The 129,892-nt window shown below is 39.7% G+C and overlaps 1 protein-coding gene and 1 long non-coding RNA gene across 4 annotated transcripts; one reads left to right on the top strand and one right to left on the bottom strand.

The window, feature by feature from the left end:
* Nucleotides 1-19,899: 19,899 nt before the first annotated feature.
* LOC134292498 (uncharacterized) lies at nucleotides 19,900-25,244 on the bottom strand. The gene is made up of 2 exons (XR_009999738.1): nucleotides 25,135-25,244; nucleotides 19,900-22,282 (listed from the first exon to the last, which is right to left on the bottom strand). It is a non-coding gene; the product is annotated as an uncharacterized LOC134292498 (long non-coding RNA).
* odad2 (outer dynein arm docking complex subunit 2) lies at nucleotides 25,229-118,643 on the top strand. Of its 3 annotated transcripts, none has more exons than XM_008112387.3 (20): nucleotides 25,229-25,374; nucleotides 28,127-28,378; nucleotides 31,808-31,965; nucleotides 32,474-32,669; nucleotides 33,159-33,265; nucleotides 34,348-34,484; nucleotides 35,620-35,736; nucleotides 46,291-46,505; nucleotides 48,392-48,493; nucleotides 51,601-51,745; nucleotides 76,211-76,357; nucleotides 76,972-77,181; nucleotides 78,382-78,612; nucleotides 80,811-80,921; nucleotides 89,369-89,523; nucleotides 90,639-90,881; nucleotides 100,232-100,346; nucleotides 105,717-105,905; nucleotides 106,853-107,074; nucleotides 118,155-118,643. In XM_008112387.3, the coding sequence occupies exons 2-20, from the start codon at nucleotides 28,155-28,157 to the stop codon at nucleotides 118,266-118,268; spliced, it is 3,138 nt and encodes a 1,045-aa protein (XP_008110594.1). In that variant the 5' UTR covers nucleotides 25,229-25,374; nucleotides 28,127-28,154; the 3' UTR covers nucleotides 118,269-118,643. The 3 variants fall into 3 exon arrangements, with proteins under 3 accessions (XP_008110594.1, XP_062813677.1, XP_008110595.1); XM_062957607.1 differs by lacking the exon at nucleotides 118,155-118,643 and adding an exon at nucleotides 108,862-111,841; XM_008112388.3 differs by lacking the exon at nucleotides 28,127-28,378 and having other exon boundaries at nucleotides 25,256-25,374.
* The last annotated feature ends 11,249 nt before the right edge of the window (nucleotides 118,644-129,892 follow it).

Below are 129,892 nucleotides of genomic sequence, written 5' to 3'. Positions count from 1 at the left end.
GGTTCTTTTCTGCAGCCATCTTAGGTTCATCTTTGGTGGCAATAAGGAAAATGGACAGATTGTTTTACAACTAAGGGAATTCAATAGATAATTTCAATTATTTTTCTTTTTGTTAAACTGCTGAATTACTCCGAATATTGGCTACCCAGAGTGTCTTTATTGGTTGTTCCATATACTACTTAAATTTGCTGCTTGAAAAGGTTTTTAAAAAACTTTTTAATAAGGATTCCAACTTAATATGTATGCTGCTTCAAAAAAATAATGGTTTACTGTCCTTTCAAATGCTTGTGTGTGCAGTCACACAAAACTTTTTTCCAGTTACAGCTTTCAGGAATGCTCATATTTTTGTTTCCTTGAAAGAAGTATCCCTACAAGAGTTTCTTTCTTGACTAATTGAAAGAGCATAGCATTTTTCTTCACAGCAGAGCAGTGAAGTTATAGACTGGCAAAGATGTATGTCTTACACAAGCAGAACATTCACACATCTCAGCAAACTTTGAATTTTATATTTTCAAACACAGTGCCTTTCCTTATGTTTCTGGCACTTGGGAGAATCTGATGAAACCAAGGTTGCAAGACATATTTCCAGTTTTAGATTACGATCAAATTTAGCAGGGATCAATAGTTGTTCTCTGAGTTTAAAAGGATTCCATAAAATCCTTGGCTGATAAAATGCAATTGAACATATTAGGAATTGAGCAATGTTTTCTGTAGATAACAAGTTAGACATCTGCTTTCTGTTTCTGCTCCTGCAAAAGAAGTAAGTTACAGAAAACTTCAAAGTATTAAATATTTTCCTTTTATAGGCAACTATTTGATGCCATAAAACAATGCACAATTGAAATACAGTACACATTTTAAAATAGAATTATAAAATACATTAAAACATTTAAAACAATACCTTCACTATTAACCACGCTATCCACAATCTGGGTCGTTCCAATAGTCATTGCACATAATTCCATATCCATCTATTGCACAACTTCTCCAAAGACTTGATCAAAAAGCTATGTTTTCACACACTTACGGAAGATCAGGAGGGAGGGGGCTGATCTAATATCTCTCAAGAGGGAACCCCACGTAGAGTGTGTTGCAGAAGTTTATTTAGGATGTAACTAGAACATGGACTACTGTGGCCAAGTCTGACTTCCCAAGCTACGGGCACAACTAGCGCACAAGTACTCTTCAATTTCTAGCTTAGCCACAAAATACTTGAATCACAGTTTTCTAAACTTGTTAACTATTATGTGGATGGGGATTTTGGAGTGATTTTAGCTACACAGACCCCACACAGGATGTAGCATGTAGTCATTCCAGGAAATGTTGAACTTCACAGATTTAAATAATTAAATCATTAAATTATTTACCATCTTAAGTTTTATCGGGGGGGGGGGGGGGTGAGAGAAAAATGCTACAGCAAGTCTATTGATTTTTACCACTGCTTTTTTATCCCAGCAAAGGTAAAATCTTTGAACAAAAAATGCCCAATACTGAGGCAGAGGGCAAGGGGAAGCCAAACAGGAAGAACATCCTTAGAATGTCAACTGCAGAACCCCATTTTTCTTCTCTTTGGAAAAATAGAAGTTCACTGAAGTCAGGAAATGCCCCATAGTACAAAACCGTTTGTCCTCTCTTGTACCCTGCTGTGTAATACACCGGAATTCTCACTCAAACCAGAAAAGATACACAGTTCATCCAATGCAATGCAATTGTTTAGTTTTGGTGCTGTTTCAGTTTAAATCCTAGTTCTGGGGACAGGATCCAAATAGGATGCATTTTGAGATTGCAGGTAGCTTGCTATATGTAGCAGAAGGAGTGGAAGAGAAACCCAGAAGAACTAATAATAACTTGCACTTTGCTCACCTCACAATGAATCATTGGCAATTCTCCCTATTCTTATCATTTTTAAAGATCTTTCTACTGGACTTTTCAACTTGTTTGCTCCTTTCTAATATTTCTCAAAACCCCAGCCTTTGTTATATTCTAGTTTAAAAGCCACCTGGATATTCCTTTTGTTAAACTATCCCAAAGCCTTTTTATATGCTTGTCTATAATGCATAAGACAGACTTTATGTCAGGAGGGCTTCAGAACACTTGTGCAGCTGGACATCTTTGCTTTTTTAAAAAAAATATATTGGGCAATTCTTTTGATATGAATGTAGCTATTAACAAAGGGTAAAATGTCTGTTGTCCTAAATGTTAGTGATCTGTTTTTCTAAGGTGATATTAATGTTTTAATGGTGCACTTACACCTGTATATTTATTATATTACACTTTATATCGAAGAGAAGCAAAGTGCAGCAGATGTATGTAGGGATATAAGTGAAAAGAAACACCAAGGTGGTGTCATAAATCATTGATACTCAAGCATTTTTTTCTCTTTTTATATATATGTATAGCTTCAAAGTACAACAGATGAGAATACGATCAAATAATCTTCAGGTATTTCTGTCAAATAATTTACATTACATTTTATAAAAATAACAAAAATAAAACAATGTTGGCAAATGTTTGTGGCAAGAAACTCTTCTATAACAAATCAAACTTCAACAAGACATTTTGTTTCTTGGACATTGGTGGCTTTTTGCTCATGGTCTTTGGAAAATCCGAGGCTCTCTTAGAGAGATGAATGATGCAAGGGCTTTAATATGGAAAATTAAGTCTGCATAAAGGTTCTTTCAATTTACTTTAAATGTAATGGCTGTCCCAAAGATTATCCTTGAATAGTAACTACAGAACTAAGTGGGCATGTATGCCAGGTAGTCATGCCTGCCACAGAATGAAAAGATACTGGTTTGGATCCAGAACGAAGGAAATGGTTGAAGTCCTGCCAGATGTTCCTCCTTGACCATGAATCATGATTTTATGAGCGAAGGGAGTCAGAGTTCAGGAATAACTGGAGGACGCAGACCTTTTGCTCTTATGGGTGGACTCGTTTTTTAAAAGAAACAGCAACCTTTAAATCCAATCTAATTTAATTCATTCTAAGCCTCTGGTTTTCAGGCAATAGTATGCTAAAGTGGTTTGCATCAAAATGATACACAGGCCCTATCATCAAGCTTCTAAATTAAAAAATCAAGGCACAGAAGGGGGGCAAACAATTGGGAAGGAGAGAAGAGGGAGTTTGTAAAAGGCAGATTGACATGATGAATTTTCTCCAAGAATAGATGCGACATTAGGCCACAGCTTAGAAAAATAACATTTTTGTACTAGAGCACCCAGAATCCCCTTGTTAGCACAGCTTTGTCGGGTTGCAATTCAGGGGGTTAACAGGTCAAACAATTTCCCCTATATTTTTCTGTTGCCAGATTGGTCCCATTCCTGTTATAGTATTGTTCCTGAAAGGAAGAAGATACTCAGGGACCCAAATTAGAGCCCTCCTCCAACTTCTCTCTCCTGAAACAGGGTCTTCACTTGAAAAACTTTTTAAAAATCATGTCAGAAGTGACTTGCAAGTCGCTACTAGTGTGACAGAATTGGCCTTCTACGGAGAGATGTTGCCCAGATGTGTTGCTGGGAGGCTTCGCTCATGTTCCCGCAAGCTGATAGACAGAAGCTCCATCTTGCGGATTCGAACCGGCAACCCAACTTTCAGGTCAGCAGTTCACAAGGGTTTAACCCATTGTGCCACCACAGCTCCTACTTTAAAAGCTGAAACCAACACAATGTTTCCTGTAGCTGTGACTAATGTTGAGCTTACTCCCAAGAGGACAGTTCATAAAACTTGAGTGATCTGCACTCTCAATGGACTGGTTTTCTCTGATGGAGTTAAAAGATGGAGCAATAATTACTTCTTTTAGTCCAGCTTCTAATGCAAAGATGGTGGCTGCAAATGCAGCTGTTTTATGTGTTTTCTTCTGTGCTGCGCACATACAAGCTTCCCCACTTCTTAGAAATTTAATTAAATGCAACCACAGCTAACAGGTCTCTGAAAATAACAGCACACATTTTCTGTGTGGCTATTCAGAGGAGAACTGACCTAATTTTGGCCCCGGGGCATGTTGTATTGGTATAACTGTTTTAAAATAGGCATCTTTGTCATACATAGCATTGGTGGCCAAGTTGAGTCATGATTTATGTCTGCTGAAAGAACGCTTTGAGCTTGCAAAACTTGACAGCAGATTCCTTCAAACTTGGTAAGATTTACACAACTTTAGACGTTCTGTCTGAATCAGTGTCTTGCTGTAAATCCTAAAAGCTATTTATCAGCAACCATAGACAATATCCTCTCTGAAGAGAAAAGTACACTTTATCCAAGGTAAGCCCACAAATGTCCAAGCTTGTTTTCAATTGAGCATTAGGATATATATATATATATATATATATATATATATATATATATATACACACACACACACACACACACACACACACACACACACACACACACACACACACACAATGCTATTCCAGTAAGTTTTCTTCTTTGAAACAATGTTTATAATACCCTATTGCAGAGGTGTGGAGACTATGGTTTTTAGTCAAGTTCTGTATAAACTCCACATTATCCTATCTGTTTTGCAAGCATTATCCACTTCTGGCTTTGTGGTCACTCACTTGGAGATGTGACCTCAGCTGATTTTGGCTGAGGTCCTTTCTTCAGAAGGTTCAATCAAAATAATGCAGACCTCACTTAGAAGAAAGGTTCCACATCCCCCTCCTGCAAGAGGATTTTCCGTCTTGCCTTTGACCTCCTTGTCCTGAAAGCACACCTGACACTTCGTCAAACTGAAATAGGCAAGGAACTATTACTTACTGGTAAGTACTTTTTTCAGTGTTACCTTTACCCAGAGTTTTTAATTTAACACATGAACTGATAATTTCCAGCTACTATCTGACTTTTGCAGCTGGAACTACATACATGGCAGAGTAAAGTGGTAGAGGCAGCCTACTACAAACCATTATGAATTCTTTAACTATGCTTCCTGCAAAGGGGCTTTTGAGCCTCACAGTGGACAGAGACCGGTTACAGTTTCAAGCAGAGTACTATACATTTTCAAATGGAAAGTCAAAGCTCACTGCCTATTTTACTTTCCTTGCCTTCGGTTAGTTAGTCCATGGCCATTGGTGGTCCAACAACCTTTCTTTTGATAGTCTCCAGGCTGTTTCTCCATACCACCTCAGAGCAACATAAGAACATTGCCTAGATTCACTGGTTTGGGGGGAAAGCTCATTCAGATACTAACTCTCTCCAGGGCCATGCAGGCTAAATGTCTTAAAAACAGTTATCTGATAAATGTTGCACTAGAACTCCCTTTTGTTGTGGATTTTTGTGTCAGGGACAACTCCCAAAATACAGCAGAGCAACCAAAATACAAAAACAGGATACTTATAGTTGAGCATTCAGCTCACAGCAGTCAGAGCATGAAGTGCCATGTGGCTGTAAAGAATTTAGAGCTTTAGGAGGCAAATATGCAGAATTCAATATTACCAAAGGTTTATTTACAAAAATAATTACTACATTTCTTAATAGTAAAGAACTGGCTCTGAGCTACTCTATTCTCTAGGGTTCAAAAGAGAGGGAAAAATCTCTAAACGCACATCTCTCCTGATATACAAACAGAGAGAGATCTCAATTCTGACAGCACATACTAAGACGTAGAAGTCAAAGACAAAAGGTATACACCTGCAAAGAACCAGAATGAGAGCAGAAACTCATCGAAGAGAAGAAATAGATACATTCCAACTGTCATTCAGGACGGGGGAAGGGATTTCCCTCAGACAGTGTGTTAAAGCGCTAAGCTGCTGAACTTGCGGATCAAAAGGTCCCAGGTTCAAATCCCGGGAGCGAAATGAGCGACCACTGTTAGCCCCAGCTCCTGCCAACCTAGCAGTTCAAAAACATGCAAATGTGAGTAGATCAATAGGTAGCGCTCCGGCGGGAAGGTAATGGCACTCCATGCAGTCATGCAAGCCACATGACCTGGAGATGTCTTTGGACAACGCCAGCTCTTTGGCTTAGAATTGGAGATGAGCACCAACCCCCAGTCGGTCACAACTGGACTTAACGTCAGGGGAAACCTTTACCTATTCAAAGCTAACTAACTACTAATTGAGGCGACCTGAGCAGTGTGGGGTTGAATTCCAACATCTTTTCCCATAGCTACGCCCCTGCTGCCTGTACATGATGGGAATTGTAGTCCAATAAATCAAGAGGGTTCCAATTTGGAGCCTGTGAAAACGATGTGGTCAGGAACTTGTGCTTAGATAATACGTTTTCCAAAAGGGCCACGTTCTACAATTACAATATATTTTCTGCTCTTTATACCACTTTATTTGCTTTCACTCCGTGTTTTGATGACATTTAGTTGTGTTGATATGGGTTGTTCTAGGGATCCTACTGATGCCATTTGACTAATGATGGCGCATTTACTTGTCATTCAGTATCATAAATGCTCATCAACTGATCAATTTGCATGTGTGTATCATAAGGTATTCAGTAAAAGCCCTTGCCATAATTAACACAATGTGCAAGTAGCCCATAGCAACAGAATTTTATATATTGTACATCACAGTACAGTACTTACATGTTTTTTTCAGTTTTCCATGAAAAAGTATCAACAATGAGAGTCGACTCTAATATTAGGCACATAAGAAGGATATGATTATTATCTGACAATAACATCTATACATCCATTTTACTGCTAAGCTTCCAATGTCACCATTCAAAATAAATCAGAATAAATAACTTTCTGGAAACCGATCACATGACTTTTTGGAACACTAGCATTCAGCAAGAAATAAACTTTAAAATAAATTCATCCCCAAGTCTTCAATGCATTATTGAGCATCCCCTGAAAGGGTCTGGGAGTAACTCTCTGGTGCTATATAAACCCCTAATTGAAGAAAAAGGAAACCATTAGATTTGGTTCTCCCAACAATAAAATATGTAATTGCCAAACCTGGAAGGCGTCGGCTCCTTCGGCATGGTTAGAATGGCTCCAGTTGTTCAGCTAAAAAGCTTGATTTAGAAAAGTTATTACCAGAAAAGGAAATGGAAAAAAAGCAAGAAGTAAATGTACCCATATGGATGATTGGAATATCCATGGCAGAGGCTTTGAGAAAAATACCAGAAAATTGGCCAAATGAACAGTATCAGAATGTACACTATGCAGGAAGACACGTATTGTAACACATAGTTCTGCTCTGGTTAAACAATAAAAACAAAGTAGATAAAAGGGCATCCTTTGTTCTGTAATTTGGCCACCTCATAGAGATGGATGTCGAATCGGACCTGTAGCCTTGTTTTTCACTTCCTTCTTCAACAGCTTCCATTTGTCTTCCAAGCGGAGGGTGTTAGTAGCAAAAAGGTGGGGGGGGGGGGGAGAGTCTGCCTTGGCTTTAAAGTAGCATTTCTTTATATTTTTCTTGACTGCTGACATAATATGATCAGTATGGTGACGGAAACCAGATACAGCTGCAATAGACGTTCCTTTTCTCAGTAGCTGGACTTGTATTTAACTGAACTGCATCCAGTCTGGCTTATTTTAGAACCTGTTTTCTCAGTTGAAATAAAGGTTGATGTTGTCATCAGTGAACTCGGGCAGCTGCAGTTTCACAATTTTACAGTCTCCCCGAATGACACAAGTTGCATTCAAAGGGTGGCAGCATCCCTATTGATTCCACGTGGCTTAAAGGTGATGGTGGGTGTGGGGAGGACACTCTTTCTTCCTGACCTCTTTAGTAATTAAAAATCCTGTTCCACCCCATTTCCAGGGCTTGTGCAAGGGGTTACTGGAAAAGACAATAGGTCATTGTGTCTGAGATAGGAAAATAATACAAGTTGTCCAACTACACTTTTTACAAAACTTCCCATACATATTATCAAGGATTCTACATTGTGTCTAGGAAAAGATCTGACTTCTTCAATTTGGCTCCTTCTCACTGTGTAAAGACTATGATGTCCATTGGCCATGATGGCTGAGAATGATGGGAGTTGTCCTCCAACACAACACAAGATTAGATGCTGCAGATCTAGGCTGACCTCTCTAAACTTTTGGTCCTAAGGATGTTTTAGACTTCAGCTTCTCAGAGGTCCAGACGGCATGGCTAGTGGTCAGAGATTTGTGCCTGAGTCCAGAATGGCTGGAGGATTAAGAGCTGAGAACCAAATTATTTGTTCCCTTCTTTATAGAAGTGCTGCATCCTCCAGCAAGCAAGGTGATGGGGAATGGTGGTTCTTCCCTTCTTTGGGGAAATAAGGTCCCAAAACACCTTTCTATTGTCCATCCTTCCTAAACTTGAAAGGACTTGTGGCTAAAAAATATCTAGAAAGCCACAATTGCCCACCCCTGAATAGGAAGGAGTAGACTTAATAACTCTCATAATTCCCCAGCCTGTTGTTTTTTTAACCATATCTCCCCAAACCATCCAATGTGGTGGGAGATAAGGTAGATGTAACACATCTTGTGAATCCTTTCCCATACCACCACAACCACCATCCCTCCCGTCCCCTAGTTATCTTAATTCCTGGTCAATTACAGCAGATTTACAGAAAAATCAGGTAACAGGGCCAAGTAAGAAATAGCCAGAGGAAGAATCAAGTGCCTTCTTTCCAGCCACATGAACACTTTCCAGCTTTGAATCTGGTAACTTTATGAGACTACATATGCAAAGAAACAGCAGGAACTTATTGTTTAAATGTCCTGATCTGTGAGGGGCAATCCCATGTAACCCCTTGCCATCCCACTTTTCAATGCTTTTAAAATGTTCCAGTTTCTCTCCCCTCCAACTACTTTCCCCTTTTGTCCTCAGCTTACTTCAGTTGCTTCCAACTGAGTTGAGAGTCTCTTTTTGGAAGGTTGTGATGATGGACAAGAGTGAAACAGACACTAGGCTTGTGGTCATACTATATTTTTAATAACTAGTTTTGTATATTATTAGCAAGTTACCTCAGGAGATCATATGAAAAATGATACATAAAATAATTGGTTTTGTATATTAGCAGGATATCTCAAGAGACTGTGTGTGCATGTCAGGTTTGCTTATTTGGCTCATTTACTGAACTGAAGTCTCCCTGAACCTTGGGTTTTCTACTGGTTTAATCTCTTCTGTTTCATCCTCTTCCAAGAGAAGCAGTGTAACTCTTAGGAACAGCCACAAACTCAAATGCTGAAAGGAGAGAGTTACACATTGTTTTCGTTGAGGTGATCACACGGATTTCAATAAGACCATAAAAGGGTCCATTTCTGCTAATCACCCCATTAAGAACGGAAACGAATCCTCTTTGGCCATTTTATTTTTCACCTGATGATCCCTCTAGGGCACTTTCGTCTGTGAAATATGTACTGAAGCAATGTCTGTTGAAGGCCAAAGCAAATACAGCCACAGAACCAAGAAGGTAGAAAACAAGAGCGTGATGCTATTCTGACTTTGAAATGTGTGCAGTCCCTTACTTTTATTGGTTAAGCTCTCCCTAAATCACATTAAGTTTTGGATAGTATGCCCTGCATTCCCATCTGGAACCCATTTCTAGAAATGTCCTGCAAAATCTCCTTCCCTGTCACTGTGAAGAAAAGCAAATTCCAAGGTATTATTAATCCTCAATTTATTGTCCCAAATATCTTGTCTCACTTGAAGCAGCCTTTATTCTTCTCGAAGATTCCTGAAAGCATCACCTCTTGGCCAGACAGCCTATTCTGAGAGTGGAATACTTTACCCATCACATGGGATCCCATCCATAAGGGCTTCATTTCCCCTCACTCATCCCGCCCTGCTTCATTCACAGCTCAGACCTTTAGCTGTTTGCTGTTCAGTTTTTAAAGCCTGGCCGAGTCCAGATCAACATATGTTCACCTAATCAAAACAAGTAAGCCGGGAGCTTTGTGTTCTTTGTTCTTACGGCCATGATGGTCAGGGACGTAGTATCTGTTTGGATATTTCAGAACAACACGGGTTTTGGAAACAATCTTGACTGTTCCTAATAAATAACTTACAAAGTAAAAATCTGGAATTGGGTCAATTTTCAAGGAACAGAAAATACTGTCTCTAGCTGGAAAATGTCAGCTGAAGCTTGTAAATAACCCTTTCCCAGTTTCAAACCCAATCTCATGGCACATGATCAAATTCACACTTCTTCCTTGCTGCTGTATGCCCCGCACTTGTTTTTTCTGGCTTTTGAAAAAGCTGTTCCACATTCTTTCTTATTTTTTTTTAAACCTGTCCAGTTTTAGAAAATTATAGCCACACCATTGTCTTTTTATACATGGAAAGCAAAAAAGGATTTGCTTCAAACAGTTTCTCTCCTGTAAGGGTTGGATGGCAGGAAAAGAGATTTAAAGCCAACCTTAAAAACGGTGGCATAGACACTAAGAACTGGGAAGCCCTGGCTCTTGAGCGCTCTAATTGGAGGTCAGCTGTGACCAGCAGTGCTGCGGAGTTTGAAGAGGCATGAATGGAGGGAAAAAGGGTGAAACGTGCCAAGAGGAAGGAGCCTCAAGCCAACCCTGACCGGGACCGCCTTCCACCTGGAAACTGATGTCCTCACTGTGGGATCAAGAACATGCAGATCAAGAATAGGTCTCTTCAGCCACCTACGGACACACCCCCAAGACACCAGAAATGGAGGACCATCATCCTCGGCCTACAAGAGATCGCCTAAGTAAGTAAGTAATTAAGCAAGTAAGTAAGCAAGCATCTACACTGTAAGATATATACAGTTTGAAACCACCTTAGGTGCCATGGCTCAATGCTAAAGAATCTTGAGAGTTGTAGTGTTTTTTTTTAAATAACAAAATTAATGCTTTTATTGTAAACAGAGGTAGAATAATATCAAAGCCAGTCACCATTTCAAAATACAGTAGAGTCTCACTAATCCAAGCTAAACGGGCCCGCAGAAGCTTGGATAAGCGAATATCTTGGATTATAAGGACTGATCAAGGAAAAGCCTATTAAACATCAAATTAGGTTATGATTTTACAAATTAAGCACCAAAACTTCATGTTATACAACAAATTTGACAGAAAAAGTAGTTCAATACACAGTAATGTTATGTTGTAATTACTGTATTTATGAATTTAGCACCAAAATATCACGATATATTAGAAACATTGACTACAAAAATGGCTTGGATTATCCAGAGGCTTGGATAAGCAAGGCTTGGATTAGTGAGACTCTACTGTACATACAGAATGTTGTTCTCTTAATATTCTTAACATTGCTGATTCCACCTTTATCTCCCACTTGTGCCTCTTGATATTACTCCAAGCAATAATCCCTCAGATTGCCATAATTCCCTCACAGTGAACTGGGAGCCATGGGGAAAACACACAATGAATTTGCATCAGAGCCAGGGTTCTTTTCCCTGTTTCCATCTGATATGATCTGGGGACATTTTCCTCTCCGATGCCGCCAGCCAGACTCACCCTTGCAACACCTATTGAGAAGGTCATCAACCTAAATCACCCATTGTTTATCTTGGACTAACCCATTGTGCCCATTGGAGCCAGGAAATTAAACCCATTGATTGCAAAACTGCATTCCTTTCTGATCGCGCCCCTCTTGGGAGTGGATCAATAAGCGAATGGACTCTCCAAAATAATCCAATGACAGATTTATTTATTTATTTATTTCCATCATTTATATGCCGCCCTTCTCACCCGAAGGGACTCAGGGCGGCTCACAATCTGGCAAAGACAGAGTATTTGAATTAACAAAGACCAACCAGAAATGATGTCTGAGGCAATCCCAAACCAAGTGTGTCCTAGCCAGACAGTTTCTGAGACAATCAGGAGCTAACAAGGAAATCTTGAATACCTGTCATATGTTATAAATATGTTCTGTGTTCAAAATTGCAGTATGTCAGTTCTTTCGAATGTTTTTTCTGTGAATGTTTTCTCTCTGACCATTGGGAATAAAGCTCTGATTTTCCTCCAATCATCTGTGTCTTATTCGACCTTCTGGAAAGCTAGACACAGTGGTCCCCCGAACCCACGGTTCTTGCAGTAGCTGATACCACAACAGAGCCATGACATTTAAAGTGGTGTCAAACTCCATTCATTCTACAGTATAGATGTACCTCATAAAGCAATGAATATTAGAGCTATTAGGATGGGCAAAATGTGGTACAGAATTCTCTTGTTTAGGTTTCAATAGGCGCTCAATGCTTACAGAGCATGCTCAACATGCTTTCTGGTCTGCAGTTTTATTTTCTCTCTGCCCATTTTCTATTGTTTCCTCCACAACGTTTTTTTTTGTCTAAATCTTTTGATGCCTCTCTCTTGCATCTGGATTATTCTGTTTTGGCTGCAGAAGGATCCATAATCAAGGAATGGTTTTGCGATCAGTACCTAGAAGAGCTGTCTCTAGCTAGCACCATCTCACCCGACCTCATGTACTTAACCAAAAAAGAGGATTAGGTGATTTATTACGCTATGAACCTTCAATAGTCACTGAGGTACATCCAGAGGCAAACGCTTTTGTTGTTGTTAAGTTCTGGAAATACTATGAACTCTGAATGCAGAGATTTTAGTATTTCCCTCTTGTTGGGAAAGAAAAATACTTTCCTTCTGATGTGCATCATTATTGGAACAATATTTAGACTTTTTTGTAATGTTGGAATTGTTTATATCTAAAAGTTAATGTAACAGGAAAATGACACATTTTTCATTATATTATAGATTATAAACAGAGAGAGTTTAAATATCCCAAAGGCACCAGATCCTGTCTCATCTTTGAAGCTAAGCAGGGTCAGCTCAGGTTAGTACTTAAATGATGGGCTGCCAATGAATACATGAATATAGTCCTGTAGGCTATATTGGGGCACATCGGAACACCAGTAAGATACACATCACAAGTGCCCAATGAGCATGAGGAGTGTGTGATGCAGATCAGAAATGCCTAATATTTATGAAGTGAGCCAGATGTGCATTAGAAGTACCTGATGTACATTAGAAGTATCTGATGTACATTGAAACACTCTTCCTGGGGCCCAGCTCTTCATCGCGCAATGGGTTAAACTCTTGTGCCAGCAGGACTGCTGACCGACAAGTTGGCAGTTCGAATCCAGGGAGAGCGGGGTGAGCTCCCCTCTGTCAGCTCCAGCTCCCCGTGCAGGGGCATGAGAGAAGCCTCCCACAGGATGGTAAAACATCAAACATCTGGGAGTCCCCGGGCAACGTCCTTGCAGACGACCAATTCTTTCGCACCAGAAGCGACTTGCAGTTTCTCAAGTCACTCCTGACACTAAAAATAAAAATCTTCACAATTCACTAATAGAGTTTTGCTGCATTTATCTGACATAGCTATGGATTCATAAAGTTACAAGACGTAGACCGCAATGTAGAATGTCTGATTATGTGCTCTGTTTGCTGCAATCTGAATTTGTGCATAATTCTGCTGCTCTCTATGGCATCTTAAATTGATATCTCACATTAACATGTTTCCCCACCCACCACTGCATGTATGTTGCAAGGTGAGCTCCAAACATGTCAGTTAAATCAAACCTGTTTTTTATGCTGATGGATTAGCCTGACACCAGGACAATATTTGGTATTTCTTTCCATATAAAGTTTTCACTGTACACAGATGAAGTGGGGAAAGGTATGTCTGGTAGAAAGAAGTCCCGCCAGTTCTCTGGCAGACAGTCATTTACCGTTGATTAGCCCAATGCAAGAGTTTGGCTTCAATGTGAACCTCTGAAAATGGGAAGGAGTCTTGCTGGGGAGAAGTAATCAGCTTGGCTAATTGGCCACAGCTGGTGCCGGCCACAGAGGAGGGAAGGCCAGCCTCAGGTTGAGGGCTGCTCTTATTTAGCAACAGCACAGGGTTAAATTGATTGACAGGGAGAGAAGGGTGTCCTCCTGGAGAATGTGTTTTTTGCTGGTTTAAAGACAACAGAACTTCGGATCAATTGAATCATAAGAGAATTGTGAAATCTGCAGTTATACAAAGGAACAATAATCCCTCCATAGGTTGCTTTGATAAACTCTTCATTATATATTCATGAATAAGTCTAGAAATTTCCATGTGGAAAACAACCCCAAAGCCTGGGTAGACTTATCCATGGGTCACTGCGGGCCCTTCCACACAGCCAGAAAACCCAGAATATCAAGGCAGAGAATCCACTATATCTGCTTTGAACTGGATTATCTGAGCCTACACTGCCATATACTCCAGTTCAACGTGGATTTTATACAGCTGTGTGGAAGGGGCCTGTATCTCAACCCTTATTAAAAAGAGTAGAATGGTGCAAGGCAAGGACTTAGTCCATTCCAGAAAAACCTAAAAGAAACATCAACCCCACCTACTCTCTTTGCTATAATGCCACTTTTGGACATTTTGAATGCCTGGGTGGGAAAATGGTGGTGGTGGCCAAGGTGGCTGACACCTCCTGCTGTAACATTGATGCTTCTTCACCTTGAGGAATGACCCTTGATTTATCCATGAGTCATATAAAAACATAACTGCTGTCCCCAAAACTGCCTTCAATCTATACATGAGATTGACTTATATATACTTTTATTTATCAAGGCAGCCTTACAACAGGCAGCAATTAGATACCACGCACACATATATTAAAATAAACAGTTACAATTTAAACCAAGCAATTAAAATTATCAAAACAATCAAAATCACGCCATCCAAATCATAATCCAGGGCTATTCCATTTGTCAAACACTTTGATTCATGGTACATAAGTATATACAGTACTTGTTTCCTGCATCCATGCAATTATGCTATGTCCACAATGTATGTATGTTGAGCAGAGGCGGTCCAACCATAAGGCGAAATAGGCATTTGCCTGTGGCGCCATCGTCCCGGGGGCACCATCGTCCTGGGAGGAGGGCACCACTCTCCACCTCCTTCTCTTTCGGGCCTTCCAGCGGCCGCGCAGACCCTTCCGGCCAGCGCAGACCCACCTTCGCACCACGCAAGCCCACCTTTGGGGCCTTCAGAGATTGTGAGGTCTGTAGGAACTTGGAAGCTAGGTATGTGGGGTTTATATATCTGTAGAAGGTCCAGGGTGGGAGAAAGAACTTTTCTTTGAAGCAGGTGTGAATGTTGTAATTAATCACCTTGATTAGCATTTAATGGCCCTGTGGCTTCAAGGCCTGGCTTCTTCTTGCCTGGGAGAATCTTTTTTTGGGAGGAGTTAGCTGTCCCTGATTGTTTACTGTCTGGATTTCTTCTGTTTTCAGAGTGTTGTTCTTTATTTATTGTCCTGATTTTAGAGGGTTTTTTTAATACTGAGGGCTATCTGGGTTATCTAAGTCCACACTGCCCTATATCCCTGTTCAATGTTTAGTGCTAAATTTGCAAATATAGTAATTCCTACATAACATTACCATGTATTGAACTGCTTTTTCTATTGATTTGTTGTAAAACATGATGTTTTGGTGCTTAATTTTTAAAATCATAATGTAATTTGATGTTTTATAGGCTTTTCCTTTATACTTCCTTATTATCCAACATTTTCGCTTATCCAACGCTTTTATTTTTCAGTGATTGGTTTGGGGGGGCGCCAAAATTCTGTTCGCCTACACTTGAAAAATACCTAGGGCCGGCTCTGATGTTGAGCATCCCTTTAGAAATGCTTGGGACAAAAAGTATTTCAGATTTTGGATTTTTTAAAGATTTTGGAATACCAGTATTTGTTTATATGTGCAAAATGAACTATCTTGGATATGGCACCCAAGTCTAAACCTAAATTCATCTGTGTTTCATAATTTTATACACAATATTCTTACTAATTTTAAGCATGAAACAAAGTTTGTATATTTGGAACTGTCGGAAAGCAAAGGTGTCACTATCTCACCTACATATGTGGACAATTTTTGAAAACTTCATACAGACAGTCCTCAAGTTACTAACAAGATTGTTTCTGTAGGTTTGTTGTTATGTTGAATCTGTATGTCCTACACTATCTGTATGTATATTCTTTAGCTTTGAATATCATAGGGAAAAGTTAGCACTCCTGTGGTGTTTGCTTTGCTGTCTGTGCCCCTGTTCAGAAGATTTCACCTCACTTTCTGTCCCTGTGATAGTTGGATTTTGAAAAATTTGGCTTGCCATGGAAGGATCGATGAGAGAGCCTCAGTGGAGACCCCATTTCCCCATAATTACTCTTTCAGTACTGAATTTCCCTTCGAAAGGTGATGGGAAATGTTGGAAATGTGGGAAACATAAGGGAGACTTTATACACATGTGGTGGGGATGCAAGAAAATAAAAAAGTATTGGCAGGGAATCCATAAAGAAATGGAGAAAAGTCTGGAAAAAAATTGACATAAAACCGGAGTATTTTTTACTAGGACTCGCTGATTTTGAGATGGACCTCTTCATTTATGTGGTAACGGCAGCTAGAATATGTCTAGCAAAATTGTGGAAGACGCAAGATACCCCTTTACTGGAAAACTGGATTTTGAAACTATTAGACATAAGAAACATGGACATATTAACAGGCACAATATCACAAAATAATCCCTCAAGACAAAAGACAGATTGGAGTAAGCTGAGAGTATACCTGATAAAAGAAAACATTGAACTCAAAGGAAATATGTTATAAAAACAATTTTAGGCTCAAAGATGTAAATGAGCATTTGTTGGTAAAATGTTCAGTAGAGAAGAAAATATGTCTCACTATGCAGAAGATCTGGAAGGGCTGCATATATGTGTGTGTTCATGGTCTTTTGTATTTATTCCTTTTTTCTCTTTTTCTCTTTTTCTTCTACTTTCTTTTCTCTTTTTCATTATCTTAACGTCTTTGCTATTCATTCTTTTCTTAATCTATCCAAATTGTTCACCTACTTTTAATGTATATATTTAAAATCATAAAAATGACTGTATTTTCCTTCTGAGGGATAGATCTCACTTCCTGTTGTCTCACCCCTGTTCTAAACTACGAGTCTTTTGTAAGTCGGATGTTTGTAACTTGGGGACTGCCTATATTTCTGAATAAGGGATATTCAGCCTGTATTGAGACATTATTACCTGTGCACCAGAAAGACTAGATAGCAATATACTTAGAAGATCCTGAGGTAAACTCACTCGGTGACTCGAGAGACAGGTGAACTGAAAGACGTTCACCACTTTTCTGGTATTCTTCTACCCTTGGAGAATAAGATTCTGTCTTGACAGCAGTTCTATCGGACCTCAGAAGTTTCCATTCTTTGGCTTCCTGATTCAAATCTACTAAATGTTAAACCATGTCTCCTCCAACCCCAAAGAGAACAATATCAATTATACAGTTCAAAATGTTTCACCGTTTCACTGCTTGAGTTTGGATTGTTGCTTCAAATAAAGAGTCAATTCCTTTCCCAGATGAAGGACTTCTTTGAAGCTCTCTCCAAGCTATATAGTATTCCTTGTGCCTATTGCTCCTTTCAAGTTCCGAGACTCAAGCTCTTATTTTTTGCCAGTTTACATTAGCTGCCCAACCTTCAGGTGATGTTAGTGCAGATTTTGAAGTTGAAGTGTGCCAGATAAGTAAACATGGCAAACAATGCAACACTTCTTTCTTGTGATTCCAAACATGCCAGTCTCTCTTATGTTCTTCTCCATTACTGCCCCAAAATTTCAAGGCACTTTCTGGAAAAGCGTGATAGTTTATGACTTTTGGGAATTGTTTAGGTAGTGGGCTGTGGCCACCAGTAACATGTTTTTCTCTACTTGAGAAGGAAATTCATTTCTAATCCACCCAATGCCAAAGCTTGATTGAACATTCCTCCCGTCAGAACAATCAGCATGTAGCTCTTCTTCAACCTTGCTTACACTGGGGAAAAAAAGAAGAAAAAAAAGAATTCTACTTGCTTTTTGCATCAACTGATTAGGCATTTCCTGCACTTGGATCCATGCATTTATTTCTACTGGCATAACATTGTTAGGTTCACTTGTGATTATACCAGGTCCTTCCTTTTTAGAGGGTCGTAAATTGGACTTGCAACAGTGTCTTCTTATTCTTGCAAAAGAAAGGAGCCCAGCTCTTCTGTAGGAAGGTATTGGGTGCTAGTCCCACTTGGAAGAGTGTCTGTTGTCCTTTTGTCTGCCTTGCTTCTCTTTTCTCCTTTCCTATCATTTCTGTCATGCTGATTTGTGAGGCGACACATTCTAAATGGTTGGTTTTAACAAGTTATTTGTCAAATTTGGAACTGAAAGTTATAGTAAATATATGTGATATAATGAAATTGTGGCCTTCCAGGTTACATTGTAATGTGAGCTATGATGAACAACCAGAATTCAGAAGTCTAATTGAATACATCCCAATTCACAGGGTGAAATGATCAGATAATTTCATAGGGAAAATACAGGTACTCCAAAAAAAGCCAAGTATTTGTAGAGCCTTTGTGAAATAATGCAAACAGGGATATTTAACCTACACCAGTGGTTCTCAATTTTCATAATGCCACGACCCATTAATACAGTTTCTCATGTTGTGGTGACCCCTAACCATAACATTATTTTTGTTTCTACTTCAGAACTGTAATTTTGCTACTGTTATGAATTGTAATGTAAATATCTGATCTGCAGGATGTATTTTCATTCATTGGACCAAATTTGGAACAAATGCCCGAAACGTCCAAATGTTAATATTGGTGGGGTTGGGGGGGATTGATTTTGCCATTTAGGAGTTGTAGCTGCTGGGATTTATAATTCACCTACAATCAAAGAGCATTCTGAAATCCACCAATGATGTATTTGAATCAAACTTGGCACAAAGAACTTCCATGACCAACAAAAAATACTGGAAGGATTTGGTGGGCATTGACCTTGAGTTTGGGAGTTGTAGTTCACCTACATCCGGAGAGCACTCTGGACTCAAACAATGATAGATCTGGAGCAAACTTGGCACAAATACTCAACATGCCCAAATGTGAACATTGGTGGTTTGGGAAAAATAGACTTTGACATTTGGGAGTTGTGGTTGCTGGGATCTACAGTTCACTTACAATCAAAGAGCCCCTTGAACCCCACCAACGATAGAATTGGGCCAAAGGACAGGCGGAGAGATCTTCAACCTTTTCTGCCAAAGGGATCACCTAAGACCATCAGAAATATGTGTTTCTGAAGCCCCCTCGTGACCTCCCCAGGGGTCCTGACCCCCAGGTTGAAAAACACTGACCTACACTGAGTTTGTAGTTGATTCAATAGGCTTCCTCCTGTTTAGATCAGCATCTAGATTTAAGTTTATGTTTTTGAGGCTTTAAAAATAGTGTTTAATTGGTTTAATGGAGACTATTGCTAAGATCTAGTTTATTGACTACATTCTTTGCAAATTGTATGGGTTAATGTATGTCCTCTGAAGGAATTTTGCCAAGAAACTCCCATGATAGGTTTGCCTTAGGGTCACCATGAATTCAAAATTACTTGGAGGTTTAAAGCAACAACAACAAATGTCTTATGTCATTTATATAATTTTAAGATATTTTAATTGAAAATGCAATATAATGTCAACATTCCTTTTTGAATGCAGAAGTTAAACCAAAGGATATGGCTTCTTCAGGACTGAACAGTGGCAGTGGAACTGTGAAATACCAGCTGACCACACCAGTTCACCTACAACCTCAAGTTTTGTGCCTCTGTACAAGGTGTTTCCAAAACAGGTTGTAACTTGTGGTATTCCATGCCTGGATGCCTCAAGGAAAAGCATCAAAGCCAGCCTATGGTTCTGAGTTAAATGTCTCCAAGTACAACTTTACTCAAAGACAGATTACAAGCCAACAAGAAACTGTTTGCTTAAACTTCATGCTGCTAATTGATAGCTATATATAACCTGCCTAGCAAGAAAAAAGGCTTGCCTTCTATTCACTTTTTTAATAACAGAAGTCCAACATTCCTACGAATTCAGCTGTGCCCTATATACAGGCAAACCAAATGCCAATAACCGCGTCATCTTCTGAGTATAGTGGATAATAAAATGGATTTCACTCAACACTTGTGCCCTTGGAAAAAATTGCTGGAGCCCATTAGAGACTGACTGGTTTAATGGCATCTAGCTTTTTGTACTTGCAACTTATTTCTGAAGGACAAGAAAACCAACAAGAAACGGCTGCCTGGGTACAATAGACATTCATGTGATATTGAGGTTATTGTCTGTGCTTCAAATAATATATCAGAACATTTATTATTGATTGTTTTGAAGTCTTGTCAAAAGGTAATACAATGTGTCTTTCACATTTATGAATTCTGTATCCATGGCTTAAAAATATTTTTTAAAATCCTATCGGTTTTATTGTGATCAGGTTTGAGTCTCTTTGTTAGAGAGATAAAGCAGGATACAAATAATAATAATAATAATAATAATAATAATAATAATAATAATAATAATAATACCTTGATTTTACCATTTTATATATGGGACACCATTTTACTACATCATTGTGTATAATGGGATTTGATCATCAACAGGCTTTGGGGTACTGTCACGAAAACCAAGCAAATAAATGAGTTCATGTACAATAAAAGGAGACAAGACTACAATTTTGTTGTTGCCTGTTTGTGTATGTGAGTCTGAATGAGTCAATATATATACAAATTCAAAGTAAAAATGAAAGGGCAAATATTAGTTTATATTGGAATGGAACACTGTGGGCCCTTCCACACTATATGGTTATAGCACTATGATTCTGGTTTTATTGCAATGGCAACAGCCTATGGAATCCTAGCGTTTGTGGTTTGGTGTGACAAGTAGAGCTCTCCAGCAGAGAACTCTAAATATCCCTTCCTAAATGACAGATTCCTGGATCCCGTAAGATAGATCCATCTCATTTAAACTGGAATAATTGTGCTATAACTGTGTAATGTAGGGCCACGGCTAGCACAGCAGGTTAAACCACCAGCGACAGAAGATCTTGCCAACTGGAAGGTTGGCAGTTCAAGCCGTGGAAGGGGTAAGCTCTTGCCAACAGCCTAGCTTCTGCCTACCTAGCAGTTCAAAAACAGCAACGTAAGTAGATAAATAGATATTGCTTTGGCGGGAAGGTAAAAGCCACCCCTGAAAAACATGCCTGCAGTTTGATCAGGAAAGCGTCCATGGACAAGCTCCTCGGCATGGAAGAATGGAACAACAGCACTTTCCCATGGCCAGGTTGAGCACACCATCTAGATGACAGAGATGGAAAAGGAGGGAAGCCTGCCTATGTTTATGTACTGTATGTCTTTATCAACTGTATAACGGCATTGAATGTTTGCCATATATATAATCCACTCTGAGTCCCCTCAGTGAGATAGAGTGGAATATAAATAAAGATTATTATTATTATTATAAAAGTATGACACAGCAAACAAGATAGATATGCTGGATTTCATTTATTATTATCATTATTATTATTATTAACAGTAAGTAGGGCCAGGCTGTGGTGCAGCTGGTCAATAGCCAGAAGCAATAGATCAGTGCTGACCAAAAGGTCATGAGTTCAAAGCCTGCGTCGGATTGAGCACCCGACCGTTTAATAACCTAGCTTACTGTCCACCTAAGCAGTTCGAAAACAGTTGCAGATGTAAGTAGACAAATTAGGGACTGGTTAATGCAGGGAGGTTAATTTAATTTACGATACCATAAAAACTGCAGGTGAGCAAAGAGCAAGGAAGAAATACTATAATCAAAAAGGACTCAGCGTCATAGTGGATGAAGTGACAGCTTCCCCTGTGGCCGGAATCGAGCATAACCTCCTGAAACCGGAAGTTGGAAAAATGTTGAATTACCTCTAATGTCTGTCTGTATGTGTGTTGTGTGTCTAATAATGGAATTGAATGTTTGCCATGTATATGCGCATTGTAATCCACCCTGAGTCCCCTTTGGGGTGAGAAGGATGGAATATAAGTACTGTAAACAAACAAGCAAATAAATAATCCCAACAAGCACTGAAATGCTTTCAAAGGAACTAACAAAGAATAAATGTACAATATTTCTGTGAATGGAAACTGCTGCTGTTCAGTCATTTAGTTGTCTCCGACTCTTTGTGACCTCATGGACCAGTCCACGCCAGAGCTTCCTGTCGGCCGTCACCGCCCCCAGTTCCTTCAAGGTCAAGCCAGTCACTTCAAGGATACCGCCCATCCATCTTGCCCTTGGACGGCCTCTCTTCCTTTTTCCTTCCATTTTCCCCAGCATCGTGATCTTTTCCAAGCTTTCCTGTCTCCTCATGATGTGGCTAAAATACTTCAGCTTTGCCTCTAATATCCTTCCCTCCAGTGAGCAGCTGGGCATTATTTCCTGGAGGATGGACTGGCTGGATCTTCTTGCGGTCCAAGGCACTCTCAGGATTTTCCTCCAGCACCAGAGTTCAAAAGCGTCTATCTTCCTTCGCTCAGCCTTCCTTATGGTCCAGCTCTCGCATCCATAGGTTACTATGGGGACTACAAACTAGTAAGGAAAAATGTTACATACTCATCTTGTCAATATACTCAAAGTATGAAAAAAGGGCAAAATCTCTGCTGGTGTCTGGGATCACTTAAGCCTCTTAAAGGAATGGAAGATGCAGATCAGAAAACGTTTTGAGAAGCTATCAATCAAGTTTATATAATACATGTGAAGCAGTATAAATTAAATCAAAGGCTTAATTGAACACATTGGGTTTCATTCTTCCAGTATATGTAATGTCCCTACATATTTTCTAAATGAGGTTAATAAAAACTTGTCTAGGGCTGAGTTGGGGGCTGCCAAGGTTTTGATTACGGAATTGTGAAAATGTGTTTTGCTGCCTACATTTTTTTAAAAAGGAATAGGAAATTGAACTGAAAGACAGATTTAGAGACGACAATAAGTACAGACAATTAGGCAGGTATGTCCTCAAAAAATGTTGAAGTGTTTTTCTCAGGGATGTCAAATTTATAATATTTTAAACAGGTGGCATGTAACATCTGTACCGATTCAATGTAGTTCTGGAACTATAATGGGGAATCTTGGAAAGGACATGGGACAAGAGAGACCCTTTTAAACATATTTGGTGGTCCTGTTAATATATTGGAGAATTTTTTGGGGGGAAAGAGGAGAATGCATTGAAAAGATCTAAGGCCATGTTATTCCCACATGCCCTAAATGAATCTTGATGAATAGGGCTTATAAAGATGTGGAATGCTATACCTTCCAATATATTTTCATTAATTCGCTTTCATTAATTTGTAGCATTATACAATTGGCATGCAGCTCTTGAGGCATTACGATCAAACAGTTGCGAGTGGATCTTATGCAGGCAGCACTTCAGAGGAAAAGGCAATTTTTAAAAAACAGGGCTCTCGTTTTATCTGAGTAATTTTGAAATTAATGAATATTAATTGCTTAGCTCTTCAGATTCAGATTCAACCTCCTTAAGGTAGCACTGAGTTATATTTCAAAAATGGTGTATTGAAAATGTAGAAAGATAGGGAGGCTCATGAAAACCAACCAAAATGACCACAAAGTAGTAACATGGGAGGTAGTTTACATCTCCAACTCTCCAGAGCTGCCCAAAAGCACAAGAAAGCACAAGAAATCAGTTGATATTTGACCAAAACCTTGGCCAGAAGGGATATGATATCACTTTTGGCATGCTCTGGACAGACTATGTGGCCTATGGGGCTGCATCATAAAACATTTTTGCAGACTTTAGATGATGATCGAGGAGCTCAATGTCAAATAAAACTAAACAGACTTTGCAGTGCCACAAGACTTAAAGCTGACAGGTGAAATAAAGGGCAGAGCTCCTCTGGATGTGGGTGAACTGCAACTCCCATCATCACAGGTCAACATCCCTTCCCCCAAAACCCCAGCAATACTTAAATTTGGTCATGATGGGTATGCGAGCTAAGTTTGGTCTAGATCAGTGGTTCTCAACCTTCCTAATGCTGCGGCCCCTTAATACAGTTCCTCATGTTGTGGTGACCCCCACCCATAAAATTATTTTCGTCGCTACTTCACAACTATAATTTTGCTACTGTTATTAATTGTAATGTAAATATATGATATGTAGGATGTATTTTCATTCACTGGACCAAATTTGGCACACATACCCGATACGCCCAGATTTGAATGCTGGTGGGGTTGGGGGGGATTGATTTTGTCATTTGGGAGTTGTAGTTGCTGGGATTTGTAGTTCACCTACCATCAAAGAGCATTCTGAACTCCACCAACGATGGAATTGAACCAAACCTGGCACACAGAACTCCCATGACTAACAGAAAATACTGGAAGAGTCTGGTGAGCATTGACCTTGAGCGTTGAAGTTGTAGTTCACCTACATCCAGAGAGCACTGTGGACTCAAACAATGATGTATCTGGACCAAGCTTGTCACAAATACTCAACATGCCCAAATGTGAACATTGGTGGAGTTTGGGGAAAATAGAATTTGATATTTGGGAGATGTGGTTGTTGGGATTTACAGTTCACCTACAATCAAAGAGCCCCTTGAACCCCACCAACGATAGAATTGGGCCAAAGGACAGGCGGAGAGATCTTCAGCCTTTTCTGCCAAAGGGATCACCTAAGACCATCAGAAATATGTGTTTCTGAAGCCCCCTTGTGAAGTCCAAATGTGAACATTGGTGAAGTTTGGGGAAAATAGACCTTGACATTTGGGAGTTGTAATGTTTTCTAACAGTATTTAGCAACCCCTTTGACACCCCCCTCACGAACACCCCAGGGGTTCTGACCTCCAGGTTGGGAAACACTGGCCTAGATCAATCTTCAGTGGGATTCGCAGTGGGCTCTGGATGTGGGTGAACTACAAATCCCATCATCCTCCCTCAACTCCCCAAACCTCAGCAGCAATTAAGCTCGGCATACAGACACATCCTCCCCACAAATGACCAACAGAAAATACTGACAGAGTTTGAAAAGGGATTGACCTTTGATTTTGGGAGTTATAGTTCACCCCGCATTCAGAGAGCCCCAAAAACAGATCTTGACTAAACTTGGCATGCATACTGAACATGGCATGCATACTGAACCTTAGTGCAGGCATGGGCAAACTTGGGCCCTCCAGGTGTTTTGGACTTCAACTCCCACCATTCCTAACAGCCTCAGGCTTAAGCGGCTGAGAGGGAAAAGGAAGGGGCCTGAGGCTGTTAGGAATGGTGGGAGTTGAAGTCCAAAACACCTGGAAGGCCCAAGTTTGCCCATGCCTGCCTTAGTGACTGGGATGCACATTTAGTCTAAAGTCTTGGGCACTCGCATTTCAAATCTATAAACTTTCAGCAAACTATATCTCCCAGGACTCCCAACCGTCAAGCGACGTCGATTAATTCCATCCTTGAAGGTGTGTTTTGTTTTCTGCCCGTGAGGCCTACGCTGCTTCCCTTCCAGCCTCCGGCGTTGTTGACAGTTAAGGTCTCCATGGCAACCACCCCGCGCCTGCGCCCACAACATTGCTGGACCGCAATAAGGGCCTTACCCGAGTCCTCTCCCTTTCTGCCCAGAACCAAACAGGCTGAGAGGGCTCAGCTGAACTCTTAGCCCGCCTAAGTAAGTGACTCTTGGGGAGCAGAGGCTGGAAAAGTTACTTTTGGGGAGGGGTGTGTGTCCATTCCCATACTTTCCAAGCCAAGTGCTTTTGGGATTCTAGACAACAGGCTTGGGCAAACTTGGGCCCTCCAGGTGTTTTGGACTTCAACTCCCACAACTGTAAAGTACTTTTTTCCAATAGAAGTATATGAGTGTGTTGTTACCTATAGATAGGTAAAGGTAAAGGTTTTCCCCAGTCATGTCCAACTCTGTGTGTTGGTGCTCATTTCCATTTCTAAGCCGAAGAGCCGGCGTTGTCCGTAGACACCTCCAAGGTCATGTGGCCGGCATGACTGCATGGAGAGCTGTTACCTTCCCGCCGAAGCGGTACCTATTTATCTACTCACATTGGCATGTTTTCGAACTGCTAGGTTGGCAGAAGCTGGGGCTAACAGCAGGAGCTCACCCCACTCCCGGGATTCGAGCCTGTGACCTTTTGTTCCGCAAATTATTTATTTATTTATTTGTTTTATTACATCATTTCTACCCCGCCCTTCTCACCCCTCAGGGGACTCAGGGCGGCTTACAATATGAGCATATACATCAAAACAATTTATTTCACATTTTAAAATCCATTTAGATTAAAAATTACATTACAGTTAAGAGCTTACATTAAAAAACCTACATAGTTATACATATAAATATACATTCAGGCACATTTCAAGTCCAAGTGGGGTAAATCAGTGAGTCGTATAATTATCATATCTCATTTCTACTGCTATTCTTGCTCAAAATTGGGCTTGGGCTGTGGCGCAGGCTGGAGAGCAGCTGCAATGAATCACTGCAATGAATCACTCTGACCAGGAGGTCATGAGTTCGAGGCCCGCTCGGAGCCTATGTTTGTCTTGTCTTTGTTCTATGTTAAAAGGCATTGAATGTTTGCCTATATGTGTAATGTGAGTCCCCTTCGGGGTGAGAAGGGTGGAATATAAATGCTGTAAATAAATAAATAAATAAATAAAATTCAACAGCTCAGCGATTTAACACGCTGCACCACTGGGGGCTTCACTGTGTGTGTGTGTGTATGCATTTTCTGATGGGACCATTCATAAAATCGTAAAGCTGACAATGAGTAATTCTAATAAATAGCATTAATAAATGCAAACCCAAATGCTAGTTATTATGCTATAACAACATCAGTTGCAACTGGTGCTACTGCTACTGTTCCGTCCCCCAGAGGTTTGGTTTGAATTTTTTATAGTTATAGGAACAGCATCTGTTTGCATTTGCTCCAGGGTTGCTGCAGATTCTGCAGCAGTCTGATAGTTTCACTTGTTTGCAAGTCTTTGCTGCTTGCAGCCTGCAAATGTATCTATTTGTTCTGGAGACCGCCCCTTTTCCTGGGGATAGAAGGCTGCATTTTGAGAAGCCTATTCTGCCTTCTAGACTAAGGGAGAAACATCATAGATGTGCTTGCGTGGCCAAGCCAGGCCAACTCTGAAAAGGCCATCGTAAGTACAAACAACTGACCTGCCTTTAAAACCAGTGCCAAGCATAGATAGGGGAAAGACCTGTTCTTTCTAATAGCTTTGGCACTGGGGCAGAGAACATCTTCGGATTTCTTTGCCACTGGAGGAAGCCCTACCAACTTTGCCTCAAAAACTAGCTTTGGGCTCAGATAGTTATAGATCTTTTAATAGCAGCTCAGAGCTAGGGTGAAGAGGATCTTAGGACCTCTTTGCCTTTGGTGGAAGTGAATCCAGCAACCTAAAGGGGAAAAGCAAGCAAGGAACATCTGCAAGGTTTTATAAGTGGACTGTTTTTATTTGCAACTTTAATTACATGTGCCAAGTCTGCCAAGGACTTTGTGAAAATAAAATTTTGTTGGATTGTTCTACTTGAAGTACCTTTGGTTACTGGGATTTCCAGAGCTTCTAAGTAAGGCCCCCGCAAAGGAAGAAGCAAAGGAAGAAGCACATCCTAAAGGTTAAAAAGGTGCCTGGATGTGACGGCATAGCTACTATTACTATAGATTGTGAATCCCTTCTCCGGAAAAATCTACATCAAGGGCCCTTCCACACAGCTGAATAATATAGCACATTATCTGCTTTGAACTGGAATATATGGCATTGCGGACTCAGATATTCCAGTTCAAAGCAGATATTGTGGGATTTTCTGCCTTCATATTCTGGGTTATATGGCTGTGTGGAAGGGCCCCCATTTAACCAAGTCCAGCATCCTTTCATTTCATTATAAGCATATGTCTAATGGTCAGGCAGATAGATTTGAACTGGGTGGCAAGTTCACTGTGTTTGTTTCCTATTTAATATATGATTTTCCTTTAAAAAAAAACAACCCTTTTGCTTCTCAGTTGTGCAACAATCCAAATGGATTAATAATGCTACAAAAGACAAAAAACAAAAACAAAGCACTCAAATAAAATAGCCCAAAAAATAAACATGTTAGAGAACTGCAAACTGTTCACAGTCGGGAGGAAAAACATCATTTTTTAATAAACACCAGAGCCTTAGTAGTATCTGATACATTGCAAAAGGGAGATCATTCCACAGGACGGATCATTCCGCAGGAAAAGGCCCACCCACAAGTTCATAGAAAGTATACATCATGTACTTTATGTTTTATATTTTTTTCTTGTGCAATATTTCACGTAATATTAATACAACCAATAGCTATGAATTTGTGACCTATACTCATGTAATATACTCTGCTTGGGGTTGTGATTTTTGTTGTTTTCCTCCCCTCCATTCCTCAGGATTACAACCCTCGGATGAAGCCTTACCATGGGAGTAGCACTGACAAGAGCAGCTCAGTGGACTGCTGCTGGTTCTGGAACTGGCAGACTTGAAATCACACCACTGAATGAATCTCTTTTGAATGAAATCATAAAGTTTACAGAAAGCTTTAGCAGCAAACATCCCCAAGAAGCTGCCTTTGTCTTTAAGGAGCCACTTCAATGGCAGACAAAGCTAGAGCTGTCAGTATTTGAGTCTGGCTATGAAGTCAGGTAAGATTGAGGTAGAACAAGAATTTCTAAAACCTGCATTAATGAAACATGAAGTTTCCCCATTCTGATGCTTGTTCTTGGTTACTCTTAAATGGCATTTTAAAATTTCATGCTTCTTTTAGGCTAAGATCCATTGAATGTTAGTAACTTGGAAAGTGGACACAGGTGTCATCCAACAGAGGCTGGATGGCCATCTATTGGGGGTGCTTTGAATGCGATTTTCCTGCTTCTTGGCAGGGGGTTGGACTGGATGGCCCACAAGGTCTCTTCCAAGTCTATGAATCTATGATTCTATGATTGAATTGTCTTTTTTGGTTGGGATTAACAACTGAATTTAGACCACTGAAATAAGTGCAACTTGATTTAGTTGTGACTAATAGATCCTATTCATTTCAATGGCTTTGCTTTAGTTGTGATTGAATTGAATTGATCCATCTATCCTGTATGTATGTATGTATATATGTATGTAGTGTGTGTGTGCATATATATATATATATATATATATATATAGAGAGAGAGAGAGAGAGAGAGAGAGAGAGGGATGATAGCTTTTTCAGGTCTGACACATTGCAAAGGCAAAATCAGTCCACTAATTGAAGTGATTTGTGTGTCTTTTTTTTGGTATTCATTGTTAGGAGAACAAAAAAGTAGGGTAGCGAAAGGACAAAAATAAGTGTATTTCGGTTATGAATTTATCCCTTTATAGTGTAAACAATACATATGTTAGGGTAGATAGTAACATTTGTCAAAATAGTAATTCAGAAACAAAAGCCTAAAATTATAGCAACATAATCTGCAGAATTATATTATGTAAAAATTACAGACGATCGTCATGTCTTATTTTAGTAACACAGGATTTAAAGTCTCAATTTATGAATTAATGCTTACATATTGTTTTTATAGGTGCTGCTAACAAAGGATTTCAAATCAGAAACACACTGGGCTGTTACAATAATCAGTTTTCTTAAGTCTCATTGCAATTTGCTCTCATTATTTTCAACCTCAAGGCCAAAAATAGACATATAATATAATGTGAAGTATTCTGCCTGTATGTATAATTTACATGAGAAAAGTGATGCCTAACAGATCAAAATGTGCTATGTTTGTATGTGCCTTAACGTCACCTGTTGGCTTATGGCTACCCTATGAATTACACAGGGCTTTCATTATTTCAGTGAAAAACATTTTCAGTATGAAGCAGTTGATTTGAAATCCATAAGAAAATTTGGCACATTTTATCAGATTTCAGTAAATCCTGGAAAGGTCTGGCTTATTACAGAAAGCAACCCGTCTCCCTTATTTTGTTGTTTACTTTAGTGATGAAGGGGTTACTTACATCACTGCTCCTTAAACTGTGGGTCCTACTTGCCAGTGTGTACATGTATGCTTAACATTAGTAGATCTCATTTGTTAACTTATTAATGACAAAGAGTCTGCCACCTGCTCTTCACCTGAGCTGAGACATGAGGTTAGGGCCCTAATCATTGGGGACAAAAAGGTTTCTGCTTGAGGCTCCTCCCTCTGCCTTCCTTGCCAATCTATTCCTGCTGCAGAAGCCACTTGCCCTGCAGCCAGAATTAAGCATCTGTGAATCATAGCCATATGATCAATGGTAAGGGGGTCAATTGGGCTGCCACCTCACTATTGATCACATTGCTGGGCACCTCATTCTATCCTCAGAGCAAGTGGCTTCAGATGTGGGGTCTGCTGGGAAGGTGCTTGACCAGGAAGGCAGTGGGAAGATAAACAAGGGGGGGAAGGCACAACACAGGATCAATGGGTGTCCAGCGGAAGCTGGTTTTCTTCTCCATGAATGGTGGGGATGGTGGTGGTCAAGAAACTGGTTTCCTGGAGCCAAGGAAAGGAAGAAGGAAATTCCTCCTCTCTACTTCTTGAAATTTTCTTTCTTTTTCTCTCTTTTCCAATATTCATGATGAAAATAGATCTATAGCTCAGAGAGAGAGTGTCCATAGTAAGTCTGGTACAGCAATGTTGACAGCTGCTGTGAAAAAAAGCTGTGCTGATATGAATGTGGACAGGGCAAATGTGTGACTATTAATACAATCTCAGGGTGGTATATCACGAGTAGGTGTGGTGTTAAGAGGATGAATCTGGGGCAGAATATCCTGAATTGCAGCTGGATTATTTTGCCGATGTCAGCAACCCCCAGGTTTTGCCTACCCATAACACTGCAGTCCATAACAGTAGTCAAGAGTGGCTCGTTCTGATTGGCTTTCATTAGTTAGATTGGATTTTTAATCATTTGTGCTTTAGCTGTCCCATTATTGCAACAGGAAATTCAGCTTTGTTTTGCTTGACCCTCTAGCACAATAGTTCTCAACCTGGGGTCCCCAGATGTTTTTGGCCTACAACTCCCAGAAATCATAACAGCTGGTAAACTGGCTGGGATTTCTGGGAGTTGTAGGCCACAAACACCTCGGGGCTCCAGGTTGAGAACCACTGCTCTGGCATTACCTTTGGAAAGGTGGAGGCTCCTTCTTTGGAAGCTTTTAAGCAGAGGCTGGATGGCCATCTGTCAGGGGTGCTTTGAATGCGATTTCCTGCTTCTTAGCGGGGGGTTGGACTAGATGGCCCATGAGGTCTCTTCCAACTCTACTATTCTATGATTCTATGAAAATCAAACTGGCAAAGTAAGCACACTTTTATTTTATTTTCTTACCCAAACCCGTCAAAATAAGCACACTTTTATTTTATTTTATTACTAAACTTCATTTAGTTGGGTAAAATTCCATGCAAAGGAATGGAATCCAGAACAGAACTAGTCAAATTATATAGATACCAGTGGGGTTACATAAATAAGTTGAAATTTACAGAACTAGGGCAGCTAGGGCCTAAAAGACAGGAGTAAATTAAGGGGAAGGTGCTAGTTCAGCCTTCTACTCAAATGCTATTCCCAAATGCATTCCTTCTTCATTTTCTCAGGTAAGTAAATAAATCCCATTCACTCCCATGATAAAAAGAAACATTCTGTTCTACTCCTGAGAAACTACCAAGATGGGAACAGACAACTTTTACTGGTTGACTTGCTCTCCACAGAGCTTCTGCTGCCTCTTTCCCCATCTTAACATTGGGTTTTTCTTTTTCTAAATGCTACATTATTTTTGCAGCAAGATTCTAGCTTTGCTTCCAAGATTGTGTTCTTATAGATGGGAAGGTGAAGAAAACATGCTATTTAATTTCAATCCCTCACCCCACCTTCCTAGGTTTGTGTGAAGATTTTAATCCTTTTGCTGCCCCCTTTTTCTATTATTCGAATATATCGCAATTTAGATCTCCTGGCAAAATGTTTGAATTCTGTGCTTTATTAGGGATGACTTTCAACAGTATTTTCATAGCTGTAGTCTATTCAAAAATTTTTTCCAGTTACTAGGAATTCTTGCCTATTAAGGTCTTATTTTCTTCTTCCAGTGAAAAAATGGTTCAGTCTCAAGAAAGAGACAAAGATGGGCAGCCACTGCTCTTGGTTAAAGGATCAACTATCAGCGTTCGCACATTTGGGCAGCTCTCTCGTTTGCTGCGTGTGGCCGCAGAGAAGAAGCTGAAAGAAGCACAGGCCTGCCTTGAAGGTATTCTGGCCTTTCTTTGGCTACATACCACTAATCTCCAGAATTGTACTGGGAGGCAGATTCCCACCCTCACACACCATGCCATGCAAGGGGATTCTAGAGTACCTTGGAAACTAACTTAGAGAAAGATTTATGGCATAAGCTTTCATAGACTGCATCTGCTTCATCAACTGCAGCTCCAGGCCATATTTTCTCATGCTCATGCATTAACAATAACCTTAAAGGTAGAATTTGGTTCTGCTATCCCCAGTTTTTCATTTAGCAAGAACTCATGTAATGTATATGTTCCTTTAGGTTGTCTGTCGACTTATGGGAAAAGGACTTAACATGAGGGCAATCTCTCAGTGGAAGCAGTTTATTTTGGCTGGGAGTCAGAACCACTATGTTAAAATTGGATAATCCTTAGTGATAATTAAAATAATATGACCTCACAGTTCATGAACAGTTATTTTATGATTAAGCATGGTGTTCATCTGAATTTCTTTACCCAAATATGAATTACTTATAGCCAATAGAGATCCCATTGTGAATATTCTTGGCCCTGGGTATGGGACGATTGAAGGAGAGGACCTGTCCATGCTTCGTTTATTAGACAAAGTGAAAAAAGATGAGGCATCTGATAATGAAATGAAAATGAAGATTTCCCTACTCCTTCAGCAACTGGATATGCAGCTGCTCAACAGCTCTTTAAAACAGATTTCTCAGTAAGTATATTTCAGAACTGTGTTTGAAATATTCTATCTCATTTTGTTAGATCCAGAAGATCTCAAAGAGGGAAACATTATACTTGGCTTTTTAGGAAATAGAGGTTTCCTTTTACAGCAGCTAATTTAATATTTGATCAAAATGAGAGCAAGTAATTTTGAGTTTTCTATAAATATGATGTAAAAATATGTAGACTTTCATCCTAAGGCATCACAGGAGTATCAAGAAGACCAGAATGTGGGAACTTTGCAGATGTAAATATATACACCATTCAAAACATCAGAATACCAAGGAATGCAAAAGCAATGGCTTTGGATTACGGCCTCTGAATTGGAGCCAATTCAGACACATATTGAAGACAATTTCCAGAGGTTTCTCTCTCTCTCTAGGATATGGTTAAAGAGAAGAAATAAATATTGTTTATTTCCAGTTAACCGTACAAATATATTTTTAGTTGCTAGACAGTAAATAATTTATTATATTTTCAGGGAAGTGAGGTTAACCCCAGCTGCTGTGAAAAATGAAATAGAGCTGCTTAAACGTTTCTCTGGCGCAAAAGAAGATGCTGTTCTTGAATCACTGGAATATACATCAGGTCCAAACCTTTTTATTTTTACCATATTTTGTTTTTGTTTTTTTAAATGTATGTTAATACTAGATAGCAAAACTAGAAGAAGTGTTCATAATTTTTTTTGCTCTGTTGGCACATTTGGAAATTTGAGAAACCCATAGTTACCACAGAAGTGTGTGACTGATTATAAAATGTCTGTCTCGTGAGCTTGCTAGACAGAAAAGACAAATAACCTGGCCATGAAATGGAGTGCAAGACGTAGGCTGAGCATGACATACCAAACCACATATTTGACCAGGCAAACCACAACAAAATACACATTTCATAAAAGGACTTCTGAGAAGGCAGGCTGATGAAGCTCAGAAACACCTGAAGTCCTTGAAGTTAGGTAGGGCTCTGATTTAATCCTTAAGTGTAGCACAAGATAATACTAATTTCACAAGATAGTATTCGTTTATCACCCCCATATTCATCTAAATACACACAGAGAGCACACTGCTTTTCTCCTACTCTTTCTTGCCATGTTGCTCACCATTTCTTTTCATCCCAGCCCCAGTGGCTCACTGCCTTCATTTCCCAACTGCACCCAGTGCTCCTTTGTACCCTTAAGCCCTATACTACTGCTTTTACTCCCAAACCCACTGTAACACTCCCTGCCTTCTAGTTGCACTTGAACCTTTCCAAACATCTCCAAGGTTCTCTACACTACTAGGCACAAGGAAAAGCATAACTTTTTCTTTAGTAGCATTTAGAGCTGGACCAAATTCCAGTACTAAATATTGTTAAAATGGGGAAATTAAGATGATAGGCCAAGGACAGGAAAGGCTACAGATGCCACATCAGGTCTTTCTGTGTGTCTGTTGGCAATGCATTGTGGAAACCAAGCAGGAGTGTGTGTAGAGTCAACGTTCTCAAATGGCTTGCTGATTTCCGTTAGGAATCTCACACCAGCTATGCCTGCATGCCTCTTTGTGGTGGTTCTGAAGGTAATGAATAAGGATGTCAGGGTTATATTACTATTAAAATGGAAATGTCTTTACTGTCACATCGTGTGCTTCATTCTTGACAAACGTGGACCAAATTATTGTTCTCTTAATTGTTTACAGACTATGAATTTGCCAATGGATGCCGTGCCCCACCTTGGAGACAGGTCCATGGGGAAATTTGCTATTTGACCATTAAACCATGGGACACAGATCGTATGTATGTCACTTGCAGCACAGCTGGAGTATTTTTAAATGGAGTGAGTAGCACTTTATTCAAGGGCAGAAAGTATGAAATTACTAAAATGATGACTAAACTGAAAATCAGATCACTTCCTAACCCATTATTGACTTAGATTATAGATGGAGCACCTTGTGACTGAAGGCAAGGTTCCCTTCACTTTGCTCCTTGATGGGCTGTATGGTTCTCATTGACTGGAGCCATATTCATGGCACCATGACAGCTGAGTAGTCTGGCTGATGAATGGCTTCACTGGGATCAAACGTTCCTCATTGTGGTTAACCTGGTGCTCAATGAATGAGAATCCCCAAACTCTGCAGGCCAGATAGGAAGCCTCTGTCAGTCGGAGATAGCCTGTTCCTGATCTAGATGCTTCTGTTTCTACTCAAGCCTTTAACCAGGTTGTAAAGTGAATTCACCAAGCAACATGCTCCTTGCCTTTTTGCTTAAGTAATATTTCATTCCCAAGCATTAACAGAAGTGTACAATTTTGTAGCATCTAACCCAGAGGTTCTCAACCTGGGATCCTCAGATGTTTATGGCCTTCAACTCCCAGAAATCCTAACAGCTGGTAAACTGGCTGGGATTTCTTGGAGTTGTGGGGTGAAAACATCTGGGCACCCCAGGTTGAGAACCACTGATCTAACCGATGTAGCAGTAACCTAAGTTATACGTATTTTCTACAAAGCTCTTTATGCTTCTCAGTGGATTTTATCAATATTATATATCAGCAAAATAATACAAGACTTCATGACCTTTAAAGGGAAGATGCAGTCCTTCATAAATACTACTGTTGTGGAAAACAAAACTTCCAGGAGAAGTAAACCCTGGGATTATAAATTGCTTGTGAAACAGTTGAAAAGGTGATTCACAATGATTATCACAATGATATTGAATGGGTACTTTCTTCCATGTTAAACCTCAAGGGAAATTTCAGAATAGGCTGGATTGAATCAAACTATATAATTTTGAAATGCCATTTGTAATCTTGTAGACACTTCACTGGATGTAAGTCCCATTGAACTCTGTGGGGTTTACATCTGAATAGATATAATACTGTACTGCACATCTGCGTTCCTAACACATGAATTAAACTTTTGATATGTGAGCCTAGGCAAGATTGGGAAATAACCTCATGTTTGCTTTTCTTACAGGGACGGGAAAAAGAGAGGGATGAAATAAATTATGAGAGACAGAGTGACATATATAAAGACCTTGTCTCATTTTTAAGAGAAAGATCAGCACTGTTTGTAGAGAATATGGATAAACAGGTATGCATTTTTATTTCAGATTTCTATTCCCAAATTACCTGTTTTAGGCTAACCCAGGCAGGGGCAAACTTGGGCCTTCCAGGTGTTTTGGACTTCAACTCCCACAATTCCTAACAGCCTACCAGCTGTTAGGAATTATGAGAGTTGAAGTCCAAAACATATGGAGGGCCCAAGTCTGCCCATGGCTAGGCTAACCTATTGGTACACTTTTCATTCCTGCACGGTTGCAGGAATGAAAAGACCTCAGACTCAACTGTGGTGGGAGAAGGCAAATAAGATTGCCAAAGTCTGAAGACAGAGTTCCTGTGCACCTCAGTCCTGCAAATCCTGGCATTTTGCTGGGTTCTCAGAAGCCAGAGTGTTCTGGGATGATGGCTTAGAAAATGACCAGTGACATGGGACTAGTGATTTTCCAGCCAGTCATTCCCAGAGCATTCTGGATTTGAAGGTCTACCCAGAAGCCAGAAATGCTGCTTGGAAGTTGACAGCTTTTTGGCCTGATGGTGGTTTTAATTATTTGCTTCCATGCTTTCATCCTCTTACTGCTATACAAGCCTTGCAGCTTACATATTTTATACAGATGTGGTTGTGTTTTTAAGGTGATTATGGTTCATTCTGTTTATCACTGAGATGTGTGGTAAGATTCCTCTAACTATGGAACCCACATCTGCAATTCCTGAGGAGCCATGATCTCTGTAGGCATTTTCTTGGTTTTCCAGTGATTTTATGGTATTTTTTCACTGTAAGTGACCATAGGGTTGTGTTGGAGGACCTAGCACATTCCTTGAGAACCATCCTCTCAAGGAATCGCTAGATTCTCCAATACAATTATATGTTATACTGGGACCAGAAGTCAGGTAGCGTTACGGTGTTTGATCATATCTATGGTTTCGTGTCACTATGGTCCGACTGGGAAACTATCTCTTGAGGATTTGGAGTCTTTCTGTACTCCATTAAAACTTAACAGTTCAGTCCTGGATGAGTGAATTAGAAACAGAAGCTAATTATTTGAAATAAGCATACCAATATATGTGGTTTTTTTAAAAGAATTAAAGTCCGATTTATTGTGGCATTAAAAATTACAGCCTGAATCTTGTTGGGAGTCTCAAGAAGAGTAGGCTCATTGAATCGTTTGTTCAGTGGTGAGACAGCACATAAACAAATCTGGTTCATAAGATGGATTTACTCTAATTGAATGCATCATTGGATGCCCCTCCCAATGATTTAATTTTTCGGTGCCCAAATTTCTGGCATTGTAGTAAATTAAAACTTCAGAAGAGGCTTTGAAGAACAGTTTTAGCACCGAGAGAAAAGTGACATGGAAATTACCAAGGGAATGTGAACACAGCCAATGCAAGAATTTGAGGTGTATATGATTTCAGCGTCTCACTCCTTGCAATGCTAGAAATTTGAGGAGTGAAAAAGAATTCATGAGGGACTGAATTGTGGGAACAATCTCCTCATCCTTTAGCTGTATATATCATTATTACCATCTTGAAGAACACGTGTTAATGCAGAGATTTGTTTCTCAGACTATTGTTACTTAAGTGTCTACAATCATTTGGGTTCCAGATGAAGAAAGTGAGAGTAAGAAAAATGTAATGCCGTAATAACATTAATATTATATGGTGTTAGCTAAATGTGATACAAAGGTTTATTGCCAAAGAAATTGCTGGAATTTTGTGAAGTGGAAAATGTTTGGCAGTCTTGGTGTTTGGTTTGCTCTTGAATACTGAATGTGTCCATATTAATGTCACCATATGGAAACTGAATGTGACCATTGTTTACTTATGGATAGTTGCAGGCCTACATCCAATGTCATACTAGTGTCTGTATGCCAGCATGATTAAATCTATGTCACCATCACATTCCCATACAGCCCTCTGTACCACCAAAAAACAGCTCTGGGAAGTCTACCATCTTTTTTTAGAAGAAATTTTGGGGTGTCACTGAGGAATTAATTGCCTGCTGAATTCACTAACAGGAGCAGTTCCTCCAGCGGAAGAAGCCTCTGAGATTCTGGCCATATATCATTTTTAATAGACACCTTTTTCCTAGCTCATTTCTACATTTGTATATTGTGGCCTATATCCAGTTATTAACCTCAAGGAATAGACCAAATTGAAATACTGTAGTACAGTAGTACAATTATTGACTTCCCAAGTTCCCACTGATTCAGTGGGTCAGCTTTAGTTGAGACTGAAAATAGGATTTGAGCCAATATATGTGACTGACTTAGGACTTTCTCCCTAGTCCAGAAAGCATTCATTGGGAGCTTTCCAAGGAAGTAAAGCAAGTTTGGGATTGCTGCAGTTGGCAAAACCCATTTGCTCATCTTTCAACCTTCTGCAGATGGTTTTCCTTTAAGCAGTGGTATAATTGTTAAAAGGAGGAAAATATCATATTTTAATGAAAAGGGTCAACCATCTTTGACAATGCTTTAAATAATCAAAACCATTCCTCCTTTCTTCTTCCCTTCTGATTTAAACAAAAGGAATATTCTTTATTTTACAAGAATTGTCTTTGATTTAAACGTCAGACACAAGGGGGGTATTTCCAGCTCACACAGCCATGTGTTGCCATTATGCTTGCAGTAGCTCTAAAATTTAAGTGTTATTGGCTGGTCAGAATAAGAAATATATTATACTCCTTAGAATAAAGTTCACACAGTAGCTATTGATTAAAGTTGTAACACAGTTCTTATAACAAGTTTTTACTTTCAGGTTTTCAGAGTTTGCAGTGTTGGAGGAAAATTCATTATAAGGAACCTAAAATTTGGCTGTGCTCTGAAAATGGGGGAACAAAGTCATTTACTCAAATGTGGAGGGCTTTGGACTGCCAGTTCCTCCATAGTTCCTTCCATGAAAGGCGCTGTCTAGTTTGTTAATATCATTCAGTGTAAAGTAAGGTGAGAGGGTCAGGTATTCCCAGACAGCTTCGACTTCTAAGAAATACAAAGAGCTTTTGCAGTGGTAGGCATTGGACAAACTTCTCCACTTTTTAAGTATCTATATGATTATAATTGTGTCTGTATGTAGATTTACGGTAGTTTTTTTTATTTGAACCAGTTTTTATAAAAAGTCTGTATCCCCTTCTTCGACACACCATTTCCTCATGACCATTAAGTAGCTTCTGGTGGTGGTTGATATAAGAATGATGTTGTCATTCTGCATCTAACTATGTGGATATAGACAATTTTTTGTGTTCTCCCCATGCCGCCCCTCTACTAGCAGGTTGCCAACCTTAAAAAAGCATTCTCTTTTCTCAGGAAATTACAAGTTATAGGTCTGTGAGAATATTCTGTTCAGTTGTCACCAAAAAATAACAATGCCTTTAAGCAGGCATGGGCAAACTACAGCCTTCAATTCCCACCATTGGACTTCAATTCCCACCATTCCTAACAGCCTCAGGCCCCTTCCTTTCCCCCCTCAGCCGCTTAAGAGTCTGAGGGGGGAAAGGAAAGGGCCTGAAGCTGTTAAGAATTGTGGAAGTTGAAGTCCAAAACACCTAGAGGGCCAAAGTTCATAGAATCATAGAATAGTAGAGTTGGAAGAGACCTCATGGGCCATCCAGTCCAACCCCCTGCCAAGAAGCAGGAAATCGCATTCAAAGTTTGCCCATGCCTGCCTTAGAGTGTTTGTGGAACAACATTTGTGTTTAAATTGGTATAAAATCAGTGTATGTTTGTACCATCTTGCAGCTATAATGGCCCTTACACAGTCATATGTTTTGTTTTCATCAAACCCAAACCACTGGTGAGAAAACAGAGTATCTGATGCTTCTGTTGAGTCTATTTTAAACTCCTGTTAAACATTTTTAAAAGAAGAAGAATAAGTTTTACAACGGGAAAGAGCTGGGGTGGTTTTTTGTTGTAACCGAAGCCTAACATATTAAGTCACTTGAAAATTATATGTGGTGGAGACCAGGACACCGATAGGCAGTCCAGCCTGTGAGGTCTGGAATAACTTGGTTTTATAACACATGGCAAGGAAACCATGTCCAAACAATTTGTACGTTTTATGCTCTTTAAGAGGAACAGGAAGAGACCTTCTGGTGTCTTAAAAACCCTCATCTTCTGAGCTGTATATTGCATATGTTCTCCATCTGAACATTTCCATGCCCTGGATAATATCTGTTAACTTCCTGAGTATTTGAAGGACTGAAATTTTAAAACACTTCAACTGTTGCTCTCATCCAAGAATGATTCTGTATGAGTTGCCTAAGTAAGCATATTGGCAAGTTGAAATTGCCTTCTCAACATCATGTCACAGAGAGGCAAGAGTGATGTTAATACAATGAGGCAAAATGTGTACTTGATCTGCTGCTGTATGCACTAGACCAGGGGTCCTCAAACTTTTGAAGCAGAGGGCCGGTCCACTATCCTTCAGACTGTTGAGGGGCCGAATTATCATTTGGGAAAAAAATACAAACAAATTCCTATGCATACTGCACATGTCTTATTTGTAGTGCAACAACAACAACAACAACGAAAGAACAATACAATATTTAAAAATGAAAACAATTTTAACCAGCATAAACCTATCAGGATTTCAATGGAAAGTGTGGACCTGCTACTGGCCAATGAGATAGTCAAGTTAATTAGGATTGTTGTTGTTGTTGTGTGCCTTCAAGTCATTTCAGACTTTGGCCGAGCCTAAGTCTAAAATTAATTATTTATTTACTGCATTTATTTACTACATTTATATCCCACCCTTCTCACCCAGAAGGGGACTCAAAGCAGCTGTATGTACATATTATTAGCATAGCACAATATTAGCATTATATATTACTATATTGAACTATACCACTATACTATTATATAATATGTAATATATAACATATAATTAATATTATTATATGGTATTATTATTAGTATTATATTGTATAACATAATATTATTATCAATATTATATGTATATACAATATATTATATTATTAAAACTGATATAAAAATATTATATTATAAAACTGAGGGCGGGGGCCAGGTAAATGACCTTGGAGGGCCGTATCCGGCCCCCGGGCCTTAGTTTGGGGACCCCTGCACTAGACCATTTCTAACAATGACCATTTCCACTACCTTGGCAGCCACCTCTCCACAAAAGTCAACATTGACACTGAAATGCAACACCACCTGAGATCTGCGCGTGCAGCATTTTTCCAAATGAAGCAGAGAGTGTTTGAAAATCGGGAATCTGTAGGGATACCAAGATACTTGTTTATAAAGCTATTGTCCTCCCAACCCTGTAATACGCCTGCAAAATGTGGACCATCAACAGATGTCACACTCAATTCCTGGAATGATTCCAGGAATCCTGCAAATCTCTTGGGAAGACAGGCAGAAGAAGCAAAGACCACTAGCATTATGCTCCTTTGCTAACTGGAGCCTCCGGTGGCCTAGGGGTTAAAAGCCTCGTGACTTGAAGGTTGGGTTGCTGACCTGAAGGCTGCCAGGTTCGAATCCCACCCGGGGAGAGCGTGGATGAGCTCCCTCTATCAGCTCCAGCTCCATGCGGGGACGTGAGAGAAGCCTCCCACAAGGATGGTAAACATCAAAACATCCGGGCGTCCCCTGGGCAACGTCCTTGCAGACGGCTAATTCTCTCACTCCAGAAGCAACTCCAGTTGCTCCTGACACGAAAAAAAAAATCAACTCCACTGAACTGGCCATGTTGTCCGAATGCCTGATCACCGTCTCCCAAAGCAGTTACTATACTCCCAGCTCAAGAATGGAAAATGGAGGGTTGGTAGACAGGAAAAGAGATTTAAAGATGGGCTTAAAGCTAACCTTAAAAACTGTGGCATAGACACCAAGAACTGGGAAGCCCTGGCTTGAGCGCTCTGACTGGAGATCTGCTGTGACCAGTAGTGCTGTGGAATTTGAAGAGGCATGAATGGAGGGCAAAAGGAAAGCATGTCAAGCCAACCCTGATTGGGACCGCCTTTCACCTGGAAACAGATGTCATCACTGTGGAAGAACATGCAGGTCAAGAATAGGCCTCCACAGTCACCTACGTATCCACCGCCAGGACACTACACCTCAAAGACAATCATACTCGGACAACGAAGGATCACCTAACTTAGCACTAGACAGCAGTCATGGGTGTTAGTGAATGACAAATTAATTTGTGATTAAGAGAAAGCTATTGTTTTTGTTTGATTCTGATAAAGACATACTTCAAAATGCACATCGGCATAATGTTCAGGATAAACAATGAACACAAAAATGTGAGCAAGCTTTTGAGATCTCCAGTTTGCTTTAAAAAGACAAGATATAAAGTTAAAGTAGGAGAGAGAACTGTATAATTTCAGGCAAATTAAAATTTTAGTAAAGATATAATAATTTTTATGAAATACCAAGGTGTTCTACTATAAGATAGAATTTCAGGTCTAGTTGTGCTTTCATGAAAATATAAACAGGAAAATCAGCTGAATATTCCAAAAAACACGGATGGACATGCTTATCTCAACATTGAAAGGAAACTTTTGAATTTCAATTTGAGTTGGAAAATTGGACCTTTTCAGAAGTAATCAGAAGATACATAATTGGATACAAGTATAATCAAACTAAATTGGAAGAACCCCCCATGTAGTTTTTACAAGGCCTTCACCCCACCAAAAACTATATCTTCCCCTGATCTAACTAAAACCTGATACTGTTATATTTAATAATGTAATATTAGATGAAGAGGTATTTTAAAAGATTGTTTTAAAACTTGTCAAGTTTCTTTTGAGTTCATATTCGTCTCTACAGTTATGTAAGTATTCTGCTAAGCATCCTGACAAAGAAAGAAGAGATTATCAAAATTAGTGCTATATGGTTTAAAAATAAATGAACTAGCCGTAAGAAGACTTCTAGATGATTCCCTTATTCAAGAGGGGGAATTTGAGTGATTAACAAAACCACAGAAAGCTCAGATTTCCCGCATACCATGGCTGATATTTATCATCATTGCTTCCCAATTGCTCTTTTCTCTAGAGATGCAATCCTTAATTCATTCAGTTTTGGAGAAGATCAAGTTGGCATAATTGTCAGCCAGATGCATTCCAATCTTTTCTGTGCTGGTTTTGTTTATCCAGACATGACTGAACAGGCAGCATGCTACTGAGTTATTTAAATGATCCATGTTGCCAATTAAATACTACCTGTTTACATGTTCAACACAATGCATTTCTTCAAGATAAGTGCTAGTGTGTAATTCCTGGCAGACAATTTCCCATTGACTGTCCTAATTGTCTTTTGTATCGGCCAAAGACTTTAATTGCTGTCTTTTCATGGAAACAATTTTATAGTTTTTTTTTTATCACGTCAGGAGCAACTTGAAAACATACTGCAAGTCGCTTCTGGTGTGTGAGAATTGGCTATCTGCAGAGACACTATACGGGGGATACCCGGATGTGTTACCTTCCTGCTAGGAGGCTTCTCTCATGTCCCCGCAAGCTAGAACTGACAGGCGGGAGCTTAAGCGGCTAAGGGGGGAAAGGAAGGGGCCCCAGGATGTTAGGAATTGTGGGAGTTGAAGTCCAAAACCTTGGAGGGCCAAAGTTTGCCCATGTCTGTGCTAGACACATAAAACCCATTTGCCATCTGTTTGATATGGTAAGTTCCAGCGATGTGTCTATTCCCATACTGTCATGTGTCAACTCAACTTGGAAGGGAGTCACTTCTATTTTTCCTTTTTTCCCCTCCACACCTGATTCTTTGTCTGAACCAAGTAGGCAGAAACTGCTGCTCCTCCTCGTAGCTACCATTACATACTTGACTGTTGCATCGATGGAAAGGAGAAGGTGTTACATCCTTCAACATTTTAAAGGTGAAAACAGGGACATTGGAGACTAAATAACAACAGAGTGTGATCCAGGCAGCACAAGGTATTAACGAGGAAAAACACATGAGCCAGGAAAGGCTGCATCATATTGCTTTTGTTTGCGTCTACTAGGAAAGGCAAGATTTCTCCCTTCTGCTCCCCCAGTTGAGTTAATTAAGTAGAAATATATACATATGTATCTATACTGTAGAATTAATGTAATTTGATGCCGCTTTACCTGCTATGGAATCACCGGGGCTGTAGTTTGGTGAGGCACCAGCACTCTTTGGCGGAGAAGGCTGAAAAAAAGCCAAGAACAAAGGGGGAAAGTGAAGGATAAGAGAGAAATGGGGACATTTTTGAAGCAGCTGAAAAATCAGAAGTGTTCGTGCCAAATCAGAACAGTTGAGGGTATGCACCATTTGTAATGCAGTTAAGAAGGGGTCCATTGAAGGCTGTCTCACTGAAGACTGTTGTTGCAACAGCATTTTGGGAAGAAATCTAACACTAAAGTCAAAATGAGGTAATTTGGGGAAAGTACGGTAAAGATTTTTGTTTGATGGGCAATGGAACAACAAACCAGGCTATAGTAGATGGGTGTGTTTAAATATATATTTGTACTTTTTATCTTGAATGTTCAATATACTTTAATAATAACAATAACAACAATAATATTAATAATAATTTTATTTATTACCTGCTTCTCCTGATGGCTCAAGACAGGGTACAACAAATTCAGAAACAAATGATCATAAAATACAATAAATTACTGAATTTTATAGATAAAAAACACACACATATGAATATGAAAACTTATACAAAACAGAGCTACAGAATTGGCATATAGTGGTAATAGATTGCAAATCAAAACTCATGATTGAAAGTTGACTGGGTAGGCCTGCCGGAAGAGATGGGTCTTCAACTACGTTTTAAATTTCTAACTCTTTGTCATGCCCTTTCACAGCACAGTAAACATTGATTAATATGTGTGTGTGCATGCATGCAGTTGCTTTCAGGGTGCAGTATAAATTTATCTAATTATTGTTGGTTCTTCGTTCAGTTGCTTCCGTCTCTTTGTGACCCCATGGACCAGCCCATGCCAGAGCTCCCTGTGGCCGGCCGTTGCCACCCCCAGCTCCTTCAAGGACAATCCAGTCACTTCAAGGATAACATCCATCCATCTTGCCCTTGGTCAGCCCCTCTTCCCTTTTCCTTCAATTTTCCCCAGCGTCATTGTCTTCTCTAAGCCTTCCTGTCTTCTCATTATGTGGCCAAAGTGCTTCATCTTTGCCTCCAATATCCTTTCCTCCAGTGAGCAGTTGGGCATTGTTTCCTGGAGTATGGGCTGGTTGGATCTTTTTGTGGTCCAAGGCACAAATTAATAATGCAGTATAAATCTAAACACATTGTAGCTACAGACAATAACATGTTCAAACAAAAGAACATTGGAACTACAGAATGAGACCAGACTGAGTTGGCATTTTTTAAAGACTAGGAAAAAATATGTATCAAAAATATTTTAAGTGCATACCAGGGCATAATAAGGAAGTGTAACTGAAACTTCATACAAAAATTAGTTAGCTAACCCTTGTTTCCCATTAATATCTGTGGTTGTCATGTTCAGAAGAAGCCAAGAATTTAACCTACTTTCAAAATGTGGTTTAAAAATGTACTTATGTGAGCTGCTGATACATTGTCAAAATTTTCACTGCCTAATTCGATACTATTGCACTGTTTTGTTCTCAAGTGCTTGTTGGCAATGCAGTCCTAACCAAAAAAATGATCTGCTTATGTGGATTGAGGAGTCAGGAGAAGGCTATACACAGTGACCAGAAATGGGTGTTTTCTAACAGACTGTTGTTTCTGCTACAAGAACACTATTATACCAGCTGCCTTCAGATATAGCAATTTACCATCAGCAAATATTTTCCTGCTGTAAGAAAAGCTGAAAAGGAGGTGGAAATACGGGAGGAATAAAGTAATGTCAAACTGTATTTTTTTAAGACTAATGATGTCTAATACTGTTTTAATATTGTATATTTGTATATTTTTAATTGTATTATAATGTTTTTAATGTTAACCACTTTGAGTCTCCTTATGGAGAGAAAAAGTGGGATAATAATAATATCCAGCCAATGACAGTTACATTGCTGACACAGAGTTTAGCACCCGCAAGAGTGATCCTGAACAATTTCAAACATCAGTAGTCTATAAATGATTTGAATTCAGCACAGCTTCAACTGGTCAAGTGTCAGGTCTGCTAGATCTTAGCTATGGTAACCCTGAGTTATCCGTCCCTGAATTAGATAAACATTGTGACAAGCTATTGTTACCATCCATTCTTAGTAGCCAATGTTATATCTAACTTGAGCAGGGAGCTTAGCTAATAACTGTGTTTCTTAGAAAAAATAATGTTCATGATGATAAGAAGTGTTCAACAGTAGAATATGCTGCCTAAGATTGTGGTGGAAGTTTTCTCTGGAGGTTTTTTGAGGCTGTTAGGAGTGCTTTGATGACATGTACCTGCATGGTAGGGACTTGGAGTGGATAGCCCTGTGGTCTCTGTCAGCCACTTACTAATTAATACAGAGTTGCCTTTTTCTGAGCTAGAGGAACATTTGATTTTTTTGTATGCCAGCTGAAGAAGTACAAAACCAATCTGTCTAGATTTCCTGTAGCTTACTAATTTCTCTGTGTGTTTTGTTCATGTGGAAGTGTAATTTTCTCAAACGTTTTCATCTTTTATTAGAAATATACTTTTTTTGATGAACCAAAGCATGAAAAATATTATCGACATATGGAAGCAGTTGAAGCAGAAGAGTATGGCCAAACCCAAAAGTTATACGACTATGGAGAAAAGAATGTGACAGAGAAGCCTAAGAGCGCTATTCCAAAAACCAAGTCTATGGAAAGCAAGAAATTAGAACCATCTCTTAAGTGGAAAACTACGCCTGGATCTCGAGAGTATGTGATTCTTTTGGTTTTTTTTTTTTGACAGATAATACTAATCGATCTTAACAGTTTAAGAAACTATTGCTAAAATTTTGCTATTTTAAAAAAATGGAATTCACATCCCTATTCCCAATTAAAGCATGGTTACTGAATCCTTGAGATTTACTTAAGTGTTCACATGTCATTTAGAAACTGATTGAATAGGTGTACTACTCTAGTTGGGATAAATGGCTGGATTCTGTGTTTTAAAAGCAAAGTTTAAGAAACAGTGGGCAAAAATGTAGCCCTGGGCCAAGCATAAACCCTACGTTTTCCCTTGATTCCTTCATGTGTCTTAGGCTTACCCTTTTCTGCCCTTCCCCAAGATGAGTTTCCAAGAATATTGATCCAACTTTTAAAGAAGTGCATGGCACTCAACACTGCTTAATATTTTGAAAAATCAGTATTTAAAAACAGAAGTGGACATGGAACTACTTTGGAGTTGTTATATCAGGCAGGAGGTTGGACTGGATGGCCCTTGTGGTCTCCTTCACCTCTTTGATTCTATGTCCCTATGATATTGGACATTCTTAATATGCATCAGGAGATCATGTTTTTGTAGATAAACATATGCGTACCTATACTTGAAATATAACTACATATATACTCAAGTATAAGCCGATCTGAATATAAGCCGAGGCAGCTAACTTTACCACAAAAAAAGAAGAGAGTGGAAAGTGCAGCAGCTACTGGTAAACTTCAAAAATAAAAATAGATAGAGTCTCACTTATCCAACACTCGCTTATCCAACGTTCTGGATTATCCAGCGCATTTTTGTAGTCAATGTTTTCAATATATCGTGATATTTTGGTGCTAAATTCATAAATACAGTAATTACTACATAGCATTACTGTGTATTGAACTACTTTTTCTGCCAAATTTGTTGTCTAACATGATGTTTTGGTACTTCATTTGTAAAATCATAACCTAATTTGATATTTAATAGGCTTTTCCTTAATGCCTCCTTATTATCCAACATATTTGCTTATCCAACATTCTGCTGGCCCGTTTATGTTGGATAAGTGAGACTATACTGTACCAATAAAATTACATTAATTGTGGCATCAGTAGGTTGAATGTTTTTGAATATTTACATAAATCTGTAGTATAAGATAATAAGACTTCAATAAAATAAGATTGTCCAACTCTGATTACCTATATACTTGAGTATAAGCTGACCTGAATATAAGCCAGCCAGGACCCTCACTCAAGTATAAGCCGAGGGGGGCTTTTTCAGCCCTGAAAACTTGGCTTATACTCAAGTATATACAGTAAGTATATATAAAGCTACATAACATAGATCAGGCATGGGCAAAAAAAGGCCTGGGGGCCGGATGCGGCCCCCTGGATGCTTATTTCAAGCCCTCATTTTTCCTCTCCTCTTGACATAAAGACAAAGTGGCCCGCTGTGTCCTTATACCAAAAAGATAGGAGAGGAAGGCATGTAGCAGCTGAGAGCCCTCTGGAGTGCTCTCAGCCACTGTGTGTCTCATCCTCTTCCCAGTATAAGGACAGTGTGAATGACCCCATCCTGGGAGGGAGGATGGCTTGAGGAAGTTATGCGATGGCTGAGAGGCCTCCAGAGCATAGTCAGCCACCACTTGTCCTGCCCTCCTCCCGGCATAATGCCAAGAGGACAGCCTGAGGATCAGGAGAGGAGGTTGGGAAAGAGGATTGAGGCAGTCATGCTCATGCCTGACATAGATTGTGACATAGAATCTCAGCCAAGATTTGTTCAGCCTTTCAGCCTAATGTGCCATTAATTAATATCTCATTGGCACGATTAATAGATTATGCACATATTATGATGTATGCACAGTAACAATTAATTTTGAACAACAAAACCAATTTTTTTCCAGAGAGAAGGCAGCAAAGAAGGAAAGGGAAGAAAAGGAAAGCAAACCTGCCTCTCCTGATGGCAAGAGAAAATCTACTGTGACACCCAGTGGCTCAGCTAAGGGGTATGTAATGATTTGTCTGACTCCTAGTTTACAAAAGTACTGTCTTTCAGTGCAGATAGTATTTTGGTCCTTGGCCATATTGGCTGGAGGATGGGGGTTGTAGTCTAACACATCTGGAGGGCATAGTGAGATTGGAGCAGCTCATTTTCAAACAACTTTTGTTCTCAACTGGGAATTTTACTCGAGAGGTTTTGAAATGGAAAATTCCCCAGTTATTCCCACTCCTGTGCATGACCGAAGATGGAACTCCCAGGCTCAAAATGTAAACCTGTTGTTTCTGGCAGGATTATCTCATACTTGCATCTGCTACCATTTTTCCAATCATGGTCTGAGAGAAGATGATTTCTTGGCTTATTGTACAAGCAACTTGGCTTTTAGTAGACATTTCCGTAGTTCTGACTTCTTAAGCAAGGGACAGGGACAGCTTTTGTATTTGGAAGGCTTTGCTCTTGAAATTTAAAAACTGCTTTCAGGAGAGCCTTTGCATTTTTTGTTATCTCTTTTCCCGTTTCTTCTATTTTGCAGAACTAAGTTGGTGATCTGAAACACAGATATATTCATTCTAAACAATTTTCATGTTCTGTCATATCTTTTTGTGATTGTACTGACTTTATCTCAATAAATGACTTTACACTGTTTCCCCCCTAAAATCTGCCCCATGTGAGAAGACATCAATGGATTATGTAAACTTAATATAATTTAGTTACTTAGAGAACATAGCAAACTTGAATATAGAATGGATATGGTCCTCATGGAGAAATGTGTACAATATTTCAAATGCTAGTTTTATTATTAAAGCTGCTAAAATTAGCCCAGTGACTAGGCAAAAGTAGATAGTATATGGAAGAAATGTGGAACATTTTTCCATAGTTTTTGTTTCCACTTTAAAATTGCTTTTCTTGGCTTTGATTTACTTGGAGCAGTATATTGGGAAGGGTGTTTTGCCATTTCCCTGTAATCTGTTTTCTCATTGAAAATTGCTCTCCCCGACTGCTGTTTCCCCACATATTGGGAAGGGGTACTTTATCCCTTTATCTTTTGCCAATCTGAAAGAGTGCATGCTTAGGGAAATCTTCTTTGTCTATAGAAAAAAGAAAGGTTAACCTTTCCCTGCTCCCCTCCCCATACCTCAATTAAAAATTAGAACCTCGTGTACCTTAGAAATCAAAACCTTGCAAAACTTGGAGACTCTTGTCAGTATTTCTTAAAAATACGTCAGTATTACTTATGTAAGGTTTCTGCTTAACTGTTGAAGTGCACACCATCATTGCTTGGTAGAGTGTGCTTTTCCTTTTCATTTATACACCTTCTTCAAGTGTGCAATACCAAGTTGTCTCAACATGCCAGTGGGAACTGAGGCTGCATGTTGCAGCTATGCTGTCTGATGTTCTAATATTGTTACTTCCCTCCCAAGCATCCATGCAGTTAGGGTTCTCAATCAACTGAAAATATTTGCCCCAAAGGTGTATACACATAGGTAGGCTGCCTCCCACCAAGTGTTTTTGCTCTACGCATTGATGATGATGATGATGATGATGATGATGATGATAATAATAATAATAATAATAATAATAATAATAATAATGTTTTATTCATATCCCGCCCCCTCTCCCCAAGGAAACTTGGGCCCCACTGTGTCTGGCAAGTTTCAAGGCAATCCAACGTTTGTGTTGAGCCATTATTTTATTGGTTTGTTTGAACTATTTCTATATCACCTCCCAGCATACAAACCAATTAAAACAGTCAAATCCCTTTTAAAAACCCTTAAAAATACTCTTTAAAGGTAAAGATAAAGGTTTTCCCCTGACATTAAGTCTAGTTGTGTCCGACTCTGTGGGTTGGTGCTCATCTCCATTTCTAAGCTGAAGAGCTGATGTTGTCCATACACACCTCCTAGGTCATGTGGACAGCATGACTGCATGGAGCGCCGTTAACTTCCCGTCGGAGCAGTACCTATTGATCTACTCACATTTGCATGTTTTCGCACTGCTAGGTTGGCAGAAGCTGGGGCTAACAGCAGGAGCTCGCCCCCACCCTCAGATTCAAACCACCAAACTTTTGGTCAGCAAGCTCAGCAGCTCAGCGGTTTAACCTGCTGCTCCACTGGTGGCTCCAAAAAACATCTGAAAGCAGATCCTAGAATTTTGTTTAGAAACAGCTAAAACAACAATCTCAAACATTGAATGCCATGTGGCATAGTATTGTTTTGGCTGCGCACTTAGAAGCTTAAAACAGATGGGGGCAGTCTAACTTCCCTGAGTAGGGTGTTCCAGAGTCTAAACCCTGCTCCAGCGAAAGCCCTATTTTATGTAATCACCAACCTAATTTCGCAACATGTTGGGACATGCAACAGGGCCTCCTCTGAAGATCTCAAATTTCCAGCAGCCTCATTTGGGAAAAGACGGTCTTTCAGATATCTTGGTCCCAAGTTGTTTAAGACTTTGTAGGTCAACACCAACACCTTGAATTGAGCCCGGCAGCAAATTGAAAACTATTGCAGTTCTTGTAGGGCCAGTGTTATATGGTCTCTAAAATGTGCACCTGACATTATCTGCAGCTTTCAAACACCTTTCAAGGGCAGTCCGTGTAAATTGCATTCTAGTAGACTAGTGAGAGGTAACTAAGGCGTGAATCACTGTGTCTAGATCTGCCTTCCCTAAGAAAGGGCTCAGTTGACACACCAGCCAAAACTGGGTCAATTGCTCCTGACCACTGCAGCAACCTGGCTTTCCAGGACTGGCATTGGGTCCGAGAGCAGCCCCAAGCAAAGAAGCTGATCTTTCTGAGGGAGAGGAACCCAATCTGAACCCAATCTTAGGTTGGTTTTCCATCAAGCAGCATTTCCATCTTCTCTGGATTAAACCTCATTCTGTTCATGTATATCCAGTCCTTTACTGCATCCAAACAGTGATTCAGTACTAACACACTCTCCTTGGCATTGCAAATGGGAAACTGAGCTTGGTGTTTTCAGTATACTGGTGACACCCAACCCCAAATCCTGGGTGATCTCACCCACCTGCTCTTTCATTCAACTCCTTTTTGTTATTTATTTTATTCACTTGCCTTAATCATTTCTAGGTGGAAGTACTTAATGTATGTTTATTTAGGAAATCTCCATTAAAGCCTGAAGATGAAGTTGAAAGTTCTTCAGAGAGTGAAGAAGATGAAGAACAACCTGATCGCCATCAGGAAATCAATACAGATTTGCCTTCAGAATACTGGCAAATTCAAAAGTTAGTGAAATATATAAAGGTAATTTTTAAACTTTTTAAAAGAATATTATTTTCCCTAATTGGTTTACAAAATGTAACCTCCATTATATAGATGGATGACACAATTTCGGCTAAGCAAACTGACTTTATGCCTACCAAATGCTGTGGGCTTGTCTGTTGTAGCCATAGTTGAATGACCCCTAGAGATTTTGCAAGAGGCCCTCCTCTTGGAAGGCTTGAGGCAATCCATGTAGATATGCCTCACATACCCTGTTTTCCCAAAAATAAGACAGTGTCTTATATTAATTTTTGCTCCCAAAGATGCACTACCGTGTTTCCCCGAAAATAAGACAGTGTCTTATATTAATTTTTGCTCCCAAAGATGCGCTAGGTCTTATTTTCAGGGGATGTATTATTTTTCCATGAAGAAGAATTCACATTTATTGTTGAACAAAAAAATGAACATTTATTATATACTGTACAGTAGTTGTCATCACAAACCAGCAGAACCAGACAAACTGTGAATCCAATCAAGAATTTCTTGTTACTACCACTATTTCCATGTACAACAATCTATGGTACGTACATTTACCGATCCTACATGCTCTGGTATTCTGTTCGATGGGCATGCTTCCAAACAAAAACTTTGCTAGGTCTTACTTTCAGGGGAGGTCTTATATTTAGCAATTCAGCAAAACCTCTACTAGGTCTTATTTTCTGGGGATGTCTTATTTTAGGGGAAACAGGGTAGGTCTTATTTTCAGAAAAATTCTTATTTTTCCATAAAGAATAATTCACATTTATTGCTGAACAAAAATTAATATTTATTATATACTGTACAGTAGTTGTCATCACAAACCAGCATAACCAGACAAACTGTGAATCATATCAAGAATTTCTTGTACTTCCATTATTTTCATGTTCAACCATCTATAGTACGTACATTTACCAATCCTGCATGCTCCAGTGTTCTGTTTGGCGGGCATGCTTCCAAACAAAAACGTTGCTATGTCTTACTTTAGGGGGAGGTCTTGTATTTAGCAATTCAGCTAAACCTCTACTAGGTCTTATTTTCAGGGGATGTCTTATTTTCAGGGAAACAGGGTATACACAGCCACTTATGTACTTGCTGGCAATCAATAGGATTATGTTGGATTATAAAGGCTGGTATTAGGGCAGATCTTTTTCAGGCACTTCAGAAAGTAAATCAGATACTGAAAACAGATCCATAGAAGTCATGCTGCTCAATTATGTTTTTGATAGGTGTTCCCAACAGTTGCAGACATTATATTTTGACTGGGAAATGGATAATTGGGAAATTTTTCAATCCCTGTTTCTTGGCAATTCTACATAATTTGGGGACTACCCCATATCTATTTCCTGCTCACTTGCTTCTCCATCAGTCACTCCACCCTAAAAGGGGCTGGAAGGCTGTTTCAGGATTTCAGAAAGTATGAGTCCTGAATTGTGTTTTCTTGGGGCGCAACTGTCCATTTTTACACACATATATAAAGTGACAAAGGCTTGGGGACTCTAGGACACTCCTGTTAAGCTTAATGATCTGCACAATTCAACCCTTGTTTTATAGGATGAGTGAAAAATAGGTCTTTATGCATTTTGGAATAAGATCTCAACCAGACTGAGAGCAGTTTAGATCTCTGATCCAAAACACTGAAAACGCAAATAAGCGAGGCTAGGATTGTTTGAGGCACTAATGAGTATTTAGGAAGCAGCAGCATTTTCTTTTGAAGTTTAACATGGAGCATTGGCCTTTTGCCCAGTGAGCTATGCATTGTCTATGCTAAGAAAACAGACGAATAAAAGTATTTGTACACTTACCAAGAATCAGATAACTGTTTGCTGGAAAGTTAGTTGGCAAATTATACCATGTTGGCAAAAGAAAGCCATACAGCATTCCGAGGTTATACAAAGTTTTGTGCAGAAATGAAACATCAGAGAAAAAAAACAAAGTTATGAGACCCAATTACAATTGATCCTTCTGAAATAATTTTGGATGCCTTGTCTCCCCTGTGCTGATATTATTTAGTTTTATAGAAAAACAAAACACAAAACCCTCCACCCACCAAAACAGGAGGAATTTTGATTAAAACAGTTTCTTGTTCAAAAGATTAGTTCCAAATTAGTCTGACTAGACTTGGGTTTATTTATAATATATGTCAGCTTATATCTTGCACAGTTTATCCAGAAATGATCCCCCCCCTTTTTTTTTAATGAACAGCCACTGGGTTTATAGCAATTTAAGGCCCTGGTGGGATTTACTTCTGAGTAAACATAGTTAGGATTGCACTATATAATTCTAATATAGCTGGAAGATGTGCTTAGTTTCAAAACCTGTTTTTAATCAAATTGTAGTGGAAGATACGAGAGTATGTCACAATAGTATGATTGACAGTTATTCCCAGTTTAAAATTTAATTATGATTGCAGCATGCCAAAATAGGAATGATAAACTAATATCCATTACATTTTAAACAAATACTATAACAATGGCTGTGGGTTTCGTTTGCTGAGGCAAAAAAGTTACGGATTTTTGTTTAGAAAAGTAGAATTCTGGAATGGGGTGATGATTGAAATCCTGATATGAAAATTTATATCAACCTCTACAAATTGGATTCCATCCAGATCTGACAAATGTGAGAGTTACAAATGCATCTAGTTTGGGAAACACTGATTTATATAATGTGTTTTTAATTTTAAGAGAAAAAGGAAGGCAAAGTATTATGGGGTACCACTTATCTTTACGGTCCATTTCTGCAACTATGCCTTTGGAACAGGCATGGGCAAACTTCGGCCCTCCAGGTGTTTTGGCCTTCAGTTCCTAACAGCCTCAGGCCCTTTCCTTAAGCAGCTGAGAGGAAAAAGGAAGGGATCTGAGGCTGTTAGGAATTGTGGGAGTTGAAGTTCAAAACCCCTGGGCGGCTGAAGTTTGCTGATGCCTACTTTTGAATAATGCAATCAGGAGCAGTCCTTCATTCCTATCTAGACATTTTTAATTAAGATGGGATCCACAGGCACATTTTCCATTCGCACCTATTCTTGTTGTACAGTTGAAAAAGTTCAAATCAAGGCTTAAGATTTAATCACTTGGCTGCAGATAACCAAATACTAACAATTTTCTCAATGTTGACACGGCTCTTCCATAGACTCGAGATGGACAGGTTGCTTACCTGTAACCATGTTTCTTCGAGTGTACTCTGTGAATTCACACTAATGGAGAGGCTGCGCCTGCGCAGGTCCCAACGGAAAACTCTTCCCAAGCTGAAGTTTAAATTTTGGCGGTAGCCACGCCCCTCCGTCCCCGGAGGGCATATAAGGCAGCCCTCGGCGTCTCCTCCCCAGTTCCTACGCCGCTAAGGCAACGAGAAAGGAAGAGGGTTTGCCAGAGGGGAAGGAAGGGCGGGCTTGTGTGAATTCACAGAGTACACTCGAAGAAACATGGTTACAGGTAAGCAACCTGTCCTTTTTCTTCGTGTACTCTGTGAATGCACACTAATGGAGACTAGCAAGCTTAGGTCTCGGAGGCGGGCTAAGCAAACCCTGACAACGAGAAAATGTCCAAACATATGTTTATTAAACATCAAAACATGGTCCGAGGACCCATTAAAGTATTGCATTAACACACACCAAACACCGAGAGCAACCCGGTAAGGCATGATATAACCATTTAAGAGCACATGTGTAAGTAGGAACATCATTCCCCCAAAGGGGGAAGGCAGTTGCAAATAAGGCACAAATTGTCAAAGAGAACAGTGCAAACATGTACCGAACAGGAAAATCGACAAAAAAGTCGCATGAGGAAAACATCCACAGAGAAGTCATAAATGCATAAGGTTTAGGACAAGCATGAAGATAAAACTGCCCTAGCAAAGGCTGAATCCTTTAAAGTTTTTTGGTCTACCCAAAAGACACGAATGTAAGGGGGTTGGACCAGATCGCTGCCCTGCAAATGGAGTCCAGGGGGATGCCCCTTAGGAAGGCAGTCGACGTGGAGAGACCTCTCGTCGAGCGCGGGCGGACCGACGGAGGGGGAGGTCGTTTGGCTAGTTCATAGGCCAGTTCAATGGCCTGAGCGATCCAATGGGACAGTCTTTGTGAAGAAATAGGATTGCCCAGTTTATCTGGGGCATGGGCCACAAAAAGTTTTGGGGACTTTCGAATGTCCTTAGTACGGTCCCGGTAGAAAAGAAGTGCTCTACGCACATCGAGGAGGTGCAGTCTCCGCTCAAGGGGAGACGAGGGGTCTGGGAAGAAGGCGGGAAGGACAATGTCCTGGTTAAGGTGAAAGGCCGAGACCACCTTGGGAAGGAAGGTGATGTCCGGACGGAGAACGGCGCGGTCATGATGAAAGCGGAGGTAAGGTTCATCAACCCGAAGGGCCGCCAGCTCCGAGGGTCTGCGCGTCGAGGTTATGGCCACCAGGAAGGCAACTTTCCAAGAAAGGAGACGTAGGTCGGTCGAAGCCAATGGTTCAAAAGGGGAGGCAGTGAGCTGGGAAAGCACGAGCTCGAGGTTCCACCCCGGAGTAGGAGGTTGAGACGGTGGGCAGATGTTATTGTATCCTTTCAAGAAGGTTTTGACAAGGTGATCGGAGAACAACGACGGTCTACCATGTTGCTGAAAACACCAGGATAGAGCGGCCAAGTAAGATTTCATAGAAGCAAGAGAAAGTTTTTGGTCTGCCAAAGACATAAGGAAGTCCAGGACAATCGGTACCGAGGTTGGGAAGGCAGTAATTCCCCGGGAGCGAAGAAAAGAACGAAAGCGAGAAACTTTATAAGTGTAGGCCCTGGTTGTAGCCGGCTTGTGAGCTGCGCGGAGGACCTCCTGTAGGTTGTGCGGGAGGGAGGTCAGGCGAGAATCCTCCAAGCAGTGAGATGTAGAGAGGGGAGATCCGGGTGCAGGATCTGGCCGTTCTCCCTGGACAAGAGGTGAGGTAGAAGGGGCAGAGTGAAGAAGGTCGCTCTGGAGAGATGAAGAAGAGCCGGGAACCAAGGTTGACGGGGCCAGGCTGGAGCTATCAGGATTGCCGACGTCGGTACCGACCGGAGTTTCTGTAGGACCTTTGGTATGAGAGGAAAAGGCGGAAAGAGTTCCGCAGACCAGTCCAGAAGGAAGGCGTCTCCCAGGCAGCCTGGAGAGGAGGACGGGGGAAGTCTTGCCCCGTATCGAGGCAGCTGAGCATTCTGGGGAGAAGCGAAAAGGTCTAGAGTGGGGAAGCCCCATTTGTGAAAAAGAGAAAGAAGAGTCTCGGGGTCGAGCATCCACTCGTGGGAGGAAGTCGTCATCCTGCTGAGGGCGTCTGCCAAGTTGTTCTGGATCCCGGGAAGGTGAATCGCCGAGATTTGGATGTTGCGGGCTATGCACCAATACCACAGCTGGGAGGAGAGGAGCATCAGCTTCCTTGAACCCGTGCCGCCCTGTTTGTTGATGTAGAAGACTGCTACCGTGTTGTCTGATTGGACGAGGACAGACCTTTGGGAGATCAGGCGGGAGAAGGCTTTCAGAGCCTTGAAGATAGCAAGGAGTTCCAGAAAGTTTATGTGATTGGCCTTCTCGGAGGGAGACCAGAGGCCTTGAACAGTGAGACCCTTCATGTGGGCTCCCCAGCCGAAATTGGATGAGTCCGTGGTTATGGTGGTGGAGGGGGGAATCGGGTGGAACGGAAGACCCCTGCAGACGTTGGAGAGGGATTTCCACCAGAGAAGCGACCGACAAACATGGGGCGGGACCGAGAGAAACCTCGAGTTGGGGTGGCGAAATGGCTTGAAAACGTCTATGAACCACCTCTGCAGGGTCCGGAGATGGAGCCTGGCAAACGGGGTCGTGAGGACTGTGGAGGCCATGTGGCCGAGCAGTACTTGGATGGATCGAGCCCGAACCCTCCGGTGGGTCTCGCAGAAGATGATTTGTTGGCGAAGGGCTAGAAACCTGTCGAGCGGGAGGGAGACAGTCCGAGCGATTGAGTCGAACAGGGCACCGATGAAGCGAATTTTGTTCGACGGGGTGAGGTGAGATTTGTCGTGGTTTAGCTGGAGACCGAGAGATTCTAGAAGAGAGAGGGTGTAGTCGACGTGACGTCGGAGGAGGGCAGGGTCGGATCCGACCAGAAGCCAGTCGTCCAGATAAGGAAAGACTGTGATCCCCTGGAGTCGGAGGTGGGCAGCCACAACGGCGACGACCTTGGTAAAGACCCTTGGGGCCGTAACGAGGCCAAAGGGTAAAACGGTGAACTGGTAGGTTTGGTCGAGAACTTTGAAGCAGAGGAAACGCCTGTGGGCTTCTCGAATCGCTACGTGGAAATAAGCGTCTCGTAGGTCTATAGACACGAAGTAGTCTCCGCGTTGAAGCATCGGTAGGATGGAGGCGATGGACACCATCCTGAACTTGGTCGGGCGTATGAAGGTATTGAGCATACGTAAGTCCAGAATGGGGCGGAGGCCCCCGCCTCTCTTCGGGACCGTGAAGTATCTGGAGAAGAAGCTTTGAGGGTCCCGTACCGATGGAGAGGGCCGAATAGCCCCTTTCGCGAGGAGGGCGTCGACCTCTGCAAGAATTTCTCGGGAAGGGTTGGAGAGGAGGACCTGTCCCGTGGGCGGGAGCCCCTCGAACTCTAAGGCATAGCCTTCTTGGACAATTTTGAGAACCCAGGCATCTGAAGTAATAGATTTCCAACGGTGAAAGAAGGGAGCCAGGCGGTCCAGAAAGAGACCATGAGGTTGATTTGGCGGAAGAGAGAGGTGCAGAGGAGTGAGAACCGCATCGGTACCGAAGAAAGAGTCTCTGGAGGGAGAGATGGCGTCAGGAGCGCCGGTGAGGTTGACCAGCGGTGGGGGTGGTACGGCCACGTTGTCTCTGCGGCTGAGTCGCCCGACGAGGCTGTTGGCGGTTCTGGTTGTTGGATACCGAGGGACGCCTGAAGGATTGCTGGCGGTAAGAGGGAGGCGGGAAGCGCCGAAAACGTTGAGGAAACCACTTGGTGCGGTGTGTTTGAGGTTGGTCACCACATTTAGTGGCCAGAACTTTAAAGTCATGATTGGTTTTGAGCTTGTCGTCCGTACCGGAATTAAAGAGGCCCATGGCGTCGAAGGGGAGGTCTTCGATGACTTGCCTGGAGGAGGAAGACAAGCCGGACGACCTCAGCCAGGCGTGGCGACGAATGGCAATGGCGTGGGCGATCATTTTGCCGGCCGTGTCGCCCGTATGCTTAGCCATCTGGATTTGATGATGTGCTAGCGAGTCGGCCTCTTGTTGGAGGGTGGACATGACGGACCGGTCTTCATCCGACAATTTAGAGAAGAAGGGCTGAGCTTTCTCCCAAAGGATCTGCTGGTATGCCCCCATACAGGCCCCATAGTTCGCCATTCTACAGAGTAGAAGGGCTCCGGAATAGAGCTTCCGACCGACCGCGTCAAACCTCTTGCCCTCTCTGTCTGCAGGGGTAGTGGATTCACGGCCGGAAGACTGAGAAGCTTTAACGACCATGGAGTTCGGGTCGGGATGGTGTTTAAGCCATTCTAAAGTGTCGTCATCTGTACGATACCAAGACTCGATTCTCTTCGAGGTAGGAGGGATCGAGGAAGGAGTCTTCCACGAAGATTGGATGACATCTAGGAGATAAGGCAAAAATGGCAACAGTGTGGCTGGAGGGGCCTGGGCTTGGACCCGTTTGAAGACCGGGTCAGTCACTGCTTTGGAAGTCTGCTTGATTTCCAGACCCAGGGCATCGGCCATTCTAATCATCTGTTCGGAGAAGGCCCGAATGTTGTCGGTAGGCGAAGGAGGGTCCACCTCATAGGCGTCATGAGGAGGAGAGAGATCAAGGCCTAAGGATACCACCGAGGCCGAGAGAGCGGAGTCAGGGCGATCTATATCGATCTCATCGTCCCCAGCCCCTTGAGGGGACTGGGGGGGAGATGACAACACAGTCTCTGGTGGCGGTAAAACCTCAAGAGCAGGAGCCATCTGTGGCCGAGTTTCTTTGGAGGCCGAGGCCTGGGCCGCTCGAGCCAGGCGAGTGGTCTGTCTACCCCGTTCCGGTGTCGAGGTCGGGGGAAAAAGCTGTTGACGAGACGAACGATGAGAGACAACAGGTCGAGGAGATGGCACCCTGACCACTGTCTGAGTGGAGTGGTGGGGTGAGTCCTGCAACTCGCCATCAGAAAGTTGCTGAGGAGAAGGTTGGCGAGGTCGCTGAGCGGGAGCGATCGGAGAGGATCTTCTAGAGGAAGTCGCCGAAGAAAGGACGTCCATCTTGGAGGAAGCAGAAGAGGAAGAGCGTTGGGTAGCCCTCTTCTTAGCGAGCGGTTGCTTCGATGGAACCCTCAAGGATTTACCCGGTGTGGGAGGGACCATTGCTGAGTCGGATTGGGTCCGACGAGCTTCCTCGTGAGCCCTTTTCAGGGCGATCTTCATTGCCGAGGTCGACGGAGGAGCTCCGAGATGGGATCGAGCCGAGGATACGGAAGCCACCGAGCTCGATGTCGAGGAAGGGCCGACCCGGCCAGAACGTGTCGACACCGTAGCCGTGGTGAGTGTGCACGGTGGTTTAGCGGCCTTAGACGATCTGGAGGCTCTGGACGCCTTAGACGAGACCGAGGGAGCTTTAGGTGTTGGAGCCGACATCGATCCCGGATTAAGCGGCGGCTTCGTGCCCGAAGTCGACGGAGCGGGTTCAGGGGCAAGCGATTTTTCGTAGAGCGCCGCTCTAAGCCTCGCGGCTCTATTCTTCCTTGCCTGAGCCGTTAGGGCCAGGCAGAAACGGCAGGTACCGACGACATGTGCCTCCCCGAGGCAGTAGAGGCACTTGGCGTGGCCGTCGGAATCAGGAATCTTAGCGGCACACTGAGTGCAACGCTTGAAGCGAGTCGTAGACATGAGAATCCGAAGTGAACCTTGCGGCGGAAAAAAAGGAACTGGGGAGGAGACGCCGAGGGCTGCCTTATATGCCCTCCGGGGACGGAGGGGCGTGGCTACCGCCAAAATTTAAACTTCAGCTTGGGAAGAGTTTTCCGTTGGGACCTGCGCAGGCGCAGCCTCTCCATTAGTGTGCATTCACAGAGTACACGAAGAAAAACCATATACCTGAGCTACAATGACAGGTGGAAAGTATCAAACTTGTGAAACTGCATTTGCTTGTACCTTTGATAATGAAAGCAAATCTGGAAATACACAGTGTACTATCACTTGGGTAATATTTTAATCTAAACAAGAGCAAGAATCTAAACAAGAGTGAAAATAATATACTTTTCGGTAAAAGCAAATATGTTACATACTGTATCAATTTTGTAGCTGTTGTAAAAAAACCCCCCAAAAGAATGTATTATGCTTTCTGGAAAAAATGAGCATCCTTGATTTATTTCAGTATATTATCTGTGACTTGTGTATTGAAATGCCAAAGAGGAATCTATTAAATAGTATGGCACATTATTTCCCATTGTTTGTTCAGAAGAGAAGAAGGAGCAGTAGACTTGGTCTGTACAGATAAGACATAGGTAATTAATACCAGAACCCTCTGCAAAAATATGACAAGCATATAACAAAATAAAAAATAATATTATGCTGTGATTAATACATTTTCTGATAACACACACAGTACTGTTATTGTGCTATTTTTTTATGAGCACATGGAGCACTGTTATTGTGAGGCGCTTTTCAAATTTGCAATTTTTTACATTATGTTATGGTACTTCTCAGTGACCTGTATTCACACAAGCAGACTCCTCATTCGGTGACCATTTTTTATGTAACCATATGGGTTTGTTCATTTACAAAATAAAGTGTTGATATGTATGCAGTGTTACGGGCCCAGAATACATTGGTTGAGAATACAGTATATGGGAATACAAAAGATGATGAGGGATGATGAGGAAACTTTTGACTCCAGTGCCCTGTCCTCTGTTTCTTGATTATCACTGAGGAATGGACTCCTAGGTTTACTCCCTAAGAACAGCCATAAGTTCATTATAATCATCATCATCTTCATCATCATCATTATTTATACCCTGCCACCATCTCTCAAAAAGGACTCGGGGCAGCTTACAAAAGCACATACAAGTACCATAAACACATAAAATACAGGTAAAATCATGTCAGCATATTAGACAATGACAACATAAGTTCACATAAAAAGTACATTACAAAAATAAAAGACCAGTCCTAAAATCTATATAACATATTAATAATTGGCATTAAAATGAGTAGTATAACATTCCATCCACAGCCTAAATTGGACCATTAAAGTGTCAGTGTCAATATTTTATTGTTTGGTCCTTAGATTAGCAGATGTCTTAATCACTTTCAAAGGCCTGCCTTAGAAACCATGTTTTCAGCTCCTTGTGAAAACATTATAGTGTAGGGGCAAACCTAATATCCCCGGGGAGGTCATTCTAAAGCCAGGGAGACACCACTGAGAAGGCCCCCTCTCTCGTCCTCACGAGCTGCACTTGAGACAGATGTGGGACTGAGAGTAGGGCCTCACCTACTCTCAGTCCCACATTGCTTTGAATACCAAAGCTCAGTCCCCTGTTTTTTCAGGAAAGACTGCCAGAAGCCTTGGAGAGCCAGTGCCAGTCAGTTTTGAAAGTATGATTCTGGATGGACCCAATGGTTTATGTCGGTATACAATGGAACTCTATATTGTTGTGCACCTTCTAAAGTCAGGGACTGGAAAAGGCTTTCTCCGAGACATTTCTTGGCCCTGTTGTACACAAGAATTAGAAAATTAATCTAAAAGGGTTGACGGAACATAATTTCCTATTCCTCCAGGTCTTTTACTACCTCTGCTCACATAGTGCATACACATTATTTTCCATAAGCACACAAATACAGGCTTTTTAGTAATCTTTTTTTTTTACAGATAGCAGCCTCAAGTCTATAAAATACGAAGATTTTTCAATTGTTCCTTTGTTCTGAAAGGCTAGGAGAAACAAGAAATACAATTTTAATAAATATATAAATTATAAACCACTCCATATCAGTTTCCAAGAAGATCAAAAATGAGGGAGCATTACTACTTTGAAGGTAGAAAGCAAAAATAAATAAATAAATAAATAATGCTGCTGAAAGCAAATTATGAAACACAAGTGCAATGAGTGCCCAAGATCCTGTTTAACATTCTATCAGTGTATAGTGTTCCCTCACTACTTCACTTTTCACGGTTTTCCCATAAACTCTAAAAGACTATTATAAATCATAAACAATTACAATTTACAGCCCAAGGAAGGGAGGAAGGAGAAGCCAAAGGGAGAGAAAAAGCGCCCAAGCAGCAACGGGAGGAGAAGGAGGCGATTTATCAACACATGATTGGTTGATAAAGACTTAAAATAGTGTATAACTACCAAAATAATGTATAAATATTAAAATATAGTGTCCCTACTTCGTGGATTTTCACTTATTGCGAGTGGTCCTGGAACCTAACCCCCACGATAAGTGAGGGAACACTCTACTCATATAAACGGATGTAAAGACATTGGAGGATAGTTTCCAGGCCATTCCAAAGGCTGTTCTAAGGATGTTACAGTTTAGTTATGAGATGTGGAAGCACAGTTGTGCATGGGGAAATGGTTTGCTCCTGTTAAAATGATTTTTTTGCATGCATACTGAATTTTGAATGAGTCTAGAGATGTGTATATCTAAACCAAGTATTCTCAAATGGGATTCTGCAAGAGGATATTATATGTAACATGAGGGATTGTGATTATTATTTTTTTAAAAACACCTTTTTGCATTAATATAATACTTCCAATGCAAAGTTTCCTTAAGACCAGAAAATTATTTCAAGGTTTCCTTCAGGATAAAAAGGCTGAGAAAGACTAACCTAAATAGCACAACAGCCTCTGTAACGGGGTTACATTAACATAATGTGCCAAAATGATTCCAGCCAATGTTAAATTGTGATTCATGAATAAAAGAGAAGAGTGATGAAATTCATGCTGTAATGTCTTCAGGTTCTTGATGTGTTTCTAATTAGGCAATATATTCATCATAGTCACTTCCCAAAATAAACATTTGTTTATCACTTGTTATCAGCTGGGTTCATTATCATATACAGTAGAGTCTCGCTTATCCAACGTAAACGGGCCGGTAGAATGTTGGATAAGCGAATATGTTGGATAATAAGGAGAGATTAAGGAAAAATCTATTAAACATTAAATTAGGTTATTATTTTACAAATTAAGCACCAAAACATCATGTTATACAACAAATTTGACAGAAAAAGTAGTTCAATACACAGTAATGCTATGTAGTAATTACTGTATTTACGAATTTAGCACCAAAATATCGTGATCTATTGAAAACATTGACTACAAAAATGCGTTGGATAATCCAGAACGTTGGGTAAGCGAGACTATACTGTAGTAGAAAATCAAATTACTTTACAATTGTCTTCACTTTTTTATATATCCAAGACTGATCCCTTCCCCCCATTCTATCCTCATAAACATCAAAATTATAAAAGTCTTTTTAAGGTGGAAGGTTTTTTTCAGCAATATATAATGTTACTGGTTTAAATTAGTTACACAGATAACAGCTGGAAAATGAGTTACGGGCTGATTATACTAAGAAATATTTTCCTTTCCATGATTCATTACATTTATGTGACAATATAATTGTTCATGCAAATATCGTTGAAGGGGGGAGGGCTGTCCTATACAGAAAAGGCCAAGAGTGGAGTGTAGAAAGAAAAGATAGTTAGCTCTTCAAAACAGATAATGATTTTTAAAATTAAATTTATTACAGTAGTAGCCACAGAAATTAAAAATGTAATTACAATAGCATAGAAATATATATTTAAAGCCAGAAAGTAACAGATGTCCAGAAAATATAATCATGGAATCACAAAGTTGGAAGGAACCACAAGGACCATCTATTCCAACCTCATGCCAGGAATCCACAACTAAAACGTCGTCTCACTCGCTCAGTCATTTTCGACTCTTCGTGACCTCATGGACCAGTCCACGCCAGAGCTCCCTGTCGGCCGTCGCCACCCCCAGTTCCTTCAAGGTCGAGCCAGTCACTTCAAGGATACCGTCTATCCATCTTGCCCTTGGTCGGCCTCTCTTCCTTTTTCCTTCCATTTTCCCCAGCATCATGATCTTCTCCAAGCTTTCCTGTCTTCTCATGATGTGGCCAAAATACTTCAACTTTGCCTCTAATATCCTTCCCTCCAGTGAGCAGTCGGGCATTATTTCCTGGAGGATGGACTGGTTGGATCTTCTTGCGGTCCAAGGCACTCTCAGGATTTTCCTCCAGCATCAGAGTTCAAAAGTGTCTATCTTCCTTCGCTCAGCCTTCCTTATGGTCCAGCTCTCGCATCCATAGGTTACTATGGGGAATACCATTGCTTTCACTATGCGGACCTTCATTGCCAGTGTGATGTCTCTGCTTTTCAGTATTTTATCGAGGTTGGCCATTGCTCTCCTCCCAAGAAGTAGACGTCTTCTGATTTCCTGGCTGCAGTCTGCATCTGCAGTGATCTTCGCAGCTAGAAATATAAAGTTTGTCACTGCCTTCACGTTTTCTCCCTCTATTTGCCAGTTGTCAATCGGTCTGGTTGCCATGATCTTGGTTTTCTTGATGTTTAACTGCAGCCCGGCTTTTGCACTTTCTTCTTTCACCTTGGTGATAAGGCTCCTCAGCTCTTCCTCACTTTCAGCCATCAGAATGGTATCATCTAAGGTTGTTAATGTTTCTTCCAGAAATTTTAACTCCAGTCTTGGATTCGTCAAGCCCCGCACGTTGCATGATGTGTTCTGTGTACAAGTTGAATAGGTAGGGCGATAGTATACAGCCCTTCCGTACTCCTTTCCCAATCTTGAACCAGTCTGTTGTTCCGTGGTCTGTTCTTACTGTGGCTTTATACAGATTTCTCAGGAGACAGACAAGGTGACTTGGTATCCCCATACCACCAAGCACATACCACAGTTTGTTATGGTCCATACAGTCAAAGGCTTTAGAATAGTCAATAAAGCAGAAGTAGATGTTTTTCTGAAACTCCCTGGCTTCCTCCATTATCCAGCGGATATTGGCAATTTGGTCTCTTGTTCCTCTGCCTTTTCTAAACCCAGCTTGGACATCTGGCAGCTCTCGCTCCATGTATTGCTGAAGTCTGCCTTGCAGGATCGTGAGCATAACCTTACTGGCATGTGAAATAAGTTTGAACATTCTTTAGCATTTCCCTTTTTTGGTATGGGGATGTAAATTGATTTTTTCCAATCTGATGGCCATTCTTGTGTTTTCTATATTTGCTGGCATATGGCATGCATCACCTTGACAGCATCATCTTTCAAGATTTTAAACAGTTCAGCTGGGATCCCATCGTCTCCTGCTGCCTTGTTGTTAGCAGTGCTTCTTAAGGCCCATTCAACCTCACTCCTCAGGATGTCTGGTTCTAATTCACTCACCACACCGTCAAAGCTATCTTCTATATTTTTATCCCTCCTATACAGATCTTCTGTATATTCCCACCACCTTTTCTTGATTTCTTCAGCTTCTGTTAGGTCCTTGCCATCTTTGTTTTTGATCATGCCTATTTTTGCTTGAAATATGCCTCCGATGTTTCTGATTTTCTGGAAGAGGTCTCTTGTCCTTCCTATTCTATTGTCTTCTTCCACTTCCATGCGTTGCTTGTTTAAAAATAGTTACTTATCTCTCCTGGCTAACCTCTGGAATTGTGCATTTAGTTAGGAACTAAAATAGTTCCTAGAAATAGCCATCCAGCCTTTGCATGCAATTCTCTGTGCACCATCCTCTGAAGCAGAACCTCCACTCACTGTAACACAACCAATATTCATATTATATTTTCTTTCTCTTCCCTAGACACACACACTTAGTGACTCCCATGTGAGATTCATGTATGGCTAGAAGAACCCTTCAATGGGACAGCTTAATTATATGTGATATACATCATATATTTAGTTTTATTTGCCCAGTTTTGATCCAATGACAGAAAATTAACCGGCGTTGGGTGGGAAATCTTCTCTTTTTCAGGGTTTTCTGACCCTGAAATTGACCAAAAGTATTATGGCAGATGACTTCATTGTTGCTTCTCTCATTTCAGAAAATTAAAATGAACAATTGAAGTGGTTCTGGCCTGTAGTCCGATTTCAGTACAGGCAGTCCCCGAGTCACAGACAAGATAGGTTCTCAAGTTGAATTTGGATGTTAAGTTGGAACAGGTATATTTTTCAGTGTAACTCCATCCAATAATGTTTATATTTTAGTGTTGGATACCATAGGGAAAAGTTAACACCCCTGTAACATTTGTCTTGGTGTCTGTGCCCCTGTACAGAAGATTTCACCTCACTTTCTGTTCCTGTGGCAACTTGAATTTGAAATATTTGGCTTGTTGTGGAAATACGGTTTGGTGATAAAACTTCAGTTGATACACCTTTTTCTCATGATAATTCTTTCAGGAGTGAATTTTCCTTCTTAGAGGTAGATATCCTCTCACTTCCTCTTGTCTTACTCTCATTTATAACTATGAGTAGGATGTAAGTCAAATAACTTGGGGACTGCCTGTGCTCTTAATCCTGGTCAAAATGAGTGAGAGATTAGTATGAAAATCAGTAATATTTACTCTACTTGGTAGATGTTATATTCCTTTATTGAGCTTTCAAGGACTGATGGGGTTTACCTAAGCCATCCACTTCTTGTAAGGCTTTCCTCATTCAAGTGACAGTAAATGAAACATAGGATCTTCTTTGAGGTTAAGGATGCAAAAGGTATTTCTAGAGCCCCCCAAAGAAAAACAAAAAGCAAATTGTTCTTCTTATAAATGAGTATTCCTAAGAATGAAGTTGGACTCAGTTATTGGTGTCAGTCATCTGGCATAATCTGCATCTGTGCCCTTCATTATTCCCATTAATCACAGAACCTAAATAGAACTGTCATCCTAAGTGTCAATATACCATTGAAGACAAGTTTCTGCGTGAAAACAAAAATGGGAAGGACTCTTTTATTTTCGTACTCTACATGTGAGCTTCTTGAAATAATCTGGCTGCCTGCTATAGGGAACTTAGATTGACCACTGATTTAAACTGGCAAGATTTATGTTATTGTTGCAGAGCTAATATGAGGGTCCATTTGTTCTTGGAGATGAGCTGCAAATGCATTCAAGACTCTGGAAAGGAGGGAAGCTGACAATACATTTTTTTCTCTCTATTTTTGTATTGCTCTGATTTTATAAACTATTGCTATCTTGATACTAAGTAATATTTCAAATGTTGTTATATGGCATGTGTTGTTGTTTTTTATCACATATGACAACTTTTCTCAGCTTTAGAATTTTTGCTTACAAAATGACTGAATAGTGCCTGCCCCCTAAAGTATTGTTTCCGTTACATTTTAATTCTCTGTTCATATGGTTTAGTTTTTCCTTGGAAAATCCATTGGCTTTGGAGCAATTGAATTGCCCAACTTTTTATTCAGTCTCAGCTGCTTGTTGTTTTCTTGACAGTATGAAGAAACAATGGGTCTTCCCAGATTAGTTTTGTTAAATTTCTTTCACAGACACTGGCAGGCCCCGCCATGACCCCACACCCACTTGTGGCAATTGAAGCTCTCGCCAGATGCTGGGAACGGAGCTCCTCCACCAGTTCCTCCCTCACTATCAGTCCCACTTTAGGAAGCTGTGCAGTGCTGTTCCAGCATTTGACACCAGGGAAATGCAACAGTGGCCAGGCAGTGATGTCTCTGCCATGGACGTGCCTGATGGGTCTCTAGGGAAAGAACAGGGAGGAAGCCTTACACTGGGCAGTGGTCACCTATATGCATTTTAAGCATGACTGCTGTCACACATTTGACAGCTGGGAAAAATAAGACCAGGCTTTTGGAGATGGAGGGACAAATAGACATATGTTTCTGCCTCTTTTTATATCACTAGTTCCCAAGTAAATTCAATATAAACAAAATGCAATTAAATAGATAAAACATATCAAAGAAGCTATTGAGTTTAATCAGCTTAAAGCCATGAGCAAAATATTTTGAAGTACCTTATGTACTCATGTATAAGTCTAGACATTTTTATCAAAGAGTCAAAAAATCAAAACCTAGGATGACTTACCAATCTGTCAATTATCACTGTGCCAATTATTATCAGTGGTCAATGTGAGTATTGTACTTTAACTCTTATCAAAAATGGAACCTTCCCCTTCTCTAAGCAGAGAAGAGTTTACTTCATCCCGGGAAGTCCTAAAAGAAATACTGACCTCCTCTACTCTGCCACTGCTTCTGGATTTTTTGAATTCTTGAGCAGTGAAATAGTGGCAACATCCAAGGGTAACTACCCCCCTTAAGATGGCATTGGCACTTTCACCTCTCCATGGAATGACCTTTAACGTATCCATGGTTTATATCACCAAACTTTTATTCAACATATACATGAGATCAATTTATACAGCATATCATAAACAGTCTTGCTTGGAACCTAACTGAAGCTGGTGCCAATCAGGCCTCTAAAGGGAAAGCATTCCACAACTGGGGTGCCATGGCTAAAAATGGCCTATGCTGTGTCCTCACCTCACTGGTGAGAGAGAGAAAAGCCATCTAAGGATCCTCAGTCCTTATCATGGGTGCAGCTACCATGGGGGCAAGATGTGCACATTGTCTCCCCAATAGGAATTGTGCCCTCCCCATGAAATTTTCCTCCAATCCCTGATTTATAGTATTGCAATAAATTAAAACTTCCGCTGCGCATTTAGCAATGCGGCTTAGGTATCCAAAGAAAAGGGGGAAGCAAAGATGCCAAAAGAGTGGGAGTAGAGCAAATATGAAGTTCTAGGTTTGAATAAGTTTTAGGGTTTCACTCTTTGCAAGGCTGGAAATTTGGGAGCCGAAGGAAAATTTCCTGGGGGTGTCAGAATTCTTATTTGGAGAGGAATATCTTCCTTTTGCTTTGTCCTTGTAGTTATCCCTAGTGCAGGTAATATAGGGAGATCATTTTAAATGCTGCTTTAAAACAAACAATCTAGACATGACATCAAACCCATTCTCTCATGTTCTCCTCTCTGTGGCAATAGAAGAATTAAGATTGGCTTAAACCAAAACAAAGCAAAGGGGGAAGCAGCATGCCTATATTTCTTGAAGTCATTTGTTTCCTTTTCTACTTGTTTAGATCTCTTCACTCTTTCATCGCTCTTTCCTTGAATTTCCTACACAAATTGGAATACGAGATTTTGGACTACAAATACCATAATCCTTTCTTCTTCTGACCCTGTTGCCTAGGAATGATGGGAGTCGTAGTCCTGGACATCTAGGGAATCTCTGTTGGCATAAAGATTTGAGAGAAATATACATTTTACCTTATATTAACTTCTTTCAATTTCAAAGGGTCTTTGAATTTAATGAAAATAGCTTGTTGTGCTTCTTGTTTCAATTATTTAAAATTCACTTTTAATTCTGTATGCCAGTTTGAATGCTTTGCTGAAAGTGAAAATAGACAAGCCATATTAAAAATGACTGACAAAGGGAACAACGTCGGGTTACAGAGGTTAAATTCTGTTATTTTTTTTACTGCATTTTCATTCCCTTAGCAGCTTGTTTTTGTATGACATTTTAAAACTTGAAAAGTTAAAACGCTTGTAATTTAAGGGTCTGTGGTTGGTGGGAAAGGTGAAGTAGTGTGTGGTTTGGGATTGAGGAATAGCAGGTGTGGAAAGTGTTAAGTGCCATCTTTGAGCTTACTCTGCTCTAGTTACTTCTGATCACCTTTACAGAAGTGGCTTTTAACCACAAAAGTACCATTAAAAGCTTTTACTTTTCTATGCAGCATTCGAACCTCTGAAAGATAAATTTCAGGTGGCAGTGTGGTTAATTTCAAAGTACAGTGTGAAATCCAAGAAATGTTGTTGTAATACTGACCACTGACCTCAGAGATAACATAATGAAAAGACTCTTAGTTTTTATCATGTTAGAGCTTTGACATTTCAGTAGATGTATTTGAAACAGTGATGAGCATATAGGACCCTCCAGAAGTTGTTTCATTGTAGTTTCCATCAATCCAAGTCAGAATAAAGATATCAGCAGATCATGGAAACAGAGAAGATGTTTTTGAGTGTGTGTGTGTGTGTGTGTGTGTCAATTTATGGCAGACCCATGGATTTGATAGGGTTTTCCTAGGCAATAAATACTCAGAGGTGGTCTTGCCAATGCATTTAGAATCCCACAAATTAAACATATAAGTACCAGTACAGTAACATATTCTTGGTCTGTTTTTTCTGCACCATATTCTACTTTTCATTTCCAGTTTCAGAGAACCTGGTAATCGTTTTAATCTGAATTTTTACTGCAAGCACTCCCTTGTTACTGAAATATACCAGGCCTGAATGGTGTCAGTGCTTAATTAGGTCTTAAACAATAGTCGTTTTCCATGCATTACAGACACGTAATGTGAACATTATGGAATTTGTGATCTTTATCATGGTTATGATTTTCCACTGGCCCTGGTTATTATAATCTGTATGTTTTCTTCGCTGCCAGGCTGTAGCCCAAGAATTGCAGAGGACTCAGGAAACGGGGCAAGGAATTATTCCATAACTCAGTTACACTTGCCCATAACTCATCTCTAACAAGTTTCAGCTTGACCCGTGTTCTGTAAAATAGAATGAAAAATTGGAACAGAAAATCAACATTTAGGAGCACACTCATGTTGGTTGAAAATCCCTGCTGTAAGACCATAGCTGGAAGGCTGGCATCTTCATTCGAACAAGTAGTGCAAACATATATACTTGATTAGATTAAACTAATGTTGGATATCTAAGCACATTTGCAAATTAATAAGCCAGAATTTTGAACACAGCTGATTTGACAACAATGTTTTCTTTAGTTATAGTAAACTTGTCACATGGAAGCTGGACTAAAGGTTTCCCCTGACATTAAGTCTAGTCGTGTCCGACTCTGCGGGTTGGTGCTCATCTCCATTTCTAAGCCGAAGAGCCGACATTGTCCGTAGACACCCCCAAGGTCATGTGGCTGCCATGACTGCATAGAGCACTGTTACCTTCTTGCCGGATCATTACCTATTGATCTACTCATATTTGCATGTTTTTGAACTGCTAGGTTGGCAGTTGCTAAATCTCAAAATCCAGATAGCAAATAGTAACAACTACTGAGTCCCTTTGGGGAACTAGGACAGTATATAACTAAAGTTTTATTATTATAAAATTTGTCCAATATTTGCTGTTAGCCTAAAATCTTGAATAGTTCTCTTAAACCACATAATGGATATGGTGGAAATGAATGCAAATGTTACCTTTATCTGTCTAGTCTTATAATGAGCCAGATAGGTAAAGGTAAAGGTAAAGGTTTCCCCTTGACGTTAAGTCTAGTCGTGTCCGACTCTGGGGGTTGGTGCTCATCTCTACTTCTAAGCCGAAGAGCCAGCGTTGTCTGTAGACACCTCCAAGGTCATGTTTCCAGCATGACTGTATGGAGCGCCATTACCTTCCCGCCAGAGCAGTACTTATTGATCTACTCACATTTGCATGTTTTCGAACTGCTAGGTTGGCAGAAGCTGGGGCTAACAGCGGGAGCTCACCCCTGTCCCTGAATTCGAACTGCTGACCTTTTAGTCAGCAAGTTCAGCAGCTCGGCGGTTTAACCCGCTCCACCACCGGGGGCTCCACAATGAGCCAGATAATACAAGGTTAAAAAAAAAGCTTTGTTTTGCTCCTGGATTTTCAGAAGGTAGCAGGTGTAAAGGCCCAAGGAATGACTCAGTAACTTGATATATTATACAAAACAGTGCACGAAAGCATGCATAGATACTTGAGGGTTTGGTGTTGTCTTTCTTAAGTGTTTTAATCAAAACCATCATATGGGTGATTATATAGCTTGTATCAGAGAGTAGTAAAGATGAGTGCTATGCTTTAGGAAACAAACATCCTCTTCTCTTTTGGGCATCAAAGACAATATTCTGATCTACATTCTGCAAGAGCCATATGGACTCCAAGGAGTCTGTGGAGTTTGTGAGCTTGTCCGCTTGTGCTAAGCAACCAAGAGATTTCTATAAAGAATAGCAGAGGTTTATGCTCTAGAAAAGTTGTTAGGCAGACAATGCTTCATATTTGTAATTGTTTTGTATTAATGAGAATATGCAGTCTGGATAATGTACTCATTATTCCTTTAAAGTCACTCATTAATAAAATATAAAATGTTCAAGGTGGTTTTCTTTATTTACAGCTGACCCTCATCTGCTTTAATTTTGAGCGTCAGCTTTTGTCCTGAGATTGATTTGATTTTTTCCACTCAGAGCATCACACACATTCTTTTAAGAAGTCATATTCTTTTTTCATTTAAATTTGTGGATATTTATGCTGAACCATCCTATAGGAGGGGCTAGACTTTTAGAAATGAAATCTGCCTTTAATTTAAAGCTTTGGAACTGATTGTTGCAATGCCAGTAGAATTTATTCTGTATCCAACATGCTGTATTCTATTTCAAAGGCTCTAACAACCTGATGCAGCTTTTGTGTACATTTAATACAGGACTAACCATTTCCATCTTGGTTAAAATCTGTCCTCGAAAACTTTCTATAATAACAACTAGACAGAAAAACAATTGTTGTGGCAAACCAGTAGTAATGGTTATGCTATAGAACTAATGTGTCAGAGCATATGAAAAATATTTTAGTGTGGTTTTGCTTTAAAAATCTATATTAAACTGTGTAAGCTGTTTTGAAAGAGGGGAAAAAGCAATTCTATATTTTCATATGCTATTTTACTCGGGATTTATTGTGGGTAAATAAGTAGTTTGGCTTCAAACTATTCAGTGAATATAAATACTCTATATCAGCTACACATGTAATAGATAAATGTTGTATAGATGTAGATAGAAATATGTAGGCTTCCAGATGTTGGAGAGCAACTCACATCATTCCTCACATTCGCTTGACATGACTAATGGGAACGTTGGTTCAGTAACATCATATTCCCCACCATAACGTTTGGAGCTTCATGTGACACAAAAACAGTCTAGTTTTTTTTATATACCATCAACAGATAATGATTAATGTAGTAGCAATAGTTGGCTTGTGTAATGACATATATATTCATTAAATGACAGTGGTATGTGCAAGAGAAAGATTGAGGTGATGAGGTGGAGCTAGTTAAATGGTAGCTACAAACCCACGAATAATAATCAAGTTTTTAAATTCCTCCTTCCATTGCTCCCCTCCCACCTTCTCACTGAAGCAAAACCCAGCTTAGAACTTCCTTCTGGAACAAATCCATGTTGTTGACTCAAGTCAACGTAAGCTGCTAGAATAGGATTTATTCCCTTTTAAAACTATCCAAGCTGGTAGACATTAAATGCTCCATATGACAGCAAATTCATTTTAGTAGACCCTGCAAGCAGCAAGCAGTTGCCGGGGTGGGGGTGGGGCATAAATGTTTACAGAGGAATACAGTCAAGTTTTGCTTGTATGTATTTCAAACATCCTTGAGGTTCCATGCTTCCCATCTTCTATTTTATTTATTTTGTTTTATATCCCACCCTCTCTCCCCCGTTGAGTCTCCTCCCTCCTCCCCCTCCAAGCTTTCCCTTCTCTTTCTTGGTCCTCACCCTCACCCTGTCTCCCTTGCCACCAAAGCCCTCCCCCTCTCCTTTGCCATCAAAAGCCATTTTCCCTCAGCCCCCTTAAACCAAAAGACTTCCCATTATTGTTATGACAAGGCTTGATGGCCATCTGTTTACCTGCATGGCAGAAGGGGATTGGACTGGATGGCACCTGGGGGATTCCACTGAAATACAGTTAAGTTTATTTTGGTTAAAATTGTATTCTTCCTTTCGTTTCCTTTCCTTTTCTTTCCTTTCTTTTTTGCACTTCAAACGAGATATGTGCAGCGTGCATAGGAATAAGTTCATGTTTTTTAAATTAGTTCATACAAACACTCTCTATCCATCTGCCACTGGACCAGTCCATCAGTCAAATTTTAAAATACATTGTGTCAAAAAGTTGGCCCATGGCTGATATTTATACATTATATATAATATAATATATTAACATTCCTTGGGGCTCCGTGAGAAACTTTTGCTTCAAAAAGGGCTCCGCGGCTGAAAAAGTTTGAGAACCCCTACTTTGGAAGTTTTTGGAGGTGTGATTGACGGGACTTGGGGAAGCATGGGGAGAATTGCACCATGCTTTCTAGCAGTTGACTTATGTTGAAGTAAAGTACAATAGCAAGGTTTCAATCATTCCAGAATCCAGCAGTTAATGTCACTGATGCTATAAGAGAGAGACAATGAGATGTGCACTGTAAACACTTCCAGAGATCAAGAATCCATATAAAGCAATGAGTGATACACTCACAGGTGCCAGAGAGATTTATGACTTGATCTTGAGTCACCAAGTGCTTGATTCCTCAATGCTTCTTATTCAAGAGATGTTGACTCCTTCAGAGTTGTTTCTTGAGTTGCTTATCTTGACCGTGTTCCACAAATGATGAGGATTTGTGTCTCTCAGCTTTGGTTGATTTGGGGTACACTTCATCAGCTGTATCCATCAATAGATGCTGAGATTCAGGGCAGCAAAATATTAACAGGAACCAGAGACCGTTCTGTATCCGACTCGTGTGTGGTATTCCTTCGGAGCCCCTGAATGTGTAAATGGCAGTTATGGCCCTTGGATGTGAAACCATTTCTAGCCCTTCTCTGAGACTGGGATTACTAACTGGCTGTCTCTTGTTCTCCTTTTGTCGGCAGGCAAACACCTTTTTATCCCAGCAAGTTTTGGGGAAGTGATTGTTTTTTAATGTAAATTGCTTTAAATTAGTATTTTAAATAGTTTTATTTTAAAACTGTAATGCTGTTTAATCATCTCAGAATCTCCTAATTTTAAAAAATGTTTTAGCTCTCTCTCTCTCTCTCTCTCTCTCTCTCTCTCTCTCTCTCTCTATATATATATATATATATATATATATACACACACACACAGACACACACACACACACACACACACATATATAATGTCAGAAGTAACTTGAGAAACTACAAGTTGCTTCTGGCGTGAGAGAATTGGCCGTTTGCAAGGATGTTGCCCAGGGGACGCCCGGATGTTTAATGTTTTACCATCCTGTGGGAAGCTTATCTCATGTCCCTGCATGGAGAGCTGTAGCTGACAGAGGGAGCTTACCCACTTTCCTCAGATTCGAACTACCAACCTATCAGTCAGCAGTCCTGGGTTTAACCCATTGTGCCACTGAGGGCTTCTTAGCTGTATATGCTTTTGCTTGTGAGTTTTTTAACTTGGAGGGAAAAGGCCTTGAGAAAAAAGTGGGCCATAAATAAAGTGATTCATTAATCTCTGATTTATGAGTCATCAGTAGTCATTTTACAAGGAGGGATGCTAACAGCCACAGTTAAAATATTGGGAACACTGTTTCATTTCACATATTCACTGTGCATTTGTCTGTCTGTTTTGGAGACATGTCCATTTCTTTTTCAATATGTTTGTATATTTAACAGTGGTATTGTTTGTTGTATTCTCTAGGCAGGTAACCAGACAGTTACAGCAATTGCACTGTGTTCAATGAGAGATTTCAACTTGTCTCAAGAAACATGTCAGTTGGCGATTAGAGATGTCGGGGGGCTTGAAGTCCTGATTAATTTGCTTGACACTGAAGAAATAAAATGTAAGGTGAGTTTGCTTTGTGAATGACTGGTTTTTCGTTTGGCTAGTGGCAGTCACATAAGATGGATTCTGTTCATAGCAATTAGCTCTGGGTCTCTTACCTGTCACAGAGCTGAATCTTCAGCTGGTACTTCATGTATAAAACAATATGGAAAAGATAAGACAATAAAATAATTTCCGACTTCCTATGAAGTTGTGAAGTTTTTAGCATCTGGAATTTTTTTCAATGTAGCAAATAAGAAATTAAGAGATCAGCTAGAATTATCATAGTTCACTTGAAGCTCAAAAAGCCTTTAAGAACTGCACTGATTCTAGTCATTATTTGGTGATTCACCTTGGGTCAAATGTAGTTAGGTAAAAACAGTTATTTCTTCTCCTTGCTTTTCCTATCTGGGAACAGCTATCTTCAAGAATAGCAAGAGGTTTAGCTATCCTGTACAAATTCATCTTTCCTTCTCCCCTTCAACTCATGTCTGTTTCTATATAGCAGCATTTTTTGCACCATGTATGCACAAACAAGTATCAGACCAATATATTGTAAACTGTCACTCAAACATTCAGATTCTATATGAATTTTTTTTTTAAAAAAATCTAACTATGAAATGTCCTCCTCTGTCCAGATTGGTTCATTAAAAATCCTGAAGGAAATTAGCCAGAATTCTCAGATCAGACGTACAATTGCTGACCTTGGAGGATTGCAGATCATGGTGAAGATACTTGATTCTGTAGATCAGGATTTGAAATGTTTGGCTGCCGAAACAATAGCTAATGTGGCCAAATTAAGAAGAGCACGAAGAATAGTCCGAGAACATGGTGGGATTAAAAAGCTTGTAAGTAGGCACTGCAATCAACACAAGTTTGCAATTTTTTCATCTTGAAACAGGTTTATTTTATTATTTGGAAAACAGGAAGATATCTATGTGACATGATACTGATTCCTACTTTACAATAGTTAAATAATAATAATAATAATAATAATAATAATAATAATAATAATAATACTTTATTTTTCTATCCTGCCAACCATCTCCCCAAAGGGACTTGGGGCGGCTAACATGGGACCAAGCCCAAAACAGAAACAAAGCATAACAAGTAACAAGTAATAAGTAGTTGTTCTTATTATTGTTGTTATGTTTATTTATATCCCGCTTTTTCTCTCCACAAGGAGGCTTTGGTCCATAGATTTCTTGCTATGGTGAAAATGCCTATTCCATTTTATCTGTGCAAGCCAGATCTGTCTGTTGAAATAAATATTAATATGATATATCCTGCTCAGTTTTTGAGGAATTAAAAAAACATAAAGTTGTTTGTAGAAAAAATGTGCAAAATCCCAGTACCATAACTGAGACATTCTTGTAACTAACCACCGCAACTAATAAGAACGGGAATTTACAAATGCCAATAGAAGTTGAAATAGACTACCCTTTCACCATGAACAAGGCAAAGCTGGGTTGAGCCTGGTTAGAGCATGGGTGTGATTCCATCAAGAAAAACCAGTGGTCTCCTAGAAGGACTAGGAAAGAATCCTCTCTGAAACTTGGGAGAGCTTCTCTGAGTCAAGAGTTGACAATAGTGGGCTAGATTAATTACGATCTGACTTACTGTAAGTCAGCTTCTTGCATATCTATGAATACAGGCACTGTTTCACGAGGAAGGAATTCCAGACTAAGTAACTATTGAAAGGCTCTGCTATGGACAGTCATTAAATGCTTCTCTGAGAGAGCTGAAAGGCTACCACCCTGCCCTCGAAAATTGTAATGGTCATCCGCATGAGTGGAAGTATTCCCAGAACAATCATGATAGCCATCAGGTTCTTTTAAACTAATAAACAGCTTCTTGAATTGGGTTCAGAAAGCAATTGGCAGCCAACCTTCGCTTCATTTGGATCTCCTGCTGCTGCTGAAGGCAGAGCATTGTCTTCCACAACTTGTCACCCCAGGCCCCATAAATATTCTGTGGTGTGGTGTGAATGTAATCACCTTTATTGCTACATTCATTAAATGCAATATGTGATCTGTCTTTTCTATCAGGTTGGGCTGTTGGACTGTTCAGCAATAGGATCAGCGAGTCCCACTCAGGGAAAGGAAATTGAAGTAGCACGCTGTGGGGCTTTGGCACTCTGGAGCTGCAGCAAAAGTGCCAAGAATAAAGAAGCAATACGTAAGGCTGGAGGCATCCCCCTTCTGGCTCAGCTGCTCAAATCCCCCCATTCAAATATGTTAATACCTGTAGTAGGAACTTTGCAAGAGTGTGCATCTGAGGTGAGAAATATCACTAACCTGTGGGATAGCAGGTGGCAAAAAGGCAAAAAGCTAAGATTCATAAAAAAAACTATATAACTTGGATTTCCAGCGTGTAATTGGCAATTAACAAATATCTGACAAAGTGGTTTCAATGAATGTAGCTGGATCAGATCTCTCATCTCAGTTTCAGTAATATGGTTAATGCAATCATGAATGTAGCAGCCAAAGGCATTTTATCTTGTGACTCTGTCAATTGTCATAATTAAAAATAACAAAATGTAATGGAAAATGATTCCTTCTGACAGTCTACTGGCTGAGAACCTACATTGTGGTTGCATAGCATAGAGCTCTATGTGCAGAGTTATTCAATCAGATACACAACTCTATGTTTAATGGCAATGTTGTGCAAATAAACTAAGGCACCAAATGTGAAACAAGCAAATGTGCATGCACATGTTTGTGCAACATGTAGTGTGTTTCTTTGTGCAATGGGTATCCTTATGCAGATCACATTCATGTGAAATGGGATAATAGAAACACTTTCCACAATCTTGAACCAAATACATCTGATCCAAGTCAGCCTGAAATGTCCAAATATTTCTGTTGAGGCCTTGTCACACCAGAGCATGAATCTGTTTTAAGTCCGGTTTCCGCCTCCTTCAGAACTCTGGGGCTTGTAGTTTTGGGAGGCCCAGGATTGTCTGGCTGAGCAGTTTAAAGGCCCCTCCCTAAACTACAAGCCCCAGAATTCTGAAGGAGGCAGAAACTGGATGTAAAATGGATCCATGCTCTAGTGCGATGAGGTCCATTAAATGTGACTTCAAGTTTTTTTAATTCGTGTATAAGTCTTCAACCAGCCACTGATTTATGCTGAACCCAACCCTTGGTCTACACAACACAGTATTGTCTAAACCAGGGATGGGAAGTCTTTGGCACACCAGATCTGCTTCAACTGAAACTCCCATCAATATAGTGTAGTGAGTACTGATGGGAGTTGAAGTCCAACAAATTTTGCAGGGCTGTTCCTCATTCTTGGGCTAGACTAACTCTTCATGGTTTCAGATAGAAGCCTTATTACTGCTCTACTTGCAAAAATGAGCCTGGACCATTTGCATACATATCCTATATTCTAGTAATGTAGACTCAAGTGTGTGAGAGGGTATGAAACATACAGCAACCAGCTGAAGTCCTCTGTTGTGTGCTAGAGTACTCAAGACCATCAAGACAGTTTCTGGAACACATTCATCTTTTAAGAAGCATTATCCCAAATATTATGTTTGTGTTATTTGCAGTAGCCGCATGATGTTTTTGCAACATTATTATTATTTTAGAGGGCGTGGCATAGCTGAAATTAAACCCTTTTGATTTTCAGTGACTAAAACTTTCCCTTTTGAAAGTAGTGTCACTTAAAAGTGTTTGTGCAACAGCTTTCAAGATTCTCATTAGAAATCCATTTTATTGTTTCCCTGAGAACCCTGACTTTTAATTAGCATTAGACAAATATGAGCATCAGCTCAAATTTTTATATCTTTGATAAATGAGAAAGGAGAATCTATATAGTAGATTATTCAGATTAAAATCTCAAGGCTGTTTCATACCTTTTGAAATGTTAATACTGTGAAGCATGTTGTCATCTTTGAACTGGCTCCACATATTAGAAGGAACATCTTAACAGAAAGAGTGGTTTGCAGTGGAAACAATTGCTGGCATGATGAGGTCTTCTTCTTTAGATATCTTCAAAAAGAGGCTGGACAGTTTTCTGCTGGGGATGCCTTTGTTGGATATTCTGCAGTCATTGAGGACTTAAACCAGGTATGGGCAAACCTCAGTCCTCCAGGTGTTTTGAACTTCAACTCCCACAATTCCTAATAGCTGGTCGCAGGTAGGAATTGTGGGAGTTGAAATCCAAAACACCTGGGGGGCCGAAGTTTGCCCATGCCTGACTTAGACTCTTGAGGACCCTTCCAACTCTATGATTATATTATTCTATGTTGCTATTACAGCTTTCATAAGAGTTTTCTATAACTATGTCTTGGGCTGTTTGTAATGCTTTTGCTTGTACTCCAGATGTTCTGCTGTATTGTTTTCTACTCCAACTATACTCCTGAAGTGCTTTGTCTTTTGAATGATAGCAGTTCGTTTGCTAGTGGTACTTAATATATTTATTTGTATGTTATTGCCCGTGGAACTTAATACATCATGACTTGCTTTTGTAGCCCAAATACAGAGCTGCGATCAAGCAGGAGAGGATGATTGAGAACCTGGTAAAAAATCTGAACAGTGACAAAGAAGAACTTCAAATGCATTGTGCCAGTGCGATCTTCAAGGTAAGGAAGGCTTTCAAGGATCAGAGCAGGTTCCAACCATACGATTGTTTCTGACAAATAGTAGTACAAACTGGACAATTATTTGGAAAAAGGATTGATAAAGTATTTCTCTCCTATTTCTGAAAAGTTCCATAACTCCATAACTCATATGAGTCTCCTTCTCTGGAGTTTTTAAACAGAGGCTGGATGATAATCTGTCAGAAGTGCTTTGATTGTGTATTCCTACATGGCAGCGGTTTGGATTGGATCGCCTTGTGGTCTCTTCCAACTCCATGAAGATATGGCTTGTCTGTGATGCATGTAGCACAACAGTGTCAATGTAAGGAGCTATAAGGCAGGGGCTAGGGAATTATAGGGGCCTCTTTCCCCTCTACAGCCCCTCTTGAGGCCACCTTGAGAGTACTCCCAAACACTTGCCTTCAGTCCCCATGGGGAGAAAGGTGAGATATAAATAAACGAAGTAAGTAAAATATCCCCGTCTTCATCAGAGCCAGTTCCAAAACAACAGATGGCAATAACATTACATCACTTCTTGTTGCCATTTTGAGAAGAATTCCAATATTTTATGTTGCTGAGTCAAAGCGGGGGCAGGTAGGTGGGTGGATTTTTGTGTGTTCTCAAAACTTTTCATATTGCTTTCAGGGCCAAAAGTGCCCCCAAATTGCACCATTTTAAAACCTGGAGCCCCCGGTGACACAGCGGATTAAACCTCTGAGCTGCTGAACTTGCTGGCCAAAAGGTCGGTGGTTCGAATCCAGGGGGGGTGAGTTCCCACTGTTAGCCTCAGCTTCTGCCAACCTAGCAGTGTGAAAACATGCAAATGTGAGTAGATCAATAGGTACCACTCCAGCAGGAAGGTAACGGCGCAGTCATGCCGGTCACATGACTTGGAGGTGTCTACGGCTTAGAAATGGAGATGAGCACCAACCCCCAGAGTCGGACATGACTAGACTTAATGTCAGGGGAAAACCTTTACCTTTACTAAAAAAACTTAAGAGAGTTGGGGAGCTAAATGGGTCATATTTTGCCCACTCTTGATTTAAAGTCATACAGTTTGTGACATGTTAGAATTGCTGAGATGAATCCAAATTTAGGATTCAGATTTATCCAGGCAGGCTATTAAGAAGGATTTTAAGATCAAGTCAAGGAGTGCTGTGGTTTTTAGCTTTGAATATGTTTTAATGGATTTTAACTGAATTTTTAATACCATTGATATTTAATTCTGTTTTAATGTTGGTATATTTGTAGATTTTAAATTGTATTGAAATGTTTTTAACGTAAGGCACTTTGAGTCTCCTTGCGGAGAGAAAAAGCATGGTATAAATCAGGTATGGGCAAACTTGGGCTCTCCAGGAGTTTTGGACTGCAACTCCCACAATTTTTAACAGCCTCAGGCCCTTTTGCTTAAGCTGAGGGGGAAAAGGAAGGGGCCTGAGGCTGTTAAGAATTGTGGGAGTTGCAGTCCAAAACACCTGAAGACCCATGTTTGCCCATGCTTGTTATAAATAATAATTATAGGACTTCCGGTGAGCCACGATGGCGGCAGGACGGACTTGCTGAAGCTCCTCCAGCAAGCCACTGACAAAGCGGTTGGGTTAGAGCTTTTAGCTCCCCTCTCCCCGGGGATCGAACCGGGGGGGGGGGACGCAAGCCTCCGTAGGGCAACAGGTCCGGTGGGAAGTACCTTGGAAGAGGCACGACCCGGAGGATCTAGATAGCCGTGGTGGTCCGCGAACCGCGAGTCAGGAAGCGGGCGCAAGCCCTGCATTGACTGCTGGCCGGGCTCATTTTAAACTAAAAAGAAGAGACATTGGAAGAAACTGAAATCTTAACAAAAAATTCAAACCTGATGGGGACACCAAACTGATTGGAAGAAGATAAATATTTATATAAAATACAAGGGAAATATCGTTGAGACTCAGGACGCTTACACGTCTGAGCACACAAGGCACAATCCAGCCACGCAGGAGAAGGATCAACTACAAAGAAGGAAACTTTCCGAAACCTGAGGATAAGGAAGCATCCACAGAGACAATCAAATCGATTACCAGACAAGATCGAGTAACGCGGTCGGGTAGAGCAAAGAATCTCCCCTCTCCCTAGCAAATCGATGGGAGGAACGCAGGTACCCGAACGGCTATTCACGCTCTGACGCCAGCCCCTCGGAGGAGAGGCGAGCCGAAGAGCAGGGAAAAAAGCCGCGGGATTCGCGGGCCGTAGACAAGTGAGGAAAGGAACGGAGTAAGAAGGAACCGGACAGCAGCTGACCTTGACGCCATATTGTTTTGACTACGAAGGCTCCTTCTTGTAAACAAGCAAGGGGTCGCTGAGGACTGTGGGAAAGAAGCGGAACAGGAGGTGAGCGAAGCGGAAGAACTCATCAGGGAAAGACGGAAGAGGAGGTAGCAGAGGAGGACGACGAGGGCGGAAGGAAAGGCGGATCGGGGAGAAGGAAGAAGAAAGCAGAAGGAAGACCGGAAGACGAGGAATCAGGAAGTGCAGAACAACAGCAACGATCGTAAGGACTTGAATCAGGACTCTAAGACGAACAGTTTAGAGCCTAGGTATCAGAACTGAGAATGGAGGACGGCAGAGGAGGATTAAGGGCATAGGACACTGGAAGGGAGATAGGAGATTAGAAACTTTTGGAATTAAATAAGACCACATTGAAGAACAAAGACTGAGGATAGCAGTAAGAAAGATACATAGAGATACAGACAGACTATTGTACGCAATGAAACAGTAGTATAAATACCAAAATTGACTATTTGGGAAGACCAATCAAAGATACATTTACACATTTATAAATATATAGACATACACGGAAAAGAATAGTACAGTAATTATTGCCAATATAGAAGATGGCAGGGCCAAAATTTAAACAAGATCTTAAAGATACTAAAGGGTTAGCAAGGAGAGGTTCCCAAACAGAAGATTTAACTCTAAAAGATATTTTAAAAGAGATCCAGAAAAATTCAGACAAACAGGACCTAAACATGGAAGATCAAAAAAGATTTCAGAAAGAAATGCACCAAGAGATGATGGAAATGAAAAGAGAAATAAAGGAGGATATTACTCAGATAAAAGATGAAATGAAAGAGATGCATGAAGAGATTCTTGAACTGAAAAAAGCTAGAGGGAACATGGAAAAGACTCAAAATAAAATACAAAAACAGGTTGAGGACTGGCAAAACAAAAGTTTAAAAATAGAAAGAACACAAGAATTAATGGATCTTAAAGAGATGGAATTCCAACTTCGATTTAGGAATATACAAGAGGAAACTAACGAAAACATAAGACAAACAATATCACAAATCACAGCAAAAATACTACAGCGTCCAGTACAGGAAATGGGAACTGAACTGGACAGAATATACAGAATACAAACTAACTACTCCAAACGTAACAAAGTGGCGAGAGACGTCATAGTACATTTTGTAAAAAAGAGAGTTAGGGACGAGGTATTGATGGCCAATAGCTCCCAACCAAGCTATTATAAAGACAATAAAATCACAATACTAAAAGAAATTCCCTTACCAATACTGAATAAAAGGAGAAACTACTTCTTCCTTACAGAGGAATTAAAAAAACGTAAAATCAGATTCCGTTGGGAAAAAGCAGAAGGTGTTATGGTTACGCTTAATAATGAGAAATACTGGCTTACATCACTTGACAAGGCAAAGGAATTCTACAAAAATTTGATGAAGGATAAGGGTACAGAACCTCAGGAGACATTCCTACCACAAACAAAAAGGAAAAGATTTCTTTCGCCCCAAGGTGCAGAATCGGCAACAGTGACGAAGGTAATGGAGATAAATACGGAAGTGGAAAAACCGGAGATGATCATAGAGGACGTAGAAGACACGGCAGTGGAAGAAGATCTTGGAATTATAACCTTAGGACTTGAAAATGATCACAATGAATGAGTTCACACGACAAATAAAATGTTATTCAAACAATGTGAACGGTCTAAACTCTCCAAATAAAAGAAATGCACTCACACGTCAAATTAAAAAAGGGAAATTTGATATTATTTCATTTCAAGAAACACATATTTCACAAAGACATGGAGCACACTTAGTTAACAAGGTTTACGGAAAAGAATTCTATTCACTGGACATAAAGAAAAAAAGAGGGGTGGTCACATACATAAACAATAATATTCCAGCAGAATTGAAATTTAAGGACTCAGAGGGGAGAGTGGTGGCGGTGGAAATTACAATTGGAATTCAAAAAATATTAATATGCCACATTTATGCCCCAAATGGTCCCAAGGCACAGTTTGCAAAATATCTGAAGGAACAGATCGAAAATACCCACCTGGAACAGGTTATAATTTTAGGAGACTTCAATGGGGTACTGGACACAAAAATGGACAAATCAACCAAGAAAAGAAGTAATAAAGATACGTTAAGTTCATTACCAAAAAACTTCATCCGGTTGAAGGAAGAATTTGATCTCATTGACGTTTGGAGAGCAAAAAACCCTTTAAACAAAGACTATACATTTTATTCTCACAGACATGCCGGATGGTCAAGAATTGACATGATTTGGACAACTAGAACAATATTTACAAAAATTGATAAGATATCCATCATCCCCCGTGATAAATCAGACCACTGCCCCATGGAAATGATTATTAATTATAAAAAGGTTACACCTAAATGGAAGTTTGATGAAAACTTGTTGAAAAAAGAAGAAGACATCGAGAGATACAAGAAGCTATCAAAGGAATATTTCGACTTTAACGTCAGTCCAGATATTAAAGACGCAACTATCTGGGACGCTTACAAAGCGGTGATCAGGGGACATTTAATACAGCAAAAAGCAAGAATAAATAAAGATAAATGGAAGAAAATGAAGGAAATAAACTCACAGATTGAAAGAAATGAGAAGATACTGAAAAATTCACCAAATAATAGCAAGGCAAACAAAGAACTTAAGAACTTAAAAAGAGAGAAGAGTCGAATGGAATTGGACCAGACCGCTAACTAACTAAGATTCATCAAGCAATTTAATTTTGAGAACGCTAATAAACCAGGGAAATGGCTGGCGCGGAAAATACGTAAGAAAAAACAACTTCAACAAGTTACACTAATTAAGACAGACAGTGAATGTATTACCAAGGATGAGGATATTTTACATGAATTTAACAAATTCTATTCACAATTATATAAGGACAATGAAATTGATAAGACAAAAATATCACAATATTTGGGAAATCAAAAATTAGAGAAGATTAGCGATCAACAAAGAGAAATCCTCAATAAAGAAATCACAGAAAATGAAATAAAGAAAGCAATTAATTCTTTAAAGCCTAACAAATCGCCTGGGCCGGATGGATTCTCAGCAAACTTTTACAAAATAATGCAGGACACATTAATTATCCACCTGAAAAGGTTAATGAACGAAGTATTGCAAAATAAAGAAATCCCTGACTCTTGGAGAGATGCAGATATAATCGCAATACCCAAGGATAAGCAAGATACCTCCGATGTAAGAAATTATCGCCCCATATCTTTATTGAATATAGATTATAAAATATTTACGTGCATATTGGCTAACAGATTCAAAGAATTTTTAAACAATTGGATTAATCCAGAACAAACAGGCTTTCTTCCGGGAAGGAAAATGAAAGATAATGTTAGATGTATCTTGGATATAATAGAATATTATGATTGGAACCATCAAAAAGAAGTAGCATTGCTCTCCATTGACGCGGAAAAAGCCTTCGATAATTTGAATTGGTCTTTTTTTAAGCTATTATTTAAGGAAATCGATATTGGACACCAATTTTATAATGCAGTGGACACGATTTACGACAAACAAAGAGCCAAAATTCTGATTAATGGTCAACATTCAAAGAACATCAAGATCGAAAAAGGGGTAAGACAGGGGTGCCCATTATCCCCTTTGATATTTATTTTTGCTTTAGAAATTCTGTTAAAAAATATAAAAAATGACCAAGAATTGAAGGGCACAAAAATTTTGAAAAACGAATTTAAATACAGAGCATTCGCGGATGACATTATCTGCGTTATCGAAGACCCGAAAATACAACTACCTAGGTGGATAACTAAGATTGAAGAATATGGAGAAATATCTGGTTTCCGTCTAAATAGGAAAAAAACCAAGATACTAACAAAGAATATGACTAAAATCAACCAAGAAATACTGCAAAACATGACAGGAATTTCGATATCCAAAAAGATTAAATATTTAGGAATTTGGCTTACAGCTAAGAATGCGCAACTATTAGAAAATAATTATAAACTAATGTGGAAGGAAATAAAGCAAGATTTACAAAAATGGCAGAATTTAAACATTTCATTATTAGGAAGAATCGCAACAATTAAGATGAACATCTTACCGAAAATGCTCTATCTATTTCAAAATTTACCCATAATTAGATCGATGAAAACAATTGCGGAATGGAATAAAGACCTCTCTAAATTTATATGGAACGGCAAAAAACCCAGAATTAGGTATGCAACAATGACGGAGAAAAAAGACCGAGGTGGATTTGGCTTGCCGAACTTAAAACTGTATGCGGATGCCTGTGCTTTGACGTGGATTAAAGATTGGTGTAATCTTAAAAAGGAGAATATACTAAACATAGAGTGCTTCGACTTGAGAAGGGGGTGGCATGCGTACATATGGTACGATAAAAAACGTATAGAAAATTTTTTTGGAAATCATTTTATACGTTCATCATTGATCAAAGTTTGGGAAAAATATAAAATATATATGTACGATAAAACCCCACTATGGATTTCACCACTGGAAGAGAATAATAGGAAATTATTAGGTTGGTCACAATGGCCTACATATAAAGACATTCTAATCAAGAAAAACAATGAATTCCAAATTAGATCCATAGAAGAACTAAAAAGAAGATATAGAAACCTAACGTGGTTACAATACGCTCAAATTAAGGAAAAATTTGTGATAGATAACAAAGTGGGCTTTTGTTCCAACGAGAAATTCTGGGATAAGATTCTCCAATCAGATAAGAAAGAAATAACCAAAATCTACGATAAATTATTAGAATGGACAAATGCTGCAGAAGAAGTTAAAGGATGTATGGTGAAATCGGCCCAAAACATAGGACATACAATAACCATGTCAGAGTGGGAAACGTTATGGAGGAAAAAAACAAAATATACCTATGCGTGGGACTTAAAAGAGAATTGGTTGAAATCCTTCCATAGGTGGTATATTACACCCCAAAAGTTAGGGAAAATGTATAAGGGAACTCAAAACTCCTGCTGGAAATGTAAAGACCATATAGGATCGTATTATCATGCTTGGTGGACATGTAACGAAGCGGGCAAATTTTGGAAAATGATACATACAGAATCTCAGAAAATATTAGGGAAAAAATTTCCAATGAAACCAGAATATTATTTACTAAACTTGACAGATTCAGAAACACAATTTAACATAAACGACGACAAATTATTTACATATATCAATACAGCTGCAAGGATTATCTTTGCAAAACATTGGAAATCACAGTTAACTCCGGGAAAGGAAGAATGGCTCGAGAAAATTGAGGACATAAGAGATATGGATGAACTAACATTTTTATTGAAGATGTATAGAGGACAGCCAATAAAAAGGACAGACTGGGATCAATATAAAAAGTATATGGTCATGCAGTAAGAAACATGCCTTGTCACAGAAGAAATAAACTGGGACATACCAATACAATCAGGACTGGGAAACAATTATAAAAATTGACTTAAATTAGACCCCCAAAAGGGAGGATGGGAAGTACTACAAGTATGCAAATGGGTGTGTGTGGGGTTCTCTGTTTGCTCTTCTTTTCTTTTCCTTCTTTTTTTTTAAGTGTGATGTGTTGTAGAAACTCAATAAAAATTATATAAAAAAAATAATTATATATATGTTTTTTAAGGTTTTTATAATGTGTTTTAACAATGTTATTAATGGATCTGTTTATATTGTTTTGTTTTTATGATTGCATTTTGGGCATTAAATTTTGCCAATTTTTGTAAGCCGCCCTGAGTCCCCTCGGGTGAGAAGGGTGGGGTATAAATGTTGTAAATAATAAATAAATAAACATAGAAAACATGCAAATGTGAGTAGATCAATAGGTACCGCTCCATTGGGAAGGTAACGGTGCTCCATGCAATCATGCTGGCCACATGACCTTGGAGGTGTCTATGGACAACGCCGGTTCTTCGGCTTAGAAATGGAGATGAGCACCAACCCCCAGAGTCAGTCACGACTGGACTTAACGTCAGGGGAAACCTTTACTTTTAATAAGAGTGAAGTTCCATCCTTTTCTCTTGGTTGCTTTTATTTCCATTGTGAAAGAATGGTCCTTAGAATTTTGGATTTATCCAGTATAACCTTTGTATAGAAACCTAATTTATGGACCTCTGTTATGCATGCTTGTAATTATTATTATTTTTAAATTGTAGTGTGCTGAAGATCAGGAAACACGCGATCTTGTTAGGCAGCACGGGGGCCTAAAATCTCTTGCTGCTTTACTTGCTAAATCTGACAATAAAGAACTTCTGGCAGCAGTGACAGGAGCAATCTGGAAATGCGCAATCAGCAAAGAAAATGTGACCAAGTATGTGTAGCATTTGCAAACATACAGAAATATATAAAAGTTTAAATCACTTGATGTTGTAAGAAAAGGCATTTTCTGACCAAGTTTAAACATTAAATTGCTCTGTGTGATCAAAAGTGTGCTTATTTTACTGTAAGTGTGTTCATGTTTACTCTGACCATGCCAACTCAGCTGTTTTATCATGTTGAAATACAAAACAAGTAACATACTGATCTGTATATCGGCAGTCTAATAATCCAAAGCATATACTTTCCAAGAAATGTTTGTGTTTTCCATTTATCATTCTAGATCTGTAAGAATTCCACCTTGTCTTATTTCATTAAAAAACATGCTAACCCTCATGAAAGTAGATCTTAAAAAGGCAGCAATGTTTGTTGTGTATCTGCATTATATGTATGATTCAACTTCTGATTTGTGCCAAAACTATGAGCCCTAACTGAAGAGTCCTTGGAATGGCAGAAAAGGCTAGGGAATTTCTGCTAAACCTCACAGTATCTTTAGAAAAAAAAATTCAGTATTTTAAAGGAAGCAATGACAGTTAAACTATTAATGTGGATTAGTATTTAGAAAGCATAAGACAGGTACCATGAAATACGAATAGTAGAATTTGGATTCAGATTTAGTCATTCTTAAAGCAGACTCACTAAAATTAGTGGGACTTAAGGTAGGCATGACTTCATAATTTTTAATGGGTCTAATATCAGGAGCCGCGGTGGTCTAATGGGTTAAACCCTTGTGCTGGCTGGACTGCTGACCTGAAGGTTGGGTTGCTGACCTGAAGGATGCCGGTTCGAATCTGTGAGACAGGGTGAGTTGCCATCTGTCCACTCTAGCTTGCAAGGACATGAGAGAAGCCTCCCAGTAGGATGGTAACACATCCAGGCATCCCCTGGGCAACTTCTCTGTAGACAGCCAATTCTCTCACACCAGAAGCGACTTGATGTATGTTCTCTAGTTGCTTCTGACATGATTAAAACTGGGTCTAATCTAACTTTGATTAAATCTGGATTCCAAAACGTTTATACCCAGTTTGTAATTTTTAAAAGGTCTAATGCAACATGAATAAATATTTTCTGGAAATACACTTCTAACAATATTTTATTGGTTTTGGTTAGATTCCGGGAGTACAAAGCTATAGAAACTTTGGTTGGGCTGCTGACAGATCAACCGGAGGAAGTCCTTGTGAATGTTGTTGGAGCTCTTGGTGAATGTTGCCAAGAACAAGCTAATCGGAGCATCATACGGAGATGTGGTGGAATCCCATCCCTTGTTGCTTTACTCACAGGAACCAACCAGGCTCTTCTTGTTAATGTTAATAAAGCGGTGGGATCGTGTGCAACAGAACCTGAAAATATGGTGTAAGTTTTTTTTAAAGAAATGTATGCACAAGATGGCATATCCTGTTCATCTATACTATACACACCCATGAGATGCTTAGCATTCTTATCACATAGCTAAATATAGGTATACCACAGTTAACAAAGTACATGTGTTCCTTGGCATTACTTCTTTAACAGAGAAATTGGTACCAGAAGTAGAAAAAAAAGATGGAAAGGGTCAAGATAGGGTCCTACATCACAAAAAAGAGGAGCTGTTCAACACGTTTCAGCAATTCTTTTACTCCAAACTAACAATATGCACATGTGAAATGAAACAATTGGCTTCTCTAAGCCTTCCATAAGTAACAAAAAAATTAAACCCTTTTCAGACTTCTTCCAAAATGCATTCAGGGAGGATTTTTGATACTCCTCCCCTTTTCTTTCTTTTCTTTTTTTTTTTTTTTTTGGCTTTTTTATGATTTCTCCTTTGTAGGCCAAATTTAAAGATCCATGCCTTTGTCATACTGGGAATAGCTGGTGAGGCAAGCAAGTCTGCCTTTTCTTTTTATGTCTTATGTTCTCACACTTTCACAAAGGCAGTGGTTCAACCTGGGGCTCCCAAATATTTTCGGCCTAAAACTCCCAGAAATCCCAGCCCGTTTACCAGCTGTTAGGATTTCTGGGTGTTGAAGGCCAAAACATCTGGGGACCCCACTGCACAAAGGGATTATGGAGTGAGCTTCTGTTTAGCTACAATACGTAGATATGGCTACTGTAGAATCCCATTCCTGACCAACTGTATTGCACTGTTTACCGCATATACCCTTTTATAACCCAGAATCAACAGTCTGCATTTCTTTAGCTCTCCTTCACTGTCCTTCTAATGTCAATGCTTCTAATAAAGATGGAGAATGAGAAGGAAAAGGGTAGTTATTTAGGCATAAAAAGATTTAGTAAAAAGGATCTTTAAACTAATGTATTCCCATAATAACCTGTAATAGCCCTCCTGCAGTACTGTATAATTTTCATAAAATATTTTTTTAAAAAGCAAATATCTGCTCTACCACTAAATTGGGTCCTTGATTCTCCTTCTGATAACATCTGAATATTGACCTTTCTCAACTGTATTTTATATTTTAAGGTGCTTTGGGGTGAAGTATGTTTTCTAGGTTTTAAAAAAATCATATACTTGGCACCGTAAGAGCACTCTGCTGCAGTAGCATCTAAGCTGAATGCTTTAGTAGTTGTACATGGAAACTAAACAAATACCAAACTATTTTTTGCCAGCACTGCATACTAAGAGTGTGAATTGAAGAAGTTATTTTATTAAGAGCACTATTGATGTTTGACTTGTATAATGTAAAGCTTGTACAGTTTGAGACCTCAACATTTAAATTTCATGAGAAATGCTCCAGGAATACGTTCTGATCAGCACTCGCTGTTACTTCGATATGCGGGAAGCCTACATAAGAATGTAGCCCAGTTTCTTGCTTATATACAACCCAGATTGACGAGAGATAGTGATCTCGTCCTTCTTTTGCTCTATCTTGCCTAAAATACTTGATATTCATAGAGTGGCACAGAGACCGATTCCAGTTTCTTGAAAGGGATGCTTGTTTCCATGCTTTGGCTGTCACCCAGTGGCAAGATAGGGCAGGAGTGTAAACGTGGTCTATGTGAACAGAGCCAGTTGTGAATGGGACCAGTGGTAGAAAGGCATGCATAGATTGAATCACTTCCACATTATATCTCCACAAAGTATTGAAGGTTACCATAATTTTTGTAATAACCTAACAGTGATCGTGGGTCATAAATCAGCAAAGAAACCCAAACAGCCATTTGGCAGGAATGAACTCTCAGGAGTAATCCACTGCTCAGACCCCAGTGCTCCTATAGCCAACATCATACTAAAATGCGGTCTGAACAAAAGCACCAACATCAACACAAATTAAGATCTAAAACTGTAGTCTGACAAAGGTCACCTTGTTTGAGAGTGAGGAAAGGTTCTGCTGATAGTTTGGGAAGAAATATTACTGTTTTTGGCAATTCTTCCCTGACTGAATTATACTTCTGATTTCTCTTGAGTTCTTTTCACTGCAGGAAGTATTCTCTATATTAGTTTATAGTCCAGAGCCAAAAGATATTCTTCTAAGGTGTTTAAAAGGCAGATATTATGTTTTAAAAGGCTGTGATTGAGTTCACCAATTTCTGGGTAACAAAAAACACACTCCTTTAAAAATAATTTCATATCCTTCTCCTTTGGCTACAAAAAATGCTCCTTTTAGAAATGAGCAGGAAGAAAAAGTGGGCCCTTAAAGACTGACTATGGTGTTTTTAGGAAATGTTAGTAAGTTAATTCTCAAAAGGCATACAGCTTTTCTAAAGGTGTTAAATGTCAGTAAGCATGCTGACATTGTAATAAACACTTAGGAAAATAAAATCAATCTTTTGCAGTGCAATTTATAAATTATATAAATGGACTTTTATAACTTGTTAAGTATCTTTGACCACCTGGAAAGACGGCCACAATATGCCAGGGCTTATTGGGTAGGTAGGGCATCGCAACGATGAGGTAGGGCATCGCAACGAAAACAAAAAAAAGAAAAAAATATAAACTTAGCAATCAAGTCAGCTGTTACATTTCTGTTCTCCAGTGTTTGGAGTAATTGCAAGTATCATTTTCTTTTCTTGGTATGAATGCGGCTTCCCTATAACAGTCTGCCCTGCCTGATAACACTTGATTTTTCAGTGCAGATGTCAAAGAAGTGTGTCTCGAGCTTATTTCTCTGATTAACAATAAATCACATTATTTCAGTAGTAGGAGGTATTTTTCTAATTACAGAGACCTGTTACATTTGTGCGAGAGTGTATTTGAACGTTAGTGATCTTGCACAACTATAATTCTGTAGTCCATTTTCTTTTGTCTTTTCTTTGACTTCAAACCTAGATTTCATTGTTAAGACTTGGAGTCTTATCCACTAAAATATCATTTTTTTAAAAATGAACCATATGTAGCTTGAGTCCCTGATTTACAGTACTATTTATTGAAGCAGTTTGTAACTTTTTTTAATGTCGAAGTTTAAAAGAGTTGAATTGTGGTTTTCAGAAGAGATGAGATTGTGCTTTGTATGACTTGAAACCTGTAATCTTACCAGGGAGCACAATAAATATAGTCAGTATAACACTGTTTACATTTGTGTATGTGGTCTCAGTTGGCAGGAGATGCAGTCAGACTTCTCAAGAGCCCTGGCATATTGTGGCCTAAAAAATAAGGATGATAAATATAAGAAACAGATGTTGAGGGTGTGTGCATGTGTCTTTGAATAAGTCTGGGGCTTGTTTACCCTGGAAATATTCAATATCAAATTATTAGAGCACAAAAATGACTTGCTGTAGATTGAGATTGTTAACATGTAAAAAGCGAGACTTCATTTATAACTGCTGTCCTGGCAACAAAGCAAAGTTAACTCTGGCAGCCCAAGAGAGCTTTCAAATGATTGCTTGTACCAAAGTTGTCTCAGTTAAACAAGCAACTGTCCTAAACAGCAATCAAGGTCTAGCAAATATATTCCAGTATATATTACACAAGTAATCAATTCCTCAGACCAAAATTGGCATACATATAACAGTACTTTCAAAAGCTGCTACAGTTCTTAGAAATGATCCCTTGTCAGTGTCTATTGTAGTCAGCTGTCACTAAAAAGAGTGGCACAAGGACAATCCAAGAGGCAAGGATCTTTTCAGAACAATGTCCAAGGGCCTCTTAAATAAACCTGTTCAAGAACTCTCCAGGACAACTGTGGTAGAAACACACACAGCCATTAGGAAAGGAAACAGGCAAGTAAACAGCTCAGGCCCTACAAAGAAATCAGATGAATTGGATAGGGAAACAGATTAGAAATGGATGAACAGCTGGAGGAGGACTTCAGGAAGCAGGCACGAGAGGAAGACGAACAGGAGAAGCCTGCAGTTTCAAGCCATTGACCACCCTTGTACGAGTAGCCGGAACTTCCCAATGCAAAACTTGTCGGGATTTCCCCAGAGAGTTGCTAAGGAGTCCAAGCTGCCAGCTATGATTGCAACACATAACCCAGTTATACAATGTCAAGAAATAGCAAGACTTAATTTGCAGATATTGATAGCCCCTATGTGATCACAAACCTCTTTCCCACAGCCTAATGAGATTGAAGATATTGTTGTGTGGAAGCATCCACGTGGGAGTTTACTCCACTTGTGTAATTGCAGCTGTTGAAAAAGACTACAGAAGAAAATGTCTTTAAATTTCCTCCAGCCATGTGATTGGATTATTACCGTTTTCCTGGACTGGGAAAGACCATACAGATGCTGCCTAAGTTTTAGCTTGGACGAGCCCAGGAACATCTCCAGGCCTGGTTGTACACACAGCTTCCTTGATTCCCAGCCCAGCTTCTGTGGTTTGGGAATATGTTATGTTCTCAAAGACTCAGAAATCAGCCTGTGGGAGCATTTTCCCAAACTTGTACGAGGTGCAATTACTTTCCAGGATTTGGACAAAACACAGTACATGCCCCATATCCATAGGGGATATGTTCTCGGAATTTACATGGAAAGTTCAGTTAATAGAAAATCCTACTGAAATTAAGGACTTTGGTCCAAGAATACAGTGGAATTGCACTGGAGGATTTAGAAAATGCCCTGAGAGGACATTTTTTCCAATGTGGATAAATGAAACCAGTCCCATTTGGCATTTCTTCAATTTTTTAAGTACTGAAAATATTCTCATTTTCAAATATGTGGATTTTGATCTATAACCCCAAACTTGCCAAAATTATCTCCGATCTATTAAATATATTATATCAAATATTTGCTTGTTTAAGACACTATCAAGAGTAAAATTACCTCATGTAAAATAAAATTTGATTTAATCTTCTCTGGCATTTACCTCATTTGACCACAAATAAATAAGGCCTTTGGCCATCTTCATTTGGCCATCTTTATTTGGCCATCCTTAACTCAGGTACTAACCTCATAATGTCAACATTTCAACAACATCAGCTAAGGATCTATGACCACAACAATGTCTAAAATGTTAAGCATGAATGGATACAAATTGTATTGCCAACAAAAGTAAAAAATTTCCAGGCTGGGCCTGTTAACTCTACAATTCTAGTTTCCAGCTGAAGCTGAGAAGAAATTTCTGCTGAAAATGAATAATGTGGTCCAGTTCTATGCTCCTTTTCAAAGGAGGTTTCTCCTTGAGTAACGGTGCACCTTTAAAAATAAAGTTGTACCCTTCTGGTTTATTTTAATTGTTCTGTTTCACTGTATACATGAAACTAGTAATTGTTTATTTCTCTATCATTTTCTTTCAAAATTGTGGGAGTAGAAGTCCAAAACACCTGGAGGGCCAAAGTTTGCCCATGCTTGGCCTAGACTACTTCAAGATACTTTCCAGTGTGCTCTCTCCACCGCGGACAGCAAATAGACACCTCTTTTTCATTCAGGATCAGACAGCATGAAGCAGAGCAGTTCTTGTGTCCAGGAGAGCTTCTGTCTCCATCTTTGCAATCAATCAAGACACTTTTCCCTCTTCACATACTCTAGCGTGTAGGAGGCCAGATGAGTGGCACCACCTCTTATTCAACCCTCTACAGCTGGTCTTGAGAGTCCAACATAAGCATCCTATTTTTAAACTCCAAGCAAGGCTGAAACTCACTTCTGCTCCTGCAGCTCCTCTTTTTTTGTAAACCACCATAGTGCATAGATGATGCCTTCAGCACCAGAGCGAAGCCCTGTTCTGCTTCTTGAAGGTTATACTCTTTTGGTCATGTCCATTTTATTATAAGACCAAACAGTTCAGTGTCTGGAGATGGAATGGAAGTTCCAGGAGACAGGCAAGTCTGGGATGTGCAAAAGCCAAGGTGCAACAAACCTGGGACAGAGAACCAGTTTTGTCTAGAATAGAGCTTCTCAAAGTGTGCCCCATGGAGCCCTTGGGACTCCGCAAAGCATCCTGAGGGGCTCCATGCTTCCCTCCTCCCATCCAGCCTGATCGTTATGTGATTGGGGTACATAGCACTGCTTTTTTCCTTCTGTCTCTTTATTATTTCCCTCACAGTAGCATCTATCCTCTTTCCTACTCCTCCCCCTTCCCTGCCTCCCTTGCTGCCAAAAGCCTTTTCCCCTCAGCTCATGCGTCCCCAAAGTGAAGTTCACTTAGCCATCTGTTGGGAGTGCTTTGATTGTGCTTTTCCTGAATGGCAGAATGGAGTTGAACTGGATAGCCCTGGGTTGCTCCTATTATTATTATTATTATTATTATTATTATTATTATTAGTAGTAGTAGTAGTAGTAGTAATATTGCAAAGGCTGGGTGGCCTTCTGTTGGGGATGCTTTAATTATGCTTTTCCTGCATGGCAGAATGGAGTTGGATTGGCTTGCCCATAGGGATGCTCCAATTATTATTATTATTATTATTATTATTATTATTATTATTATTATTATTAGTAGTAGTAGTAGTAGTAGTAGTAGTAGTAGTAATATTGCAAAGGCTGGGTGGCCATCTTTTGGGATTGCTTTGATTGTGCTTTTCCTGCATGGGAGAAAGGGGTTGGACTGATTGGCCCCAGGGAGATTCCACTGAAATACTATTAAGTTTATGTTGGTTAATATTGTTCTTAATTTTAATTATTGAATTGTTCTTTTTTCTTCTTTTTTTGGCACTACAAACGAGATATATGTAATGTGCATAGGAATTTGCTTGTTTTTTTCAGTTAATTTACACAAATACTCTCCATCTGCCGCTGGCCCAGCCTGATTGTCAAATTTTTAAATGCAGTACGTCCAAAAGTTTTCCCATGACTGATATATATATAACATTATACATAATATAATGTATAATATAATATAATATAATATAATATACATTTCTTGGGGCTCCATGATAAACTTTTGCTTCAAAAAGGGCTCCACGGTTGAAAAAGTTTGAAAACCCCAGGTCTAGAATGATTTATCAATGAAAATGGCAACTCTCAATGACTTGACTCAGTGTCTGAGACTGAAACCAACAAGGATGGATAGGCTGGTACAGAGGCAAAAAGTATGGATAAAAAGGAAGACAGTTGGGATGAGCATACAGAGATAAACCAGTGGGTGAAGCAGCCACCTAAAGATAACCAAAATGGGTGGGGAAAATGAGATTTTGCCTCCTTATTTGACCCAGAATAATATAGTACATAGAGAACTAGGCTTTGATCTGGAAAGAACAGTCTTGACTCTCATTCATGCACAGACCCATTGGGTAACCTTGGTCAACTTGCTGTTTGTTAAACTGAGTCTTAATCTGCATAACTCTCGTTGATCTGACAAACTGTCCAAGAAAGGGTTAGTGGGAGAAGTCATGCAATGAAGGCTTTAAGATACTTTGCATACTTTCTAAAATATTCTGCAAGTGATGACAGAATATTTCAATAGCAGTTCTAAATTTTGGATTCATTCAGCATACAGATCCTGCAGACCATCAGTTTACATGCCCGTTTTATATATACTTCTGTGCCATGCCGCCTTCTCACTTTCAGCCCAGAATGCTGGCTTTTTGTGTTTGATTTTTTGTATTCTTTTTATTGGCAAGGGTCAACCTGCCTGCCTTGTTTAACGTTTCAAATTGTCCTTGTTCTCCTCCAAAATACCTGGAATATTGGAAGCAAAATTATATAACCAGGTTGTATCAATTTAAAGAAAGCTATAGTTACTTCAGACAGAAAGTTCATGTTCTAAATTGTTCTGTCTGCATCAAAATAATTGCATGATTACGTATTGGACTGATTTTCTACTTAGTCTTCGTTCCTGGCAAACCCATTTTATGTAATGAACAGAAATGAGATGTTCTTGTTTGATTTGTACACTGGCAAAAAATCTGTATTTTATTTTCAAAATAAAGTATTTGGAATTAAAGATTTGGACAAACTGTGTAGAATTAAACATTTGAGTCTATAAATCAGAGTAGACCTGATTTTCCTTTATCTTCACCTCATCTGCTTTGAATTTTACATATCTTCCCGAACAAAGCCATGTTTGTGAAGGATATTAAGTTTTGTTTGGTCTTCCTCTTCTTTTTAAAGTACTCAGTGGACTTTAATGTGATGTTATGATCCCCTAGACTGATTGATATATAAACATAAGACAGATGGTTTAAGGATGATTCTGATGATAATTCATTTTTCAGTTAGACATGAAGATGCTTTGATTACAGTATGTTTAAGCAATTATAACACAGTTTTCAGTGTTAGCCTTGTTGGTCGGGAACACATGGGAAACAAGTCGCACGTTCTTCATGCCCAACAAAGGGTGCACTGTGATGTGACCCATTTTAATTCCAAATGTTAGGTTAGCAACATAGAAATTTAAAATATGTCATACAGCAAGGTAAATAAATTAAACATAGACTCAATATAGAGTTAAGTACATAGTTTTTTGGCATAAATATTTGTTTTGGAAAGTATTTGTTGCTATATGAAAGGAACTAGTATGTTTGAATTTCAGTTTGACTTTGCATGCAGCTTGTTAAAAAGTCACATGACTTGTTTTTAAAAGTTTACAAGACCCCTAGCTATATAATGCAGTTTTTTATTATATTTTATTTTTTTGAGAAAAGTTTTTTAAAGCTAAGTGCTATGCGGAACGGGATACACAACATTCAGAAGAATCACTCAGAGTCTATCATATTCTGTATGATCATTTGTACTATTATCAGTGATTATCAATGGTTAGACAATGTGTTGTTGAAAGCTTTCATGCCCGGATTCACTGGGTTGCTGTGAGTTTTCCAGGCTGTATGGTCATGTTCCAGAAGCATTATCTTCTGACATTTTGCCCACATCTATGGCAGGTATCCTCAGAGGTTGTGAAGTCTATTGGAAACTAGGAGGTGTTAGCAGGCCTCCTTTGTTAGGAGGAGCTGGCCCTGATTCCAGACAAGAAACAATCAGGGCCAGCTAACACCTTCTAACAAGGATTCCCCAGGCAGGAAGCAGCCAGACTTTGAAGCTGCAAGGTTATTCAATGCTAATCAAGGAGGCCAATTGCAACATTCACACTTGCCTCCAACAGATAAAGAGTTCTTTTCCCACCCTGAACATTGCCTAGTTTCCAACAGACCTCACAACCTCTGAGGATGCCTGCCATGGATGTGGGCAAAACATTAGGAGAGAATGCTTCTGGAAAATGGCCATACAGCCCGGAAAACTCACAGCAACCCAGTGGATAGACAATTTGGCATGTTTCAGTACTAAAAATGGTAATCTTACAGGTAACCTTTTATTAAAGAGTATGCAAGAAATCTCAAAATCAACTAATTAGCAGAATGCATAATTTGCTTCTTATAAACGCTTTCCATGTCTCCTGTTAATAGGATAATTGATCGCTTGGATGGTGTTCGTTTGTTATGGTCTTTATTGAAAAACCCTCATCCAGATGTGCAGGCAAGTGCAGCTTGGGCTATCTGTCCTTGTATCGAAAATGCAAAGGTAAGAAAATACCTTGTAAAGAAAGACTTCTAGACTATTGGCAAGACATCCATCAAAGGGTTTGAAGGTAGACTAGGGAATAATAAGTGTTACCTGTTAGCCCATTTCAAGCCTGTTAAGAATTGTAGTATTTACCCATTTCCATGCAGTTAGGTATGTTTAGTATAGATGCAAATAGATCCAAGTTGACTGTAAGCAGCAGTGAAATATCTGTTAAAGTTTCAAAAGTTATTTTCCCAGGCCAGTTTATCCTATCAGAACAAAAGCTTTTGGGGGAAAATAAATTTTAAATAGAACATCCTCTGAATACTGATTATTATATCGAACCAAATGGTCAAAGGCTGCAGTTGCAGATCAATTATATGCTTGCAAAAGAGGAAGTGCTGGATTTGACAGGTCAATAAAAAAGAGTGTCACCTATTGCCTTTTTCTACACACATTTCCATATATAGATTCATGAAATATACTTTTTAAGAGTTTTAACCAGGAGCCATGCACGCTATGGCCTTACTGTATTGTCGAAGGCTTTCGTGGACAGAATCACTAGGTTTCTGTGAGTTTTCCAGGCTGTATGGTCATATTCCAGAAGCATTCTTTCCTAACATTTTGCCCACATCTAAGGCAGGCAACCTCAGAGGTTGTGAGGTCTGTTGGAAACTGGGCAAGTGGGGTTTATATATCTATGGAATGTTCAGGGTGGGAAAAGAACTCTTGTCTGTTTGAGGCAAATGTGAACATTGCAGTTGCCCAGCTTGATTAGCATTGAATGCTCTTGCAGCTTCAAAGCCTGGCTGCTTCTTGCCTGAGAGGATCCTTTTTTGGGAGGTGCTAGCTGGCCCTGATTATTTCATGTCTGGAATGCCCCGGTTTTCACTGTCCTGGTTTTAGAATTTTACTGTCCTGGTTTTAGAATTTTTAAATACTGGTAGCCAGATTTTGTTCATTTTCATGGTTTTCTCCTTTCTGTTAAAATTATCTACATGCTTGTGGATTTCAGTGGCATCTCTGTGTAGTCTGACATGGTGGTTTTTAGAGTGGTCCAGCATTTCTGTCTTCTCAAATAATAAGCTGTGTCCAGGTTGGTTCATCACGGACTCTGCTATGGCTGACTTCTCTGGTTGAATTAGCCTGCAGTGCCTTTCATGTTCCTTGATTCGTGTCTGGGCAATGCTGCTGCGTTTGGTGGTCCCTATGTAAACTTGTCCACAGCCGCATGGTATAGGGTAGATTCCTGCAGAGGTGAGAGGATCCCTCTTGTCCTTTGCTTAAAGTAGCATTTGTTGGATTTTCTTTGTGGGTCTGTAGATAATTTGTAAGTTGTGTTTCTCCATCAGCTTGCCTATGTGGTCAGTGGTTCCCTTGATGTGTGGTAAGAACACTTTTCCTCTGGGTGGGTCTTTGTCTTTACTCTTGTGCCTTGTTCTTGGTCTTGCAGCTCTTCTGATGTCTGTGGTGGAGTATCCATTGGCCTGTAGAGACCAGTTTAGATGGTTCAGTTCACCTTGGAGAAGATGGGATTTTCAGATTCTTTTTGCACGGTCTGCCAGGGCTTTTATTGTCCCTTACACTAGTTAAGTGTTGTGTTTGTCTAAGTTGTGTGCTGTGCTTTTTATCCATACGTGAGAATGAGTTTCCTCCAGTAAATAGGCAATATTTCAACAATATTTCCAGCTACGCAGAATATTTTTGGACAGTCTCAGTGAATCTGCAGGAATAGAGAATAAATCAGAAAGCATGAATGTTGCAGACTAGAATCCAAAAGCTACTAAAAGCTAAAATCAGGTAGTTAGTTTGTCATATCATTTCCGTAATTTCACAATATGGAAAATACTATGATTGATAAAAGTGAAACTCAGATGCTGTGGAATTCTGCCCTTTCCTTCTCCACTACAAGCAGCCAGATCCAGGTGTACCTTGGCTGCCTGCATTGGAGTCTGGGCAGAGAGAGGAGTGAGTTGCATCAGCATATCAGAGCACTTGGGTGTATCATGGAATGCCGTGTGTCATTCCTTCAGCAGGGTGATAATTGTTGTTTTGTAGGATAGGATATTCGTAACGTCTAAGCATACTTATTTTGCTATCTTTTGTATTTGAAAAAACAGCAGCACATGTAGGCAACCCAATCATACTAATTCAAGTAGATTTAGATTAATTAGCTGGTTAATTCAATAGCTACAAACCATAACAGTAGAAGTAATTGCTATGACAGAGTGGAAGTGTATTAGCCAATCAAAGCAAATAATTATGAAGAATTGCCGTGAAAAGTGTTCTGAGCACTGTTGATATTGGAAAGTAATTTTGTAGCCATGATACTACTTTATTCCCTGTGGTGAATAATGTAAACATAAAAAATATCCAGAAATTACAAAGTCTTCCTTGTTTCAAGCACAGTTGCCATGTTGATCCCAAACAAAGACAGAGAGGATCCAAAATTATTCAGATATTTTTAATTAGAAAATTGTGGATAACAATATCTTGAATTAGCCTGAACTTCATCAAGCAAATATCTTTATTTTTATTATCACAACGTTCATCAGATAGTGCAAATAAGGCACTGTTGTTCATACCATTTAGTGATACACTTAGGTTTGATTAAAAATAGCATTCTCTTAACATTTTGGTACTGTGTTGTAAATAAAAGAATGTTTCAGGTTGTATTTGAGCTGGTCTCCTTGTGGAGAGAAAACCCGGGTTATAGATAAACATTATGATAAACAATAAATATTTGTTTAGTGGTAACTATTTTTCTTGGTGCTTTCATCTTGCCCTATTGAAAGTGTGAATTAAGCCATTATGTGCGAAAGGAAGAAAACCTGGTTCTGAAAATTAGTTACTCAACTAGAGGAGAAAATGCTGAGTGCTAGAAACAGACCACAAAAAACAAGACAAAGCTCCTGGATATACATAACAGAGTATCTTATCATGCTAAACCCTATTATCGAATAGTAATATATAATGCTTATATAGTGCTTATATTTTGCTATACTAATAATATAATATATTGTATGTATATATAACTTGTAAGCTGCCCTGAGTCCCCTTCAGGGTGAGAAGGGTGGGATATAAATGTCGCTAATAAATAAATAATAACCCAGCTGGTTAGATCCAGGTATAGTTGTAAATTTCAATATGAGGACAAAGGGGCACAAGAAATGATTAATATTATAATCAGGTTTTTTTAATCATGTCGGAAGTGACTTGAGGACATATTGCAAGTTGCTTCTGGTGTGAGAGAATAGGCTATCTACAGAGACATTACCCAGGGGATGCCCAGATGTGTTGCCCTCTGCTGGGAGGCTTCTGTCATGTTCCAGCAAGCTGGAGCTGACAGACAGGAGCTCACCCCATCTCACAGATTCGAACCAGCAAAGGTTACAATAATGATTACCTCTGATTGTTGGAGGGCTCTTGGTTCACTCAGAATTAAAGCAACATTTAAATAAATATCATCAAGCTATTCATACAAGTTGATTAATTGAATGTGGACCAGTGGTCTACATTCAAGAGTAGGGATGCATGAGAAGATGGGAGGAGAAAGAGCAGGAATTGTATGTATGAATCTGCTAGTGGTGTGTTTGGATTTAAATAAACGTGAAAGACCCCAAGCTCTATTCATTCAGTGTGATAGCAAGGATTCAGAATCATATGGTGAAATATTTGCCGATAATATTACTTGGAAAGTTACACTGCATTGTGTCCTCCCCTTTTGGATATTGTCTGGAAGTGTGTACTGTGCCAGAGTTGGTATATTGCATTACTATGAAACCTGAATAGAGATGATGTTAAAATGAATTATGAGAAAAAATGAGGGTTTTATGGTACACTAACACCAACCATTTTATTCCAGAATAAGTTTTATTATGATCATAAAAAGGCCACTGTATATTGCAGAATACAGTTCTGTTCCACCAGACTGTATGGGCAGAATTGTGTGGCGCCTGTGTATATAGGAGTTGATCATCCCTTATACAGCCTTTTGCTAAAATATTTGGTTCATGCATTCATCATTTACTTAATGCTGTTAGTTTTCCTTTCTCCAATAATGATATCTCATGCAGTGCAAACTAAGTAAAGAGAAGGTGACTTTGTTGGTTGGGTGTGCTTTAGAAATGGTAATCCCTATGGAGTTGGACAGGGACAAGTTCTCCAGAAGGAAATGTAGTCCATGGAGCACTCTTGGTAATTCAGGTTTATTTGCACAGGCACACCATCACATTTTTGGGCAAAAGCAACCCGATTTGATGAATTGGCTTTGACATCTTGCATTTTGTAAGATTTTCTAAATGGAAAATACTACTGATTTTCCTTGTAGAAAGCATTTATCTATAAGGATAAAATATTTATAAACATAAAGTCCTTTCAGAGCGGCGTTTAGTTTATAGTATTTGTGACTAAGAAGAGATTGTGCTTCTAAGACATGAAAAAGGTCTCAAATTGTAATATTTGGCAGACAAGTGCATATGTCATAGGATGACGATATGAAAACCAGCAAATGGCAAGATCTGTTTCCACAATTCTTGTCTGGCCCAAAAAAAGGGACTCCAGAAATTCGAATAGATTCCAGTGTGAACTCCTTTAAATATGATTTCTACTGTGACACTGTCTTTTCCCCCTCCATCTTCTTAGTCTTAAATGAATCTAGTCTTGTTCCTACATTGTTAGAAAGGATTCTAGTATGAAAACAAATGTGAGAAATTAACAAATATAATGACTGAGTTTAGGGACCACAAATATAACTAGCAAATATTTGGGAAATGACAGTGACTTGATAAATCTAGCGCTCATCGAGAGCAATGGATGGAATTGCTCATGTGCACCATATCCCATCTGATGCTAAGCAGGATCAGCCCTGGTTAGGGCATAAATGAGATATCACCAGTGAAGACCAGGGGCTCTAGGCTATATTTTAGGCAAAGGAATGGGGAAATTTACTGCTGAATTTTCCTAGCCTAAGAAAAACTTATAAAAATTCATCAGGTTGCCAATGTCAAAACCTAATCTGAAGACATATAAACACATAGTCCTGAAAGCCTCATTCATTCTTATTTTATATTTTCTGTATGAATGTATATCTGATGCAAGGAAGTAAGTACTAATGCAATTCCTGACACAACTAAAATATCAAAGAAATTGGATTGCTTTGCTGTACAGATCACATGGATTAGTTGCAAATTGACTCTATAACCTGAAGCATTCATCCTTTATTCACAGCAATGCTCAGATTTGGAGTAGATATTCTCCTCAAAAGGCTACAAAGTCCTTCTCCTTAAAGGACAACTTTTGAGGCAAAAATAAAATAAGAAGGAATGGGATGTGGAATTAGCTGCAAAAGCCACCTTAAAATTCTGTAATTCTTTTGTTTTCACATAGGATGCTGGTGAAATGGTTCGTTCATTTGTAGGTGGCTTAGAACTGATTGTGAATTTATTAAAATCAGACAATAAAGAAGTCCTGGCTAGTGTGTGTGCTGCTATTACCAACATAGCAAAAGATGAAGAGAATCTAGCAGTTATAACAGACCATGGTGTTGTCCCTTTGTTGTCCAAACTAGCAAATACAGTAAGTCGTGCCTTTTGTTATAAGTTATCTTAACATCTGCTAACTTACTGAAATGGCTGCCAAACTTTGGGCCTTCAGGTATTCTTAAAAGGATCCATTTTCCTCACTTAAGAGATCTTCATAGAATCATTTTCTTGATCGTATAGGGCTTTTTCAAATGCATTTACAAACATTTATATGTGTGTCTGTATTACTCTATGTGGATCCACTCAATATTTTTTCCTGTTTGTGCAGCCGGGGGGGGGGGGTGACTCCCAGGTCTTGGCCACTTGCTCATCCCTGTTATACAAGCTATATATTTGGGGGCAGAAATGATGTTATTAGTATCATTCTTCTAGTTCCCGTTCAGAGACAGAGCCATGTTAGTCTGGAACATCAGTATGCAAAAAGGATCTTGTAACACATTAGAGACTGAGTGACCAAAACTGGTAGCATAAAACTCCTTTGCATACTTCTAGTTCCAATATACAGATGCTTGCATCTACAATTTGAAATCTTTCCAGAGAGCAGCTCTGCAGAGGCAACATCATATGTGACCCGCAAAGCCATGTTGATAGTGCAGAAAACATCTAATGCACTTTTATTAGTGCTTTACAATAGCTGCAATCCTGTCTGCCTGGAACCCATGTGCAATTCAGAATAGAGTCCACCTGTCTTTTTCTTACCTCAGAAATTTAGAGCAGCCATCAGAATTGCCTCCCCATGCCCCTTCCCTCTAGTAAGAAGAAGAAGCAAAAGCAGTCCATCCCAAACCCTGGGTTAGACAGCTGCTGAGCTTGGGAGATTTTTGGTGTAGTGTAAGGCAAGAGAATAGCCCACATCACTGCAGCCAAAAAGAGGCTTAATGTATTCAGATGTCACCAAAATAATGCAACATGTGACAGTGATTTCCATTAAACTATTTGAAAGTGCATTTCCATGCTAACCTATTTTTCATCTTTGCTTAGAACAATGACAAATTGAGACGTCATCTAGCTGATGCCATTTCTGGTTGTTGTATGTGGGGAAGCAATAGAGTTGCCTTTGGCAACACCAAAGCCGTTGCTCCTTTGGTTCGTTACTTGAAGTCAAGTGACCCAGACGTTCATCGAGCTACTGCTCAAGCCCTCTATCAACTGTCAGAAGATGTGAACAACTGCATTACTATGCACGAAAATGGAGTGGTAAAGGTGAGAAAAGTTTTGTTAATCCAATGATGAAATGTCAAAACAGGTAGTGCATTTATGCTTCTAAAGGCAAGTAAATGAGGGACGCATGAAATGATTCTCCTATCAAAAGTTACAGGTCTATAATAGCTAGCAGTGGATGCCAAATCTGCTTTGGGTGTTAGTCTGAGGTTTATAGGAGCTAGTGAATGGCAAATCTGCTCTTGATTTTAATCTCACATTTGAAGGAACTATCCAAGCTACCCTTGGATGACTCACTTAACACATTCAGACTAAACCCCAAACCAGACTGAGATAAAAGCCAGCAGCTTCCATTAGGCTCATGGTAGGAAGACAAGTAATCTTTGTGATCTAATGTCAGTGTTTTGAGTTTTTCATTCTGGATGGAGAATGGATTTCTCCAGTTCTACTTTATTTCATGGGCTGCTAATTAAGAGAGTAAGAAAACCTGGAGTGTAACAACTTCATGCCACATCATATTATGAGCAGATACTTTATTTGAGTTCAGTTGCACTTAATTTTTATCAGGTGGCCATTGCACTGATTCATAATCAGACCAAGTGAGAAACATCAGGTATCATTCTGGGGAGATTCCTAATTTTTGAATAGGTAGCAAAAGCTTTTAAGCTGTTGCATCCAGCCATTACTTGGTCATTTAGATGTGTGAATAGGCCATAACAGAAACAAATCTTCAGCATTCATATCCCCTCCTGCCCTTTCTAAATAATAGTTTCAATGTTGGAGATAGCCCAGCATCCAGTGTACAGCAATTACCGCACATTTGAGCACTCATTGTCACTGTAATACCAGGTAAGAGAGCATAACTGGAATTGAGATGAGCTTATTGTTGCCATGAATCCTACTCGGGTAAATTTCTAATTTAGGAACATTTGGATAACAAATTTGGACCTTGGCACCCTCATCTTGGCATGTTCTGAATATCTTTTAGACTTATAAAAAGACCCCTGTCCCACTAAGCTGTAGGTTTGCTGGAGCGGTTCAACAGAAGCTGTGCCCTGCAGCTCTTTTGGTGATAAATGAGCCGTTTCAAATAAATGGAGCTGCAGCCAATTTGTGCAGAAGGAATCATTAAAACACAGTTTTGAAAGTTCAGAATGTATAAACAAGGTATGCTAAACCCAAATATATACCCCTCATTTTAATGGAAAAGGTTGCTGTTCGTTGACTCTTCCAACTTTTAACAGGATTTGCCAAAAAGCCAAAGAATCTGGCACAGGCCACAGATAACAGATCCATCTTTCATCTAGGTTTCTCTTCTGTATTTATCTTGCTTCAGAGAATGCAGGGAATGTCCTTTTCTTCTGACTTGGCACTTGTTCTAAACCACAGAAATACACTGAGCAGCTTCTTGCAATTGTTTTAAGTCAAATGTCGTTTTAGGAGACTTTCTGAAAAGTCAGGCTGGGATCCAGGGAGCCCTGTACAAAAGTGGAAAGCATTTTCAGTCATTCACAGGGGTCACTGATTGTCCATCTTGTGCATTTTCTCTCCATGTACTATAGTATGGCTCTAGAAAGCCCCTTGATCCACACAAGTGGTTTTTCAGTGGATGCCAACATGCCGGGAAGTGGTTTCTTTATCTGAAAGGAAGGCCAAAGAAGTCCCTGTGTCCAGTTGAGATGCCACATGTGGACCTTTAGATCAAGGCCTAGCATAGCCTTTTTGGGGGGGGGGGGGGATTCTCCTGAACAATAATTAGTTGCAAACAGTGCTATCATAATCAAAATTTAAATGTGAAGTTAACAAATTGAGTTTCTTTTAACTTGCAGATATTGGGCTTAGCACACTGAGGAAAGTTGCCAGGTAATTACTTTTGGCAAGAAGCTGAGTAAAAATAGTTTCCTTGCAAAAGAAACTATTCACAGAAGCCGAACATAAGAAATAACAATAAAATGGCATTTCAGACTTCTTGACTAGTCTTTTTGGCATTAACTGAAAATACGATACATTTCTGCCTGAAAACAGTAAGTTTATTTTTACCAGTTAGGTAGTTTTTTATGTGTTGAATGAGAACACTCTGTGGTCTCAATGTTAATTGTACACATATAGTAAAAATTTGCATACTTTTTCTCCAAAAGTATGCAAATAGCAGGATCATAACCATTTTGGGAAGTAACTTCCCAAAAAGTCTAAGTTTGGTCATTTTGATGATTCCAGAGTGAAGCTTAGTAAAAAAAAAAATCTTAGCAGGTTTGGGGGGCTTTGTATGCATTTAGATGCAAAGAGCAGCTGTTAGACACATTTACTTTTATGAAAGCAAACTGAAAGAGGAGGAAGATCTTACATTTACAAGAAAGGTCTTCATTCATGTCTTTGTGGATGCAGAGGAAAGGAATGCATTTCATTCTTTCCTTCGTCTTTGTTGGCTGGTTGCTTGGCAGGCTCCAAGCAAGTGGTGAAGGTTATATATCTATTTGTGGTCTTTGAGTCATGGAGCACCTTTAAAAAATCTTCAGTCTTGTAATAATTCTGAGGTCCAGCAGCTGGTGGGACAATTTAGGACTGGATAGGGTTCTGAGAATGAAAAATGCAAAGCTTCTGTTCAGATCTACTCTACAGGTGGGCATACATTTCAAATGACATTTTTGACCCTTGGAGTCCTGCAGAAGCGTTCACAATTTATGTGTTTGACATTTCTTTCAATCCAGATCTCATGCTTGAGTTTGAATTAAAGCCCATTGTTGTTATTTTTACCTTTAGTATATAGACAGAAATATTTCTTTAGCAAGTTGTAGATGCTTATTGCATGTTTTTGAATTGTCAGAATACATTGAATGCTCTCCCATAGCTGATTGTAACTTACTTGATTATATAGGAAAGGAATAGTATTTCATATATTTGTCAATATGTATTATTTTAAACAGCAACAGTAACCATATTTTTTTCCTGGAAGAAATTTAAGCTTTTTGTAGCTGTAGATCTGATTTTATGTTTTAAATTTATATATTGTAATTTATATTGTATTTTAATAGTTTTAATTGTTTTTATGTATTGTTTGACACTGATTTTGTATGGGCATTGAATTGTTGCCATTGCTGTAAGCCCGCCCTGAGTCCCTTCGGGTGAGAAGGATGGGATATAAATGTGAGAAATAAATAAATAAATACATTTTTGGGAATTGCACTATACTCACTGGGACCATGGATGGCTGGTTGGGAGGGACACCTCTCTGCATTTCACCACTCCATGCATCCAAGAACAAACAAAATGACATTCTGGAGAACTATATTATCATAGGATCTGAATTGGTGATGTGGCAAACAAAATTCACATGTCGCTCATATATATATTGTTCTTTCTATTTTTGTTAACTAAAGTATCTATTGAACCATATTAACCTCAGTGAACAATAGTAGTAATCTGGATGCATTATGTGTAGGCAGCATATGTACTAGAACTTCTATTCTTGCTTTAAATCTATTGACAAAGGGCCTTTGTGCAGTTACTGAGTATTTCAGATCTGTACTCTACACATTTATATCATCTTTAGATAGGTTTCTAAAATATGGGCTGGAAAAGCATTCAGAGTAATAAAATGCTAGTCAAAAGTTGGAACTTGGAAGAGGAGAACTCTGTAGATTTGCCATACTTTCTCCTTCTCTACATTCATCTGTGTGTATGTGTGCACATGCATGTGCCAAGCAAGAAATTCATGCTCATAAAATTATTTGAAGTAGTTGAAACAAATATGAAAAGGGGAGTTTTGGGCAGAAAAAAAGATGAGCGAAGGAAGAGATGATGATCATTGGAGAACGTGTGTCCCAAGGGTAAGGTTCAAGCAAGTTAGACAGTATCGAGAAAAGCAACAGGTCTGGCAAAATTCAGCCTCCCTAATTCCTATTACATATGGTAAACTCCTCTTTTAATCTTAGTAAAATGAGTTTCCAGTGAACTGAAACAAGTCTGTGTGTGTGTGTGTGTGTGTGTCACATCACAAAGAACTTTGTCCTGTCAGGCCAAGTGCCTCCTCTATATGTTAATCTTCTCTCAAAAATACAAAGGTTAAAAATAAAAAAATTAAAAGTATTTCAGATGAAAGTATGCTAAAAGACTTTTGGCTTCATATTTTCCAGATTATCAGTGCTGCCTGTTGCTTTTCAGGGGATGAATTTTATATCCCTTTAGATTCTCTGTACTCTGAATGTTTCTGGCAATTGGAGCTTTTCTAAAGATTGTGCCAAAACTATTACAGCCATGTGTAGACTTCAAGATTCTGGTGTTTAATGATGTAGACTAATGGTTCTTAAACTGACCTTTTGCTGAACGCTTGCTCCTGGTAGCACTTTCCTTCTCTCTGTGATGGATCTCCAGCCTATAGACATTTTCCTTCCCCATTCAGGCCAATGCTTTTATTGGTCTATTGATTGATTGATTGATTGATTCTATTTATGCCCCATTCTATTTTGTAAGAGCTCAGAGTAGCTAAGATCTCTGAACGATGGTGAGTCTTGATGTCATCACTCCTTCTCTGAGGTCACACAATTCAGATATGGAGAAGTTGGATGTCCAGGAATGTGCATCTCATGGTGATAGTGGTCTCGCTAAGTCCAGGAAGCTGGAGGCTGGGGCAGTGGGGGGCCCTGCTCCCCAGCAGTAGGTGGCAGACACTGAATGTGCTGAAGACATCCTTTTTTGAACAATGAAAAAATAGAGATTGTGTTAATCACATAGCTGTTAAACAGGAGATTCTGATTCAGTAGGCACCTGGTGTTTTGGAGGCAGCTGTCCATAAATCTCACAGCAGCTCCCCAGTGTTTCCGTTGCTCACAAGCATCTTATCTGGGTGACTGATGGTACTCTTTGTTTTCTTGGTCTTATACTGACTTCTTATAAAAACTCCTGGACTGGTTGATGACCACTCTCTAGTTTTGTCCATCTTGTTGGATAACCTGTGATGGATCTGGACTGAATCAGTTACTCGATAACTCTTGCATTCTAACCACTTGATTCCTGGAGCACTTGTTGACTGGAGCATAGGTTAGAAGTCATACTTTCCCCCACAAATTGTATTCTCTTGTTCCTGATCTGCAAATTCTTTAATCATCAGGCATCTATTTTTTAAGGGTTTCTACATTTAGTGTGACTACGCTGACTGATCATTTTGGCCAGCATAGTCCAAGAGGCTCCATCCTGTGGTAAGAGGTGCACAGGAGAGACTAGAAATGAAGGCTGCCTGCCAAATCAAGGTACCTTCTGACATCTACAGCCTGTTCAGGGGTAACAGGTTAGCAAACACGTTGACTTAATGCATACTCTGATTATATGCCAGTAGTTAGGTTTTATTCCAAAGAGAAATTTCCAAGTGTCCATTTTGCATTGGAATCTGCTCACTTTTGACCACAGTATCTAAGGCCAAATTCTCTAAAGTAGTATACACATTCCAAATATTGTATTATTTTTGGTCCACCAAGAAAAAGAAGGATTTCTGGATTTAAGGAGCATGGAAATGGTAACTGTATTTTAACCCTTATTATTTTTCCATTTTACCACATGCCATATTATTTATCATTTGATTGAATGAGAAAACTTAATGCAAGGGCAAATTATAACAAGCAAACTTAAGTGCCTCAGTGTTTCCAGTCTTTGATACAGTGCTGAAAGTAAATTTTGGCTGTAACTAGATTGATACTTTTTTGGATGCGTTTCCAGCATATGTTTTTATTCAAGACTATTTTCCCCTTTAGCATTATACAAAAAAAGCATGTAAATGCCCTTTTTGGAAAACAGCTACTATGCCTATACTCTTGCTAATTAGAAGAAATTTGACATCTTTTTGGTAAAATAGCATGTGGAAGAACCAAGTTACTACACTGGAAACAAAAGTAGTTTAGCATCACTCGGAAATATTAAGCCGCCATTCTAATAGGGAAATATTGCAACCAGAGTAAAATGAAGGTGGTTGCTTGATTCTGTGTTAAGGAAAGGAGAGGAAAGGGCAAAATCCTACCCTTCCAGATAAGCTCAGCTAAAAACAATCTGAAACAAGTCACACATTCCCCATAGCCTGTAAGTCCCATACCATTTGGTTTTTCAATTACATCAGGATATGACTTTGCAAATGGGAAACCCAGTGTGGAATATGATTCTTGCCAAATTTACCCAATCCATATGTATCATATCTATTGCTTACATATTTAAGTAAACACTTGAGATACCAACTGGTATCCTATTGAGGAATTATTGGTTGTGTAAGCCAGACAATTCAATTTTTGTCACTGTGGAGTTGAAATTCTGTTCTGATCATGCAACCCCCAATGCCCCGGCCCATTTATCTTGGAAGCAGTGCACCCCCACACCCCACCTTACGCTCTCTCACACACAAACACATACACACACACACTGCTTCCAAGGTGAATTGGAGAACAGGGACATCAATAGAGATATGTCCAGCTATTTCTCTGTAGCTGGATGTACTGCAAGAACATAACTTGCAGAAATCCCCTGGAATCCCTGCAGGTACCTATTGCAGTGTGTTCAGCTACAGGAAAATAGCTGAATGTATCCCCGCTGATCTCCCTGTTCTCCAGTAACATAGAAATGGCTTTGGGGGACCTCTGCTTCTTACAAAGTGAGTTTGAGATGTATTAAAGCTGGGAGATGTTGCTACAGAGGCATCGCTATATGATACTTGATGTATGTCTCATGATGTGGGATCTTATCCCTCTTTATTGTAAATGGTCCTTCAATACAGTGAAACAAAGATTACTTGAGAGTCTAGACTTGGATGAGCTTGATTGAGAGGAAGTGTTTTTCCTACTTCTGCCTCAAAAGAAAATCCTGTTTTGATCACAGTGATCTGTTGGAATGAATGGGTTACCCAGCCAAAGTCATTGAAAGGATCATTTCTGGAAAAACTGTTTGAGATTCATCATTCAGAATCTAAAGGAAGGCAAAACTTCTGCTGTGAACATGCAGACTATAATTACAAATGGCCTGTGTTTTCCTTGTTCCAGAATGTCAAACTTAAGGCTTTATTGAAACCACCATATGTACGCTATGTACATGCATTCTTTTGGTTTTGAATCGGGCACACAAAATACTTCTGCCTTTAACTCATCTGAAAGGTTCACAGGGAAATTGCGGCATGCCTGAGGAAACATGTTGCCGTTGAATTTGATCAGAATTGCCGTTCACAACAGAAGCAAAAATAAAGGGTGACATTTCAGGAGCTGTGTGGTAGGAGATACTTCAGTGAACAGAAATGGGTGTGTGGGGAGATAATGTGCCAAGCAACACAAGTTCTTCAAAGAATCAGTCAATGAAACACTGAGATGGTAGGATGCTGAGTTCTGCCCATCAATATCAAAGCTGTAGTGTTCTTCTTATCAGTTACATAGTCTGAGATCCTGAGCAAAAGCTAGTTTTCTTCACCACTATGGAAATAAGTAGTTCATACCATAGAATCATAGAATAATAGAATTGGAAGAGACCACATGGGCCATGCAGTCCGACCCCCTGGCATGCAGTAAAAGCATAGTCAAAGCACCCCTGACAGATGGCCATCCAGCCATCCAAGGAAGGACCTTCCACCGCACTCCAAGGCAGAGAGTTCCATTGTTGAACAACTCTCATGGTCAGGAAGTTCTTCCTAATGTTCAGGTGGAATCTCCTTTCCTGTAATTTGAACCCATTGCTCTGAGTCCTAGTTTCAAGGGCAGCAGAAAATAATCCTTCTCCCTCTGCCTTATGACATCCTTTCATATATTTAAACATGGTGATCATGTCTCCCTTCAAACTTCACTTCTGCAGGCTAAGCCACTTTAGTCCCTTTTGGGGAGATAAAGTGGGGTATTAATAAAATAATAATAATAATAATAATAATAATAATAATAATAATAATAATAATAATAATAATAATAATAATATAATAATAATAATGTGGCACAGACGGGAGAGTAGACCAGCAAACCAGCTGCAATTAACTGCAATCAATCACTCTGACCAGGAGGTCATGAGTTCGAGGCCCGCTCGGAGCTATGTTGTTTGTCTTTGTCCTATGTTAAAAGGCATTGAATGTTTGCCTATATGTGTAATGTGATCCGCCCTGAGTCCCCTTCGGGGTGAGAAGGGCGGAATATAAATGCTGTAAATAAATAAATAAATCATCATCATCATCCTCAGCTCTTGAAGCTGCTCCTCATAAGGCATGGTCGCCAGGCCTACCTTCCAGCTTGTCAATATCCATCTTGAATTGTGGTGCCCAGAATTGTACACAGTATTCCAGGTAAGGCCTGACCAAAGCAGAATAGAGGGGCACTATGATTTCCCTTGATCTAGACCAGGCATGGGCAGACTAAGGCCCAGGGGTCGGATGTGGCCCCTGGGTGCTTACTTCATGATTCCCTCTAGATTCCAGTTCATTTCATTATGCATCTGATGAAGCAGACAGGAGGCCACAAAAGCTTGGGCTCAAAAATTCTTTCTATTAGTGACTACAAGGGGCTACACGATTCCCTTATATCTTTTTGGACTATTTAACTAGAAAGCTCCTCCAGGTAAAAGTTCTTTACCAATTGTATGGAAAAGCTGTGGAATTTCTTCCACTAGATGTAATGATGACTTATAAGCTGGATAGTTTTAAAATAGTGAAACAAATTAATAAGGCTCACAAAAGTTTCTGTTAATTACATTATGTGAAGAAAGTAACATGTCTATGTCTTTGAATAAAGTAACTCAGTCTGTTAAAATATTTATATAACATTTTGCTTTCCACCAAGTGATGTACCGTAAGTGGTACATCACAAAATATAATAAAATGTTAAAGTCCCAAGGAAACAGCCAATTATGATAGGAAAGGCAGGGATAAGCAAGCAGAAAAACTGTTTGGCTTTACATCAGGAAAACTGATTTAAAGTCCTGGGTTAAACAAATTAAGCAACATGCACCATCCTTTCAAAATTGGTGTTATGTGGCTCTTCCTTGCTGTAGCACAGTGGTTCTCAACCTGGGGTTCCCAGATGTTTTTTGGCCTACAACTCTCAGAAATCCCAGTTAGTTTACCAGCGTTTAGGATTTCTGGGAGTTGAAGGCCGAAACATCTGGGGACCCCAGGTTGAGAACCACTGCTGTAGCAGATAATGTCAGGATGCTGCATATGACACCATCGGAAGCTTCTGAGTCACCTGTGTGATGATATCTTACAGCAAAATCTTTCAAGTGAAATTCTCCAGTTCTGTGTTTCTGAGAACTTTGTTCTAAATTTGAGCAAACCTTTGAAAAAGAAGGAATTCAAGCCAATTATGAGTTACATCTACAGGTCAGAGGTTGAAAGGTGACTGGCAAGATGCTTATTCCATGCATTAATCTAACACAAATACTTCCTGAAATATGAAATGCTTTGATCTGCACAAGCATGTGCCATATGTGTGCAGCTGTGATCCACATCTTTCAACCACTGGAAGGTTAGCAGAAGGTAGTGTATGGTTCTTCCGTCTGTGTTCAATTTCTGCTTTTATATTTAGCAGTTCATAATTTTATGTAACACTGTAGCAGTTATGAAAAATATGTACAAGGACTGAGTGATAACAGATTTTTTTGTGGTTCAATTCCATGTTGCTTGAGCTGATTCAGAACACCAAGGACTGAAGGATGGATTAAAAATGTTTTTTAATTAAGGCTGTGTACATTTCAGAATACCTGAGGCCGCATTCAAAATCTGGGAGGACCTCTGAAACCCTAAGCTCCATTGAGTTCCTATAAATTAAATGCTTCTGCAGTTGTGTCACAGACTTGCTACCACAAAAATACAGGAGAAACTGGGAATAGCCTTTTTATGGCTGAAGTGCAAGAGACTTTAGTGCCTTGTGGTTGATTCTGTACTTGGAAAGCATTTCCTTGGGGGTAGGGAAGGTGGGCTGCTTATAGAGTAAAGAGTAAAACTACACTGTTGGTTGTCAGAATGTTGTTAATAGGCCAAAGTTTAAAGTAATTCACCTTAAATTTCAATCCTGAATATATCTTCAGCAATATTGTTATAATATCTTTCAAATACTTGGTTAGGCTAAAGTTTTGGAAGACTTCATCAGTGTAGATGCTGGAATTTCCATTTCTAGGAATGTATGCCATGGAAAGTTGGCATCATGACCAATCCAATGTTGAACATGGCAACCTCACATTGAATGGATTCCCATTCTCTCTCACACACAATTGTATCTGGACTGATTTCCCCTTTTGTTTCATCACGCATATCTACCTTGCACAAAATAACCAATGAAGTGAGAATATGGAGATAGCTGGAAGTGGAGATGTTATGATCCATGTAAAGCTGGTTATACAGTGTAGATGGAAGAACTTAACATAGAGCTGCTACTTTGGATGTCAGTCATATTTCGTTCCACGCTAAGGGTACTTCATGCTTAAACTTTTCCCCCTTCCACAGAGATCAGTTTCCATGTAGTTGTGAGTTAGTTTAGACAAAATGGTCATCTGTGTGCTTTCACTAGAACATAATATCCTACAACACATTTGTAAGAAAATACTTTTTCCAAAGTGAAGCGTATTCTCCGCTTTGGAAAAAGTGATGTGTGGCATGGCAATAAAATCGAGCTGGAAGAGTCAGACCCTGCAATCAGATTTATCTTTGTGAATAATTTGGTGGAACAAACATGGGAAGAGCCACACTGTGTCGTAGTAATGGTGTCTTTAGCCCAGAATCCACTCTTTGTTCAGTGACAAGATCTGGATGCTTCCATCAGCACAATTCACAAAGAACAGGCGCTCCCAGCTTCCAACAGCAAAAGGCATACAAACAACCTTTATGAGACACGGCCTGAGCTTTCAGCCTCGCAGCCATTGATATGCTTATCTTAAATTCATCTGCTCTGTCCTTTTTGGAGCTCCGTTTTGCTTTTGGCCACTGTTCTTTCTGTAAATGAGCTGTTGAATATCCAACCTTGGCGTCCTAATTCCAGAGCTGCGGAACACATGGCTATTTTCATTCATTCCTGAATGTGTTTCTGTAGGCATGTTATTTTAAAATAATTTATTTTCAGTATAATGGTTTTGGTTTGGAGCTCACTCTCATTTCTTTCCTTTGCATTTTGTTGTTGTTTTTTTTAACAAGCTTCTGCTGGGCATGGTAGGCTCTACGGATGAAACGCTTCAGGAAGCAGCAGCTGGTTGCATAGCAAACATCCGCAGGCTGGCTCTTGCTACAGAGAAGACAAAGTACGTCTGAAACTCCATGCAGCTTGTGCCGGCTCTGAAGAGGCTTTCTTTTTCATAGGGTACCGTGCTAGTTCAGAGGGGTCAAACTCTGAACCAAAATGCTGCAGAGATATTTTAAGCTATATTTTTTACAGGTAATGTATACCTGAGGAAAAGTACTAACAGTAGAAGTGAGAGTTAACCAAAGAGTACATTTTACATTTATTTTATTCATATACATGTACGGGTGTATTTTAGAAGGATCAATATTTACCTCGTCGAAATCTGCAGTAGTGAATCATACTCAAAAGAAGCAACCCTGTAACTTTAACAACTTGGCATTTCCATGTCCTTCTGAAATACATTTTTGTATGTTAAAGGCATATAATAAATCTATTTTCCATTACTGTGTGTGGTTGTATTATCCTTCCTGAGTGTCTTGAGTAATTCTCTTCTTGTTGAACCTGTCTAATCATTCTGTCATTGTGGTTTTGCATGTTTGACTACTTACCAATCTCCAGAGAGGACTGCATACATGCACCGGTTTCACATCTGGAACAATGCTGTACAATAGTACGACTTCAAACAGATGGAATTGTCCACAGGCTTCCAAGTCTTTTCACCAAGTTTCTCTTTTGAACTGTCAGCACCAAGAAAATCATTTCATTAGATTAGAAACAAATAATGGCCTTGATTAAAATCTCAATTCCTAAATCTTGCAGCCAGATATATGAGTTGCCTATCAAACAACTAAATGATATCTTTATTTTCATTAGAACTTCTTCCTTCTTAATTAGGGTATCTAAACTACCCTGCTCAATCCTTTTACTAGTGCAACGGCCATGGCTTCCCTCAAAAAGACCTAGCAGTTGTTTGCAAGGGATGCTTGGAATTCATTGTATTATCTAAAGGAGTAAAAATCAACAGGAAATGAGTGTAAGGTTCATAGATTCGTTTCAGTACTTGGTTATCTAGTAGGTGTATATTATTGTAGGTGGGTGCTAGCTTGTAATGTGTTTGTCTTAGCTTGACAAACATATTGTTGTAAGGTGTAGTAGTTTTAGTGTTATATATTACAAATATCTCTCTTTGTATTGCCTGGTCTTTTTCCACTTCTTAATAAAAAATAGTATTAAGAAAGGAATTGTTCAAGATCTCTAGCTCCTCTCAGTTTCAAAGATATCCTGTGGATAATATCTGCTAACCAAGTTTCACCTGTGGTGTGAATATGCTTGAATTTAGCTTCACTTTAAATGTTGGTTCCATTGATGTAATTCCTGTTGAGGAACTGCATTGTAGATCAGGCATGGGCAAACTTTGGCCCTCCAGGAGTTTTGGACATCAGCTCCCACCATTCCTAACAGGCTCGGGCTCTTTCCTTTTCCTCTTCAGACGCTTAAGTTTGCCCATGCCTGTTACAGAGCCAACTTTGTAAATATTAAAATATCAATAATATGATTGGCAGAATTCTATACAATCATTTTGTACTATGTAATATTGTAGTTGGGATTGGGAGCTAAGCATATAGGGATCACAAATACTTAGCTGTTATGAATTCTGTAGGTTACATACTTGTAAACTGCCCAACAGGATCCTGCCAAATATTTATTGCATGTCTATATGAAAGCAGTTGGCATAAAATAATCTATATTTTCCCAAGTTTCAAAAGGAGTGACTTTTTTCTCTCATAGCCAGAGTACATAACCTTCTGACTGAGCAGTGCGTATGTGGAAAGACTTGGGATTCATTACTTCTCAGAATTTTCCACTTTGCTGTCAAGAAACACCTATGCAATCCAATCTGCTAAGATCCATATATTTGGAAAATACACCAAAATTACATGAATAAAATCAAAACAATATATTGTTCAAAGGGTCAAGGTAACATATTGAAATACTTATTTGCAGAGAATATTATTTCACTGCCCCAAAGCATGTGGGTTGATGTATTCATAGTCTCTGTCAGAAGGATTAATAATTAGTTTAAATAGAGCAGCAGTTCTTACTGCTCTATTTCATACCATGTTTACTTGCCTTGACTCATATGCATCTCCATGTGTACCCTTTGTGTTCTTTTTTGTATCTCTCAATTCTCTTGGGCATCAATCCAATTATTAATCTCCCTAGAGTAGATCTGTTGAAAAAAATTGGAATTTCCATAAGTATTGACTTACCAAGTTCCCATTGATTTGCATTGGGTTTACTCTATCTGGAAGTAACCATTGGCTTCAAACTTTAATTTCCTCTGGAGAACGCTTGACTTCTATTTCTGTGATATTTCTTCACCACCATTTCTTGAATCAATTTTTACTTATTTTACTGAATTTCTATGCCTGGTTTGGAAATAACACCTCCAAAGACAGGGATGTGTAGTCTCATCCAAATGCTAACCCAAAATATTTGTGATGCTTTTTTAAAAAATTACATCTCCTCACTCCTCCTTAGAGTGGCCTTCCCAATAAAGTGGAAGAGAAAAAGCTCATTACATTTGCCACTAATGGGCATATTTTTTATCAGAGGCACAAAACATATATTGGATTAGCAGTGTTATTTGGTTATTTTTAATTCATTTCCCAAAATGTCACACAGCAGTACATGTGAAAAAGATCTTGGAGTCCCCGTGGACAACAAGTTAAATATGAGCCAACAGTGATGCGGCAGGGAAAAAAGCCAATGGGATTTTGGCCTGCATTAATAGGAGTCTAGTGTCTAGATCCAGGGAATTCATGCTGCTACTCTATTCTGCCTTGGTCAGACCGCACCTGGAATACTGTGTCCAATTCTGGGCACCACAGTTAAATGTAGATGTTGACAAGCTGGAATGTGTCCGGAGGAGGGTGACTAAAATGATCAAGGATCTGGAGAACAAGCCTTATGAGGAGCGGCTTAAAGAGCTGGGCATGTTTAGCCTGCAGAAGAGAAGGCTGAGAGGACACATGATAGCCATGTATAAATATGTGAGGGGAAGTCATAGGAAGGAGGGAGCAAGCTTGTTTTCTGCTGCCCTGGAGACTAGGATGTGGAACAACAGCTTCAAACTACAGGAAAGGAGATTCCACCTGAACATTAGGAAGAACTTCCTCACTGTGAGAACTGTTCAGCAGTGGAACTCTCTGCCCCGGAGTGTGGTGGAGGCTTCTTTGGAGGCTTTTAAACAGAGACTGGATAGCCTCTGTCGGGGGTGCTTTGTATGCGATTTTCCCGCTTCTTGGCAGGGGGTTGGACTGGATGGTCTGTGAGGTCTCTTCCAACTCTGTGATTCTATTATTCTAGGTCCATAAGAAGACTTTTTTGGATCCCGATTTGCACTTCTGCTCACTTCCTAGTGATAGAAAGGCTTCTCCTGGGTCTTAACATTTGGGATACAGTCTTTTTTTCTTTCTGGCAGGAGCAGATGCAGTGGAGAAGTACAGCCCTCCAAATCTCTTGGGAGCAAATATGGCCCGCGTCTTGCTGGCATCTCACAGTTGCCCACTCTGCTCTGGATGGTGGGTTGTAACTCTCAGAACTAAACCTTTCAAAATGCACTGGATATTTTCCCCACTATGTTCCTCCACCAATGTAAATCAAGAATACTCCAGTAGATGTCAAAACGGCTATGCTAGTTTTTCATTACAGCGTTCAAGGGGAAAATATCTTTACCATTCATGAAACCATTCTCTTAGGGAAATACAATAGCACTCCAGGAAGAGCGTTAACAGAGAGGGCCTCTCGTCCTTTGAACTGAAGAGAAGGACTCTAGCTTTCATTGCTAATGTCTATCAGTCTGCCGACAAGAAAGCCTTTCTTTTATCACTTCCTATTTTGTATGATTTATTACCTGGTGAAAGATTGTCATGATCAACTAATCAGTTGTCCCAGGATGCACAAATAGGCAATGAAATGTGAGTGTTATATTCATTTCCGCTTGAAGTTCAAGCACGTGAAAATGTAAGTTATGGCCCACGTATGCACTGTTTTATCTTTCACATGTAAAGGAGAGGTCAGATGCATATTATACAGACATACCATGTTAACATTGCTTTTTTGTTTCATTTTGTCCCTGGAGTTATAGTCACTGAAAGGTGGTTGTCAGATCAAGGTTCTCAGAATTTTCTGCTACTTTGAAAACTAAATTAAAAGGATAGTTTACTCTTGTAGCCCAATTGCAAGACACTATGACAAGTTTCTCCATAGACGTCTGTTGAATTCATGGCATAGAGTGCATCAACGCAATGCTGGGGAAAGTAGAAAGTTGTAGGAAATGACCAGGTGCGATGATTCAGTCAAGGAAATCATTTTGCAAGACCTGAGTGAAACAGTTGATGTCTGGAGGAACTGGAGATTTCTCATTCATAGGGTCACGATAAAGTTGGCGAATAACAAAATAAAAACAGAACATCTTACTCCTCCCTCATCTCTTTTACCTTGACCACATCTCTTTTGATTGCTCCAGCACATCTAACACTTTTTTTTTCATGTCAGGAGCGACTTGAGGAACTGCAAGTCGCTTCTGGTGTGAGAGAATTGACTGTCTGCAAGGACGTTGTCCAGGGGATGCCCGGATGTTTGATGTTTTACTGTCTTTGCAGGAGGCTTCTCTCATGACCCCTCATGGGGAGCTGAAGCTGACAGAAGGAGCTCATCTGCGCTCCCCAGATTTGAAGCAGCAACCTTCAGGTCAGCAGTCCTGCTGGCACAAGGTTTTAACCCATTGCGCCACTGGGGGGCTAACACTGAAGAATTAATGCAGTTTGACACAACTAACTGGCATGGCTGAATGCTGTGGAATCATGCAAGTTGCAGATTTAGGTCTTTATCCGTCTCTGCCAAAGAGTGCTGGGAGTTGTAGCTTCACCAAACGTCACCTCCCACGATTCCACAGCACTTAGCCTTGGCACTTAAACTGGTGTCAAACTGCATTAATTCAACAGTATAGATACATGCTTCTACTCCTCCCCACAATCCTATTTTTCATTATTTAGGTCATGTTTTGCCACCACCTCCAGAAGATGAATCCCTTGGTGCCTGTCCTCCAACCAGTATAAATCTTTCATCGATCCCAAAAAGTGTTCAGCCAGTGTTAACCCCTGTTCACTTCAATTAAGCTCTTTGTCTCTTAAAAAACAGAATAGCGGTTCAAGTGACACCATGTCAGGTCCCTTGCCAGCAGCAAAGCTAGAGTGCTGAAATGGCTTGCTCCAACCCGGGTCAGCATTACAGGCAGGCGGCTTGCCTGTTTTCAGAGTCGATTTGCGAGATCCAAAAGCAAACGGCTCCCCAGTTGAAAGCTGTGGTCTTCTCATCTGTCATCTCTAAAGCTGTTCTTCACTCGCCCCTGGTTTCAGGAAAGGGAGCGTCGGAGATTGTGTGGCTCAGCCACACTTCCACGCTCAGACAGCCCCACAACCTCTGGGGCTTTCATGACCTGCCTTTTACCTTTTCGGGGCCAAACCTTTGGTTAGCCTCTTTCTGCCAGAAAAACAACAACCCCCAAACTTTATGGATTGATGCCAGAAGAAATTTTTGGCCCTAACCTAGCTGGCTAACGGGAACCATATCTGTTGTCCTTACAGCCACACTATATAGAATTTCTCACTAAGAAAAAAATTAAAGACTTATCAATTATATTTTTACTGTTCTGGCTAGGCTATAATTTTCTTTGCCACTCAGCATTTTGTTAGTTTTATCAAGATACTGAAGTGAGCAAAGTTGCACTTTTGGAGGGATCCATGATCACTTTAATAAGTGTAAACCTTTACAAACCATTGTGGGTCACCATCCTTTTTTGAGCAATCTCTTGTCTTTAAGCCCACCGATCGAAAAGAAGCCTGTTTTACAGATGAGACTATTATGCTTTGTGTTAGTATTTATTCTATTTCATTATTATTATTTCTTTGTTTGGTGCCAGACACCCCTTTTTGCTGGCCAGCTCCTGCTGTTTGTTCTGGCAACTCAGATGTTTTATGCAAATGTATGTGGAATACAAGAAACTTCTGTGTTTTATCTCTTTTTCCTTTAAAAAAAAAACCTCACAAAGACTGTAGTCAATTGTGTTTTAGAGCTACGAATATGCTTCTGCTCCAAAACCAGAGATATAGTTTGCGGAAGGGGGGAAATAAAAACATTGTCCCCCAAAATAAGAAATCTACCTCCCAATTAAAAAAAAAACCAAGTACCCGAATTTCTTGCATTGTAGTAAACATAATCCTGTTGAACATTTAGAAATATAGTTAGGCATCCAAAGAAAAGTAGAAAGCAAAGTTACTAAGGGAGGAGTTTTGAATGTGAACGATTTTCAGTGTCTCACAATCTGCAATCCTAGACATGTTGGGACTAAACAGAAATTTCATTTGTGTAGTCTTTTGAGTTTTTTTCTTGGGGAAAATACACATGCAAGAACCAAAACACTAGGAATCTGTATTGGGGGGAAAAATGGGAAACACCAAAAAATCTCCACCACTTTTGGAAACGTGACCCTTTTGAAGATTAATTGGTATTTATTCACACACTATTTAGAATAATCATAATTTTTTTTGGAAAGGCATGACCTTGTTAGAGATCATAACCTTTTGTAAAGTATGATATTCCTGAGAAGAGTTAAAAACTCGCTTGTGCCAATCTTCTCCTTAGTGGTTAATATCTACTAGTATTCATGCAAGGAAGTTTTGGTTTCTCAGCTGTTAGACTGATATACCTGGTTTTCTCTTTGAACTGTTAGGAACAAAGATATGCCTATGCACAAAATATATAGCAGATCTTCTGAAGTGGTATTTCAGTTGTCTAAAAATATATCTGAAGTAAAGGTTTCCCCTTGACATTAAGTCTAGTCAAGTCCGACTCTGAGGGGTGATGCTCATTTCCATTTCTAAGCTGAAGAGCCGGCATTGTCCCTAGATGCCTCCAAGGTCTGTGACCGGCATGACTACACAGAGTGCTGTCATATCTACTTATATGAAAAATATACACACACACACACACACACACACTCCCATGAAATATATTGCTTTTAAATCATGCTCTCAAGAGACCAAATAAGTAGTCTTTGTTAAAAGTTTAACATAGTTGATTTACTTACAAACTTCATGTATTTAGCATACAGGTACATTGCTCATTCGTTTCAAGTTAGCTGAATAATAAAACTGTACTATACTTCAACTGACTTTACAATACTATACTATACATCTGCTGCAGACAAACTCATCTATTAACTGAACATCTCACTACAGCATACTGACTATACTCCTACTCTTAACTGACATCAACAGTCTTCACTGACTTCTACTTCCTACTGACTCAAGCCTCAACTGACTTCTGATTCCAACTCATTCTAAAATGGAGTCTCGCTCTGAACATTCTAAGATCAGAGTCACATGGTCTGTAGTCCCTCCCACAACCTCTAACAACATAGAGTTAAGGAAAAAATACACACCAATATATACACACAATATTATCAGCGATCTCTACGATATATATATAACAAATAACTAGTATAGGAGGCTTGTAGAGGTTGATATTTCCAATTTTAAAAATTCACAATTATTCACCAACCAACAGTTTTTCCGCTCCAGGTTGTCCCCCTAGCAGTTTTTCCATCACAGGGCCAAATGGGTGCTTATATTTACAGAGATTTCTTTGGAACTCTTTGTGGTGGGATGCTGAGACAATGGAGAAAAATGGTGGGAGACATTTCAAGAAGGTAAGAAAAAAGTTTCAATTAGACCGAAAACCTTTTGCTATCCTTAATGAAACCTGCATTTTGTGCTGGCTGGATGATCCTGGAAGCTGTAGCTGGAATAGTAATTTTTCCATACTCTGGATCTATGTGATGTCATGATTTGAGTGTTGGTAAAGCTTGGCCGATCCATATTCTCCCAGAGCCATGAAACTCACTGGGTGATCTGAGCACAGTGGCAAAGTTTGGCAGATCCATGTTCTCTTCTCCCTGAACCATGAAAGATTTCTGTGAGAGTAAAATAGATAACAACATAGACGTCAGCTGAAGGAAAGGTGAAATATAAACGTAATTTACAAACATTTTAAGCAAAAATGCAATTGCATGAGTGAAATGAAAAGAAGAAATTAAGTCCAGGCCAAATGTATAGCATAAATGTTATGCATTTCCAAGTCAAATGAGCTTAAGGTGCATCTTCTGCATTACAAAATTAATGGAATTAATTAATGTTATGGGATCATGGGGGTTGTAATTTGGTGAGACAACAGCATTGATGCTCAAAGCTAAATTCTTAATAAAACTGTAGTTTTAGTCAGAGTGGTGTCAAACTACATTCATTCTATAATGCAGATAAACTTTTAGCTAACATACACAGACAAAGGGGGAAGATATATTTTCAGTGCATCAAAAATCTCAACACAGTAGCATCCCTGTTTTCCTAATATTTGTGGAGATCCTTGGGCAAGTAAATATGCACTACTTTCTTCTTCTTTTCTCCCTTGAGTTATGAAAAACTGGTATCCTTCCATTTTATTTTCTTTCATTCCTAATAGGAACTTCCAAAGCTTTAATGAAGGCATTGATGGACCACGCAAAGAAATTATGGCAGAGAAATCCACGTTTCTCAAACATGACTGCAAGCAGCAATGGGGTTATTTGAAATTCTCAGTGTGCAAAATGATAACATTGTCTCAAGGATCTAATTCAGAGAGAAAATAAATAGTCACAAATGGGTTATATTAGAAAAAAGGTTTGCTTTAATTAAGATGTAGGAATTCTACCAAGTTAGCAGATTGTATCTGCTAGGTCAGTCCATCAAACGCCTCCAAAACTTCAGTCATATCATATTCCTCAATAGCACTGCCAATTCTGCAACTATTAGGAAGTCAAGAGTAAAATGTCTTGGAGGGAGAAATAATGTATTTAATTCCAAGTGGGTTGCCAGTTTTTGGCCCTGATGCATAGGGTCACATTTTGTCGTTGTGTGCCTTCAAATCATTTCCGAGTTATGGCACTGGGTTTACGGGGACTGAGTGTGTGACTCACCCAAGGTAACCCCGTGGCCAAGTGGACAACCAAACATGGTCTCCAAAGTCACAGTCTGGTACTCAAACCACTACACCTTTGTTATACCTTGTGCCAGCAGGACTGATGACTTGAAGGTTGGTTGATGACCTAAAGGTTGCCGGTTCGAATCCAACCCGGGGAGAGCAGGGATGAGCTCCCTCTATCAGCTCCAGCTCCATGCGGGAACATGAGAGAAGCCTCCCACAAGGATGATAAAAGATCAAAACATCCAAGCATTCCTTGGGCAATGTCCTTGCAGATGGCCAATTCTCTCACACAAGAAGCAACTTGTAGTTCCTCAAGTTGCTCCTGACACACACAAAAACCCCACTATACCACACAGTATTTGCTTATCTGTTATCATTTTATCCTTCTGGGATCAAGCCCTTCTTCCTTGCTACTATATCATCACAATAGAGAAATATATACTGTTCCAAGGTTGCTTTCATTGATCAGTAGGGACTTGAATGTCCAGTCCTTAGAGGTGGATAACTTTCATGGGCCACACCAGGCCTAGAAGAAGTAGCATTAAAACAATAGAAATGGCTATTCGCATCTAGAGTTATAGAGAGAATAGTACTGTAGTTCCCAATGGCAAAACCACTACTCTAGCATGACCCCAGGAATGCAAAATCTCATTCTTTCGTGACTTTGAGGAGGACATAGAGTTTCCATATGGTAAAACTTTTTGGGTGACAGATATTTTATTAATTTTATTATTTAAACTTATATGCCTCCACTCCCCTAGGGCTCATTGCTTGCATTTGTGGCCCATTGCCATAACTTCAAATGTTATCATACTGAAGCACATTGCAGCAATTGGCCACCAATGCCATCAGCAATTGATGCAGAAATGCTTGCTACACCTTTATGCAGGTTTTTAGTACCTGAGCCCAAGGTGCACTTCTGCTTCCATAGCATCAATTGGACTCTCTCTCTTTCTTGGTGGCAGTGGCCATGAAGGCATAACATCAACAGCCCAGAATTCAGGAAAAAATACTTTATTTATCTCCAACTGCCCTCTAAATATGCTGGCTAGGGGATTTGGGGCATCATAGTTCAGGAAAACTAGAACTGCCTTGCCTTGCCAGACAGACATCTTGATCCATGGAGCAGTGTGCTCCAAACAACAAATTGAATTGAGTCTGCTCAGTTTTCTAGGGACTCTTTAACAATCAGATTGTATTGAGGCCTCAAAATTAATGGCACATCTTCCAACTGACTCAGTGTGTCAGGAACAGTCACAATTAATCCTCAGTTGTCTCACTTCTTCAGCTGCATTTAAAATATTCCCATGCTTCTTTTCCCCAATTTCCCCCTTTATCCTCATGTTATTACAACTACTGTACCGTAAACTGACTTCAGAGTGCAAAAGAAGTTTGCTTTCAATTAACCCACAGACTCACAAAATGGGAAGTGACCACAAGGGCCATCCAATTCAACTTGGAAGAGGAGGAGAAGAGAAGGAGAAAAGGGGAAGAATTGTATCCTTCCCAGTCAGATCAGGCAAAAGTAGACTGCTGCAGCCATTTCTATTCTGTGTGTCCTTCTTCATGATCTTTTGCCATCTTGACCATACTCTTACATTGTTTGGCCATGTGTGTTTTGATTTCCATCTGTGAAATGTATGTCATGATTGGTCCAAATGGTCCTTATTGCTTCTACCTCTCCACGTGAGCATTCCTTATACCTTAGCTAATTCTGTAACCCACAAAATATGGAACCCATGCTCTTTAGCACAGAACTTTTCTATAGCACAGGAAAAGTTACTTCTTTTCCTGTGCTCCACCAGCCAGCCAGCCATGGCTTGTAACCGCTGGGGTTTTTTATTATGGAGTGGAACCCCCAAAAGTAATTCTTTTAGGTTCCTTACTAGGTCTGATCCGTGACTTGCTTCGGTGCCCATTTCTGTTTCCCATCAAGTGTCATTTGAATATTGGAAGTCAGCGAAATGGGATGTGAAGCACTAGCTCTCAAGTTGGCCTTCAGCTGAAGTGAAATGATTCAGCTGCAGAAATGTTACATACATAATGAGTGGACCTTCAGGCTGCCCCTGCTCCTTCTGCATCTCGTAGGAAAATAGTGTGCAGGAGAGAATGTGTTCATTGTCTGGTACAATTGGTCCAACGTCCCCTTCCTTCGGACTTCCCTATGCTGCTATATGGCGCTGTTTCCATTTAAATCTTCCATGAACAATTCCCTTTTGTGTTCTGTTCAGGCTGTTTGGGAAAACAAAGGCGGGTGAGGCGGAAAACCGCATTTGTGTATATTCTCATCTCTTCTGATATTTATATAGAAACCTAGCCTCACACACTTCAGGAGCTTTGAGAATATTTAATGAATGGATTGTCGATTTTGGTTCAAAGAGCCATGCTCCAGAGATGTCTAATAGTAAAGTATTTATTAAAATCATGTCTTTTTTGATCCGGAGCATGAAATAAAAGAGAAGGCATGGTCCGAGTTAAGAATCAGGTATTAGATCTCTTGGTGTCAGAATTTGGAAATTATTAACTTTTTTACTCCATTTCTTCCACTCCAGAATCAATGCTGGCAGCTGGATTAAGTGAGCTGCTATTGAAAAAGGGGGATTTCATCTCAAAATAGACATCCAGATTATTTCCTCTACCTTTTCTGCATTTATCATGTGGGTGAGAA

Source organism: Anolis carolinensis, chromosome 6, assembly GCF_035594765.1.
Source record: "Anolis carolinensis isolate JA03-04 chromosome 6, rAnoCar3.1.pri, whole genome shotgun sequence".
Classification (NCBI taxonomy): domain Eukaryota; kingdom Metazoa; phylum Chordata; class Lepidosauria; order Squamata; family Dactyloidae; genus Anolis; species Anolis carolinensis.
The sequence above is the reverse complement of the archived record's forward strand: the minus strand, read 5'-3'. Positions and strand labels throughout refer to the sequence as shown.

Bases quoted from the DNA above. Each gene is read 5' to 3' on its own strand.
- odad2 (XM_008112387.3), top strand. From the start codon at position 28,155: ATGGGAGTAGCACTGACAAGAGCAGCTCAGTGGACTGCTGCTGGTTCT. The intron at 35,737-46,290 runs GTATGCATTTTT...ATCTTTTATTAG, and splicing joins TAGAGAATATGGATAAACAG to AAATATACTTTTTTTGATGA. The intron at 78,613-80,810 runs GTGAGAAATATC...TTGCTTTTGTAG, and splicing joins TGCAAGAGTGTGCATCTGAG to CCCAAATACAGAGCTGCGAT.